The 109414-nt window shown below is 40.1% G+C and overlaps 1 protein-coding gene across 3 annotated transcripts; it reads right to left on the reverse strand.

Annotated features, from left to right (window-relative positions):
* Positions 1-23616: 23616 nt before the first annotated feature.
* Positions 23617-83045, reverse strand: CHD1L (chromodomain helicase DNA binding protein 1 like). Of its 3 annotated transcripts, none has more exons than XM_047083815.1 (23): positions 82876-83045; positions 70439-70551; positions 66217-66323; positions 65556-65670; positions 64920-64951; positions 61934-62015; positions 58798-58960; positions 56974-57129; positions 56152-56244; positions 54735-54831; positions 52934-53007; positions 51208-51318; positions 48137-48251; positions 47356-47509; positions 44930-45095; positions 40974-41122; positions 39845-40008; positions 39101-39309; positions 37955-38053; positions 27624-27694; positions 25904-26018; positions 25059-25167; positions 23617-23963 (listed from the first exon to the last, which is right to left on the reverse strand). In XM_047083815.1, the coding sequence occupies exons 1-23, from the start codon at positions 83006-83008 to the stop codon at positions 23888-23890; spliced, it is 2703 nt and encodes a 900-aa protein (XP_046939771.1). In that variant the 5' UTR covers positions 83009-83045; the 3' UTR covers positions 23617-23887. The 3 variants fall into 3 exon arrangements, with proteins under 3 accessions (XP_046939771.1, XP_046939773.1, XP_046939772.1); XM_047083817.1 differs by lacking the exon at positions 82876-83045 and adding an exon at positions 82546-82727; XM_047083816.1 differs by lacking the exon at positions 25904-26018.
* Positions 83046-109414: the final 26369 nt, after the last annotated feature.

Genomic DNA, 109414 nt, shown 5'->3' on the forward strand with positions numbered 1-109414 from the left:
GAGGATGATATTAGTTGTGTGTTTTTTGTATATGGCCTTAATTATGTTGAGTTATGGTCCCTCCATCCCTACTTTGTTGAGGGTTTTTATCACGAATGGATGTTGTACTTTGTCAAATGCTTTTTCTGAATCTATTGAGAGAATCATAGGGTTCTTATCCTTTCTTTTATGAGTATAGTGTATCACATTGATTGATTTGTGAATATTAAACCACACTTGCAGCCTAGGAATAAATCCCACTTGATAGTGGTGAATGATTCTTTTAATGTACTGATGGATTTGATTTGCTAGTATTTTGTTGAGAGTTTTTTGCATCCATTCTCATCAGGGATATTGGCCTGTAGTTTTCTTTTCTAGTGGAACATTTGTCTGGTTTTGTAATCAGGGTTACATTGGCCTTGTAGAATGAGTTTGGAAGGTTTCCTCCCTTTTTATTTTTATTTTTTTGAATTTTTTTGGAATAGATCCTAACTCTTCTTTAAATGTTTGGTAGATTTTTGATTACCCATTCAATTTCTTTGCTGGCTATTGGTCTGTTCAAGTTTTCTATTTCTTACTGTCTCAGTTTTGATAGTTTATGTATTTCTAGGAATTTATCAGTTTCTTCCAGATTGATTTCATGGCATATAATTTTTCATAATATTCTCTTGTAGTTGTTTGTATTTCTGTGGTATTGGTTATTTCTCCTCTCTCATTTATGATCTTATTTATTTGGGTTCTTTCTCTTTTTGATAAGTTTAGCTAGGGATTTATCAATTTTATTAATTTTTTCAAAGAACCACCTCCTGGTTTTATTGTTCTACTGGTTTTTTGTTTCTTTCTTTCTTTGTCATTTATTTCTGCTCTAATCTTTATTATATCCCTTCTGCTGGCTTTAGGCTTTGTTGGTCTTTTTCTTTAGGTGTAAAGTTAGGTTTTTTATGCTATATCCTTCCCTCTTATGACCACTTTTGCTGCATCCCAAAGGTTTTGGACAATCATGTTTTCATTTTCACTTGTTATCATGTATTCTTTTTATATCTTCTTTAATTTCCTGGTTGACCCATTCATTCTTTAGTAGAATGTTCTTTAACCTCTATGTATTTGTGGTCTTTCCAAAATTTTTATTGGGGTTGACTTCAAGTTTCATAGCATTGTGGTCAGAAAATATGCATGGTAGGGACACCTGGGGGACTCAGTCATTTAAGCATCCGACTGTTGATCTCAGCAGGTCATGATCTCGTGGTTTGTGGGTTTGAGCCTCATATCAGGTTCTGTGCTGATGGCTCAGAGCCTGCTAAGGATTCTCTCTCTCCCTCTGTGCCCCTCACCCCCATCTCTCTCTCTCTAAAATAAATAAACTTAAAAAATATGCATAGTATGATCAATATCCTTTTGTACTTATTGAGACCTGATTTGTGACCCAGTATGTGATCTATTCTGGAGAATTTCCATGTGCACTCAAAAAGAATATGTATTCTGCTTTAGGATGAAGTGTTCTGAATATATCTGTGGTCTATCTGGTCTGATGTGTCATTCAAAGACATTGTTCCCTTGTTGATTTTCTGCTTAGATGATCTGTCCATTGATTTAAGTGGGGTGTCAAAATTCCCTTCTATTATTGTATTATTATCAATGAGTTCATTTATGTTTATTAGTAATAGATTTATATATTTGGGTACTTCCAAATTGGCAACATAAATATTTATAATTGTTAGATCTTCTTGTTGGATAGAGCCCCTTAATTATGACACAGTCCCTTCTTCATCTCTTGTTATAGTCATTGGTTTAAAATCTAATTTGTCTGCTATAAGTATGGTTACTCCAACTTTCATTTGATGTCCATTACCATGATGGATCATTCTCCATCTCCTGACTTTCAATCTGAGGGTGACTTTAGGTCTAAAACGAGTCTCTTGTAGGCAGCATATAGATTGATCTTATTTTTTTTTTATCCATTCTGACACCCTGTGTCTTTTGAATGGAGCATTTAGCCCAATTACATGTAAAGTAATTATTGATAGGTACGTATTTAGTACCATTTTATTACTTATTTTGTCATTGTTTCTGGAGATTTCCTCTGTTACTTTCTAGTCTTTGTCTCTTTTGGTCTCTCCTTCCCACCTAGAGTCCCCTCTAATATTTCTTGCAGGGCTGGTTTAGTGATCACAAACTCCTTTAGTTTTTGTCTTTGTTTGTGTTTGTTTGTTTTATCTGGGAAATTCTTTCTCCTATTCTGAACGATAGTCTTACTGGTTAGAGTATTCTTGGTTGCAGATTTTTCCCATTCAGCAAGTTGAATATATCATGCCACTCCCTTCTGGCTTGCCAAGTTTCTGTGGAGAGATCTGCTGCTAACCTTATGAGTCTTCCCTTTAAGTTAGACACTTCCTTTGTCTTGCTGCTTTTAGTATTTTTTTCTTTATCACTTCATTTTGTGAATTTAAATACAGCATGTCTTGATTGTTGGCCTGCTTTTGTTGATTTTGATGGGAGTTCTCTATGCCTAGTGATTTAGATGTCTGTTTCCTTCCCCAGATTAAGGAAGTTCTCACCTATAATTTCCTCAAATAAACCTTCTGCCCCCTTTTCTCTCTCTTCTTCTAGGACTTCTATGATATGAGTATTATTATGCTTTATGGAGTCACTGAGTTTACTGAGTGCTTTCATGATCTAAAATTTTTCTTTCTCTTTTTTGCTCAGCTTTATTATTTTCCATTATTCTATCTTCTTTCTTACTTATATGTTCCTCTGCTTTTTCCATCCTTGTGGTCATTACATTCAGTCAATTTTGAATCTTGGTTATTGCACTTTTCATTTTGGTCTGATTGGGTTTTTTTTTAGCTCTATTTATCTCTGTGGTGAGAGTCTTCCTGATGTCTTCTATGCTTTTCTCAAGACCAGCTATAATCTTTATGATTGTTGCTTTAAGTTTTGAATCAGGCATATTGATTTTATCTGTTTCGATTAGATACCTGGTCATGACCTTTTCTTTTTTTTTTAATTTTTTAAATGTTTTTATTTATTTTTGAGACAGAGAGAGACACAGCATGATCAGGGGAGGGGCAGAGAGAGAGGGAGATACAGAATCCAAAGCAGGCTCCAGGCTCCGAGCTGTCAGCACAGAGCCTGACGCAGGGCTCGAACTCATGGAGTGTGAGATCATGAATGACCTGAGCTGAAGTCGGAAGCTTAACTGAGTGAACCACCCAGGCACCCCCATGAGCTTTTCTTATTCTTTCTTTTGGGATGCATTCCTCCACCTTGGCATTTTCCTGGGTCTCCATCTTCTTCTGTGTGTTAGGAAAGCCTGTTATGTTTCCTGCTCCTGAGAGTAATGGATTTATGAAGAAGGACTTCTATGATGTCCAGGGTCTAGCACTTCAGGAAGTGTCTCTGGCATGTGCTATGTGCACACTGCTGCTGTTTTGGCTGCTCTAGCCCTCAGGCCAGTCCTCTGCAAGGTTTCTCTTTGCTTGCCCTGGGGAGTGTTTGGACCTTGGTCAGAGTGTAGCAAGTTTTAACTAGGTGTGACCTGGTCTGCTTGCTAAAAGAGACCTCATGCTATTTCTACCAGAAGTGAAGCTTTACAGAACCCTATGGTCAGTAGAAATGGTGTGTGCAGGGGTTTGTGCTGGTCTTTTGGGGGAGGGGCCTACTACACTGGTCCTTCACATACTTGTCTGGGCAAAGCAGTACCAGCAGAGCACAGGAGGCGAGACTTGGTATAAGCAGGTTAGGTGGCCAGTGTTATTCACTGAAGTTAGTTCATGCTGAGGGGTGGGGTAGGAAAATGGCTCCAGCCCACTCCTTTGTACTTGGTGAGGGGAGTCTGTGCTTGCTGCTCTCATGGAAGTATTTTCAGAGGAGTGAATGATTTCCCCTCATGCATCACAGGCATTTTTCAGATCACTGATTCTACAGTGTCTCTGGGTTGCTTGCCTTCCTGGAGCAGCACAGCACACCTTTGGCTCTACCCTAGCCAGGCCTGCCAATTTTTAAAATTCCAAATTTCAGGGATCTGGTGTGGCAGGGACCTGCATTCATCCTTTGGAAAAGGATCTCACTGCACTGGGACTGATGAAAGTTTGACCTAGAAGGGCAGTCATGCCAGAGTGCAAAGGCGTGGGATTTAGAGCAAGCAGGCTCAACAGCCAGTGTCCCAGTTAGCTGCCCTCAACAGGTGTCTCTGCACCTATGCTGAGGGGTGGGGAGGGAAATGGTGGTTCTTTTGTCCCCAGAGAGGCAATGCCATCTCTCACAGATGGGATCCAAAAAGTACGAATAGTCTCTCCCTGGCCCCCATAGGTGATCCTCAGATTGCACAGTCTGTCTTGGGTTTGTTTCCCTGCATCCTCTCCAGGAGTAGGGCAGCATCCTTAGGTCTCTATCCCAACCAAGCCTGGAGACTTCTAAAACTCCAGTCTTTGAGCCCTACCTGTTGCAAAAATTCATGAAATTCAGCCCCTCTCATTTTCCCAGGCAATGGCTTTGGGGAAGTGTTCGCCTTGTGCGTATCCCTGTGCTTTCCACTCTCTGTTACTTTCTTCCGTGACCAGGGCTCCCTCCCCTCCACAGCACCCATTATCCGTTTCTCCCCCAAACCATCTCTCCATACTTCCTACCTTCCTCAACGTGGCCTCTTCTCTCTCTCTAGTTGTGCAGTTTGTTCTATCAGTTCTCAAGTTGATTTCTTGAGTATTCAGAATGATTTGACATTTATCTAGCTGTGTTCAAGAGATAAGTCAAGTTGGTCCTCCTACTATGCTGCCCTCTTAGCTCCCCCGCCATGTTGATTTTATTGAGTATTTTATCTTCTTTGTTATTTTAAATGTATTCTTTGATATATTCTAATCAGTTATAGTTTGTATATATGAATATTTGATTTTTGTATGTTTAATTTTATATCCTGATACTCTGAGAGTTTTTTTTATTGCTTGAGTTTGTTTTATCATCAACTGTCTAGGGTTTTCTAGGTATGCTGTCATATTACCCACTAACATAGATACTTTTACATCATCTTTCCCAGTCTTTGTCTCTAATTGTTTTCTCTTTCCACTTGCACTGGCTAAAACCTCCAGGACAATATTAAATAGTAGAGATGGTAATAGGTATGTTTATTTTGTTCTTGACCTTAGTAGAAATGGCTTGGCTTTAGTGTTTTCTCATTTAGTGAAAACATTGGCTGTAGGAATGAGGGGTGTATATGCACACTCACACACACACATGTAATTGAAATGTAGTTGATATATAACATTAGCTTTAGGTGTACAACATAGTAATTTGACAATTATATACATTACAAAATGCTTCCCTCAATTATTGAATAATATGGCAATTCTATATTTAACTTTTTAAGGAATCTCCATACTGTTCTCCTCAATGGATGTACCAATTTACATTCCCACCAACAGTGCACAAAGGTTACTTTTTCTCTATATTCTTGCCAACACTTTTTTCTTGTTTTTTCAATTCTAGCCATTTTGATAGGTGTGATATCTTACTGTGATTTTGATTTTCATTTCCCTGATGGTTAGAGATGTTGAGCATCTTCTCAAGTGTCTGTTGGCCATCAGTATGTCTTCTTTGAAAAAATGTCGACTCAGGTCCTCTGCCCATTTTTTAATCCAATTCTTTGGGGGTTATTTTGGTGTTGAGTTGTATAAGTTCTTTATATATTTTGGATATTAACCCCTTATCAGATATATCATTCACAAATATCTTCTCACATTCAGTAGGCTACCTCTTTGTTGATTTTTTTCCTTTGTTGTGACAATTTTTTTTTGATTTTTTTTTAACGTTTATTCATTTTTGAGAGACAGAGAGAAACAGAGCATGAGCAGGGAAGGGGCAAAGAGAGGGAGACACAGAATCTGAAATAGGCTCCAGGCTCTAAGCTGTCAACACAGAGCCCAACGCAGGGCTTGAACTCATGAACTGTGAGATCCTGACCTGAGCCGAAGTCAGATGCTCAACCGACTAAGCCACCCAGGCGCCCAAAAAAACCTCTTTATTTTGATGTTGTCACAGTAGTTTATTTTTGCTTTTGTTTCACTTGACTTAGGAGACATATCTAGAAAAAATATTGCTACATCCAGTATCAAAGAAGTTACTGCCTAAGTTCTCTCCTAGGAATTTCATGGTTTCAGGTCTCAGTTTAGGTCTTTAATCCATTTGGAGTTTATTTTTGTGTATGGTGTAATAAAGTGCTCAAATTTCATTCTTTTGATGTAATGGTCTAGTTTTCCCAGAACTATTTATTGAAGAGACTGTTTTTTCTCCATCATATATTCTTGGTTCCTTTGTCATAGATTAATTGTTCATATAAATGTGAACTTATTTCTGGGCTTTTTATTCTATTCCATTAATCTACATGTCTGTTTTTGTGCCAGTACCATACCTTTTTTCATTATTACAACTTTGTAGTATATCTTGAAGTCTGTATTTATGAGACTTCCAGCTTGTTCTTCTTTCTCAATATTGCTTTTGCTATTTGGGGTCTTTTATGGTTCCATACAACTTTAGTATTATTTGTAATTGTGCTGTGAAAAAATGCTATTGGTATTTTGATGGGGATTTCATTGAATCTGCAGATTGCTTTGGGTACTGTAGAAATTTTAATAATATTAATTCTTCCAATCCATAAGCATGGGATATCTTTCCATTTGCTTGTCACCTTCAATTTCTTTCATCGATATTTTATAGTTTTCAGAGTACAGACCTTTCACCTCATTGGTTAAGTTTATTCCTAGATGTTCTTTTTGGTGCAATCATAAAGGAAATTGTTTTCTTGATTTTTCTTTCTGTCACTTTGTTATCAGTGTATAGAAATGCTATACAAATTTCTGGGTATTTTGTATTCTATGCAACTTTACTGAATTTATTTATTAGTCTGATAAGTTTTTGGTGGAGTCTTAAGGGTTTTCTAGTATCATGTCATCTGCAAATAGTAACAGTTTAACTTCTTCCTTACCAATATCAATGCCCCATTTCTTTTTCTTGTCTGATTGCTATGGCAAGGACTTGCAGTACTATGATAAATAAGTGGCGAGAGTGGACATTCTTTCCTTATTCCTAATCTTAAAGGAAAAGATCTCAGTTTTTCATCATTGAGTATGATGTTAGCTGTGAATTTGTCATGTATGGCCTTTATTATGTTGAATTTTGTTCCCTCTAAACCCACTTTGTTGAGTTTTTATCACAAATGGTAAATTTTATCAAATGCTTTTTTCCATTTATTGAGATGATCATGGTTTTTATCCTTTATTTTGTTAATGTGGTCTATCACTTTGATTGATCTGTGGATGTTGAACCATTCTTACATCCCTGGAATAAACCCCAGTTGATCACGGTGAATGACCCATTTAATGTGTTGTAGAATTTGATTTACTAATATTTGGGGGAAGTTTTGCATCCATGTTCATCAGGGATATTGGTCTGTAATTTATTTTTTGTGGTGTCTTTGTCTGGTTTTGATATCAGCATAATACTGGCCTCATAGGATGAACTTGGAAGCATTGCTTTATCTTCCATTTTTAAAGAATAGTTTTAGAGAAGTGGTATTAACTCTTCTTTCAATGTTTGCTTAAACTCACCTGTGAGATCACATAGTCTTGAACTGTTGTTTGTTGTGATTTTTTTTGTTGTTATTACTGATTCAATTTTGTCACTAGTAATCAAGTCTGTTCAGATTTTCTATTTCTCACTGATTCAGTCTGGGAACACTGTGTTTCTAGGAATTTATTAATTTTGGTCTAGGTTGTCCAATTTGTTGAGTTATAGTTTTTCATTGTCATTTCATAATTCTTTTTATTTCTGTTGTGTCCGTTGTAACTTCTCTTATTTTATTTGAATTCTATTCTCTTGATGCATTGGCTAAAGGTTTATAAATTTTGTTTATCTTTTCAAAGAACCAGCTCTTAGTTTTTATTTTTAGTCTCTATTTCATTTATTTTCACTATGATCTTTATTTCCTTTGTTCTATTAACTTTGGGTTTTGTTCTTCTCCTCTTCCTCCTTTTGGCTCTATTCTTTTTAAAATTCCTTTAGTTGTAAAGTTAGCTTGTTTGAGATTTTTCTTTTTTCTTGAGGTAGGCCTGTTATCACTATAAACTTCCCTCTTAGCAACTTCCCTCATAACAACTGTTTTTGCTATGTCTCAAAGATTTTGAATCATTGTATTTTCATTTTCATTTCCCTCTAGGTATCTTTGATTTTTCTTTCATTTTTTTGTTACCCCATTGGTTGGTTTTTAGCTTTTGGGTTTGTGTTTTTTCCATTTTTTTTCTTGTAATTGATTTCTAGTTTCATACTATTGTCATCAGAAAACATGATATGACTTCAGTCTTTCAAAATTTATTGAGGCTAGTTTTGTGGCCAAACATGTGACCTATCCTGGAGAATCTTTCACGTGCACCTAAAAAGAATGTATATTCTGTGGTTGTTGAATGGATGGTTCTGTACATATCTATTAAGTCCATCTGGTCTAATGTGTCATTCAAAGCCACAGTTTCCTGATTGATTTTCTGTCTAGATGATTTATCCATTGATGTAAACTGAACCACCCAGGTGCCCTGAGGTGTTAAAGTTCCTACTATTATTGTCTTACTGTCAGTTCCTCCCTTTATGTCTGTAAATATTTGCTCGTATATTTAGGTACTCCTGAATTGGGTGAATAGATATTGACAATTTTTATGTCCTCTTGTTGGATTGACCCCTTTATCATTATGCAATGCCCTTCTTTGTCTCTTGTTACAGTCCTCGTTTAAAGTGTCTTTTGTCTGATGTAAGTATTGCTACTCCAGTTTTTTAACTTCCATTTATATGCAGTATAATATATATATACTCCATATATATATTTCATATATATGTATGTATATATATATATGTATGTGTGTGTATATATATATAATATATATAAATAATATGGAGTTTATATATATATATAATATGGAGTTTTTCATCCCTTCACTTTTAGTCTTTGAGTATTTTGGTCTGAAGGGAGTCTCTTATAGACAGATATAGATATATATGGGTCTTGTTTTTGTTTATTTACATTTACAGTAATTATTGATAGGTATGCACTTATTGCCATTTTATTCATTGTTTTCTGGTTATTGATAGGTATGCACTTATTGCCATTTTATTCATTGTTTTCTGGTTGTTATTATAGTTCTTCTGTTCCTTTCTTCTTCATTTGCTTTCTTCCATTTGAATTTTATGACTTTCTTTAGTGTTCTGCTTGGATTCCTTTCCCTTTATTTTTTGTGTATCTCTTATAGGTCTTTGATTTCTGGTTACCAAGAGGTTCAGCTAAAACATCCTATATATATATAGCAGTCTATATTAAGTTCATGTCATTTAGGTTCAAACACATTCTAAAAACACTGCATTTTTCTCCTTTCCTCCATGTTTTATAAGATATCACATTTTACATAATTTTATTTTGTGTATCCCTTGACTGGTTTTTGTTGATATAATTGATTTTACAACTTTTGTGTTTTAATCTCCATACTGGCTTTATAAGTAATTGAGCTACTATTTTTCCTGTATGTTTGCTTTTACCAGTGAAATTTTTTCCTTTCATAATTTTCTTACTTCTAGTTGTGGCCTTTTCTTTTTCACTTGAAGAAGTCCCTTTCACATTTCTTGTAAAGCCAGTTTAGTGATGAACTCCTTTAATTTGGTATTGTATTGAAAACTCTTTATTTCTCTAATTCTGAATGATAATCTTGCTGGTTAAAGTATTCTTACTTGTAGATTTTTTTCCTTTGAGCACTTGGAATGTATTATACCACTGCCTTCTGGCCTGCAAAGCTTCTGCTGAAAAATCACCTGATAGCATAATGGGGTTTACTTTGTACATAACAGTTTGCTTTTCTCTTGCTCCTTTTAAGATTCTATCTTTATCTTTAATTTTTGCCATTTTATTTATTATGTTTCTTGGTGTGGACATCCTTGGGTTCATCTTATTTGGGGCTTTTTGTGCTTCCTGGACCTGGATGTTTGTTTCCCTCTCTAGGTTAAGGAAATGTTTAGCTATTACTTCTTCAAGTAAATATTCTGCCCCATTTCTCTCTATCTTCTGGGATGTTTGTAATGAGAATGTTAGCGTACTTGATGTTATCAAATGTTGCTTAACCTATTCTCATTTAAAATTGTTTGTTTTTGTTGTTCAGCTTGGTCGCTTTCTACTACCCTGTCTCTTCTTTTGCATCCTCCGATCTGCTGATTCCATATAGTGTATTTTCCATTTACGTTATTGTATTCTTCAGTTCTAACTTATTCTTTTTTATACTTTCTCTTTGTTGAGGTTTTCACAGAGTTCACTGATTCTTCTTTTAAGTCTGGTAAGTATCTTTATGACCATTACTTTGAACCTTTCATTGGGTGTAGATTCCTTGTCCTGTTTTGTTTAGCTCTTTTTTCTGCAGTTTTGGTTTGTTATTTCATTTGGACATATTTCTATGTCTCCTTTTGTCTAGCTTTCTATGTTTGTCACTATATTTTCAGTAGGTAAGTTATGTCTCCTAGTCTTGAAAGTGGTGGCCTTATGTAGAAGACATCACATTATGCTCAGCAGCACAATATGCCCTGGTTATCAAAACCAGGTGCTCCAGGGACATCCTGTGTGTAGGCTTATGCTATCTTCTGTTGTGGCTGGGCCATGAGCACTGCCAGCATACTGACAGTTGGGGTAGTTCCTGACCCACCTGAGTCAGCTGTAGCTACTTACCAGCACACTAGTGGGTGAAGTTACTCGCTCCACTCCCAAGGCAGCAGTTCTTTTGAGGGGAATGCTGTTCCTGACTGAGGCTGCCCATTGGATGTGGTGGGGTGGGAGCTGCTTTGGACAGTTGCTTCCTTTTGCAGGTGGGTTAGGTGGCAAGGGTCTGCGGGGGAACACCAGGCAGGGCAGGCAGTGTAGCAAGGTAGATGGAGTGTCAGAACTGGCTCTCACATGCCTCCAGACCACTAGGCTGAAGGAGGGCAAGAAAAATGGTACCCACCAGCACTTCTGTTCCTGGAGAAAGCTCCTGCAGGTCCCTGCCTCTCAGGCACACATCCTAAAGTTAGTCAGTAAATCTTCATGTATACCCAGGCACTCTTTAAAATGCTGCTTATGTGCTATGCCTCATGCTGAGTGATACATTGCACTGGACCTTTTAGAGTGGAGACTCAGTTTCCTACAGTCCTGTGGCTCTCCCAGAGCTAAATCTCCCCAGTTTTCAAATCCAGATATTATAGTGGCTTGTGTTCCCCATGAAGGTCCCCAGGGCTGAGGGTGCCCAGTGTGGGGCTTGATCCCTTCCCTCCTCCATTCTTGTGATATCCCTCCTGCTTGTGGGTTGTTGCTCTAGGGATTTGGTTCCTAACCATGTCTCTGTCCTTCCTATCCTTCTCAGTGTGGCCTTCTCTTTATCTCTTTAGCATTGAAAGATCTATTCTTCCATTCTACAGGTTGTTTTTAGAATGAGGTGTGTTACATACAGTTATTGCTTTGTCGTGTCTGTGGGAGATGAACCCAGGATCCTCCTGTTCTACCATCTCCCTCTGCTGTCATATCTTATCATGCTTAGTCTGTGTCCATCAACTCCTACTTGAATATTTTTCTAAATCACAATGATTATTGGAGTTAAAGATTTTTTCAGCATCTGTGATGGTAATCTTATGATTTCTCCCTTATGTTAGAGAAAGTTGCCTCAATTTCTCTCTCTCTCTCTCTCTCTCTCTCTCTCTCACACACACACACACACACACACACAAGACATAGTGTAATGATAGTTATATTATTTATTAATGATATTTAATTAATATGTAATATATATTATATATTAATGATATACTTCTCTTATACATTTTATACATGTTGTTTTGAATTATATTTTGACTGAAATGAACATTTGCCAATCTTAATTTCTTGCTGTTAGTATTTCCTTGGCACATATTTTCCTTACGTTATTTTATTATAATAAGGGAAGTAATATAACATCTAATACATTGTGCAATTCTTTGGTAGCAACCCGAATATTGACGTCCTTCCAAGCGTGTGCAAACTATATTATGCTTCTGGTTTCAAATTAATGGGAGGGTCAGAAATTCCATTTTTATTGTACCTAGTATCTAAATGAGGATGAAATGGCCACTTTCTTGTGGTCTGTATTAGTAAGCTTTTACTGCATAACAAACAACCACAAACTCTAAGTGGGATATAGCAACAAGCATTTATTTCTTCTAGAAGCTCTCTGCTTTAGGATGAGAGAGACCTACCTCTCAGTACAGTTCCGCAGGTCAGCTGGGGCGAGCTGTGCTTCAGATGTGTTGCTCAAAGATATAGGCTAATCGGACAGCAGCTACTCAATGGAACATCACATCGTGACATCACAGGGAAAGAGAGCAAATATAAACAATTGAGGCCTTAAGACTGAAGGTTACAACTGCAGACTATCACTTTTATGCACACTACATCGATCCAAGCATGGCTAGGAGTGTTGATGTATATTCTCCCCATGATGAGGCCAGAGGCAAGACATGGATGCTGGGAAAGATAAAGGTTGATGAGAATTATTTTAATTTATTTTAGAGAGCAAGAGAGAGTAGGGGAGAGGGGCAGAGAGAGAATATCAAGCAGGGTCCATGTTCAGCATGGAGCCCAGTACAGGACTTGATTCCACGACCCTGGGATCATAACCTGAGCCAAAATCAAGAGTCTGATGCTCAACCAACTGAGCCACCCAGGTATCCTCAAATGTCGATGACAATTTAACCACTACAATGACCTTGTACCTATAGTTTTGTTTTTCTGTCAAGGATTTTTTTTCTTTATTAAATCCACATATTTATTTTTGTTGTGCTATATGGAGATTTTATATTCTGTTTAACTCTCAGGGTACCTGGATGGCTCAGTTGGTTAGGCAACCGACTTCGGCTCGGGTCATGATCTCGCAGTTTGTGAGTTCAAGCCTGCGTCGGGCTCTGTGCTGACAGCTCAGAGCTTGGAGACTGCTTCGGATTCTGTGTCTCCCTCTCTCTCTGCCCCTCCCCTGCTCACGCTCTATGTCTCTCTGTCTCTCAATAATAAATAAATGTTAAAAAAAATTTTTTTAATATTCTGTTTAACTCTCCATTCCCATCTGAGATAGCTGATCTATTTAATCATATTCCAGGTGATTTAAGTTTATCCTCTTTAAAAAAAAAAAGCTGGCCTTGTGGAGATACAGTTGACTTATAAAATCATAAGATATTTAAAGTGTACATTGTGGTGATTTGTAATATGTATACATCATTAAAGGATTCCCCACATCTAGTTAATTGACACATTCAATACCTCACATTTAAGTTCTCTCTTAACAAAATTCAATTATACAATGGTGTTATTAACTATAACCACCTGGTTGTACATTAGATGCTCAGACCTTATTCATTTTAAGGTTTTAAATTTATATTGAGAGCAAGAGAGCCAGTGGGGGAGGGCTAGAAAGAGGGGGAGACAGAATCCCAAGCAGGATCTGCACTGTCAGCACAGAGCCCAACGAGGAGCTCGAACCCTTGAACCACAAGATCATGACCTGAGCCAAAGTCAAGAGTTGGATGCTTAACTGACTGAGCCACCCAGGTATCCCTCAGAACTTATTCATTTTATAGTTGAAAGTTTGTAACCCAAATTCTTATTTCTCCCACCTGGGGAATACTTTTCTATTTCTGTGAGTTTGACTTTTTTCTTTTAGGATTCCACATGTAAGTGATACCATGCAGTGTTAATCTTCCTCTCTTTGGCTTATTTCACTTAGCATAATGTCCTCAAGGACCAACCATGTTGTTGGCAAATGGTGGAATTTCCTTTTTTCTCATGGCCAAGTAATATTCCACTGTATATATGTCATGTCTGCTATATCCATTCATCCATTGATATACACTTAGATTGTTTGCAATCTTGCCTATTGTGCGTAATACTGAAATGAACATGGGGATGCATCTTTTTTTTGTAGTTTTCTTAAAGTTTATTTATTTTGAGAGAAAGAGAGCATGCAAGCAGGGGAGGGGCAGAGAGAGGAGAGAGAGAGAATCCCAAGCAAGCTCCATGCTGTCAGCATAGAGCCTGCTGTGGGGCCTGATCTCATGAACCGTGAGATCATGCATGACCTGAGCCAAAACCAAAAGTCGGACACAACCAACTGGGTTACCCAGGTGCTCCTGCATATATCTTTTTGATATCATGTTTTCATTTCCTTTGGATATATACCTAGAAGTGGGATTGCTGGATTTTTATGTTAGTTTTATTTTTAATTCTTTTTTAATTTTTTTAATGTTTATTTATTTTTGAGAGAGCCAGAGACAGAATGCGAGTGGGTTAGGGGCAGAGAGAGAGGGAGACACAGAATCCGAAGCAGGCTCCAGGCTCCAAGCCGCCAGCAGAGCCCAACGTGGGGCCTGAACCCATGAGCTGTGAGATCACGACCTAAGCCAAAGTCGGCCACTCAACTGACTGAGACACCCAGGCGCCCGTTTTTAATTTTTTGAGATACATTGTATATTGTTTAACATAATGGCTGTACCAATGCACATTCCCACTAACAGTGCACAATAGTCCCCTGTTCTCCACCCTCACCAATACTTAGCTCTTTTTTTAATGATAGTCATTCCAACAGATGTGATGCAATATCTCATCATGGCTTTGATTTGCAATTCTCTGAAGATCACTGAGGGTTACTGATGTTGAGCACCTTTTTATGTGCCAGTTGCCTATTGGTATGTCATCTTTGGAATAAATGTCTATTCAGATAATCTGCATTTTTAAATCAAATTGTTCAGATTTTGTGCTATTGAATTGCATGAGTTTTTAATGCTTTTTAGATAGTAACCCCTTATCAGGTGATTTGCAAAAATCTTCCTCCCAATCCATAGATTTTCTTTCATTTTGTTGATAGTTTCCATAATGTGGAGAAGCTTTTTAATTTCCTGTAATCCCACTTGCTTATTTTTGCTTTTGTGGCCTTTACTTTTGGTGTCAAATCCAAAATATCATGGCTCAGATTAATGTCAATAAGTTTGCCCAATGTTTTCTTCTGGGAGTTTTATGCTTTCAGGTCTCACATTCAGTCTTTAATCCAGTTAAGTTGGTTTTAGTGTATGGTAACTACATTTCCTTAGGGGTCCAATTTCATTCTTTTGTATGACTGTCCAGTTTTCCCAAAACCATTTACTGGAGAGACTGTCTTGTGATCATTGCATATTCTTGGTTCCTTTGTTGTAAATTAATTGGCTATATAGGTATGGGTTTATTTCTGGGCTTTCTCCTCAGTCCCTTTGATCTACATGTCTGTTTTTATGCCAATATCATATTGTTTTGGTTACTATAACCAAAAGTAACCAAAAATGGTTTGCTCTGTTTCCGTGAAAAATGCCGTTGGAATTTTGATAGTGATGGAATCGAATCTGTAGATTAGTTTGGTTATTATGGACATTATACATTATTCATTATTCCAATCCATGAACACAGAAAATTTCCATTTATTTGTGTCATCTCCAGGTGTTTTGTTTTGTTTTTTTAATCACTATCCTATAGTTTTCAGTGTACAGGTGTCTTTGGTTAAATTCACTTCTAATATATATTTTTTTAACTTCTAGGTATTTTTTTAATGCAATTTAAAATGGAATGGTTTTCTTCTTTCTGGTAGTTCCTTCTAAGTGTATAGAAACATAGATGATTTTTGTTTATTGACTTTATATTCTGCAACTCTACTGAATTTATTTATTCTAACAGTTTTTTCTGTAGGTCTTCTTTGGAGAAAAGTCTGTTCATGTCTTCTGCCCTTCTTTCAAATTGTATTGCTTGGTTTTTTGGTGTTGAGTTGTATACATTTTTTAATATAGTTTAGATATCCCTTTATGGGATATGTCATTTGCAAATATTTTCTCCCATTCAACAGATTACCTTTTAGTTTTGTTGAGTGTTTCCTTTGCTGTGCAGATTTTTATTTTGATGAAACCCCAATGTTTTTGCTTTTGTTTTTCTTGCTTCAGGAGACATATCTAGAAAGAGGTTGTTACAGAGAAGCTTGATTTCTTAATTGGCAATTTTACTCAATTTGCATTTACTGATTAACTATATACTGATTTGCTTGTACTAGTTTACTTTTTTATGTCAATCTGTGTCAGGTTTTTGTTTTGTTGTTTTGTTTTTTTGGGGGGGGGTTAAGTTGTTTAATTGGTACTTGTATCTTCCCTCTAAATAGAGACCACTTTTTGGTTTTATCCCCACCATACTGTCCAATTCTCATCTGCAACAGCATATTCAAAAATACAATGAGGTACTATTTTTAAAGTATGAAAAGAAAGAACTTTGAAAGATTTCATATCTAGCCCAAGTCCTTCAAATGTGTATGAATAATAAAAAGATCCTTGGACACATTAAGTTCTTCAAGTGGGATGAAGAAAACATGTTAACAAGGTGGTACATTGTCCAAAACAGCCTCTCCTAATTTTATTCCTCTTATTTGAATAATTCTACCAAAAATGTTTTTAAATTTATTTGAGAGAGAGTGTGCAAGAGCACAGCAGGGGTGGAGCAGAGGAGAGGGAGAATCCCAAAAGTCTCTGCCCTGTCAGCACTGAGCCTGATGCAGGGCTTGATCTCACAAACCATGAGATCATGACCTGAGCTGGAATCAAGAGTCGGATGCTTAACTGATTGAGCTACTCAGTCACCAAGTGTTTTTAAAATAATTTTTAGGGGCACCTGGGTGGCTCAGTTGGTTGAGCATCTGACTCTTGACCTCAACCTCAGGTCATATCAGGGTTGTGGGATTGAGCCCTGCATTGGGGTCCATACTGAGTGTGCAGCCTGCCTAAGATTCTCTCTCCCTCTACCCCTCTCCACAGCACTCTCTCTCAAAAAAAAAAAAAAAAAAAAAAAATTGTGGTAAACTTTGAGGCTTTTGAGATACCATAATGTATCTAGCTGTGGGAGTTGTTATCTCTTTGAAGGTGTGCATTCTTCTTTTTCTGTTATTAGTATCCTATGAACACTATCAGTCCCAAGTAGTTCAATTTAATTATGAGAAATTTGTCATACATACATACATACATACGTGTATATATAGTGTAGCTTTATCTTTTCTATTTATTTTCCATTTCCTTTTGGAAGGTCCTGAATTTAAATTTTAACTCTTTTTTAAGTTTGAGAGAGAGAGAGCACACACGTAGAAGTGGGAGGGCAGAGGGAGAGAGAATCCCAAGCCAGGGGCTCAGCCTCACGAATTGTGAGTTGAAATAAAGTTGCTTAACCGACTGAGCCACCCAGGTGCCTCTAATTTTTAACTCTAATTTCATTCTTCTGAAAGATCTAGTCCACTGTTTATCCCATCTTTTGAGGTTATTTTTTTCATTTTTCATGAAATGAAATATAGTTATATATTCTAAATTCTTAGTTTTTCTGTCCTAATATTTTATGTTAACTTTTTCTATTGAGGCAGTTTTAATCCTAAGGTCTTGTTATAAGCTATATTACCCTAGGAATATTTGACTACTCTGTTAATGTACACTGGAGAAGCACAGATGTCCAAATCCAGTCTAGACATTCAGATCTTCAGCTGTGAGCTTCAGAACAGTGGAGGGGAATGAGCCCTAGGGCTCATTACTCTTATCTAGCAGTTCCTTAGATCAGAGTTTCACCTTTTAACTCTCAAATGGAAAGAAACAATATTGGGCAGAAAGGCACTCCATAGACTGTTACCTACCAGTTCTGGGGATTTGAAGGTCAAGGGTAGAGATGTTTGAGGCTGTTCATTCTCAATCTATTGGCCCCAGGGAGGTTTGTCCTGCCCTGATTTTACCCTTGTGGGTATCTGGGCTCTTGTCTTGAATTTCTATAGGGAGGTGGCAGACAACAATGGATCCAAGGGAAAGTCAGGGGGTGGGGGGTGTCATGGTGGTATGATTAGAATAGTTCTTCTTGAACGGCCTCCCAGAGCCACACCAGCCACCAACTAGCCCTATATACCAGTTAAAAACACTTTCCATCCACCCTGGGATTTTTTAGATTTGTGTTACTTCTTAGATCCCAGGCTTCCATTTTTAGTTCCTCCAGGATTGATCTTGGAGGAAAGAGCCCATGTTAATTTGACATTTTGGCAGGAACCAGAATGTTCTCTCTCCAAGTTGTTTAGAATATATGCAGTCGATGGATGCAGAAAATTAGTCATACTAAGGATTTTGGTTTTTACTTTAAGAAAAATGAGAAGCCACTGAAGGTTTCAAGCTGAGTGATGACAGGATCTGACTTTATTTTGAGAAGGCTACTTTGGCTGCAATTTGGCAATCAGATTGGAAGGGAGTGAGAGTCAATATGAGGACAGAGTTAGAAGGGCGTGCAGTTGTCCTGGTGAGATTGTAATGATGGCTGACACTAAGGTGTGATGGAGATGGAGGGGAGGGGATGAATTCAAGAGATACTTAGTAAGTTAAATTGCTAGATTTTAATTACCGATTGAATTTCAGGGAGGTGAGAGATGTATGAAAGGTAACTCTTACACAGTGGGCTTGCATAACTAAATGGATATACTTAATTTGGGAGAACAGGAAGGGATTCAGTTAACTCAGTTTGGGGTGTATAAATTTATGATCCCCTTGAAATATTCAGAAGATGTGTCAAATAGCTGAGAGCTTAGAGGAGACAGTTGAGATAGCTATGATGACTCACACATTTATAAATGGATGAAATAACCTTGAGAGTTCAGAACAGAAGGGGACCTGGAAATGAGCCTTCAGGAACTCCAACAGTTAATGGCTGTTACTGGTTGCACTGTTCTCAAAATTTGTATTTGAAGCGCTCAGCCCCAGTACCTTAGATTGTGACTGTATTTGCAGATAGTGTGCCTTTTGAAGAGGTGATTAAATTAAAATAAGGCCTTTAGAGTAGGGCCTAATCTAATCTGGCTGATGTCCTTTTAAGAAATTTAGAGAAACACCAGGAGGATGTGTACACAGAAGAAAGACCATGTGAGGACATAACAGGCAGCCACCTGCAAACCAAGGAGAGAGGCCTCAGGAGGAACTAAATCTGCTGACACCTGGATTTTGTACGTCAAGTCTCCAAAACTAAGAGAAAATTAACTTCTGTTGTTGAACAGCCGCTCAGGCCTGTGGTTTTGTTATGGCAGCCCTAGCAAAATAATATACTAGGTTAAAAAAACAGTGTGGCAGAAAAATTGTGCGAAGATGATAAAATATAACTCCTGGAGGTTGTTTTGACACAGAAGCAAAGGCCAAAGTTTTTCAACAAGTGGGAAGAAGTCAAAAGTGTTAAGGTTGGCTGACAGGTCACGGTGAGAACTAATTGTTCTCTGGATTTAGTAAGTTGGAGTTTGTTGGTATTCTAACACAGTGTAGAAGGGCAGAATGGTATGGGTTAAAGTGGGGGAGGGCGGGAGTGAAGAAATGACAAGTGACTATGGACAGCTCTTTTTTTTTTTTTTTTTAATTTTTTTTTTTTCAACATTTATTTATTTTTGGGACAGAGAGAGACAGAGCATGAACGGGGGAGGGGCAGAGAGAGAGGGAGACACAGAATCGGAAACAGGCTCCAGGCTCTGAGCCATCAGCCCAGAGCCCGACGCAGGGCTCGAACTCACGGACCGTGAGATCGTGACCTGGCTGAAGTGGGACGCTTAACCGACTGCGCCACCCAGGCGCCCCGACTATGGACAGCTCTTGAGGTTTGTGATAGGGGAGGGAATGAGGAATGGAGTTCTTTTGAAATGGGAGAAATTTGACCTTGTTTTTTGTTAATGTAAGTTTCCCATTTAAAAGTAGTTAAATATAAAAGCAAAAGAGTAATTGGTAGAATAACATTGAGAAGAGTGGAGGGGACAGTTTATAGCTGAGATAGGGGATGGCTGAACTTTTGTTAACAAAGGCTGGAAGCAGAGATGAGACACCTTCAGAGTAGAACTCGGGGGACAGAGAAATGGCTACCTATTTTCTGGTTGATCAAGGCCTCTGGTTTTTAAGCCATCTTTGCTTCCTAAAATGAAATCTCTGTTCTGTTCAACTTCGCCTTATAACTAGTGTCATTTCCTCTCATATTCTGGCATTTGGTTGGTGGTCTATTTAAAGTGTGGTTGTGAGTCTTCACCTTAATGCCACTGATATTTTAGTGAGAAGTTCTGAGAAGCTTCAAAGGGCAGCTGCTAGTCAGATACCCAAAAAAATGACAAGTTTCTGTCTTCTCAAGTTTTATATTTAAATACTTAAGCCATCTGGAGTTTATAATATATGGGGGAAGTCTGATACTTTTCCCAAATTGCTAGTCAGTTATCCCAATACCATTTCAAGTCAAACGTATTTAAGTGCCTACTAATTGCTTTGTGCGATATGCGAAATCATCTTTCTCAAAGACCTTAGTATTTCAGCAAGGGCTAACAGACCAATGAATACAGTATGAGGTACAACAAAGTGCTGTAAACACAATTATTAGCAAACACAGAGATTACCTTTTTGTACAATTATAGGGAATGCCTTTTTCTGGATTCTTAAAACCAGATCTGATAGGGGACAGTGGAGAGTTGGATAGGGGAAGGGATTTAAGGCAGTTCAGGGAGAGGAACCAGAATGATGAGCAAAACCCCAAGTAGGAAACTGCACCATGTCTTTGGGAAGTAAGTTACATTATGGTGGAAGGTTAGAAGTGCTAAAATTCATACTGCAGTTAGTAGACAGCAAAGAAAACCCCACTGGCCTAGAGATGGTTTGGGGCTATAAAATGGCTGTTTCAAGTTATACTTGATGAAGGTTAATTAACTTCATATATACTTTAGATTGATGGCCAAAAAATTAAACAAGTCATAGGCTTGTTTAAAAAAGTAAAGGACAATTTATTAAAAATCAAGAAAATATTGGTAAACAGTATGGAGGTTCCTCAAAAAACTAAAAATAGAACTACCCTATGACCCAGCAATTGCACTACTAGGCATTTATCCATGGGATACAGATGTGCTGTTTCAAAGGAACACATGCACCCCGATGTTTATAGCAGCACTATCAACAATAGCCAAAGTATGGAAAGAGCCCAAATGTGCATCGATGGATGAGTGGATAAAGAAAATGTGGTGTGTGTATATATATATATATATAGACACACACACAATGGAGTATTACTCGGCAATCAAAAAGAATGAAATCTTGGCCATTTGCAACTACGTGGATGGAACTGGAGGGTATTATGCTAAGTGAAATTAGAGAAAGACAAAAATCATACGACTTCACTCATATGAGGACTTTAAGAGACAAAACAGATGAACATAAGAGAAGGGAGACAAAAATAAAAACAGGGAGGGGGACAAAACAGAAGAGACTCATAAATATGGAGAACAAACTGAGGGTTGCTGGAGGAGCTGTGGGAGGGGGGATGGGCTAAATGGGGAAGGGGCACTAAGGAATCTACCCCTGAAATCATTGTTTCACTATATGCTAATTTGGATGTAAATTTTTAAAAATTAAAAATTAAAAAAATCAAGAAAATATCAGGTTGTACATACGGGAAATTTCAGTAGACTTAAGATCCTTGCTATCTCAATAAGCAGGGTTTTTATACTTATGTTGAGGGTACAAACTTTTCGACAAAAGCTCATCAGTGAATAAAATCTTGTATTGTCCTCATAGCTCTGTCTTAGCATCCTCAAACAGGCAGGCTAGATGGCATCAAAGTTAAGTGTAGAGGCTGCTTTTAGGCAAACAGGCTTAAACAATGGAATGCAGAAAGGGCCCACATCGACCACTTGGCTGAATACAAACAGGCCCACTGGGCAACCCACCTCAATGAGCTACTTACCTGGAACCAGGTACAGTTACCAAAAAATTCCATACATCCCCATACCTCCTCACCTTCCCTCTTTAAAAACAGCCCACCCACTGCCTTCCTGGAGACAGCCTCTCCTTTGTTCTCCTGCCTGCCACCCCCTTGTGGTGTATTCAGTGAATTTCCATCTCCTTTGTTCTGCCTCTGGTGAATTCACTGCCCATGCCATCAGGTTCTGCCAGATGGTCACCCCACATTTGGGGACTCCCATCTGCTCAGGAGAGACACCACATAAGCTCTGGAAGAAAGAGAACAAAATCCTTGGGATGAACAGAGTAGGCAGCTTTTCTCTGCCCCAATGACAGAAAAGGTAGGAAGGACGTATGGAGATATAGGGCAGCGGTGAGGACTCTGAATTGCTGAGGTGGACAAAGCAGGGGGTGACCACGAACAGGTGACCCCCTATTTACAGGAGAATGTAGTATGTGGGTTTTCTAATCTTAAGTGTTGTTTTGCCCAACTTCTCATGAGACAGAGGTTCACGGTCCAGGGCCTGCAACCAGAGGAAAAAGCTCATATGACTGGAGCTTGGGGGACAGAGTGCAGGGTGCAAATGAAGCACCTCTCCCCCCCAGAACAACTGTGTCCCTGAAAGGTCAGCTGTATTCTCTTTGACGGGGAGTTCCCTGCTCTAATGCTTCTCTCAGACGTTCAGAAACATTCACACCTGGCCCGGTGCGCTCTGCCATGAGAAATGACCAGGACAGCATACAGCTTCCGCAAATCAAGTTTTCTTTGCATTTGCTAATACCCACCGATTTGCACCTAGGCTGCTTCTGAAGGCATGACAACTTACCTGTGCATTAGCTTAGGTTTCACTATTTTCCCTTTTTAAAGAGTTCCAACTCTATGTCTATTATAGGAGAGACTTAAGATCCCAGTCAAGAGGTTCAAGTTATTATAATAACCTATGTGTCAAGGCCTAGCAGGAAGAGTGGGAGTTAAGAGGCAGTAAAAATGAAAGAAGTTTTAGGAGAAAAAAAATGAAGGACTCATGAATTTAGGGTCTAATAGGTCTTCAACACAGATGTTGAATTGTTGAAGGGTGAAGGTGCCAGGGAGGCAGTCCAACAGAACCGCACAACCCAGGTGCTAAAGACGCCACCTTCCTAGAAGGTCATGGTCCTGACTCTGAATGCCCCACTAGCCAGGGTTCCCCGAATCAGTGGCCTAGGGCTAAAGCTTCAGGAGAGGTCTCTGCAGGCCTCAGGATATTGAGGTCCTAAAAGCAGAAGTCAGGCTTGTTGAAGATAGTCAGCCAAGACCAAGATTTCACATAAAAAGCATAAAAAGCCACAGTTTATATAGTGTCTCCCCGCAAGACTCCCTCTCTTGTGGTTCTCAGCGCCCTGCCCTCCCCATTACCACTACTCATTCTGTGCTAGCTTTGTGCATTTCCACAATTCCCTGATTTCGCTGAGCTCAATTTGGTGGGAAAGGGAACGTGATCCTCTGGTTTCTCTCAAGTCACAAGTGACAGGCCTCTAAGGCCAATGTTTTGTCTCCCGATCTTGATACTGAGCTGTGGAAAAGAAGGGCAGGGGGACTCCACTCATCTGCACCGGGAATCTCACTTCTCAAATGTCTACCCCTTGAGTCCTGTCTTCCGAAAACATGAACTGGCTGAAGATACTTCCTTCTCCCAGACCAATCTGTTCTATTGCTTGTCATTTCTCCTTCATCCACATAGCCTAGCCCTCTGTAAAGAAATCAGTCTGTCGGAGGGAAGAAAACTAGACTGAGGAGAAAGAAAGCAATGAAACAATGAAAGCAATGAATAATTAGAGATAGAAAATTTATTATTATGCAAACAGCTATGCACACTGGAGCCCTGGCAAACTGCCAGGGAACTTTCCAGATTAAGTTGTGCCTCCCTGTATTACAGGTACCAAATCAGAGTAACATCCTGGAGAACAAAACAAGGTATCAGAACACACAGTATCTCAGAGACACACCAGGTCTGGACTCCTTTCTTGAAATGCTCTAAATCAGTAGCTCTGGGCAAAGATCTCAACTGCTTGCTAAATAGCTGGACCTGACGCTGGCCAACTGTTAAGGCACTGGCTGTCCTGAGGAAGAAGAGGACTGTGAATGAAAAACTGCAGCTTTGCTTCTAGGAAAGTAATATCTGATAAGGACAGTCAAGGAAGATGTATTTTATCACTTTAAAATCAATTTTACTAAAACTACGAATTCTCTAATCATTTTTTTTTTAAGCTTATTTATTTTTGAGACAGAGAGAGAGCATAAACGGGGGAGGGTCAGAGAGAGAGGGAGACACAGAATCCAAAAGCAGGCTCCAGGCTCCGAGCTGTCAGCACAGAGCCCGACGCGGGGCTCGAACTCACTGACCGCAAGATCATGACCCGAGCCGAAGTTGGACACTCAACTGACTGAGCCACCCAGGCGCCCCTCTAGTTTAATAATTATTGAAATAATCACTCCAGAAGTAGCATTCCTTAATTTCCTCTCACCATATCATAAATTCCTGCAAAACTGTTAGTACTTACTACTGCTATTGTGATCTGGTTATTAAAACTCTTGATACTGCTTGAGTTACACAAGCATATAAAACAGATCTTTTCTGCTAAGTTTTTATAGTGATTTAATAAGTGTCTTGAAAAATTCACTGAAGTGAATTAATTCCAGTAAGTAAGTAAAAAGATGGAGTTTCTGTATGATGATAGCACTTGGGGGTCAATCCAGCTTTTAGTGATTTTTGGACTCAAACAATGCTAACTGATACAGCAGGGAGATCATGAGAAGAAAATACTAGTCTAATGGTCAAAAAGAATTCCACACTGTGCCCTAAGAATACAATGAATAGGTTCAAAACTAAAATAGTTCACTCATTTGTTTGCTTGGTTAATTGTTCGTTTTAGTGATCAGAGTTAACTTCTTAAAATTAGGCATTGGTCTACAGGCCTAAAGAATTGATGAACTAGAGAATTGATGTGAAAAGATTCACTGTTATCAAATGGCAATTATTCAATAAATTCCCCCCTTCATAAACCTTTCAATCTAGTGGCCAGCACCCAGAAATGCTTGAATACAAGCGTCCATACCCAAGTTACAAAGTACTTTATTCTTGTCTCATTGGTGAGGCGCAGAGTAATAATGTAGCAGCAGAAGGCTTGGCCTTAGATTAAATAGCGATAACAGAAAATGCGAGACTTTTTCCTTTCAGCTGAGGGAACACACTACTAAGATGGCAAAAGGATACATGTAAGTTGGGATGCCTTTTGCGGCCAAGTGTTTCCGAATAAGTCGCTCGGTACCATACCAGTTAAAATCTTTTGTGGCATGTCCAATGCGTGGAAGATGAACACTTGCTGTTAAAAAGAAAGAACATAGATTATGATGTCTTCATTCATCAAAATTTGAATCAGTATAAAATACACATTAAGAGAAAACTACTCGCAGAGTCACCTGGTGGTTTCCAATGGACAAAACGTGTAATCATGGGGTATCCCACACAAAGCCTACAAGTACAATGTCAAAGATATTCTGGGGAGGGACTGTGATGGGAAAAATTAAATAATTCTATCGAACGCAAAGACCTACAGGCCCTGGAAATAAGTAGGTACGATGGAAATAGAATCATGACCAATGTTGGAGATAAACAGATTCTTTAAGAGTCAATCATTTCAACAAACTCTGAGACAGACTGGGTTTGGAAACAAAACTTGACTCAGACTTTTGGCAGAGAATGGTCTGCTAATATGGACTGTGTGTAGCTCTCCAAAAGCTAGGATAAACAACATCCTATCTGACCAGATCACTGCATCTTTGGTCCTCAGCTTCCTCATCAGCAAAATCATGATACAAATACCCAGTGGAGGGAGATGGTCCACAAAGCTAACGGATACAAACGTGATCTGGGAAAGGAAGGGAGGCTATTCAAATACAAGATGATGTGGTGGTTACTTGCATGGTCTCCTATGGGGGACTTCACCTTTACCATGTATAGTGAATGAGGTCTTGACATTTCTCACCTCCTTTTAAAAATCCTATCACATGCCTGGAAACAGAAATTCACCTACTCCTGAACACAGATGAAAAGCTTACCTTTCTTTTTCTTTGCTGCTAAATAGATCTTCTTCAGGCCCTCTTCCAGGGCTGCCATCTTAATGCCAGACAGGACATTGGAGCGATCACGGTGCTGAGCCACAATCAAGGCCAACTAGGAGGAACAGCCATCACACGGTTGACGTGACACGAGACGGCTGCACTGTCAACTAAGTGCCCTGCCGTGGAGGGGGCACAAGCATTCCCCTGACAGGCTTTGTCTCCATCTGTTCTGGATGCTCTGCTGAACAACTCTGTCCTACCAAATTCATGACTTACTCTTCCATCATAATTGTTTTATTTTGTGGTAACTTAATACACAAGCACCTCTTCTTTTAAAAGGTATGTTAAAACCAGGGTCCAAAACGTGCTGTCTTTCCTAAGTTTTCTCAGCGGCAAAGAGAATTTTTCAGAGTCTCAGGAGCAGAAAGGACTTTACAGGTTCCTGTGTCTTCCATCTCTGTTCAAGTAACTCCCACCGTGTCCTAACCTAAGGCCGGGGGGGGGGGGGGGGGAGGGGGAGGACGGGACAGGACTGGAGACAGGGCCAAGGGAGCATATCTGGGACTGACATCACTACAGTCACATCATAACCAGTTGTAAACAGTTTTCTTGAGTCACTGGATTCTGAGCATTTATGCACAACCACGGTGTTGTTCACATTCTCTAGCATTTTAGAAATGACTGAACGAATGACTGTTGTCAGCCACAGGGGCAACCAACCTCAAGCAAATACACCTCTCTTTCAGCTCAGTTTCTAAATTTCTTTTCTAACTCAGTAAGATTTGGCTCTAAATTTGAATATGAATTCAGGCCCTTGAGAAAGCTAGGTTAAGTGCAGGAAATGAAATCTCTTACAGGAATTCTAAAGGACTGGCAAGTAGGAGAGACACTTAAGATGCAAAAGGAGAATTTTAATGCAGGCAGAGGAAATCTGCCTCAGCTCCTCTCCTCTGCTCATAGCTGGCTACTAAACACGGTGTTTTACACAACTTTTCACACAATAAACGATGAAATGCTCAGAGTTCTCAGTCAGGTTTTCTTATTCAGTAAGAGTTTACTGAGCACTTCCTATGAGCTGGTACTGCGTGTATTGAGGATAAAAAGAAAATAGGTCGACACCCTTGGAAGGAGCCCACCTGAGGTCAGTGCAGGAAACAAGCAAGTTAGAGAACGGTGTTCCAGGGGCTGTGATGGACAGAAGCAAGGGGGGACGGAGTGGGTGCGGTGGAGTCAGAGGCCCAACCTGCTTGTTATGGGCTGAACTGTGCCCTCTCGAATTCCTTTGTTGAAGCCCCAACCCTCAGTACTTTAGAATGTGATTGTATGTGGAGACAGGGCCTCTAAAGAAGCAAGTAAGTTAAAGTGAGGCCTTTAGGGTGGTACCTAATCCAGCCTCACTGCTGTGCTCACAGGAAATCTGGACACATGCTGAGACACCAGGGATGCACGTGCAGAGAAGAAAGACCATGTGAGGACACAGAGAGAGGCAGCCGTCCCTAAGCCAAGGAGAAGGCCTCAGAGGAAATCAGCCCTGCTGGTAGCCTCCAGAATTGTAAAGAAATTAATTTATGTTTTCTAAGCCACCTATTGGTGGGATTTTGTCATGGCAGCCCTTACAAACTAATACACGGACAGGCCAGCGGACAGGAGAGGTTTCAAGAGGAGGTGATGTGAGCCAAAATTTAGTTCTCATAAAAGAAGTGGTTTTTTTACTTACCAAATCTTTCCCTTTGTTTCTTGACTCTTTATCATCAATGGGAAATAAAAGGACACTTCCCAAATTCAAGTCTGAGGTAAAATAAAAGAGCAACAGACAGAATATGAGGTTCACTCCAGACTGAGACCTCTGAAGAGAGGCTCTTGTGAATGCCCCTGGTTCCTTCCTTCCCCACAGCCAATCAGGCTTCAATCTCACCTTTTCTCACACTCCTGAGAGTGTGACTCAGAGTGGCACTCAGTGACCGCCTCAGCCAGGTACTCACATGATGCACTCCTGAATTTTTTCCTTTTTGCTCAAAAACTTTCATTTTTTTAATGTTTAATTATGGTAAAATATACCTCATGTAAAATTTACCATCTTAACCATTTTTTTTTTTTTCAACGTTTATTTATTTTTGGGACAGAGAGAGACAGAGCATGAACGGGGGAGGGGCAGAGAGAGAGGGAGACACAGAATCGGAAACAGGCTCCAGGCTCTGAGCCATCAGCCCAGAGCCTGACGCGGGGCTCGAACTCACGGACCGCGAGATCGTGACCTGGCTGAAGTCGGACGCTTAACCGACTGCGCCACCCAGGCGCCCCCCATCTTAACCATTTTTAAGCAAGCAGCTCAGTAGTGCTATGCCGTCAATCTCCACAGCTCTCTTCACCTTGCAAAACTGACACTATACTCATGAAACCTCATTTCTCCCTTTCCCCTACAATCATCACTCTTACTTTGTCAATCCGACTACTATAGTTACAGCATCTAAGCAGAACCACCCAATACTCATTCTTTTGGGTTTTTGTTTTTTTAATGTTTATTTTTGGGAGACTGAGAGAGCACGAGTGAGGAAGAGGCAGAGAGAGAGGGAGACACAGAATCCAAAGAAGGCTCCAGGCTCTGAGCTGTCAGCACAGAGCCAGATGCGGGGCTCAAACTCACGAACCAGGAGATCATGAGCCAAAGTCAAACACTCAACCAACTTGAGCCAGCCAGGTACCCCTATACTCCTTCTTTTGTGACTGGCTTACTTCATTTAGCATAACGTCCCCAGGATTCATCCATGCTGTAAAGCATGTGTCAGAATTTCCTGGTTTCCAAGGCTAAATAATACCCCACTGTATGTATATACCACACTGTTTATCCATTCATCCATCAGACACTTGGGTTACTTCTACCTCTAGGTCACAGTGAATAATGCTGATATAAACATGGGCATACAGATACCTGTTTGAGTTATTGCCTGAGTTCTTTATAAGAGGCGTTGCTAGATTTTATGGTAATTTTATTCTTTTAAAAAAAATTTTTTTAATGTTTATTTTTGAGAGAGACAGAGACTGCGAGCAGGAAGGGGCAGAGAGAGAAAGAGAGAGACACACAGAATCTGAAGCAAGCTCTAGGCTTTGAACTGTCAGCAAAGAGCCTGACGCAGGGCTCGAACTCACGACCCATGAGATCATGACCTGAGCCGAAGTTGGATGCTTAACCGATTGAGCCACCCAGGTGCCCGATGGTAATTTTATTCTTAATTTTTTCAAGAAACACCATACTGTTTTCCATAATGGCTGCATCATTTTACATTCCCACTAACAGCGCACAAGTGTTCTAACTTCTCCACATCCTCACCAACACTTACTTGTTACTTTTTCTTTGGAGATGTAACTGGCAGAACATCATGTAAGCTTAAGGTGTACAACATACTGATTTTACACATTTATACTGCAATACGATTGCCACTGCTGCATTAGCTAACACCTCAATCACATCACATAATCGTCATTCCATCTAGTGGTGGGAACAATTAAGACCTACTCCCTTAGCAATCTTAAAGTTTGTAATAGAGTTTTGTTGTCTGTCTGTCTGTCTGTAGTCCCTGTACTGTGTATTAGATCTCCAGGACTTATTTATCTACTAAATGCAAGTATATATCCTTAAACATTATCTCTCCCGTTTCCACCAACCCCTGGTAAACCACCATTTCACTCTAGGTTTTTTTTTTTTTATAAGTTTGTTTTAGATTCCACCTATAAGGGAAATAGACACTTAAGCTGTTTCTGTATCTTGGTTATTTTGAATAATGCTGAAATTAAACATGGGGTTATATGTTTTCATTTCCTTTGACTATATACCCAAAAGTGGTATTGCTGGATCATATGATAGCTCTAATTGTAATTTTTTGAGGAACCTCTATACTGTTTTCCATAGTGGCTGCACCAGTTTGCATTCCCACCAATTGTGCATGAGGGTTCCCTTTTGTCTACATCCTCAATACTCATTATCTGTCTCTCGACGACAGTCATTCTAACAGGTGTGAGGTGATATATCTCATTGTAGTTTTGATCTGCATTTCCCTGATGATTACTCATGTTGAGCATCTTTTCCATTCCCAGTTGGCCATGTGTACATCTTCTTTGGAAAAATATCTATTTAGTTCCTCTGTTCACTTTTTAATCAGATTGACTATTTTTTCTGTTGAGTTGTCTGAGTTCTTTATAAATGTTGAATAGTAACCCCTTATCCAATATATGATTTTCAAATATTCTCTCCCATTCTGTAAGTTGCCCTTCCATTCTGTTGGCTCTTCGAAAGTGCAGAAGCTTTTAAGTTTGATGTAATCTCACCTGTTGATTTTTCCTTTGTTGTTTGTTCTTTTGGTTGTCCTCTCCAATCTCAAGGAGCTTCTTTCCTAGGTTTTCTTCCGGGAGTTTTATGGTATCAGGTTTTATGCTTGTCTTTGAGCCATTTTAAGATAATTTTTTTGAGTAAGGTAGGGTCCAATTTTACTTTCCTGCATCTGGTTGTCTAGTTTTCCCAACATCATTTGCTGAAGAGACTACATTTTCCTTACTGGATATTCTTGACTCCCTTATTAAATATTAGTTGGCCATATATGTAGAGGTTTATTTCTGGGCTCTGTATTCTGTTCCATTGGTCTAGGTATCTATTTTTATGTTGCTACCGTACTGTTTTAATTAGTATCACTTTGTAGTACAGTTTGAAATCAGGAGGTATAATGCCTGCTGCTTTGTTCTTCTGATGATTGCTTTGGCTATTCAAGCTCTTTTGTGGTTTCACTCAAATTTCAGGATTTATTTCTATTTCTATTTCTATTTCTGTAGAAAATGCCATTGGAATTTTGGTAGGGACTGTATTAAATCTAGAGATGGTTTTGGGTAGCATGACATTTTAATGATATTAACTCTTCTGATCAGTGAATGTGGAATATCTTTCCAATTGTTTGTGTCTTCAATTTCTTTAAACAAAGTCTTGTATTTTTCATTGGCTAGATCTTTTACTTCCTTGGTTAAATTTATTCCTAGGTCTTTTACTGTGTTTGATGTTACGGTGAATGGGACAATTTTTTAATTTCTTTTTCATGTTTCATTGCTAATACATAAAGAAGTAACTGATTTCTGTGTGCTTTTAGACCCTGCAACTTTACTGAATTCATGGATTACATCCAACAGTTCTTTTTTCCAACTGATTAAATCTATTATATTGAGAATTTGGGGTTTTCAATATATAAGACCACACCATCTGCAAATGACAATTTTACTTCTTCCTTTCTGATTTGGATGTCTATTAATTTGCCTTGCCTGATTCGCTCTAGCTAGAACTGCCAGTATTATGCTGGATCAGAGGGAGGAGAAACACGCACACCTGTCTTGCTCCTGATTTTAAAAGAAAAGCTTCTAATTTTTCTCAGTTGAATACAGTTAACTGTAGGTAGCATTATATGGCTTTTATTATGTCCTGTACTTATTCTATTGAGGGTTTTTATCATGAAAGGATGTTGTATTTTGCCAAATGCTTTTACTTCATCTATTGAGAGGTTCAATGATTTTTGTCTTTCATTCTGTTAATGTGGTGTGTCATATTTGTTGATTTGCCTATGATGAGCTGTCCCTGCATCCCAGGAAGAAATCCCACTTGGTCATGGTGTGTAATCCTTTTAATGAGTTCTTAAGTTTGGTTTGCTAATATTTTTTTGAGAATTTTTGCATCAATATTCATAAGGGATATTGGCCTACAGTTTTCTTTTAGTGTCCTTATCTGGCTTTGGTGTCAAGGTAATACTGGGCCCACAGAAGGGGTTTGAAGTGTTCCCTCCTCTTCAATTTTTCTGCAAGAGTTTGAGAAGGATTGGCATTAATTCTCCTTAAAATATTTGACAGAATTTGTCCATGAAGTCATCTGATCCTGGGAGGTTTTTAAAACCTGAGTCAATCTCCTCACTCATTATTAGTCTGTTCAGTCTTTATATCTCTTCCTGGTTCAGTTTTAGTAGGTTGTAGGGACTATGAATTTATCCACTTCTTCTGGATTATCTAATTTGTTGGTGTAAAATCATTCATAGTAGTCACTTATGATCTTAATGTTTTTTTGCAGTGTCAGTTGTTATTTTCTCTTCATTTCTGACTTTCAGTCTTCTCTCTTAGTCTTGCTAAAGGTTTATCAATTTTATTTTTCAAAAAATCAGCTCTTAAGGGTTACTAATCTTTTCTATAGATTTTCTAGTCTCTAATTTTATTTCAGATCTGATATTATTTCCTTCTTTCTGCTAACTTTAGGCTTAATTTGCTTTTTCTAGTCTCTTGAGGTATTTGAAATCTCATTTTTTAATATATACATTTATTGCCACAGACCTCTCAGAACTGCTTTTGCAGCATCCATTTTTGGTATGTTGTTTCCATTTATTTTGAGATATTCTTTGGTTTGCCTTTTGATTTCTTCTTTGACCCATTGGTTGTTCAAGAGTATGCTATGTGCTATTCAGTTTCCACATCTCTGGAGATTTTCTAGCTTGCCTCAATGAAAGATTTCTAGTTTCATACCATTGTGGTTGGAAAGACACTTGGTATAAATTCAGTCTTCTTTTGCTATGACTCGTTTTGTGTTCTATCATATGATCTATTTTTAAAAATGTTCCATGTGTACTTGAGAAAAATGTGTATTGTGCTGCTGTTCGATGAAATTTTCTATAGATGTCTATTAGGCCAATTTGATGTAATATTTGGTCCAAGTCTATCATTTCCTTGTTGCTTTTCTGTCTGGATAACCTGTGCATTGCTGAAAGTGATATATTAAAATCCCCTACTATTATTGCATTGTTGTCGATTTCTTCTTTCATATCTATTAATATTTGCTTAATATATTTAGGTGCTCTGATGTTGGGTGCATATACTGTTATATCTTCTTGATGGATTGAGCCCTTTATCATTATACAATGTCCTTGCTTATCTCTTATTACCATTTTGGTTTAAAGTCTACTTCGTCTGATGTAAGTAACAACTACCCACATTGTCTTTGGTTCCCACTTGCATGGAGTATCTTTTTCCATCCCTTCACTTTGAGTCTATGTGTGTTTTTAAGGTTCAGGTTGGTCTTTTGTAGGCAGAAAACACCTGTACCCTGTTTTTTATTTGTTTCTTCCATCCAGCCACTCTGTGCCTTTTGCTTGGTGAATTCAATCCACTTACATTTAGAGTAACTAACTTATGTTAAGTACTTAACTAATGCCAAGTTACTAACTGCTTTCTAGTTGCTAGGTATTTCCATTGTTTCTTTTCCCCTGTTTCTGCCTACCTTTGTAAACTGGTTATTTTCTGTGGTGGTATGCTATTTCCCCTTTCTTTGTCTCTTGTGGATCCGTTCTATGCTTTTGCAATGTTGTTACCATAAAACATCTTACAGATAAAACAATCCATCTTAAGCTGACAGTAACTTGTGCTCAATCACCTATTGAGGCTCTCCCTTCTACTCCTTCTTGTTCTATTACTGATGTCGCAATTTACCTCTTTTTATGTGGTATATCTGTTAACAATTTATAGCAGCTATACTTATTTTTACTACTCTTTTCCTTTAACCTTTATACTAGAATTGAGTGGTTAAAGCACCATCCTAATATAGATTAGTGATCTAACTCTATTTTTCACCTCTTCTAGTATATTGTGTACTTCCATATGTTTTCATGTTACAGATCACTATCTTTTCATTTCTGCTTGAAGAACTCCTTTCAGCATCTTCCAAGGCAAGGCTGGTGGTGGTAAACTCCCCTTAGCTTTTGTCTGGGCTATCTTATCTGCAAGATAATGTGGCCAAATACAATTTCCTTGGTTGGCAGTCTTTATCTTTCCACACTGAACATGTCAGTCCACTCTCTCCTGGCCTGTAGTTCCTGCTGAGAAATCTGCTGACAGCCTAATGAGGGTCCTTTGTAGGCTATATACCTTCTTTCTCCCCCGGCTTCTTTTAGATCCTTTATCACTGATTTTTCAGTTTCATTATAATGTGTCTTGGGGAAGGTCTTTCTGCATTGAGATAATGGGGTGATCTATTAGCTTAGTGGACTTCTATGTCCAAGTCTTTCCCCAGGTTTGGAAAGTTCTCAGGTTTGATTGACTGATTTTATTTGAGAGAGAGAGCAAGCGGGGGAGAGGGGCAGAAGGAGCGAGAAAATCTTAAGCAGGCTCCATGCCCAGCACAGAGCCCGATGCAGGGCTCAATCCCACAACCCCAGGATCATGACCTGAGCCAAAATCAAGAGTCGGACACTCAACCAGTGGAGCCACCCAGGTGCCTGAGGTATCATTTTTAAAAAATAAACTCTCTATGGAAACCAATTTGACAATAAACTTCATATATTGAAAAAATAAATAAATAAATAAACAAACAAACAAACAAACAAACTCTCTGCCCCCTTCTCCCTGTCTTCTCTTTCTGGAAGCCCACTTATCCTGATATTTGCCTTCCTCTGATAGTTGTCTTTTTGATCCAATCCCATAGCTCATGTACTTTTTTCACTTTTTTTTTTTTTAACCTCTTCTGTGTTATTTCTAAATTGCTATCCTCTAAGTCACTTATTCTTTCTTCCATCTGGTCAGCCCTCCACAGCTGCTCTCTATTGTTATTCTATACCTCATTCATCAAATTCTTCAGCTCCAGAATTTGTCTGGTTCTCTTTTACATTCTCAATCTCTTTGTAACAGAATTCATTTTGTTCGTATGTTTTGCTCCTGACTTTAATGAATTGCCTTTGAGTTTTCTTGTAACTGAGTTTATTCATAACTGCTATTCTAAATTCTCTGTCAGTTAGATTGCAATATTCTGTGCCTCTGAGCTCACTTGCTGGAGAACTGTCATTTTCTTGCTGTGATGCCGTATTTCCCAGACTTTTTACATTCCCCAGAGTTATGCATTGCTGCTTTTGCATTTGAAGTAGCAGATACATCCTTAATTCTGTGCTCGCTGCTTTCAGCAGATGGTTTTATGTTCTGTGGTATTGTTACTATCTGAGATATTCCTTGTGTTTGTGAGGTATACCTGCCACTCTTCTTGCTCTCTCTTGGGGCCAAATTTTTAAGCCCTTGTGTTACCTTTGGTTGTTACAGTTCACCAGGCTGGCTATTGGAAACAGGATTCTAGAAAAGCAATAGCTGGAGTTTATGGTTTTTCCTTGCCCAACGACCAGAGCCTGCTCTGAGTGCGCTCCCGATCTACCAGAGCTCACTCTAACAGACACACTCGGGAGCTTAAACAAAAAGCTAGCAGCAGAATGAGAGGAAGTGGAGTTTAGCACTCAGTGTCTTGGGGAAGCTGCAGACCCAGCAGGGAGAACCTTGGGTGTGGTACTCCAAGATTTGTGGGTGAACTTCCTCCTGAGCCAATCCCTCTGACACCGTCTGAAGTTCTGATCTGCTTCCTCCCAGTCACAGAGCTCCCACCTTAGTACTCTGGGTGCTGGTGGAGAGAAATGGGTTTCTCCAGCGGTGTTCCATTTGGCTGGGACAGCCAGGAGCATTCTCCCCGCTCTCCTTTCCCCCCACAGGACAGGTCACCTTCACCAGATAAATCAGCCCACTCAGGGTTTCCTTGAGGGAGAAGCAGCAGCAGAAGTATTTCTCTTACCACCTCCACTGTGATCAACGCATGTTTTTTTTCTCTTTTTTTCCCTTCTCCAATGGTGTGCTGGAGTCTTCCTGCAGGAAGGCTGGATTCCTGCAAGTTCTGTCTCATGCGTGAGTACCTGCCCGGGTCAGCACTCATCTGATTTTTGCCTGACAGTGGCAAAAGGCATCTAGGCAGTTGTGCTGGCTCCACAGCCTGTATGGAGGTTTGTCTGTCTCTTACTGGTGGTGGTGGTGGGCAAGATTCCGCTCGGGTCCTTCAAAGGAAGGTGCTAGGTCCCAAAAGACCCAACACATGCTTTTGTTTGTGTATGGATGTCTAATTCACTGATTAAAAGGCGGGGGGGGGGGGGGATAAAAAGGAGGAATGTTGCTGACGTCATCCCCTTCACTTCTAAATGATCTCCCAAGTCAATGTCCCTTACGTATTACCTACAAAGTACTCCTGCAGGCATCGGAAACTGAATACAAACCCAGAGGCATCTGGGGATGGAAAGGGGAGAGCATTATGAACTTGAAATTCCTTCAGAAGGCTTATGTTTGTTTGAAACCATTCCAACACTGCACTCTACTATATCTATCTGTACATTTTCCTACCTCATCCAAATCAAAGCAAACTAATGCTCTAAAAAAATGCGCTAAAATAATTCTATGGCTTTATACACTTCACGCACACCCGAATCTTTTAAGTTGTTCTAAAATACTGGCTGTGTTATGCCATTCTTCTCTACAAAACTCCCAAATGACTAACCATTACCCACTGGATAAGGTCTGGCTTAGAATGGCATCTTCCTGGACAAGCCACGTGCAGTCTCCCTGCTGTGGTCCAGATCGCTCTCTTTAAAATCAAACTCTCCTCTATTCCTCAGCCTCAACCCGCTACTCTTGCCTGCCTGGCCTACACACCATGCCCTAAAAACATTCACTGTGTAACTGTCTGGGTCATTCAACACCCCGTACTGGGAATGACAGGAATTGTGGAAATACCACACAGCATGAGACACAGGGATCCTTTTCCATTTCCCTCCACCCACTAAAATTCAACCCATTTTTCCAGGCCCAAGAGAACTTTCACTACCTCTACACAGCCCTGCCCGATAATTCTAGCTCACACTTTCCTTTACCCTGCTCTACCCTGTTTTAGTCCGTCTTCAGAAAAGAATGCACACTCTCAACCCTGTTTCCTTACTGACCACTTACACTTTAACTCTGTGTAACCAAGGTTCAGCCTTCAGACTCTCCTCAAAGTAGGCCAAGGTCTGCGACTACGCTTGGGGCAAATCAGATGGCCTTTCCCCAGTTTTCACCCTCACTTCAGCGCCTGACCATGCAGACCACTTCTTGACACCCTCTCCTCCCTTATACTTCAAAATATTCCATTCTCAAGGTTCTCTTAGTTGACACTTCCTTCTGTCTCCCCTTGTTGCTACAGTTCCTAAGTGGAGGTGTTTTCCACGTTCTGTTCCCTGTCCTCTCATCTTCCTGTCCTGCCTTCCTCACAGTTTCAAACAAGAATCCAAACAGGCAGTCCTCAGTCTTCATTTCTATCTCTGCCCTCTCCTGAATTCTCTGCTTTTCCAACTGCCCAATCACTATCTAGAGCTCAGTTATTTTAACCTATTAAACCCTCTGCCAGTGATCTGTTTGAGTAGAAAGAGTGTTCCCTCTAAGTCCTTATATCCCTTTCCATCCTAGAGAACCAGACAGAAGAATTAGGAAAAGCCAATCTCTGAGGAATCTGAAGGTAAGGTAAGGTAAGGTCGCTTGGCCACTCAAGTCCCCAGGAAATAATTACAATAATAAATTTACTCCTCATATTACTTTGTGATTTCTGTACATAAAAGAAGATGCCCTTTCTCTTTCTCCATGCCAAGGGAGAATACTGACACTCCCAAGTTCCTCTGGCCACAAGCAGCTTTCCTTCTGTCTCTAGGGAATGTTGGATCTCAGCCTATGCTAACTTCCTAATACAGCCTCCTCCTCTTCAACAGCCAACCCGAGCTCCTGTTAGCATTTTAATGGTGTGTCTGATTTCTCTCCCACAGATCTCTGACATTTTGGGGCATGTTCCCTTATGAACATGGGGTGAGTTGGCCACAGTGGACGTAAGCAATGAAATGTTCTTCGTGCCAATACTATAACATGCACACAGGGACTGATGTATCAGAATACTTCCACACCCACTATTCTCACTGCATTTCCATGAGGCTGGTGGAATAAGTATTATTCAAAATTACAAATGAGAAAACAGGCACAGGGAGAGTAGGGACCGCCTCAAAGTCCCATAACTGCTTGCATGATAAAAAAAACTAGCTAATGAGACTCCAACCAGCTCTTCCAACTCCTTAACCAGTGCTTCATAACCCATGTGATACCTGTCCTAAGTGTCCTCTCCACTCGCATTCCATCCCTTCCCCTTCTCTCTGTTTTGCTTCTTACCTTTCATTTTCCCAGCCAGCTCGTATATTTTTCTTGGTTCGGCGGATCGTGTTTCCAAAGCCGTGAATAAACCACCTCTGCCCCAGCGGCCAGAGTCATCTATCAGAAGAAAAAATTTTCATTTATAGAAGGCAGAGTCCAATCCACAATTTAAAAACAAAGGTACACCCACTAGATTTGTAAAAGAATGATTTTTCAAAGGGAAGAGACAACTACCTAGTCTCCCAGGAATATCAGAGGTGGGACTTCTCAAATATATTAGGTTTTATGGAAGATCCCTGGCCATCCTAATAGGAAAGATGGAGAGGAGACGTAACATAACAAACAGCTGAAGCACTGGGGACACAACAGCATACAACTCCCATTTTACAGGTAAGGAAGGAGAAAGGTTAAATGACTTCTTTGAGTTACTGCTACCATAGCTGGTTACTATTTTCCATTTACAGTCATTCAATCATTGTTAGCATGTATTACATGTTAGACACTGTTCCAGGCACTAGGGTTATAGCAGTGGACAAGACCAAAAAAAAAAAAAAAAAAAAAAAAATCACTGCTCCCATGAATTTTATTTTCTAGTGCAATGAGATAATCATATAAACGAATAAGTAATATGTAGTGGTGACACATGTAATAAAGTAAAATAAGGTAGGAAAAAGGAGTAGAGAACAATAGAGACCTGGAAGTGGGATCTGTTTTATATGAGGCATTCAGGAGACCTCTGAGATGCAGACGTTTGACCAATGCTTGCTGTGGCTACCTGTGGAAAGAGGGTTCCTTCCAGGCAGAGGAGTAAAATGTGCCAAGGTCATGGGGGTGGGGGCAGGGGACACACTTAAGAGTTGTCCTGTATATGTTGCCTCCTTCTACCCTCTTAAAAACCTTGTGCAAAGAATAGGAAAGATACTATCCAATTACACAGATAAGGAACCTGAGGCCCAGGGAGATTAGGCTATGCAACCAGGTAAATAAGAGCACCACCAAGAGTCAAATTTAAGTCTCTGGATTTGAAAATCTGACCTTTCTTAACCACATGACTGCACCATGCCCATCAATCACTCCTAGGTCAGGCTTCTGCCTCCTCCTCCCCAGTTCTTAGCACCACAAAGATTAAAGCACCCATCCTGGGCCCGTACTACATTTACCTACCGACGCAGTGAACGATGACCGCGTCCTCCGCCCCAGCCTGCGGGTGGGTGACATCACCACTAACGTACTTGATGGCCGTTGACTCTGGATCTTCATAATCCAGCTGGGCAGAGCTCTCCTCATCTTCCCTGCCCTCTAGGTCCTCCGGTTCACTGTCCTCAGAAGGCAGGCAGAAGGACTGGTAATTGCTGGACTCCCACCAGGCCATCCTTCAACACGCCAGAGAGAAAAGGAAATTAACCTGGCCTCTCACAATTTCCCTTAGAGCGCAATTCATCCTGCTATTCACAAACAGTAAGTGCCCAGTGGAAATGCAATTAGACACTCACCGTGATGGCAGTTTTCTGCCTATTTGTAAGTCAACAAGAAGTCTTACTGATTACCTAGCTGCCTCCTGACTATGCTTCAGTAACGAGCAGCCACCGCATGTCCCTGTTTTTAAGAATAAGGTACCGTTCAAGGGAACTACTCTTTGTCAGGCAGCTACAATAAAATCTTTTCTTGCTTCAACTAAATGAATCTTCTCTGCCTTCGGCACTCAGGACTTTTCACAAAAGCACACTAACTGTTAGGGTTAACATTTGATGTTTAAAAAAAATATTCTATTACCCATAGAAACTACCAGTTCTATAGAAGTTTTCTGCAAGCTTAAAGTATTCAACTGTGGACTCTATACAACAGTGATTCCTTTATCAAATGTGACCCTCAGCTTTATTAGAATACAGTCAAATAATATACATGTACTTTTTTTCATGTTCTGCTTCTTCCTTTTTCCTCTTCTTCTCTTCCACTAGTCTCTTTCTCTTGGCTGCTGCCTCTTGTCTCTTCTTCCTTCTGTCCTCCACTTCCTCTGGGCTCAGAATCCGCTTCCTTTTGGCAGACCCCTCTGTAAGGCCTGGGAGGAGAACCTGTAGGACGAACAAGATCCATAACCAGGAAGGTTGGGGGCTGCCTATTCCTTCTTGAGTTTCATTCATCCCTAACACTCATTCTGTGTGAAAGCAACACGCTTACTAATATTTCATAAAGCTGCATCCCTGTGCCCCTTGTGTGGTGGGAGGTCGTGGCAAGACACTTCAATTTACTGTTCATATTACATATCTCACTTGGCCTGGTGACCAGGATATTGTGATCTAAACTCAACCAAAGCACTGGCATGGCTAGTTCAACAGTACATCATTTTGATTAATTTCAACAGGAATAAGGTGCTTCAGAAAAGTTACTTTTTTTTTATACAAAGCATATCCTGCAGGAGGCCATTTTAGGTTTAACCACTGTTAAAGGAAATCCTCCTACAATGTATTATAGAATTCTTTCTTAAACAGAGTCTTTCAACATTATGATTATCTTAATGGTGGGTAGCATTTAATGAGCACGTACAAAGTGTCAAATACCATGGACATAACATGTATCATTCTTGACTGCCACCCTCTCTTAGTGACAGAGTCAAATTATCAGGAGTAGAGTGCGGTATTTTGGTGTGATACAGTGTATCCCTTCTGGGGTGGCTTAGATGCACAGGGCTGCTTTCGCCTGCATTAAATGGTAAAACACACTGTTCCTGTTGATGTTATTTATGCCAACTTTTTTTTTTAATGTTTATTTTTGAGGGGGGAAAGGAGCAGCAAGAGCGAGGGATACAGGATCTAAAACAGGCTCTGTGCTGCCAGCAGAGAACCCGATGTGGGGCTCGACCTCATGAACCACGAGATCATGACCTGAGCTGAAATCAGACACTTAGGGGCCCCTAATTATACTTACATTTCAACAAATATTTATATACTTATTTCTCAATAAACCACTCCCAGCATCATTTTTGGTTCTCTTAGAAATTGGAAGAATTTATTCTTCTACATAAATTAACAGTTCTTACACTGCCTTTATTTCGGAGTAATCGGCCCTCTTGAGTAGTTTTCTCCAAAAGGGTTTTCTGAAGGTTCACCAGTTGCTCAAAAGATTTTCTGTCTTCTTTACTAGGTTCCTTGGAATAATCTTTACCTTCAAATAAGTACATATGGTTTTCTAAGAACATAAAACACAAAACAGAAATGTTAGAGACTAAAGAAAAATGGATTAATTCCATTCAAAGCAAAAAGTAAGGCAAACAAGAGAACAACCTGTGTTCTAAATGGGCTAAGACTAGCTTGTGATTTTGGATCCCACGGACACTGACGGGTGGGGATCTCATACATTTACTCTTTAAAGGAGAGGATATGGCTGTTGCCCTTCTGGTCCATCTCTGGCTGGTCTGCAAGTCTCTGCTGGATACCTCTACCCTGTTGAGTCTTGGATCCCCTGTCACTCATTCCACACTATTCTTCAGCATAGATCTCACTAAGATCACTTAATAAAAGGTAACTGAAAACATGCTTTTTTTTATTGGACACCTATTTAATACTCAACTTGTTCCTTTAATATTACAGAAAAGGAGGAGAAAAGTGGCAAATTATGAGAAAATGGAGAATCACAAAAATAATCCCTTAGATTTACAATATTCTTTTCATATCGCATAAAGTATCTTTATGAAGCCTCCCCACGATCTTGGTATAACTAACCCTGCTGAAGAAAGGGAAAAATGAGGCTCAGACAGGGATCATGGGACTCCAGTTCTCACTGTTAATAAATGAAGGCAGGATTTTGACTCAAGAGCCAACATGCTCTTTTCTGTGCATTACTGTGTCTGCGGAAGGATGGAGTGAACAAGTCAGCAAATGCTGGTTACAGTAATAACGATAATGACAACAGTGTAATCTTGAATAGCATTTTGTACTGTCAGAGCACTTTCACATCTATTATCACATTTGATTCTTCAACTATTTAAAAGAGTAAAGCAGACACTAACAGCACCATTTTACAGATGAGGACACAAAGGCTGAAAGAGGTTGGGTGATATGCCAAGATCATGAATCAGTGATAGAGGTCATGACCAGCCAAGACCAGCAAACCACAGAGAGATGAGATAATGATTCTAAAGTGAAACGTATTTAATAGCACATATTACCAAAGAATGTATTTTCACAGCATTATGAAATCAGCTAGAAGTATGTTTTCTCTAGAGAGTATGAAAGCAAAACATTTTCATTCTCAAGAGATCAACTGCTTCACACTTGTACCCAAATCCAACCAGCTGTAATTCTAATTGGCATTTGCTAATTAAATCAGCAGGGTGCTTTCAATGAGGTGCTCTATCAACAAGTGGGAAAAAAATAAAGAGCTGAGAAGTGTCAAATATGATCAACATATGTAGCTTCATATTGCATGCAATTCTCAACCTATAAATATGTTTTTTAAAAAAAACCCTAGCATTCCAGATAAAGCAACCCTATTTTTTATTTATTTTTGATGGAGCTGCTTTAACTACTGGTCTTTCATATTCATTTACATTATTTTTAATCGTGCTCCCTGTCTTCACTCTTCAGCCAAGAGGGGGTTGGAGACCACAGGCCTAGGCCCTCATCTGTGTCCTGTCAGTGGCACCATCTACCACAGAAACTGTACTCACTGATCAAAGAGAAGATTCCAAATTTTAATACAAGTGGAAAATCTTTTCTGGCAGCTGGACTGACTAAAGAATAGAAGTCTTCCTGGAAAACAACAAAATTTTATTTTGTCCTAGTAACATGAGGAAAGTAATCTCAAATTAATCTAGAATGAGTGCAGAAATGGGTGCAAGCTTCACTAATGTAATCCAAACAGAACTTCAAAATCAGGTCACATGCATCCATTTTGCCTCCCACCTAAAACCACTAAATAGCAGTGAAGGGATTTTGAAAAGCCAGGAGACAACAGTGAATGAAAAGTTCAGTAATTCTTGGAAAACGGAAAGTGGCTGAAGCAATCAGATCGGATTAAGAAAAACCGTGAAAGCCAAACACAGGTGCCTAGTCAAGGGGTGATTATGAGACTAGAGACCCTGTCAGTCCTCCGAAGGTTAGGATGTATAAGGACAGAGCGCTGGACAGTACGGGATCTGAGAAAGTTCTGTGTACCAAGTAACAGGAGCACCGTTAACCTTTGACTCCCGTGGTCTCTTCAATTTGAGCAAACAGGTTTATTCCAACCCAAGAAAGATACTAAAGGATTCATCTGGAGAAACTAAGTTGCCCAATGAAAAGACTTCAAATACAGAAGCCAGGTCACCAACCAGTAATGCTGGAATAAGGATCAAGATACACCTGCTCGGCTTGGGGCTGCCTGTCAGCTTCGGCCCTTCACCAGCACATGTTTTTCAGACAGCCAGAGGACACCAGCTATTTCAGGAAAACTCAAGACAAAAACAAGATGTTCCAAAAAAAATTTTGAAAACAGCAATGGCAGCAATGAGAGGAAAGAAAGAAAAAGAATACTTTTCAAAAGCTATGATAAACATCTCAAGAGAGGACATTACATCTGTGAAATGAGAACAAGATACAGGTAAAACAGAGAACAAGAAAGAGTATCTGAAGAATAAAAATGGGATACTAATATTAAGAAATTTAAAAGACAAAATGAGAAAAGTCAAAGAGCTGTATCCCGTAGAATGAAGCTAGTTGCCTAAATCCCAATCTCTCTGTACACCCTGTAAAACCACCACTAATCCATGGCTTCTATAAAACTAGGGAGTCTGAGAATATTACAAACTTCAATCTGCAGATAAGTAGAGAAATGAACATTCAAATGCCAATGGAGCCAGTTCCCGAGCCCACACCAGACTTGAGAGTGACGCAGAAGACAGGCAGTGTCAGACACAGCCCCCTGAACACAGTGCCACAACCTAAATAGAAAAACAGTAAGAACACGTCTCAGACTCAGGTCAGAGCACTGGCTACCAAGAAACTGAAAGGAAGGGACTAGAAAGTGCATGCAGTCAGCAATCTGGGAAGGCACTGCTTCTAGGGGAGAGAGAGAGACGTCCCCTGGCAGTTCTATGGCAAAGAAAGGAAGCAAGTGATGAAAAGTGGGGATCCTACAGAAACAAGAGAATCACAAAACCAGAAGTCCCTACCAAAGTCCCTGCCAATCTCGCTCCCTACCAAAAAGGGAGGCATCATCTAGTAAAGAAACTACAGCTCTCTTGAATTAAGGTATTCTTGAATTAAGTCTAGAGTAAGACCCTCAAACCTCACCCCCGTCCACACTGAATTCTTGCTGCCACTGGTACAAGACAATAAAATGACTGTAAGACAGCGGGGAATATCTTTACAAAGCTCCTATGTGAAAAAACGCTTCAAGTCAGAATTTCAAATACTCAGAACCGAAATGGACAAAAAAGACAAATGTTGACCAAATTCAGGAAAGACAAAAATTATCTCATGATTTACATGTACTGTTTCAGTAAAAAAATAGCAGTACCTACACCTTAAAGTATGGTGAAGATTAAACGAAAAAACAGGTATTAAGCACAGGACACGGTACACACTTCTGATTGAGCACAGAATAAATGCTCAACCAGTATTAACGAGCATGTAAAAACCAAATCATTCTACTATTCAGAAGAGGACTCACTATGAGAGGGCAACCATAATAAGGACAGTGGGATTTACTAATAAAAGAGAAGATGCTTGCAACGAAGGCAGGAAAAAGTACAAATTAAAATCCTTGAGATACTACCACAAGCATTAATATCGAGTGGGCTCAAAGTTCAGCTACAAGGGAACAGGCAATTGCTAGTCAGTCTAGGAAGAGTTCTTAGACCAAGGAAGACTTCAACAGTGTGCCCACAATGAGAATAGGGCTGGGTAGGAAAAGATGCCCCAGGGAGCACTCTCCAGGACTTCCTATCGGGACCTCTCTCACTCACGTCTAAATCAGGCAGCTGTGCCATTTGCTCTACTTTCACCCCCCACTTACTGCCTTCCTCCTGCTCCCGGATTCCTTCTTCTGCTGTAGGCAAGGTGTCAGAGATCCACTGGCCGTTTTTTGTTTCTCCCAGGATCGTCTCCAGGTCTATCTCATCCACGGTGCTCCCCTCAGATGACAGCAGTTTATCCAAACCAAATTTGAGTATCTCACTCAACTTGATGGAGAAAATGAAAAAGTCCAGTTGGTTCTCATGAAAACAGGCATTGGGACGTCAGTGTTTTGCTAAATGGCTTGCTGACACAGGGCAGGCTCCTTCCCTGCTGGCCAGCTGTTCTACTCTCCCCACGACGATGATACAAACAGGGCCGTTTAGTGGTTGGATGATGGCCAAGCAGAGAGGTGATAAATACTGATCAGTGACGATGACTCTGACAACTCTCGAGGACAAAAAAAAAATTAGCCTCTTTTTTCCTCAAGAACAGTAATATCCTGCATTATCTATGGCACTTCTCAGGAGTCTTTCTCACAGGCCACAGGCACTTCCAGCGGCCACGCGAGAAGTCAGAGGCCCAGTGAGCTTCTCTCCCACTGACAAACTTGGAAGAAGGCTATGCTGGGTACCTTCCCTCCACCATCAACTGACTTCTCTCCTCTGGCAATCTGGTTTCCTACCACAGCGCTCCACGGGACTCACCTTCACGAAGACCAGTAACAACTGATGGCTAGACCTGAAGGCCATTTCTCAATTCTAATCTTCTTCAATACTCCTCTGACAACTGCATTATTCTGCCTCTCTTCCCTTATCTCAAAGGTACCTATTGAGCCTACCCATTCCCTAGGGTCACAATACTCCTCTGACAACTGCATTATCCTGCCTCTCTTCCCTTATCTCAAAGGTACCTACTGAGCCTACCCATTCCCTAGGGTCACAAGAACCATCCAAACAGTTCAGATCACTTCCCTGGCTTTAAATACCTACTTCCAACTTTGCACCTCCTTAAGCACTAACTCTTAGATTCCAAATCAACGTAGATTCACATCTTGACTTCTAGACTTCTAGTTCATATCTTATCCTTTTAGACTGGGTCAGTTATCTCTAGATGGCCTAGTAAATATTAGGCCAAATACTGGTAGGAATGTAAACTGTTCCCAACACTGGCTGTTTGACAGGGCTCTGTTGGGATTCTTGCTCAGCTCCAGGAAACCAGAAGGTTACATTCTGGTTCTAATGTCTGATTTCTCTCTTCCTCATTCAGACTCTACTAGTTATCTCTTTGGTTGCCCAAAACGAAGGTAACAACCCAGTGACCTGGTCTCAGATGAAAGCAGTTTCTTCGTTGTTTGTTTTAAAATACAAAGAACCGGGGCGCCTGGGTGGCGCAGTCGGTTAAGCGTCCGACTTCAGCCAGGTCACGATCTCGCGGTCCGTGAGTTTGAGCCCCGCGTTGGGCTCTGGGCTGACGGCTCAGAGCCTGGAGCCTGTTTCCAATTCTGTGTCTCCCTCTCTCTCTGCCCCTCCCCCGTTCATGCTCTCTGTCCCAAAAATAAATAAAAACGTTGAAAAAAAAAAATTTAATAAAATACAAAGAACCTAGTAATAAAAGATGTGGTTGTGGTTTATTAAATCTAAAATGTATAGAGTTCTGAAGTCCTGAAAGAGGGAAAGCAGTTTCATTATTCTACAGTGAGACAGATGCAGTGAACATTTACTGAATGCTTACTTTGTGCTAAGTACTATCGGAAGTGCGTCTCTCCAACTGTTTCAGTGAATATGATCCCTTTGGGCAAAATGGAAGAATCTAGGATATATCATGAGTTCTAATTTTAACCCAGGGGCTGCTGTAGAGTAACTCGAAGCCCCATTCCAGAAGAGAAAATCTGTAAGTCAGCATTTGTTTCCTATCCAATATTCCCTTCCTCAAGCAATTAACTCTCATCTTTCATCCATTTTCTCCTATGGAACAATTCTGAATTCCTGATCTCATTTACCATCCTCTGACTATGAAGATCACTCACTGATCAAAAGCTCTGGGGTTAAGACAAGGTATGAGATTAACCATCATTTATTATGCCGAGTTCTCTATTTTATCTAATTTTTTTTTAACACTCCTCTGAGGTAACTTGCAATATTCTCATTTTTTGAAAATGCAAATTGAAGTAGATCTGAGAGGTCAAGCTATCTGCTCAAAGCCACACAGCCAGTAAGTGTCAAGGCTTGGATGTGAATCCAAGTCAGGGGATCTAAAACCCATCCCTGTCACTCCATATTCTGCTACCTTTATTCATCACAATCATTTTTAGCTCCTTGCTTGCATGCAGTAGACAGTATGGCAGGTACGTGTGGAACAGACCTGGGAACAAAAGTGTAGCTGGGGACAATGGGTTTTAAAGCTAGTTCTTTGCATCTGCTTTCTCACCCACAAGAAAATACTGACAACAGGACACATTCTTAAAGGAAGAATAAGATCTTATACCTGGAGGTCAGCATCGGCTGCAGGTTTCCGGGCCCCCAAAGTAAAATGGCCTCCCTCTATGACTGTGCTGGTGAGCTGGAGTTTGGAGGCCGCTTTCCTACAGACTATTTCCTCCACAGTGTCTCGGCTGATCAGCCGAATAACTTTAACAGACCTGTACGGGGTCAAAGGAGACAAATGTGCCATGAGGGTCTGCACAGATGAACAGATGATGCAAGTTCAATACACCTAAAGGGAAACAAACCCCAAATGCCATGCTCAGGGTACAGCTAAAGGGACACTGTACTGTGGACATGAGCATCTGTTAGAGAGATCTGGCCTCCCAGAGGTACTCACTGAAGATTTCCAAGAGAGTCAAGGGATGAAGAGGGGCCATAACTGAGGTTCCTGATGGGAACAGTGAAGGAAAACCTCAGGCAGATCTCCATGATCTTTGTAGCCTAACTCTACAACGCCAGAACTTCATTTTTAAACTGAATCAGACCTTAACTCAGGTGAAAAAGAGTTAAATAACTTCTAAAGGTTCCTTCTCGTCTTTAGAAGTTCATGGCTTCTATTTCATGGCTTGACTGTGGTTCTTAACAAATCACGTGTGCAAGAAGAATGTGTGCTGGCCAGCAGTCTTCAACGAGTCAGCAGCAAAGCTGGGCTAAAACCCAGTGCTCTCTCACCCTCCAGTCTGGGATGTCACCAGGCCCACCAGGTCGTTCACCTCCCTCCCCAACCGAGAACCGCTGAGGAGCCAGGGATGTGGAAAAACACTGATGCTGAAATCTCTCACTTGTTCTGGCCGATCCGGTGAGCTCTGGCAGCTGCCTGTAAGTCGTTCTGCGGATTGAAATCACTGTCAACAAAAATAACAGTATCTGCAGCTGTTAAGTTCATGCCCACTCCACCTGAAAACAATGCAAAAGGAATGTGATCAGCAGCAAGCTGGCTACGGGCTAGACCATAAAGGTGCAAGGCTACAGGGACGAGTAGTAAATTAAGATCAGACAAAACAATTGGCCTCACCTTTCAGACTAACACCCATCCCGAACTCCAGGACCTTGCAGTGGTTAACACTGCTGCCTGGGCTCCTATTGCCTGACTTGGGAAAACTTAACTATTGAAAGTAACAGAATGAGGGGAGCAGGGGCAAACAGTAAAAGTACATACTGAAGTTAGTCCCAGGAAGCCAATTTACATCTCTTCCATTTAAAAATCTTGGTCTGTTTAGAATAGTCTGTGAAAGAGGACACACACTCTTTCAAAAGAAAACAGTTTTAAATATGCAAGAGGTCTTCTGCTGTGGACACTGCTAAGAGAGGAGTTAATATCCACTGCAGGTTATAGCTAAGGTAGCAAGATCCCTGATGCAAGCTAATGAGAGCAGGGGATGACATTTATTTATTACACTCCTCAGCAGAGCACGAAACTACCTCTCTCTGACTGGAGAAAACTTTAGAAAGTCTTTTCTGTATTTGTTTCCACATTAATCAAAGAGTGGGTAACAAAACCAGTCACAGGATAAGAACACTCCATGGGACAACTTTCTGATCTTTCTTCAGCATTGTAGGAAAAGGGATGAGGAGGCTTCTTGGATGATGAGAATTAATTAAGAGAACCATGAAAGCAAATTACAGCTTTGTCTTTGATTAATGTGGAAACAAGTACAAGAGGGACTCCCTCTTGCCAGGGTCGTTACAGCTCATTGCGGAGACAAGCAAGCTGAAAGGGCTTGTTCCAACAGCTTGAATTAAGGACTAACTTTTGAGATGGGCTACCAACTGTAAGCTGGCTCTCAAGACAAGTCAGGCAGGAACATTCTAATTAAAGCCTTCATATAAAATTAAAGCTGGAATAAAGACATAATAAAGACTGATTACTGAGAGATGCTAAATTAGACCTTATAATAATGCCAGCTACGTTTGTGCTGTGCTTACTACGTGCCAAGCAATGTTCTAAGCGCTTTATGTATACTGACTCCTTCAATCCTCACAACACCCCTATGAGTAGTTTACTATTATTACCCTCATTTTATAGACAGAAGAGCAGAGAAGTCCAGGGACTCAGCAGAGATCACACAGCCAGGAAGTGAGAGAGGCAGGAGTCAGTCCCACACAGTCTGGCTCCAGAGCCTTCGCTTTCACCCACTACGCCAGAGAATCTCCCTGGCACTTATTTCATCACAGCGTGAGCCATAAAAGTTTTCTTCTTCTTGGGTTAACATCTGAGTTCAGCGCTTCCTCATTAAATTAAGGGGTGATGTTTTACAAATAAGCTATTCTCCATTCTTGTTTGGAACATCTCACGAGCTACCACTGCCACCCGGTGGCAACATAATTCAATCACAGAACTATTTGAAAGTTGGAGGGAAACCTGTTAAATAAATAACCCTGCTAATTTACAGCTAAAAAGTGATAGCAAATGTGATCATCATTGTTTGGAAAAGGCTCATGTCCAGGATTGCTTCCGTTCTTAAAAGATTACTCTGTTTTGACTGACTCTAGTACTCCAAGGAGCTTACTCTTTCTTCCTAATTTTAGACCTTCAAACGTGATGCCACTCTCGGAATATGAAGATGACAAAATCATTACAGCAGAAGGAGAGCTGTTTTCCCAACACTGAAGATGCATTTGCCCTGATCCTTCCAGCTTCTCCTAAGACCACCCCAGAGACAACTGAGGACATGAATAAATGGCTGATGAAGGGTGCAGTCTATGACACTGGAAGCGAGTGAAGCCAAACGAATCAGATTATATCTTTGTAGTACAGAGATGAGACACACACAGGTGAGAAAATCTCCTTATGGTCAGGGATTCTATTTAACACGTCTTTTATGCACCCTCACCATACTAGACACTTAAATACTTTTTAAGATAGAACTCTCTCTTTAGAAAGATGTTGATGTCTCTTTAATAGAGGACACACATCCCCCTAATGTTCTTGCATCCATTCCATTAAGATTCAGGTCTACAAAAACTAAGATAATGAAACTAAGATTCTAGAAGTTCAACACTAAGGTCTGCTTGCTCCATGACATAAGAATAATTTCATCTCCGGGGCGCCTGGGTGGCACAGTCGGTTAAGCGTCCGACTTCAGCCAGGTCACGATCTCGCGGTCCGTGAGTTTGAGCCCCGCGTCGGGCTCTGGGCTGATGGCTCAGAGCCTGGAGCCTGTTTCCGATTCTGTGTCTCCCTCTCTCTCTGCCCCTCCCCCGTTCATGCTCTGTCTCTGTCCCAAAAATGAATAAAAAACGTTGAAAAAAAATTAAAAAAAAAAAAAAAAAAGAATAATTTCATCTCCATGAACAGATTTCAAACAACTGAAGAGTGTATAAAAGCACTACAAATGTCATATAAAAATATTTATGACTTAAGTCACATTAAAAATAATTCCAAAGAGGTGGCAATTTCATTAGGATCACAACTTTTTAAAAAGCTAGACTTGATTAAGCTTTCACAGCACTATTCCAGACTATGTAAGGAGGAGGGATAACTAGCAGACAGGTTGTTATCTCACTTCCCAAATTCATAGCTGGGAAGGAGAGCGGTCTCTACTGAATGTGAATTACAGACATCTTACAGGACAACCCAGCTCAGTGGTCAAAGCAGGTTAAAATTACTTTCCAACAACCCCTGGTTTCAGCCTTACTTGGCAGCTTAGAAAACTTGGACAGGAAAGAACCCCATGCTAGGAGCCCAGTACTTCGATACACTTACAACAAATCCCTCAATTCCCCTGTTTTACGCTCCTCCTTAATGACCTCACCTTTCAGAGAATTAAGGAAAAACATGCTAATGGCCAGGATGTAAAAGTACTGTATCTCCCCTTATTTGTCTGCTTTTGTCAATGGTTATGTGGCCTACCTGCCCTGGTACTCAGGAGAAAAATAAAAATAGGCTGCTGTCCAAAGTTCTTAATGGCCAAGTGTCTCTCTTCTCCTCTCACAGAACCATCCACGCGCTCATAGCTGTACCCTTCACAGAGAAAAAGAAAACAGAAATATAAACCCTTTTCACATATTCTTTGGGGAATAAAACATTGTCAGCTCAGAAGCAAATGCTAATTTTATCCCTTTCTGTATACAGGTATACCTCTACTTCAAGCAAATCCCATGGGAAAAATCTAAATTTAGGGGACATTTCATTGTTTTACAAAAGAATTCAACATAGGGGTGCCTGGATGGCTGTCGGTTAAGCATCTGACTTTGGCTCAGGTCATGATCTCACGGTTGGTGAGTTCGAGCCCCACAGTGGGCTCTGTGCTGCCAGCTCAGAGCCTAGAGCCTGCTTCGGATTCTGTGTCTTGCTCTTTCTCTGCCCCTCTCCTGCTCATGTTCTGTCTCTCTCTCAAAAATAAATAATAAAACATTTAAAAACAAAAGAACTCAACATAACATAGCTCTCTGGGTTTTTGAAATACATGCAGTTGACGTATCTGACAGTCGTGGAGTTAACAGTCAATTCTGACTATCCCAACCAACCCTGAAGCACACTGTGAACCATGCTGCAGGGCAGTTTCCAATTGTGCCTCGACAGAGTTCTTAACTTATGCAAGCAGTAAGACAAGCACTTGGGAGTTGGTCAGTGAGCCTGCCCAATGGCCCAGCAGCTTCCCTTCAATGAAGCTACAGATTCTCCACCCATCACCACAGAACCCTGTCAAGAAGGGGAATCCTACTCTCAAGCGCTGTTTGTGAATCTAGAGATTCCTCAACATGCCTATGGCATTTCCTGACAAGTGTCCAATGGACCAGGTATACTACAGTACTTGGAGGGCATCAAGTGGCTCTGAGAGACCTACTCTGAATTCATGTTTTAAATTTGTACGGTCTGAAGCTGATACTCCTTCACCACTGATCTCATGAACAATCAATGTTACAGCCTTTTCCCATCATCCCACATACATTTCTTTCAAAGTTTATTTATCCTGCTGGAGTGAGCACGAGCATGCAAGTGGGGGAGGGGCAGAGAGAGAGGAAGAGAGAGAATCCCAAGCAGGCTCTATCAGTGCAGAGTCCAACACAGGGCTTGAATGCACAAACTGTGAGATAATGACCTAAGTCAAGATCAAGAGCCAGACACTTAAGTAAGTCATCCAGAAGCCCTCCACAATAATTTTATTATATATTAAACAGGATACCCAGGTAATAACTTACATTCCCTATTGTTTATACAGAAAAAAAATTCCTTTCGCTTGGCTGATATGTGAGATCTCTATAATTTCATCTTCTCTACTGCTCCTGAACAAATGCTCAAATGTTGAGTTGAATGTTACAAGACACTGAAAGTTCTTTTTTAGCAAGCATTTTCAAATCACTCAACATTTCTGCAACTCACATTTCTTCCAGTACCCGTAATTTTAAATCACATCGCCAGTGGGAATGTGTGTGTTTATTTCTGCTCATGTGTCTCTACCCAGCTGTCAATCCTTGTGTGACACACCTCTCTCCTTACTTTCAATCTTCCTTTGGTTCAGGCTAATGTTCTTTCACTACTTTCCTCTGTAATATCCCCACACCCCAGATTACTCTTCATGGACCTGATGGACTGCTAAAAAGGCTTAAGCAACGTAATGGCCAAGGGATGTCACCTCTGTAGTCCATGTAGTCTTGGAGAATATCCAACATCTGGGTCATTTGGGAGAAAAGTAAAACTCGATGGCCCCTGGCAAGAAAGAGAAAAGGAAAGGCTGCCAACTCTAGGTATTTAAGGTGAGTTTCCCTCAGGTGAAACCTACCAAAGAATACAATTACCAAAGGGGAAATATAAATATCATAATCATTTACAGAGACTTCCTCAGACGTGCTAAATGTTCCACATAAATAGCTCCACATGTAGTCATATCCTGCAGAGCACAAGTTCTCAAACTGGAGTGGGGATATTCCCAGGAGCAAATGTCAATGCACTAGAGCCTATAGAAAGTCCTAGTACAACCAAGAAACCTCTTTCTAGAATGTCAATTTACTAATGGAGAGAAAAATACACTTTCTTTTTAACAGAAAAATAAAGAAAGATATAGGAAGAATAAAATGCAAAATTCAAATGCACAAAAGCCCAAGTCAGAAACCCCAAAGAACTTGGGGTCAGCCATCCATAGCCATTCTCTCCTTGGGGAGTATAAAATCACTAGCCTCTCATCTCCAGCTATATTAGTTGAAAAGTCTGCAAAGTATCACTTTAGAGAAGCAAGGGGCAGGTGGCATCTCATATCCCCTACAATACATTAAAAAAACTTATTTACATACAGGGAGAAGAGAGGAAAGGAAAAGGAAAAATGAATTAAGTCAAGAATGAAGATGAGCCTACAGTCCTATGTTGTCAGGTATTATTTAAGTTTTCATAAAGAAATACGGCACTATCAAAACAAGAGTCTCATTAGGAAAACTAATTTAATCTGAGCTTGCGATGCACATAAAGGAACAATTATGAAGAACCCTTTCAAGACTCTAGCCCCAAATACTTGGAAAGGACATTGAACTTGAAGCCAAGGGCCTCAATTCTAATCCCATCTCTGTCATTTGCTGGCTGTGTGACTTTAGACAAGTCATGACCACTCTGGGCCTGTTTTATCACCTGTGAAATGAAAAGGTTGGACAGAAGATGTTTATGGGTCCTCCTCTACCTCAAACACACTTATAGTAGATATATCACAGCCAATAAAATACAATAAGACATGCAATTATTTGATTTGCACATTCCTAATGTTGGGTGATTTCGCCAAATCTGAGATTTTGAGGTTAGTTCAGGCCCACTTGGGGCAGTTGTCCCATAGGGACAACTTAGAAACCCTTGGGAAGCTGGGCTTTTTCTAGACTCCTCTGTCCTACTGGGGACCAGAAGGATCAGGTAGAGGCTGGCCACCAGCCTACTGAACACTTAGCTGAACATTTTAAGGCTCCAGAAGTGACTTAGTCTTCTGCTACCCAATTCATGTGTCTGGGAAAGAATCCCCCAAGTTCGCCCTGAACCAAATGCCACAGGTTAACCAAAGTGAAGATTTACTAAGCCTTCATTAGGTGCCAATTAATGCAAGGTACCAGCAAGTAATTAAAAAAGAAATGCTTGATGTTATCTCTTTGTGGAACTAAACAATATAGTTGGAGTGATAAGATTAATACCAATTAACCAGACAACAGATTAAGGCAGTGCATTGCCAAGTGCTAGATTAGGATCCTAGGTGCTATAGGAATTCAGGAAAAGGAAGGATGATTATGGAGGGGATGGGGTGGGATGGGGATGGCTGTGGGTGTAGTTGGTGAGAAGATGGAACCAGAATCGGGGTCTTAAAAAAAAGGAAAACTGGAATTAGTCTTAAGAAATCAATGAGTTGTTCATTATTCTGGTTTTAAAAATCACCAGCTCAGAGCAGAAAATGTGAACCAACCACCTACCTGGAATACAGGAATGCCAGGAGCTTATCCAGTAGATGAAGTTTCCCACTGGCCTCGATCAGGTGGTCTCCAATTTCAAAAGGCTCTGGTTCCACACCTGAAAAATGTGTCCCCAGTCAGGGCAGACTCCTTGAGTAGAGAAGCCAAAGGCAAGGCTACAGCAAGAGGCCAAGCTCCTTCTGATAATGGGCCCAAGTCTCACCTCTCTTTAAGGCATTTTATAATTATGTGTTTGCATGATAATCCCAGTGCTGCTTAACATCACAGAGCCAATACCCCCAATATGACAAAAAATGTCCATTCAAGGAACAAGCCCACTCTTTAGGAAAAGGAGGCACAGGGACATGCTAAAGTCCAGAGAATTGAAAATTTGAGACTCTCGCTTGAGAAAACAAATCAAGAAATACAGCTTAGATGTATAAACTAGTAATTCTCAAGCTGGGGGATGGCAGTCAGAATAACCTAGAGGGTTTCTTTCAAAATCTACAAGTTCCCAATGCCCCCCTGCCTTAAAAAAAGATTCTGAAATGCACCTGATTAAGACTCTGCAATTCATAGTACTACCTGGCAAACACTCCCTTAAAAGAACTGCAGCAAACCCTCCACATTGGTCCTACCCATTCTAGTGCTCCCAAGGCCGCAAAAGTCCTGGAAGCGTCCCAAAGGCTACCTGTCAGAATGACTCAAAAAAGCCCTAGTCTGAATGAAAATGAAAATACTACATAGTGAGATGTGCGGTGTGTAGCTAAAACAGCATTTAGAGGGAAATTTGCAGACATCTCTAAGGTACAGGGAAAGCAGCAAAGGAGGCTGAGAAGGAGTGGATACAGGCAAATGGAGAAGTAATAGAAAGCATTCCAAAAGCCAAAAGAAGAAAGTGTTTCAAGAAAGAAGTGATCAACTGTGTCAAAGGTTTTAAGAGGTTAATTAAAATGCGAATGGACAACCATTGAAGGTATCACTGGTAAACTTGCAAAGTTCAATGGTGATGATGAAAGGCTGGCCATGGAGTGGGTTTAAGACAACGGGACATCTAAACACGAAGACATGATCCTTAAATCCAGATGAGACAACCCATAAAACAACTGGCCTTGATTCTTCAAAACTGAAATTTCATGAAAGACCAAAAAAGGCAAAAAAAAAAAAGCAAAGGAGACAGCCAAATATAATTCAGGATCTGTGGCTGGATTTGAATTTGAAAAGAAAAATCAAAGCCATGGGGAAGACATTAAGGGGACAAATGAAGAAAGTTGAATATGAACAGTATACTAAATTACACCAACATAGAAAAATTAGAAAGAAAATAGGGAGAACACTAGACAGTAAATATGGGCAATTCTTTTCAAGAATTTTGCTATGATGTTGGCCACAGAAATATTCATGAAAAGCAATGTGAGAAAAAAGGGCACTGTCTCACCATCAAACAAATACGGATGATCCACACACTTCCGAAGCTGGGACAAGACATTCTGAAGTTTAACTTTCTTTGCTGTCTCATTTTCAAATGCAGCTGTAAACAGATACACAGGGAGAAATGGACTTTTGAACAAAAACAAAAAAACTCAAAAACTCTACGTTTCCATAAATAACCTTATTTATTTCAGTATATATCTCTCAAACCTATAATAACCTCCTAAATTTCACTGAATTGCATTAAGAATTAGCAGCATATTGGGGCACCTGAGTGGCTCAGTCAGTTGAATATCCAACTCTTGATTTCAGCTCATGTCATGATCCCAGGGTCATGGGATCGAGCCTACATTGGGCTCTACACTGACCATGGGGCATGCTTAAGATTTTCTCTCCCTCCCCCTCTGTCCCTCTCCCCAATGCGTGCATGCTCTCTCTAAAAAAAATGCAAAGCGACAGACTCCGTTTCCACTCCCAACTCCTCCCAGTGAATCTTATTCAACAAAAAAGGTGTGCAATATGTTAAATATGTGACAGGGTGGAAAGATGAAAGGTGTGACTGGCATACCTAGAATGTTTGCTTAACTAACTGCTACACAGTATGGACAATTGGGTGGGGGAAGAAAAGGAAATTTCACCAGTGCAACAACCAGTAAAGTCTGCGTTATAGTAAAGATACCCCGCACAGTTTCACTGCAGCTGACTGAACGATATTCAGAATACAAAATCCCATCCCATATTGCTATACGAAGCATGCGTGATGATAAAATATTCCCCTCCATGAAAATCACATCCTGAGTTTCTAAGCAGTCAAGTGCCCTCTGATTACCTAGGTCTTTCATCAGAATGGCCTTGTAGTATTTTTTCTGCAATGCTGACAGGCCATGGTATATCACCACCTCTGTCTTCTTGGGAAGCTCTGTAGCTACCTCGGCTTTCACTCGCCTCAGCAGAAATGGCTGCAAGAGCTTGTGTAGTTCATTTGCTGTGTAAGGAAAGAAACCAACAACACAAGAAGTGTAGGACAAAATTTTCATACCAATTCCACATGCTAGACCAGTCTTGTCATTTTTCATAATACAGGTGAGCCTTGAACAACGTGGGTTTGAACTACGCAGGTTGACTTAAGTGCAGATTTTTTTCCCCCCAACAAATACACTAATGGTACTGTAAATGTATTTTCTCTTCCTTAGGATTTTCTTAACATTTCTTTCCTCTGGCTCACTTGATTGTACGAATACAACATACAACACATGTAATGCACAAAATATGTCTTAACTGTTTACATTATCGGTAAGGCATCCAGTCAACGGCAGGCTATTGGCAGTTAAATTTGGGAAGTCAAAAATTTATAGCAGATTTTCAACCATGGGAGGGCAGTCAGCACCCTACCCCTGTACTGAAGGATCAACTGTGTTTCTTTCTTCACTGGGTTCTTTTTCCCATTTCCTTCTGAAACTATTCCTGGCTCTCAACTCAAGAACTAGGAACACTCAAAGAACTGGATTTTTATTAATAATCTCATTTGCATGGAGTTGTACTGTTTCCAGGATACTTCTGCACTTAATTTGATTGACTAGCATAAGGGTTTAGAAGTAAGTGTAGGACAAGGACTATTGTCCCCATTTTTATAGCTACGTTAAGCAAGGCTCTGCGAAATTAAGCACACTTATCCAAAGTCACACAGCTGGATGTTAATGTTGCATTCAAACTTAGTTCTTTTCACTTCAACGCCCCTGCTCCTTCCCCAGGGGTCATGAACTTCAAAAACTAGCCTGGGCTGGCATTCTGCTCCATGTCGGGTTGCCAGGTACAGCAAACAAGATACAAGAATGCAGTGAAATATAAACTCCACATAAACAGCAGACACTTTTTTAATAGGAGTATGTCCCATGTAATATTTGACGGGCTGTCGTGTGTTTTATCTGGACCCTAAACATGGGGGCAACAAGAGCAGGCTTGCAGGATGGGCAATCTTCAGCTTGCAGGATGGGCAAGGTGTGAGAAGCCCTTCCAACTCCTACTCACCCAGGACATGCACACCCACTGGCAGGCCTGCCTAGCATTGGTGTCGAACACTCGTCCTGGGATAATACTACAGGGACAGAGAATTCTACGAGGCAGAGGGGCAAGGGTGCAAGAGGCAGACCGCAACTGGCAGCTGTACAAACGAGGATGCTTCCTGCTTCACTCCCACCATGCATCCATCCCAGACTTCTGATTTTGGTGCACAGCGAACAGAAACACCAGTGCTGTGGAATGCTGAAGAGTAGTTCGGGACTCTGGCACCCCATATACTTTTCTGCCTCAGGAAATAGCATAGAAAGTTAACAGATTACAAAATTATAGAAATGACAGGTGAGGGGGAAAAAAGTCTGCAAACCAGCAGACACTTTCCATTTCTTCCAAAAACGACCCATGAAGCCCCGCTGTAGAATCACGTAACAAACAAATAAGAATCATGAATAGCAGACAACTGGGAACGACATGAGGGGATCTAGCACCACCTTAGTTTTGGGTGGCTCTTTCTCCCTAGAAGGTGTCGTCTGGTTATCAATTCTCTTTCTTTTCTATCTATAACCAGTGTCTATTATGCACCAGGCCAGTTTCTGGGCCCAGACCTCTTGGCATGATTTGTAGGAAGGGAACTTGCCTGACTCGGACTCTTTCTCGATATCCTGGTAACGCTGAACAAAATCTCCCACCTGCTCCTTGGGAAAGACATCAGGCTCCACAAAACTGAGGAGGGAGTAGAGCTCTTGGAGGCTATTCTGGATGGGAGTTCCGGTCAACAGGAGACTGAAGACTACTGAGAACTCAAATACATAAAATAAAAATTAAAAATCCATAACCTCGGAAAGCAAGAGGTTACCCATAAAAACCTTTACATGAGTTACCCATGAAAACCTTTACAGAGAGAGGCATGATTTAATGGGGTGACAATGAAGACATGAAATCAGAGGACTCAGGTTCAAGTTATATGCCAGCTGTTTGATGGTAGGAATAATACCTCTTCAGTTTCAACTGTAAGGAGATAATAATCCTGGGAAGGAGAAACTGTTACAAGGAGGTGAGTAAAATCACTATGTGAACTCTGAAGTACTACATGAATATTCAATATGATTATTATTGTTCAATCTTTGTGAGAATTCAAGCAGTATGTTACTATCCACATGGTGAGTCTATTGAGACTTCAGAAGCACATGGTATATACTCAAGAGTTTGAAAAAGCTATAGCATCAGGCCCACCACTACAAGCAGGAAGCAAAAAGATCTAGACTAAAAGAATGTCCTTTTGTAAAACATTAGTGTATCACATCCAAAACATCAAGACTTCTGGATGTTTCTGAGCCTCATACAGCATAAAATGAAAGAAACTCTTTAAATTTTGAGCAGGTGATGAGAACACCAAGAGTAAGAGAATAATGAAATAAAAGGTTAGGAAAAACAGTAACAGATACTAGGTTAAGCAAAAGACAAGCTCTAAATTGACATTTATAAGAACTTATACCATTTGAGTTAAATAATGAAAGCCGTATCTTATATATTTCATTTAAAAAAATGAAATACAGTGTGTGTACATGTACATATATACCCTTATGTATATAGACATACTTATTAAATATAAAAATACAGTATATTTTGATTTCTAGAATAACAGTATGCATACTTATATGTTTAGGTGTTCATATGCACAGCAAAGGATATGGAAGCAGATATGTCAAATGTTAATGTATGCAGGGGAGTAAATTATTAATGGCTTTTATTTATTTTTTAATGTTTTTTTTATTTATTTTTGAGATAGAGAGAGACAGAGCATGAGCAGGGGAGGGGCAGAGAGAGAGGGAGACACAGAAACTGAAGCAGACTCCAGGCTCTGAGGTATAAGCACACCCAACCAACTGAGCCACCCAGGCGCCCCTAACGGCTTTTATTTTTATTCTTGTGTTTCTGTATTTAGATTTGGGAAAGGGTCGTAAGATGATACAGCTTTGTAGTAAGGTAACAAATGAAATGCAATTAAAACTGATTTGAGAATGTCATTATTATTTTTTTTTTTTGCAATCTCTTTTATTTTTTTCTTTTTAAATTGTCTAATCAATGTCCATCCACTCATGCCCGCTCTGCTTGTAGGACAATGTTTTCATAGTACTTCAAGTATGGGAACTGGTCAGAAATCAATGCTTCCAATAACCAACTCAAATTTTTATAATATGTGTTCACCAAGCAAACAGCTGGGGTGACCGAAAAAGATGAGGGCTGCCGGTCACTACAGTCAACTTAGACTGTCACATGAGCTCACGTACTTATTCAGAGTAGTGTCCATTTTATCACTGGGTGAAAAAAATCCGGAGCTGATCTCGTTGTATACAGTATTTTATAAACTTTTCTACATAATCTTCCACAGCAGCCTTACTCTGTCAAGGTACCGTACTTATTTTGTGAATGTACTTTGTAAACGTAAACGAGGCGTAGCATAACTTGTAGAACCAACTCCCTATGTTTCAATACAAACTGCTTCCAACTTTCACAAACAAGCTGAAAACAGTATTAGCCCACCTCTCAGCCCTATCAATAAATGCATTTCTCTCCAACCAACAAGTCGTCTGCGATTCAAACCTCACCTAAAGAGGAATGCTTAGATGACACACAAAATTTCCTCACATAATCTCTGAGCCTTAGTTTCCTTATGAACAAGGAAAGGCTCTGGGGCCAGCAATAGAACTTAGTTTCCCCACTCCAAACCTGGGGTTCCTTTACTACACCCGCTTCTCCTCTCCCATTATATTTTAGTAAACTGGCATGGTAGTTTATGATGCAGTGTCTTATAGAGTAAGGTGCCAGAATATGACAATCCTTTGGGAAAAAGATACTGTTAAGAGTCCCAAAATGAAGGCAAACACAGAGCAGAGTCAGCCCCACCAGGGGATAGCAATCTCTGAGACTGGACCAATAACAGTGACCATATCTTCATCAAAATATCAAAAACTCCAACTTTTACCCATTAAATACAGAATTCAGACCTAAGACTTTCCTCTAAGTCACCTCTAATCTTATTATCTGATTGGTTATAGGACAGGGACCAAACTTCAGTGATGGTCACAGGAATTCACACATGCGGTCTCATGAATAAGCCTTTATGAGGTCAGCAAACAGAAAGGCACTTTTTACTCACAAGCTGTTCCACTGGCTCCTCAGAAAAGAGGGCAAGGCTAGGGCTACACTGACATTTCTCATTTCTCACTGTGCCAGAATGATGGCAAAGATCAAGAGAAGGGAAGGAGATCAAGGGTGTCACACTCAAAAGTATGACAAAGACAAGAGAGACTGCAGCTAATAGTCAATGGCATGCAATGGTCTCTTTATGACTCCATGTGAACTGTCAAATTTTTTAAGATGGTAAATGCGGGGAAGGGTACAATATGTCAGATATAACTGCTATTGCAGACAGAAGAGTTATAATAAGATTAATTTTAAAGAACTACCCCTTTGAAGAAGATCAAAAGAGAGCTGAAACATTTCTAAAACTACAATGTATTTTACTGGGATAGCATCTTATTACCTGATAACCAGATTTCAGTACACGTTATTTCCTGTGTAAAAGATGAGAGGAAGGAGCAGTGGGGCCATATAAGTACTACCTCTGTCACTTATGAAATGTTTATTTAGCCCTAGAGAAATCGGGACTGAAAAAAAAAATGTTTCAACTTAACTAACTCTACACAGGCCTAAGATAGTATTTTTCAAAAGGAGATTATACAAAAACTAAGACTATCCTGTGAGTTTACCTCTGAAAGTGTCTTATGCAGCAAGGAGCTTTGGTTTTTCAACCTGTGAGCTTCATCCACAACAAGAACACTCCAAGGGAAGCTGTGAGAGAAAAATCCAAGCTTTCAGTTTTGTGTAAAAACTCCAACATATATCTTATAGCCAAAAAGTCTTACCATAAAAATAACTATTGTTGGCAAGACTAATATTAAGCCCATTCTATTAGAAACACACTCAAGTTTCTTTCTTATCTGAAAGCCTGCCATGTACATGAGACAACATCTAGATAAGGCAGTAAATTTAAGGGAATTTTTTTCCCAAGACAGGAAAGACCTGTGCATAAAGGCAGAAAAGAAGGAGCTGGAGACAGAAAGCAAAAGGAAACATTTATGACCACCAACTATGTGCCAGACACGGTGCTTGGAGCTTTATGTCTGTTATTTAATCCAAAGGAATATGGTGAGTAGACATTATTGTGCTCATTTTACCAACAAGGAGACTAAAGCTCAGAAAGATTAGGTAACTAGGTCAAGGTCATAAAGCTAGAATGCAGTGGAGCTGAGATTTAAACCCAGAAGAAAAATTATGAGAAATTGGTGTCACAGTAGCTTAAAAAGTGTAATTTAAAAAAATGGGGAAGCAGTGAATAAGATCAAATGTTACAGATGTCCAGGAAGATACATCTGTTGGATATACTAGTATGGAGGTCTTTGGTGGCTACTTCCAAAGCACATTTTGTAGCATAGTAAATTACAACAACAATTTCTCAAGACCTGAGCCAAAATCAAGAGTCAGAGGATTAACTGACTGAGCCACCCAGGCGCCTCAAGATGTTTATTTTTTTTGAGATGCTCTTCAAAAGTCTCCACATGGGGCACCTAAGTGGCCCAGTCGGTTTAGTGTTGGACTCCTGATTTCAGCTCAGGTCATGATCTCGTGGTTCATGAAACTGAACTCAATATTAGGCTCCATGCTGACAGCACACAGAGCCTACTTCTGATTCTCTCTCTCTATCCCTCCCCCACTCGCTCTGTCTCAAAATAAATAAAATTTTTTAAAGAGGGGCACCTGGGTGGCTCAGTCAGTTAAGCATCGGACTTCGGCTCAGATCATGGTATCATGGATCGTGGGTTTGAGTCCTGCATTGGGCTCTGTGCTCACAGCTCAAAGGCTGGAGCCTGCTTCGGATTCTGTGTCTCCCTCTTTCTCTCTGCCCCTTCTCCACTCACGCTCTCTCTCAAAAATAAACATTAAAAAAAAAAAAAATTAAAAGAAAAAGTCTCCACAACACCAAGTGGTACATTTGGATGTCTCTTTGCCATTATTAGCAATGTGGCCTCAGCTGAGTTACCTAATCTCTTGCTTTCTTCATTCAGAAGATCTATACTTGCCTACTAGGCTTTTCATGAAGGTCACCTAGGATACTTTAAGTAATCAAAAACATATATGCAACAGGGTGCCTGGGTGGTTCAGTTGATTAAGTGTCTGACTTCAGCTCAGGTCATGATCTCAGTTCATGAGTTCAAACCCCGCGTTGGGCTCTGTGCTGACAGCTTAGAGCCTGGAGCCTGCTTCAGATTCTGTGTCTCCCTTCTCTCTCTGCCCCTCCCCTGCTCACACTCTGTCTCTCTCTCAAAAATGAATGAACTTAAAAAAAAAAAAATTTATGTCCCAATTTTCTCGCCTTTTGAGACTTCCCACATCCTGCCTTGTACTATGAATATCTGTATAGTGCCTCTCCCTCTACTGGAGTCTATGTCCTCTTAGGGAGCTCTACAGTTTACTTTCCTGGCACTGCTGGTAACTCCCAAACAGTGTCTTTCCAGAGAAGAGATCTTCAACAAATATTACGTTAGATACTAATTATAGAAAAAAGAAAAAGAGAGGGAAGCCTATTTTCTTCTTTAAAAAAAAAAAAAAAAGTTTATTTATTTATTTAGAGAGAGAGCATGCAGGGGAAGGAGAGAGAGAGGAGGGGAGAGAGAGAGAATCCCAAGCAGACTCTGCACCGTCAGCACAGAGTCCGATGCAGAGCTCGAAATCACGAACTTTGACATCATGACCTGAGCTGAAATCAAGAGTTGGACGCTCAACCGACTAAGCCACTCAGGCACCCCAAGCCTATTTTCTTCTTAAGAAGAGTAAGATAACATGCTTACTTAAAGGAAACTTATGGGTTGGAAGTCATGAAATCTATGACTGGGCCTTCAGTATCTCAAAATAAGATGAAAACAGAAATCCAACTCAGAAGAAGCTAGATGAGAACATTTAAAATATTGAAGCACTTTGAAAACAGAAGTTTCTCCCCACCTAACCACATCAAAACTACGCATGCTTTGGAGAATGAAACCCTGTCAATGTACCTTTTCTTATGTACCTAAAGTCTAGCTAGTGTTGAATTTACATTGTAACTGTAGTCTCAACCCTATACTGCAACACATCACCCATGGTATTAGGTGGTATGGAAGAATTAAATCTAAGCTTCCTATGCATCATGAGCTGATGTGAAAGCCTGAAAGCTAACTAATTAAAAGTATATTTAAAACTCCCTTCCTAAAAAGTTAATTTCATAGCACTGACTGCTACTTTAAGATACTTCCAGGAAAAGGCTCAAATAATTCACCTCCTATATTGCAGTAAAATCTCTAAATAGCAGTCCTAAAAGGTATCTGCGCAATCTGCAAAGAATCTAGTATTTATTAACCACCCGTCACAGACACCTTATTTAATCCTCACAACAGCCATCCAAAGTAGAGATTATCCTCCTTTTACCAACAAAGAAGCTGAGGTTCACTAAGGTTAAGTAACCCAGGGACACACAGCTAATGAGTAAGGGCTAGACTGCAGGACTACTCTACGCCACACCAATCTGTAAGTAAGACTCATGGAAGACATACCAGGAAGATGTGCCAGACATGACATGAAACATAAAGTACTAAAACGTAAAGGAAAGACGTGACTCTCATGATATATTCAACAGTTTCTGAAGTACCGCAACATACTCACGATTTTAGAAATGATGAATCTTTCAAGCAAATCTGAAAAATTAAGGAAAAAGACACATTATAAAGGCTAGTATTAATACAACTGGTATTAATAAACTAGTTTCTTGTTAGCTAAATCTTATACTTTAGGAGAGTTAAGTCTTAATCATTCACTAAGTAAAAAAAAGTTGTGAGCATAACTTCTAAGTAGCACTATCTTGAAGAAAAACAAAACCTAGGCAGGAGTAAGTGGAAGGTCTTGCCTTCACTTTAAAACTAAAAACTTCAAATGAGACTGGAACTGAGTACGCTCTACTCTCGTCCTGCAGTAACAGGCAACCCCTCAGCCCACAAAACCCTCTCCCCTGCCTGCCTCCTCCTTCCTCCTATTCACTGGCCAACAGGCAGCTCAAATGCCACCCCCTTCACCGGGGCACCTTTGCTCTTGCCGCACCAGGAAAGAAGAGACATTCAGCAAATTTGGAACACAGTAGTCCTTCACTTCCTTTGGTCACAATCCCTCTCTGACAATCTAATGAAAGTAGACTTCTCTCCCAGAAAAATACATGCTCTCCAAAAAAATTAAACCTAATTCCAGTAGATTTTCCAACCTCTACGGTCCCAAGGTTAAGAGTTCTTGATAGAAATAAATTCAAACCTCATAGGTAGTTAGCAGCACATGAAAACGTGACTCTTGTTTCAGGTCTTGCTGTAGGTGGGCTCTCTCCTCCTTGTCACCTGCATATGTTACACAGGAAAGCCCTGGAGCAAATCTGGATCCAAGAAAAGAGGTAGATGAACACCAATGTACAGCCAAAGGGAAGGGTGTGCATGTCTAGAAAATTACATTTCATGGAAGGATTACTGACATGCAGACTTCAAGATGTCCTGCAACCAGAAAGAGTCCTGAACTCTGAAATCTTATCTATGGTAACAGGTAAACCTATAGGTAAGTTTCTGTGTGAACAGACGGAAGGATCAGATGAACATCTACAAGGGCCTTGTGCTAATTCTAAAGAGAAAACTATTTTTTTCCATGTTGGTTACTTCCTATGTCACTGTGAAAAAGATAGTTTCTCCTTTAGTTCAGCAAAATTTACTGAGTACCATTCTGTGTTGTTACTGAGTAACAATAACACCCACTTAATCCTCCCCCCATCAGATTCTGTCTCTACCTTTATTGCTCAGGTCAGAGTATTCTGGAAGAAATAAAATCACTGCTTAGGACAATATGTTGCTTTATCACATTTCACTATCACCAGAAAAAAAAAATCATACTCAATGTAAAAAACAAAATTTCAGCTACATCTACTCTGTACCTCTCCATCTCTTCTGTCCAGTTGCTCAAAACAGACAAGGGGCAAAGAATCAGAAATGGTCCTTCGTCATTTAATCTTCCTGCCAAGTAAATGAAGAGAGCAATAGTCTGGAATACACAAAAAGAAGGCAATTTTTATAACATTTATTACTTTTTCGTGAGAAACAACTACAAAGTTCCCACAACCTTGTAGGGAACACAAACTCTTACAGAAGACTTGGTGTACAAAACAATAATGTACAATCTTCCACACAATGGGAGAGTCATCCAATCCTAGAGTGAAATCCTTTAAGCGTAAATATAATTGCCAAAGAAATTCATGGTACTCAATTACATCAATAGTTAACAAGCAATGAAGCTCAGTATTTATGTAATTAACCCTGCAATGCAAAGGGGAAAAAATCAGGAAAGACAAACAGAAATAAATGAAAAAATACAAATAATGCACAAGATCAAGAACACTCCAAAAACCTAAGGCAAGGACTTCCAAGATGTGACTAAAGATGACCTACCACGAGGTGGCCTCCGCTGCTTGCCACACTCTCCTGAGGGAGGATGCCTTCCTTCCTAACTCCCTCCCTCCTTTCCCTAATGTTTGCCGTCCTTCCATGTGCATTTATAGAGCACCTTCTATTTGCTAGCACTGTTTTAAGTTCTGGAATATAACACTGAACCAAACAGACAAAACTCCTAGCTCTCTCGGAACATATGTTCTACTGAGGAAAACAAACAATAAATAATTCATAAGCTTAAGTAGGCCTAAAAAACAAAAATCTTTGTAAAGCCAAATAAGCACATTTTAGGATAAGGCTGTACACACAGCCTTTAAAAGTTTCTTTAAAAGGTTACTATAGGGGCACCTGGGTGGCTTAGTCGGTTAAGCATCCAACTTCGGCTGAGGTCATGATCTCAAGGTTCATGGGTTTGAGCCCTGGGTTGGGCTCTGTGCTGACAGCTCAAAGCCTGGAGCCTGCTTCAAATTCTGTGTCTCCCTCTCTCTCTGGCCCTCCCCAACTTGCGCTCTGTCTCTCTGGCTCTCTCTCAAAAATAAATAAATATTTTTTAAAAAACTTTTATGGGAATGCAAGCTGGTGCAGCCACTCTGGAAAACGGTATGGAGGTTCCTCAAAAAACTAAAAATAGAACTACCCTACAACCCAGCAATTGCACTACTAGGCATTAATCCATGGGATACAGGTGTGCTGTTTCGAAGGGACACAGCAGCACTAACAATAGCCAAAGTATGGAAAGAGCCCAAATGTCCATCAATGGATGAATGGATAAAGAAGATGTGGTATATATATACAATTGAGTATTACTCGGCAATCAAAAAGAATGAAATCTTGCCATTTGCAACTATGTGGAGGGTATTATGCTAAGTGAAATTAGTCAGAGAAAGACAAAAATCATATGAATTCACTCATATGAGGACTTTAAGATACAAAACAGATGAACATAAGGGAAGGGAAGCAAAAATAGTATAAAAATAGTATAAAAACAGGGAGGGGGACAAAACATAAGAGACTCATGAATATGGAGAACAAACTGAGGGTTACTGGAGGGGTTGTGGGAGAGGGGATGGGCTGAATGGGTAAGGGGCACTAAGGAATCCACTCCTGAAATCATTGTTGCACTATATGCTAACTAATTTGGATGTAAATTTTAAAAAATAAAAAATAAAATAAAATAAAAGTTTATTAAAAATAATAAATAAATAAATAAATAAATAAATGTCTGCTGTGATATACAGAGAAAATACATTTTTGCTTTTATAAAGCAAAATGTTTAAGGAGCCCATTCCCAACTGCTGAACCATTTCTGTGAAAATCTATCCTAAAGATACAATCCAAAATCCTGAAAAGGTTATATGCCCAAGGATGTTCACAGTAAGGTTAATTTAAGTAGCACAAAAGGAGGAGAAGTGGTCATTCCTCATCTACAGAATATTTAAGTAAATTATGAATTCTCTTGATGAAGTATTATGTAGCCAGCAGAAAATGACTGTGAAGAATATAATCAAATGGGTAACTACAATGACAGTGTTAGATTAATAAAATACAAACTATAGGGGCTGCTGGGTGGCTCAGTCAGTTAAGTGTCAGACTCTTGATCTCAGCTCAGGTCTTGATCTCAGGGTCATGACTTCAGGCCCTGCACTGGGCTCCACGACCAGCGTGGAGCCTACTTAAAACAAACAAGCAAACAAATGATATGCTCACTATAATGTCAGCCATTTCAGATACCTTGCTGCCCACGGTTATGGTTAGAGTGTTGTGGTTAGAGGGTGGCAATTACTTTTTAACTGAGATTACATTAATTTTACAATGGAAATCATTTCCTTTTTTAACTATCCATTGCTTCGCAGCCCAGACTGTGCCAGAGCAATCACCAAATTAAGTACTTACTAGAAGAAAATCATTCTGTTCAGCTTTCACGGAGGTTACTATTGAGAGAAAACTTATCTTTTGTTACCATAAACCAGATATATCTACAAAATTTGGATTCATTAGTGAATTCTACCAAACATTTAAAGAAGAAACAATACCAATTCTACACAAATTCTTTTAGAAAACTCAAGAGGACAGAATATTTCTCAGTTCATTCTATGAGCCCATCTTTTTTACCACAACGCTAAAACCAAAGACATTATAAGAAAAGGAAACTAGAGACAAATATCCTTCATGAACACAAATGTGAAAATTCTAAACAAAATTTTAGCAAGATGATAGAATGTTTTTAGGGCACTTCAAGTAGAGCTATATGAACACTCTGGAGAAAGGCAAAGGACAAGTGGAATTTGCTGGCTCTGAATGAAGTCAGGGGGTTCAATGCGGGAAGCAAAGGAGACTGCAGGTGGGGGCGCTCTGTACACGACCCAAGTGTCTCTCTTTTTTTTTTTAATTTTTTTTTAATGTTTATTATTTGAGAGAGAGAGAGACAGAGAGCAAGCAGGGAAGGGGCAGAGAGACAGGGAGACACAGAATCAGAAGCAGGCTCCAGGCTGAGATGCCAGCACAGAGCCCAACGCGGGGCTAGAACCCACAGACCATGAGATCATGACCTGAGCCGAAGTCAGCCGCCTAACTGACTATTCCACCCAGACGCCCCACGACCCAAGTGTCTCGTCAGAAGACTGGCTCCCAGAGACATCCAGAAAACTTACCTTTGTTCTAGTTCTACAGCTCTCAGTTCAGGAACACACTAGAACCCAATTTATTTGCCTGAGAAACCTGAGAGTGACAAATGACATCCTTGAGGGTACCATACTCACAGGTCATTTTTTATTCTGAAGAGCGCCAAGATCAATGAGCTACACCTGGCTTAGATAAAGTAGTCTCCCACACACAGTCACACACAATGTGCAGGGCTATGTGCCAAACTGCTCCAACTGGACTGTTTATGTATGGAGGGTCAGGCTTGCAGGGGCCAGTTGAGCTTCTAAAAGGACAATGAGACCTTCACTCATTCTGTGTGTTTACTGGCAAAAACCTTTTTGGTATGGGGAAACTTACACTTCCATAGTTTCTGATCAAGTGGCCTCTGCTGTATATCCTGACTGCACTGACTTTCTTTGGTATTCTATAGATAAGTAAACCTTGTGTGACTAACCGAAGGGATGTCCGTATCTGAACTTTCAATCAATCCAACCCTACCACTGACATCTGTCCACACAGGGCTGTGCTGGTGATCACCCTACCAGAATAATTGATCTCAACACACAGTCTGCTTATCAATGCGCAAGGAGGCCACATCTCGTTCTCCAGGTCTCTAAACTAGGTCCTACCACTAGATGGCCCAGGCATTCTGGAAGACAGGATACTTCCTCTGAACTTCCCTAGCATGGCACAGAAATGAGAAGTAGCTCTACCACCCATTAAGGAAAAGAGAGAAATGTTAGAAGTAATCCCGTTAACTAGACAGAAGTATTTACTACAAAGGAGGGCAGAGTCAATTTGATCCCTGGGACAGGTATATTTGATTTACATAGAGAAAAACCTTGCCCATTAATTGCAATCCAATGTCAAGGTTAGATAAGCATAGTGACAGTTCAAAACCATCCTCGTAACTAGAAAAGTCAATACCAAGGACATGATCTCTTAACAAAGGTTCAGGCATTTCACCTCCTAATATAAAAACACTTACTAGTAGCTAGCAGCTAAAAATGATGAGATGTGAGGAGGTATCTTAGTGGAGATGAACACTGGTCACTCACAGTAACATACCTGGCAGGTCTTACCCAGGCCCATCTCATCTCCCAGGATGCAGCCATTCTGACAATGGAAGCACTGGGCTAGCCAGTTGATCCCCTCCAGTTGATAAGAACGTAGGTGAATCCCTAGAAATAAAAAATACAGCAAGTTTGAAGAGCAGACATTTCAGCACACACACAAGCTAAGCTATCTCCTAAAGACTTCAACTAAACAACACCATAGCTATATCCTTTGCTCGGAAGTCATAGAAATATAAACATTTGCTGACTTCCAAATGACTTTTTTTCCCCCCAAATGGCTTTTTGAGCAGACTCAGTCACTGTTACATTTGAAGACCTAAACAGCCTGTCAGTGTCACGGGATGCACTTGACAGATGAAGAAGTCAACCTGGGAGCTGGCCTGTATGGTGCCTAGCTCTCATGCCAGTGTCCATTCTAGGAAAGAGGCATTACTAATGCAACATAACTACAAACAACAACACATGGAGGGTACATGTGTCTGTCTGCTTAATTGCAACCATTTAAATTTGCTATCTGTGCTGAAGGGAAAACTCAAGACAGGACAGGATTAAATTTTGTTTCAGCAGAGGAGGAGCACTTAAGAACCGAAATGATGTTGCATATAGAATGTTTAACAGTGCACAAGGACAGCAGAAGATATCTGAAATCCACATGGAGCCACATTTCTCTCTCCTTTAAGAAAAAAAAAAAATCCTAGGGGCGCCTGGGTGGCGCAGTCGGTTAAGCGTCCGACTTCAGCCAGGTCACGATCTCGCGGTCCGTGAGTTCGAGCCCCGCGTCGGGCTCTGGGCTGATGGCTCAGAGCCTGGAGCCTGTTTCCGATTCTGTGTCTCCCTCTCTCTCTGCCCCTCCCCCGTTCATGCTTTGTCTCTCTGTGTCCCAAAAATAAATAAAAATGTTGAAAAAAAAAATTTAAAAAAAAAAAAAAAAAATCCAATTTCAGACAATAACCATATCTAGGGGAAAGGGAAGACCCCAAACATACTATTAACAAGAACATAACTTTCTGGTTTGAACTAATAACCTTTAAAAATAAAGTAGATGGTATATAATAATTGTAGAACATTAAAAAAAAATGAACAAGCTATTTTTATTAAGCACTTCCTAAATACCAGGAAGAGCAGTGAACACTTTACATAAACGGTCTCATTTAATATCTACCATAATGTCATGCACTAGGTATTATCCCCATTTGTAGGCAAATTCAGATAACTGGGGTTCCAGTTCAAGATGGCAATGTGGGGGTGGTGATGAAGGGATGGGCAAAATGGATGAAGGGGAGTGGGAGATACAGGCTTCCAGCTGTAGACAACATAGGAATACAGTCAATGATATTTTAATAGCATTAAGTGGTAACAGACAGTAGCTACATTTGCGGTGAGCATAGCATAACATATAGATGCTGAATTGCTATGTCGTACACCTGAAACTAACGTAACATTGCATGTCAACTATACTCAAATTAAAAATAAACAAAATTAGAGACAAGATAAAATAAAATAGGATAAAATAAAATAAAATAAAAGTTTTAAAAATACAGCAACGTAGGAAGATCCTGAACTCACTTCCTCCCATGGATACACCAAATCTACAGCCATATATGGAACCATTTCCTCTGAAAAAAACTTAAAAACTGGCAGTGACCTCTCCACCTTGGGCAAGAGAGGGAAACCACACTGCAGAGGGCAGGAAAAACTGAGACACAATCTCACCATAAACCCCACTCCAAGACAGGACCCACAATCGGGAGAGGGCCAAGGGGTGCCCACAGTGGGCACCCAACTCTCAATACCAGCACCTGAGAGACAAGCACCCAAAACATGTAGCTTTGAAAACCAATGGGGCTGGCATCCACAAAAATCCATAGGGTTGTAGGAAACTGAGGAACAACTCTATAAGGACCCACACACAGACTCACCTACACAGAAGCAACCCTCTGAAAAGTGTGGACTTTATGTGAAAAAGACTCCCTTCCAAACTGTAAAGCACTGGTGTGGGGGCTGGGGCCTGCTGGGCACTCTCCAGGGGTGGAAGCCGGTGGCGCCATCTTCTTGCGCTCTCTCTGCCTTGCTATGCCATCTCTTTTTCTCTTTTCATTTCCCTTTTTCCTTTTCTCCTCCCACCCCCCCCCCTTTTTTTCTTTCTTCAGTGGGTGCCATCTTCACACTATCCCTCTGTGTGCTCCAGAACACCAGTATCTCCCAGATGGGAGCTTCTACAAACACTTGATGCCCTAGTTTTTAACCTCTGGTGCCCTGGTTTCTATAAATGCTACCCAGGGGATGCTCCTTGATTGCTGCCTCTGGAGGTGAGGAGGGCTTGTGTTGCTGGGTCCCATGGGACAGTAGCAATTGGGAAATTCTGTTCTTGGCAGACTACCACACCCAGGGCACTGAACAGATAGCAGACAAAACACATCCCCAGTCTTTCTGAGAAAGAGGCCTATTTGCTTGTCCATGAGCTTTGGCCTGAATGGCAAACTTCTGGTTTGGTACACGTACAGGGGCCTACGGAGGTACTCTCCGGGAATGGAAGATGGTGGACGCCATCTTTGCACTTTCCCTCAGCCTCATTCCAATTCACCAGTATCTTCCAGAAAGGAGATTACACCCTTCCCTGGTGAGCCCTGAGTTTTGCAGCTGCTGCCAGGGCACACCTCTACACTGCCTAGCTCTGGTGACCAGCAGGGCGTATAGTCATGGCTTTACAGGACGTTAACAAATGAAGAAAGAGTTCTTAAACAGCTACCACCCCCAGGGCACAGCAAGAGCCAAGAGACCCAAGAGCTCAATCTTTCTATAAATGAGGCTTATTAGCTTCTAATTAAACACACATCTAAGAGCTAATTATAAGCCTTTCCTGAGACCTTGGAGGGAGGGCACCATCTTCACACTGTCCCTCTGCCACACTCCAGAGTGCCAGAATCTCTGCAGGGGAGCTCTTCCATGTCTGGTGCCTGCTTGTTACATCTGGTTTTTGTGATTGATACCCGTGCCCTGGTTTTTGTGATTGATACCCGTGACTGCCTGGCTCTGGTGGCTAGGGGGGCCTGCGTTCCGGGGTCCCACAGGTCTGTAACAACCAGAGAGATGGTTCTCGGCATGCTGTCACCCCCAGAGAACCAAACAGACTCCAGACTGAAACACCTGTCCGGGAACGTCAGCCTTAAGGCAGGCTTCAGCTTTCTCACGATCTAGAGGCTACGGAGGTGTTCTCAGGGAACGTAAGCCAGAGGGTGCCAGCTTTGTACTCTCACTCTGCCTTCTTGCCACAGCTTGCCAGTGTCTCCCAGAAAGGTGCTTATACACTTGTCTGGAACTCCAATTTTGTCACTGCTGACCAACTTTTTAAGGGGTCACCTTACAATTGCCTGGCTTTAGAGGCAGTGGGGCTTTTGCTTGCAGTCCCATGGGACTGTATATATATATATATATATATATATATATATATATATATATATATATATATATATATATATTTGCATTCTTTAAAAGCTGTAAGGGTCTGGCTTCTGATCAGCCTGAATCTAAATGCTAAGATCCTCACCTTTGGGAAACGGACTGGTCTCGGCACACCCTCCACTAATGGGAACTATTAAAAATAAAATAGGCTGCTTGGGTAATCACAAAGATCTAAGAGACAACCAAGAGCTTAACAGGGTTGAAAGTCAGTTTTATTACCTACTTTATCACCTACACAAAACCAACCCTTCAAGACTGGGAGAGGTGTTTGTTTCATCATACACATAGAAACCAACACACAGAGGGGTGCCTGGGTGGCTCAGGGGGTTAAGCATCCAATCGGCTCAGGTCATGATCTCATGGTTCGTGAATTCGAGCACCACATCAGGCTCTGTGCTGACAGCTCTGAGCCTGGGGCCTGCTTTGGATTCTGTGTCTCCCTCTCTAAGCCCCTCTCCTGCTTGTGTGGGTACACTTGCATGCTCTCACGCGCGCGCTCTCTCTCTCTCTCTCTCTAAAAAGTAAATAAACAACAAAAAAAGAAACCAATACAGAGTGAGAGTCAAAAGCACAATGAGGATGAATATGTTCCAAACAAAAAACAGATAAACCTTGGGGAAAAATTTCAAGGAAATCGAGTTAAGTAATTTACCTGACAAAGAGTTCAAAGTAACCATCATAAAGGCACTCATCAAATTCAGGAGAAGAGTGGATGAACTACATGAGAACTTCAACAAAGAAACAGAAAATATGAGTTCCAAACAGAACTCAGAGAGCTGAAGAACACAATAACTGAAAGAAAAAAAAACACAGAAAACAAAACAAACCCAACAACAGAGTTCAATGGCAGACTAGATGAAGCAAAGAAAAGATCTGTGAACCTAAAGACAGAATAGAGGAACTGACCCAAACAGAATAGCACAAAAAATTTTTTTAAAAATGAAGATAGCTTAAAGGGACCTCTGGGACAACATGAAACACACTAACATTCACATGATAGAAGTCCCCGAAGGAGAAGAGAAAAGGAGGGAGAAAACTCATTTGAAGGGATAATGGCTGGAAACTTCCCTAACCTAGGGAAGGAAAAAAACAAACAAACAAACATCCAAAACAAACTTCCAATATGGAAGTCCAAATTGTTCCAAATAAGATGAATCCAAAGAGACCCACAACAAATAGATTATAATTAAAATGTCAAGAGCTAAAGACAAAAAGAAAATATTAAAGACAGCAAGAGAAAAAAATTTGATATGTATGCAGGAACTCTCATAAGACAATCAGCAGATTTATCAGTAGAAACTTTGCAGGCCAGAAGGGAGTAGCACAATATATTCAAAGTGCTGAAAGAAAAAAAATTTCCAAACAAGAGTACTCTACCCAGCAAGGTTATCATTCAGAATTGAAGAAAAACAGAATTTTCCAGGCAACCAAAGCCAAAGGAGTTCATCACCTCTAAACCAGCCTTACAAGAAATGTTAAAGGGCCTTCTTTGGGTTGAAAAGAAAGGCACTAATTAGTAACAAGAAAACATATAAAAGTATAAATCTCACTGGTAAAGGTAAATATATGCTAAAGGGAGAGGATTAATCAGTTATAACAATAGTAGGAAGGTTAAAAGACAAAAATAGTAAAAATAAATGTAACTACAATAATTAAGTTACCCAAAAGATAAAAAGTTGTAAAATGTGACATGAAAAGCATAAAACACACTGGTGCAGGAAGAGTAAATATGTAGAGTTTTACAATGAGTTCAAAATTAAGTTGTTATCAGCTTAAAACACAGTTATAAATATATATTGTTATATGTAAGCCTCATGGTAACCACAAAACAAAAACCTGTAATAGATACACAACAGATAATAAAAAAGGAACCCAAGCATACTGCTACAGAAAGTCATCAAACCACAAAGGAAGAACGAGAGAGAGGAGGGAACAAAGGAACTACAAAACCACCAGAAGACAATGAACAAAACTGAGATAAGCACATACCTATCCATAATTAATAAACGTTTTTTAACGTTTATTTTTGAGACAGAGTGCACATGCGCACACGTAGAGGAGAGGCAGAGAGACAGGGAGACAGAGGAGCCAAAGCAGGCTCCCCATTGTCAGCACAGAGCCTGATGTGGGGCTCAGACCCACAAACCGTGAGATCATGACCTGAGCCAAAGTTGGGACACTTAACCAACTGAGCCACCCTGGCACCCCAATAATCACTTTAGATGTTAAAAGACTAAATTCTCCAGTCAAAAGACAGAGTGGCTAAATGGATTAAAAAAACAAGACCAATCTATATTCTGCCTACAAGAGACTCACATCAGACCGAAGGATATAAACAAACTGAAAGTAAAAGGATGGAAAAAGATATTCCATGCAAATGGAAATCAAAAGAAATTGAGGGCAGCTATACTTATATCAGACAAAATAAACTTTGAACAAAATCTGTAATAATAGACAGAGAAGGGTATTACCTAATGATAAAGGGGTCAATCCAACAAGAGGATAGGCCATTTGTAAAAATTTATGTACCCATAATAGGAATACCTACATATATAAAGTAAATATTAACAGGCCTAAAAGGAGAATGTAATAGTAGTTAGAAATACAATAACAGTAAAAGACAGTAATACAGTATCAGTAAGAGATTCTAATAACCCTATTTACATTAATGGTTAGGTCATCCAGACAAAAAATTAGTAAGCTTTAAATGACACATTATATCAGATGGACTTAACAGATGTATATAGAACATTCCATCCAAAAGCAACAGAATGCACAGTCTTCTCAAGTGCACATGGAACATTCTCCATTATAAATCATATGTTAGGCCACAATACAAGTCTCAAATTAAGATTGAAGTCATATCATCTTTTCTTTTTTTTAAAGTGGATTTTTTTTTTTAACGTTTATTTTTGAGACAGAGAGAGACAGAGCATGAATGGGGGAGGGTCAGAGAGAGAGGGAGACAAAGAATCCGAAACAGGCTCCAGGCTCTGAGCTGTCAGCACAGAGCCCGACGCGGGGCCCGTAACGAGTCAATGAAAAAAATCAAAAGCAAAGTGAAAAAACACCTTTAGACAGATGAAAATGTAAAAATACAACATATAAAAACTTATGAGATTCAGCAAGAGTGGTTCTAAGAGGGAAGTTCATAGAGATAAATGTCTAATTCAAGATACAAGAAAAATCTCACATAACCTAACGTCTCACCTCAAGGAACAAGAAAAACAGGAACAAATGAAGCTCAAGTTAGTAGAAGGAAGGAAGTAACAAAGATCAGAGCAGAAATAAATGAAATACAGACTAAAAAGACAATAGAAACAGATCAATGAAACTAAGAGCTGGTTCTCTGAAGAGATAAACAATATTGGCAACCCTTAAGCTAGACACACCAAGGATAAAAAGGGATTCAAATAAATACAATCAGAAATGAAAAGAGGAGACATTACAACTGATTCCCCAGAAACACAAATGAGCATAAGAGACTACTGTCAACAATTATACACCAATAAACTGGACAAACTAAAAGAAATCAATATTTTTAGAAATGACCCTCCAAGAATGAATCATGAAGAAACAGAAAATCTGAATAGACGAGTAAGCAATTACTAGTGAGGAGATTGAACCAGTAATCAAAAACCTGTCCCTCCCAAAAAAAAGTCCAGGACCAAATGGCTTCACTGGTAAATTTTACTAAACTTTCAAAGAAGAATTAATACCAATTCTTTTCAAAGTCTCCAAAAAAAAGAAAAGGGGGTAACACTCTCAAACTGTTTTTACCAGTTCAATATTACCCTGATACCAAAACCAGACAAGCACACAAGAAAATTATAGGTCAATGTCCCTGAAGAGCATAGCTGCAAAAACCTCAACAAAGTATTAGAAAACTGAATTCAACAATGTATTAAAAGGATCATACACCATGATCAAGTGGGATTTATTCCTGGGATAAAAGGATAAACACCCACAAATTAATCAATTTGATACACCACATTAAGAAAATGAAGGATAGGGGCGCCTGGGTGGCTCAGTCAGTTGAGCGTCTGACTTTGGTTCGAGTCATGATCTCAAGGCTCGTGAGTTCGAGCCCCGCCTCAGGCTCTGTGCTGACAGCTCAGAGCCTGGAGCCTGCTTCAGATTCTGTCTCCCTCTCTCTCTCTCTGCCCCTCCCCTGCTCATGATTGCTCTCTCTCTCTCCCTCTCTCTCTCTCTCTCTCTCTCTCTCAAAATAAACATTTAAAAAAATGAAGGATAAAAAATAAATAAACGTTAAAAAAAATGAAGGATAAATGAAGGATCATCTCCTAGAGGCAGAAAAACATTTGGCAAAAACCAACACCCAATTATGATAAAAACTCTACACAAAGTGGGTATAGAGAGAATATACCTCAACATAAGAAAGGCCATATATGACAAGCCCACAGCAAACATATTCAATGGTGAAAAGCTAAAAGCTTTTCCTCTAAGATCAGGAACAAGACAAAGACAAAGTGACTCTTGTCACTTTTATTCAACACAGTATTGGAAGCCCTAGCCACAATAATTAGGCAAGAAAAAAAAGGCATCCAAATCAGAAAGGAAGAAGTAGAAGTGTCACTATTTGCAGATAACATGATATTATAGACAGAAAACCCTAAAGATGCCACCAAAAAACTATTAAAATAAATTAATTCAGTACAGTTGTAGGATACAAAATCAACACACAGAAATCTGTTGCATTTCTATACACTTATAACAAACTACCGGAGAAATTAAAAAAACAATTCTATTTTATCCGCTCCCAGCCTGTACTTTTGGGATTTTTAATGGAAGCTTCATCATGCATGCATCATCAATCATTAACTTCATTTTCAGCCGTTTTCCCTTCCCAAGAGAATGGGGGATGGAGCTGGCAATTCCAAGCTTCTAATTATGGCTTGGCCTTTCTTGTGACCAGTCCCCACCCAAGAGCCATCCAGAAACCTATACAGAGTCACTTCATTAGAAAAAAAGATAATCCTATCACCCAAGAGTTTCAGGAGCCCTCTTCTGGGAATCAGGGGGCAGAGACAAAAATGTATTTTCCATTATCTCACAAGACCATTACTCTGTCAGCTCCAGGACCCTACCCACCTCGGCCACAATCTATCCTAAAGTTAGGACGAGGCTCCAAGAGAAATGTTGAAAACCCAAATCCCTCCCAGGCCGTGGCTTCTCTCCTATCCCCTTTCTAAATCTCTCCACAGTCATCATGCACAATAGAACTACAAAGTCTGAGAAATGTAGTCTTTTGCTTTATAGCCTCCAGGACGTGGTAAGGCAGGCTTCGGATTGAAGAAATGCCCATCAGCTATATCCATCACACAGTTGTTTGAATTCTCTTCCCACCTCTCAGGAGGCATACCTTGTTTTATTGTGCTTCACTTTACTGCCCTTCACAGATGCTATAGTTGGTTTGTTTATTTTTTATAAATTAAAGGTCTGTGGCAACCCTGAGTCAAGCAAGTCTATAAGCACCATTGTTCCAACAGGATTTGCTCACTTTGTGTCTCTGTGTCACATTTTGGTAATTTGACAATATTTCAAACTTTCTCGTTATTATTGTATTGGTTATGGTGAGGTGATCAGTGATTACAACTTACTTGAAAGCTCAGATGATGGTTAGCATTTTTCAGCAATAAAGTATTTTTAAATTAAGGTATGTACATTTGGGGATTTTTTTTTTTTACATGTCATTACACACTTAATAGACTACAGTGTAGTATAAACATAACATGTATATGCACTAGGAAACAAAAAAATTCACTTGACTGGTTTATTGCAATATTCACTTTATTGCAGTGGTCTGGAACCAAATGAACCTGCAATATCTCTCAGGTGTGTCTGTAGTGGAAAAGCAGGGGGGAAAAAGCAATAGGTCTGCATATTCCAAAAACAAAGTTTTCCTAACATTCATGATCCAATGTATTTCGGGTTTCCAAAATTCACTGAAATGTATGGGATACATCTGTCACACTATTCAGGGTTAGAAGATAAACTAAAAATGTCTCACTGGGAAGAATGCTGCTGAACAAAATATTTGTTTCATCAGTTTTCAAAAAGTGGGTGATTAATTCTGTATTTTAAGGAAAAAAAAAGATAGTCAAGTTCCTTCCTAATAAATTTCTGGGGAAATAAAAATTTAAATATAAAGAAATCACAACTGTACTAGAATAAAAATATTAAGCCAACAACGATAAACTCATAGTAGTAAAGCCCCGTCTAAGCAGAACACTAAAGACAAAAATCATTTAGAAAAAGGCCGAAAGATTTGACTACAAAGAATTTTTAAACTTCACCAATGAAACACACACACATACACACACACACACACTTCAAAATCAAAAGACAAATAACAAGCTAGAAAACATATTTCCAATACATATGGCAAATATTTAATATTAATGCAAGAAAGATCCAACAAAGCAAAAGACAAACAGTTAAAAAATGGGCAAGGAGCATAAACAGACAAGGAACAAAAAGAAGACAAATATCCAAGTATCCATCAATATTAGGAAAGAAACATTAAATAACAAAACACCATTTTTAACTTCTCAAATCAGAAAATATCAGTGTTGGTAAGAATGTGGGAAAATGAGCAATAATTTTGCATACTCTTTGGCCTAGAAATGCTGCCTCAGAAGAATTAAAAATATTGGAGCATAATAAATACTTGGTTACAAAGACATTTATTAGTATTTATAACAGCAAAAAAAGAACCTAAATACCTACATATTATCTGGCTAAACTATGGCACATCCATCCATTCATTGGAAGATCTGTACCCACTAAATATGATATTGAAGAAGACAAATGACTAAAAACACTAAATGATAATAAAAAAGTTTCCAAAAAACATGCACACGAAACCCCATTTTTGCTCCTCTCCCTTGCTCCACACCCTGCCTCAGAAAAGGAGAAAAAATACGTACACACACAGATCAAGGGACTGGCAGGAAAATCGGTAACATATCAACAGTAATGAGACTATGGCAATTAATTTTTTTCTTTATGCAAAGAATATTACTCTAAATGTTTTATAGAGAATATGTACTACTTCTGTAATCAGAAGAAAAAATCACTAAGGATTTTTAACCAACTCACAAAAGATCATTTCGTAGAATAAAAATTCTAGTAAATAGAAATAGGAGTTTTAAGGGGCGCCTGGATGGCTCAGCGGGTTAGGTGTCCAACTCTTGATCTCGGCTCAGGTGACGATCTCACGGTATCTCACGGGATCTCACGGATGGTGGGATCAAGCCCCTGTGGTGACAGCGGCACAGCCTGCTTGGGATTCTCTGCCCAGCCCTCGTTCATGTCTGTGCTTTCTCTCAAAATAAATCAACTTTAAACACACACACATACACACTTTAAAAAAAAAGAAAATGGGAATTTCAAGTTAAAATATTTAATGATTATTCTTGTGACTATACCTGTTTTCTATCATTTTCTTCCCCTCCACTACCAATTTATCCATTGCCACCACTAAGTTTCCACCTATTTCCTTCCTCATTCACCAACTCATCTAAGCAAAGGTGCAACCACTTATCTTCTCGTTTTTACTAAAATAGTACACATCCATGTAGACATTTCTTCAGTATCAATGTGCATACTTAATCTAGCTTTCTCCCACAAATGTTATCAAAGCATCCTACCTTAAAAAAACATGGAAATAGACATACACAAACATGTAAATTTCAGTCAGAATACCCATGTTAACACCAGTCCATAAATTCCTACTTAGGTTGGATACATACTCCTTATAGACACAGAGATACACATTCTTAGAGACTCAGGAAAGGAGGGGTCTTTTCTCTTTCCTGTCTGTATCCTACCCATTCATCTTCTATCCACCTCTCTTCTAAGCTGCACATTGAACTGCCATGTTCTGTTTCACTCGGAGAACGAACAAAACCTCACACTTCCTTGGCATTTAGTACATAATAAGAGTTCAATAAATACTCTTTTGTACTTTTGGAAGCACTCACAGTCCCCAGTGTAGAAACTCTAGAAGGGGAGGGCCGTTGTATTTGTTCTGCTCATCTCTGTACCTAACACTTCACAGTATGTGGCTCTCAGCAGTACTCAATAAATGATTGAACGACTACACCACTGTTATTATTAGTCCAAGTTTCTATAATACAGTTAAAAAGCAGGCACTGTGTTCCCCATTTTATAATTTTTAAAAATGAGGACTGGAGAGGTTAGGTGTTGAGTCAAGCGTAGCCAGGCTGGAAAATTAGAGACTGGGTCTTTCCATCCACAGGAGATGGCGCCACCCTCGCTGTCTGTAGACAAGTTTCGAGCTTCAAAGATTCTAGGGAAGGATTAGTATCAATAAAATACAATTATTGAGGTAAAGAGCTAAACTTTGTTGAGCTGCATATTTTAAAACAGAGCATTGGGGGAGAACTGGCCAACGGAGAATTATCAAAGAACTGCAGGGACACTGTAAACGAAAAAGAAAGCTGTAGCAAGGAAACCAATTCTGGTAGTTTTACAGGAGCAACTAATGAAATTCATCAGGACAGGCCTCCAAACCCACCAGAACAGAAACTTTAAACCCACATGCTTGGTGCGCCAGGACGGCCTCGGCTTCTTCAGAAAGAAAGGTCTTACCTTCGGGGCAGGGGTCTCACCGAGTTCCTCCTCCCCGGGGCCAGTGCCTCAGGGCGGCGGCCAGGCCTCACTTCCCCGCACGGAATCCCATTCATCGCGAGCCCGCCCGCCGACCCTCGGCTGCGCAGGCGGGGGCAATGGCCGCCTGGCCCCAGGCCGGGTTCCTCTGTGCCCAGCCCACTTCAGGAGGGAAGGGAAGCAGGTAAAGAACCCACAGGACCGCCCACCCGCGGAGCCGCAGGTCCACTCGGGCGCGGAGTCCCCGGCCCGGCATTGGCGAGTCCCAACGAGCTGGCAAGCCCCGGAGGAAGTCGGCCCGGCGCCACTGACCTGTCAGGCCCCACTGCCTTAGGTCCTGCTCCTGCACCCGAGCCCGCGCCGCCTCAGCTCGGCTCCGGGTCTGAAGGGCCAGTAGGAACCCGGGTATATGGCCACTGCACGTCCCCGCTGCTGCACGCTCCATCCCGCCCAAGAGGGTCCGCCCCGCGCCCGGCGCCCCGCGCCGGCACGCTCAATCCAGCCCAGAGAGGCTCCGCCCTACGGCGCGCGCGCATCCTTCCCGACGCTCACCACCGCACCCCGGCGGGCAGCGGCCGCCAGAGGGCGCGTCCTGAGCTGAGTTGTGGCCAGAGCAGTGCTCGGAGTTAACCTTCAGGCTCAGTTCTGCCTGTTCCGGTTGTGCTCTGCATGCTCTTGACTGGTGGGAAGCTCAGACAGTGCTCACCATTTTTTTTTTTTTTTTTTTGAGACAGAGAGAGACAGAGCATGAACGGGGGAGGGGCAGAGAGAGAGGGAGACACGGAATCAGAAGCAGGCTCCAGGCTCTGAGCCATCAGCCCAGAGCCCCACGTGGGGCTCGAACTCACGGACCGCGAGATCGTGACCTGAGCTGAAGTCGGACGCTTAACCGACTGAGCCACCCAGGCGCCGCTCACCATTCTTTTATTATCAACATTGACTCTGCGCCAGGTACATGCATAACTGCTGGGCTCTGGGATTACAGAATTCAATACTACATGGTCCTCGCCCTCCAGCGACTCACAGCAAGAATGTAAAGGATAATGTGCTCATTTCAGTTTGCACCAGGGATAAATTAGTTTGAGCCCTGAAATCCTTTTAATCTTCCATGTTGGCTGTCGATCAAAGTTAGGAAACTCTGTAGGAAATTAAAATCATGAAAATTGTCATTACCATTACCATTTCTCAAGTGAATTATGGGAAGCAAATTGAAGCAACGTGTAAGATTAGGGGTCACCATGACAACATCAGCTTTGAGTGGATTTGTGATGTCGTAATTTATAATTAAAAGTGTACCCCCTACAGGCGCCTGGGTGGCTCAGTCGGTTGAGCTTCCGACTTCGGCTCAGGTCATGATCTCACAGTTCATGAGTTCGAACCCCTCTTCGGGCTCTGTGCTGACAGCTCGGAGCCTGGAGCCTCCTTCGGATTCTGTGTCTCCCTCTCTCTCTGACCCTAACCCACTAGCATTCTGTCTCTGTCTCTCTCAAAAATAAATAAACATTAAAAAAATAAAACTAAGTCTTCATCTGTGTTTTATTTTATTTTTTTTTAATTTTTTTTCAATGTTTTTTATTTATTTTTGGGACAGAGAGAGACAGAGCATGAACGGGGGAGGGGCAGAGAGAGAGGGAGACACAGACTCGGAAACAGGCTCCAGGCTCCGAGGCATCAGCCCAGAGCCTGACGCGGGGCTCGAACTCACGGACCGCGAGATCGTGACCTGGCTGAAGTCGGACGCTTAACCGACTGCGCCACCCAGGCGCCCCTTCATCTGTGTTTTAAAAAAAAAGTGTACCCTCGATACAAAAGTATAATAACCAAATAACCGCAGTTAACGATGCAGTTAGAGGTGCTGCCCTCAAGGTTTTACAAGTATTTAGTTTCTCATTTAACCCTTTCGGTAACCCTATAAATAGGCACTAGAATTGTTCCCACTTTAGATGAGGAAATCTTAAATAGGAACCACATCATTCTCTGGGTAATGTCATTAGGCTACCATTAGTCCCAAATTAGTCCCATTTAGGTTAACCTTGATGCTTCTATCTTCTGTAAACTCAGATCAAAGTTGCGCTCCCTCCCCCATATCACCCACCCTTAAAATAAAAGGGAGAAATTAGTTCTGAGCCACAAAAGAGATGACTTCGGGTTGATTTATTCATAAAAACCCAAAGCACTGTTATGTGTAGCAACTTTTGTGTGGAGTCATTCTCTAATACTGATTGAGCACCTACCATGTGTCAAGCACTCTTGGCACTGGAGATAGAGACCACTAATCTCACCTGCAGAACATTTAAGTAAAACATTTTAAACTTATATTTTAAATTAAGTGTATATTTTAAAAGGAAGAGACAGACAATAAGCAAATAAAAATCAGGTAGTTATCAATGTTAAGATGAAAGAGAGTCACATAATGGGGCTACACTGATTTCCTACTTGATGTTTTCTCAAAACCATGCTTAGATTTGTATCCTTTCCTGGCTTCTCTGGAGGGGCTTCTGCCTGCCCCCTTGTGGTTGCTTATGAGTGATTTTCACATTCTAATCTCTATGTTTGACTTTCCTCTGCTCCAGGTTCTGTGGGGAGACTTATCCACTCAAGCAGCAATATCAACCACCTGCCACTCAAACAAAAGAGATTTATTATTCTTAACTTAAAATACATTTGTTTTAGCATAGTACCAGCAATAGGGTCCTAGCTATCAGCTAAAATTTCTGTTGGTAGATTGAGTCTGACATCTAAAATACAGCTAAGAAAGGTAGCTGAGAAACTCCACGTCAGCTAGTAAGATGACACCTATAAAAGTTTTACTCTAGACGGTCTATGAAAGGGGGTCTATAGAAGGGGGCAGAGCGGAAGTAGGGAGACCAGTTAGGAGACCATTGCGAGACAAGAGATAATAACTGTTGGACCAGCGTGGTGGCAATGGAGTGGTGAGTAATGGTCAGATACTAGATATATTGAAAAGGTAGAGTCCATAAGTACACAGATTGAGCATCTGAGAAAAGTCCAGGAATAAAGGATGATTTCAGGAATTTGGCCTGAGCAAATGGTAGAATGGAGTTTCCACTTATGGAGGGGGTAAGACAGAGTGAGGAGGTTTGAGCAACAAGAAGAATTCATTTTTTAATGTCAACTATACTTCAATTAAAAAAAAAAAAGAATTCATTTTTGGACACAGTAGCAGGGAACTTCTCTGAGATATATCCAAGTAGAGATTTTGAATAATCAGGTAGATTAGTCTGGAGTTCACAGGAGAGGATAGAACTGAATGTGTTAAAACAGAAGTCATCATTTTCAGATGGATCTTTTTTTTTTTAATGTTTATTTATTTATTTCTGAGAGACAGAGACCGAGCACGAACAGGGGAGGAGCAGAGAGAGAGGAAGACACAGAATCTGAAGACAGGCTCCAGGCTCTGAGCTGTCAGCACAGAGCCCGATGCAGAGCTTGAACTCACAGACCGTGAGATCATGACCTGAGCCGAAGCCGGACGCTCAACCGACTGAGCCACCCAGGCGCCCCTTCAGATGGATCTTAAACCTTGGTATAGTTGGGACCTCTTAGAGGATGATTGGAATTATAAAAGAAACTTAGCCTTGGATAACTAATATTGAGAAGTTGAGAAGAGGAGCAGGAACCAGCAGAGGAGCCTGAAAGCAGCAGCCCATGAGATAATGGGAGACCTAAAAGCATGGTATCCCTGAGGTCAAATAAAGAGAAATTTCAAGAAAAAGGAAGTGATTATCTGTGTCAAACGCAACTGAGAGGTGGGATAAAGATAGGATAGAGAAAGAAACACTGGATTGGGCAAGATGGTGGTCATCAATGACCTTGCCAAGAATGATTTTTTTTTTAAGTTTTTGTATTTTTTTATTTTGAGAGAGAGTACAGAAGGGGCAGACAGAGGGAGAGAGAGAGAGAATCCCAGGCGGGCTCCTCACTGTCAGTGCAGAGCCTGACGCGGGGCCCAAACTCATGAACCGTCAGATCATGACCTGAGCCAAAGGAGGACACCCAACTGACTAAGCCACCCAGATGCCCTGCCAGGAATTATTTCTATATATTATGAAGCCAAAAGCCTGATTGGAGTGGGTTTCGAAGAGAGGAGGAAAGAAAACGGAGACAGAATGTCACACATCTCTTTCAACTAGTTTTGCAGTAAGAGGGTTTTCCCAGAAAAACGGGAGCAGTAACTGAAAGGAGATATGGGGCCCAGGGGAGGGTTGTTTTGTTTTCAGATGGGTGATATTAGAACATGTCGAATACTGATGGGAATGATCCAGTAGACAGAAAAACTGATATTGCAGGAGTGATGTCCTTGAGGGAGAGGAGGTGGGAACCAGTGCACAGTGGAGGCGCCGACCTGGATGAGCACAGACCGTTCGTGTGCCGGAACACACAAAGGCACAGTACACAGGTCTGGTGGGGAAAAGTATGTGCAAGGTCTCTTGTGATTGTTTCTGTTATTTAAGTGCAATAAGAAACAAGGTCATCAGACAAACTTAAAGAAGGGGAAGGAGATTTGGGAGGTTTCAAGAGGAAAATGTGTGAAATAGTTGTCTGGGAAGTGGGATAGTGAATTGACTGGAGAAATATGGTAGCATTGCCAAGCAGCAGCAAGGCTGATGGTCCTGAGACCAGCCAGCATGGTGTGGTCAACCAGTGTGTGTTGAGTACAGGTGGGGCATAGTTAGAGAACTGGATTTTACCAAGGTTGGATTTTTGCTAAATGAGAATAGACAATGATTATACTGGCCATATCTGCAGTGTCTGTAACAGGGGTGAACAAGGCGGAAAAAAGTCTCTGTACACATGGAGCCTAAATTCTAATGATGGAGAAAGACAAAAAGGGGGGAGGGTATAAGTAAGTTATCAGGTAGTATTGGTTCTAACAAGATAGCAAAACAGGGTAATGAGATTAAGAATAGGGCTGAGAAGCAGCTGTGAATAGGGTGGATTAAAGAGCAGGTCACCAAGCAGATGGCATTTGAGCTAAGATCTGAATGATGAGAAACCAGCTGTCTGAGTCAGGAAGAAGAGTGTTCAAGACAGAAACCACAGGGAAAAGGCACGGAGGCAGGATTAGCAAAGAATCTAAAGATTCTTTAGATTGATGAGGGTACACTTGAGGGGACTCAGTCCTTGATTGGATATAGCACTGAGGAAGAAAGAAATGTTGACATTGACTCTGGGGGCTTCTGCCTTGGAAAACTGGGTGGATGTTGATGCCAGCACTGAGACAGAGAACACAGGAAATAGCAGCTAATTTGAGGAAGGGATGATAAGGATTTCACTTTTAGGATATGTTGAATTTGGGGGTGCTTGGGTGGCTCAGTCTGTTAAGTGTCTGACTCTTGATTTCAGCTCAGGTTGTGATTTCGCAATTGTGAGATGGAGCCCCGTGTCGGTCTCCATGTTGGACACGGATCCTGCTTAAGATTCTCTTTCCTTCTCTCTCTGCCCCTCCCTTGCTCACCCACATGCACTCTCTGTCTCTCTCCCTAAAAAGAAAGGACATGTTGAATTTGTACCTAGAACAGTGCCTGGCACATGTATGCACTCAGTAAGTATTGCTGAATGTTTAAATGGGTTGCCTTTGGAACAGTTCTAAAGTTCAGGACCCATGATTGTTATAAACACGAGGCACAGAGAAGACATTTCCCAGATGGGCAAACTAAGGCACAGAAAGTTTAGGCAACTTGGTCCAATATCTTTTCGTAAGACAATGCTAACTGCCATAATAAAATCTAACTCAACTCCTTTATTGCTCAGGTTACATAATCATGGTTTCATATTAATTCTTTGTTTTATTATTCCACAGAGATGATAAATCCTCTTGCAATAGCAACTCAGGGAGATTAATGCTAACCAGATCATGCCTGTGATAGGCCTTAGTATCTGCTCTCTCTACAAAAACAAGCAGGATCAAGCACAGGTTAGCAAACAAGTTGTTTGTTGTCCCTATGTCCCTGTTGGGTAACAGCAGGATACCCACTGGCAGCATCCAGTGAATCAGTCATGGAGCCTGAATAAAAGCTGTCACGTGGAGGAAAATTCATACAGACCTCTTCTTAAGTATACGGACCTAGATCTTTGGGTTCACGTTAGGCTTAGGTGATGGCCCTCAAGTGGAAAAATCATTCTACTGGGATGAAAGAGAAGAGTTTTCTTTTTCCCAAGAAAGGAGATTCCTGATATTATTATACATCTTTTGCATCAAATAACATATAATAAATTTAAAACCCAGAAAAATCAGAGGAAAGGTACTAGAGAGAGTACACATTTAAGTATATCAACTAGGTAAGTCTGGTTTACAGGACCCTTGCCCAGCCACTTTAGAAAATTGACTGCTCTTTAATCTCAAAGGTTACAAAGGAAACAAACCTGGTTAGCATATTAAGAATACAGTATTAGCAAAGCACTGGAATATTATCAGGTAAATCTCTGAGGACAAAGTACAGAGGTTGTAAACTGGCCCTAGGTCAAAATTTGTCCACGGGTATTTTGGTTTACAGTGCTGTGGGGTTCTTTTTCCCCTTTTTATTTGAATGCCTTTTGACTGCCAAGTCTCGCCATCAAATTAATTACATGCAGGGCACTTGTGTGACTCAGTAGATTGAGTGTCTCTCCTGAACCCAGGGTCATGGAATCTCTCTCTCCCTCTGCCCCCTCCCCCACTCATATATGCTCTCTCTCTTTCTTTCTCTCTCTCTCTCTCTAAAATAAAAAAATAAATAAAAATGTAACAACATTTTTTTAAATTAATCACATGGAGTTTCACACAGTGTTCCTCATCCATCAGTATAATTCTACAATCCACACAGCTAATCACAGAAAGCTTTTGAGTTTCCCAACTCTGGAATTTAACTGGTTGACATATTTCCACAGAAGGAAAAGAAGTCTCCATAATAACTGTGAAGCCAAAATGTTACTCATGACTCGGCCTACAATTAAAATATCTTTCAATGGTGTAATCTTGCTACCAGAGGCTACAATCCTAAGAATTCTCTCCTGCTCTGGTTGACCAGAGCCCAAAGCTATCCTATGCCCTTGTTACAGCAAATACTTGGTGCCCAGGAAGAGACAAGCCACATGCACTCGGGGAACCAGAAAAGACTGTTTATTGTGCGTACTGGTGTCGACCCAGCGGAATCATCTCCAAAGGCTGAGCCTGGAACCTTGGCCTCAGCCTCCTTTTATGGCTGGGACTATAGGGGGTTGAGAGACAAAAGAAAAAGGGGAGGGGCCCTTGTCAGTGGTGCTATCCGGGCAGTTGGTGGACAGGAGGCAAACAAGATTACAGAAGCCAAAAGTAGGCAGGGGAGTATCCAGCCTCTGGCATCTGGCTGGACCCTTTTATCTTGTTCTTACTAGCTTTTCTTCTCACCCTGACTACATAAAGCCTGGGTCTCAGGTTTAAAAAATGAGCACACATATCTGTATTCCTGAAGCACTGTTAGAACTTTGATGCAAGGGAGTTCTCCCACTTCTAGCCCCCAAAACTGCTCAAAATTGGCATGTAAAAAAAACTTCATAATCACAGTTTTAACAATCAGAGAGTGCTTCTGCAAGGTCTATGATACAGAATAATTTATAATGAGGATAATAACAACTACCCCATGATGTTGTGAAAAGTAAACGAAATAATTTTTACAAGGAACTAAACACAAATTTGAATCTCCAGGGTATTGTGAAGGAACAAAAAACTTAAGTTAGGAATTAGCCTGGTGATCGCTGAAGTATCTGCATCTCACCAATGGAGACTCAAAGAAATTGGGAATTGTCCCTCATTGTTGAGGTCCCATCATAACCTCATTTGCTTGAGGAATCCACCAAAAAATGTTCCATTGTGTTTTTCTCATTAGTGTGGCCCACAGACACAGGTTCTGAAAGTAAACAGAACACACACATACACACAATGTGGCCTCTCTACTCGATGGTGGGGACGTGGACAGCCAGCTTTGGTAGACTCTCCTATTGTTCCCAACTGTTTCCTTTCTCCCTATATGTGACTATCGACATCCTATAAAATGATTAGACATCTATGTCCTTATCCATTTGACGTTAGTGCCTTCCAATAGGCTGAGTCTGTATAATTTGCTTTGACCACTGCAGTGCAAGTGGATATGAGGTAATCTAGTACATGAGCCAAAACTTTAAATGTACTGGCTCAGATTGTTCTAATATATCAACATATAATATTTTATACTTAAGAAGTTATTTCAAATTTTTCACTATTAATGCCAGCTAATATGACCAGTCTTTTTGTTTTGTTTTCCAACCTGATGAGGAAAACAGCTATCTCATTGCCTAAATTTCTGGTTACACATCTGATTGAAGATTATTTCATAAACTAATTAGCCATTTTTAATCTCTTCTTTCTTGAATGGCCTATTTATATCCTTTGTTTATTTTTCTATTATATTGTCTTTTTCCTTTCATTTTTTTTTATGTTTATTTATTTTTGAGACAGACAGAGACAGGATGCAAGTGAGTTAGGGGCAGGGAGAGAGGGAGACACAGAAGCAGAAGCACAGAGCCTGACTCTGGGCTCGAACTCACGAGCTGTGAGATCATGACCTGAGCCAAAGTCAGACGCTCAACCGACTGAGCCACCCAGGCGCCCCTGTCTTTTTCTTTTTTTAAAAACATTTATTCTTGAGAGACAGAGACAGGGAGACAGAGGATCTGAAGCAGGCTCTGTGCTGACAGAAAGAGCCTGACACAGGGTTCAAACTCCCAAACTGAGAGATCATGACCTGAGCTGAAGTCAGGCACTTAACCGACTGAGCCACTCAGGCACACCGGCCTTTTTTCTTACAGTTGTGTGGAAGCTGTTCCCACATTTTAAATTTTAATCTTTTGAAGGGGCACCTGGGTGGCTCAGTCGGTTAAGTGTCCAACTTCGGCTCAACTTCATGATCTCACAGTTAGTGCTGACAGCTCGGAGCCTGGAGCCTGCTTCGGATTCCGTGTCTCCTTCTCTCTCTGCCCCTCCCCCGCTCATGCTCTGTCTCTCAAAAATAAACATTAAAAAAATTTTTTTTTAATTTTAATCTTTTGTTTAAAACGTTGCAATATGTTTTCCTGCTTGTAGCTTTTCTATATCCCTCATTTAGTATTATTTGTGTACAGAAGTTTTGAATTTCCATGTGTAAAACTTTTCCCTTACTGTTCTTAGTTAAAAGGCCTCCCTTTTCTCTCAGATTATATTTCCCTGTATTTTCTCCTAGTATTTCTCTAGTTTGTTTTTACATTTATCTCTGGAATTTATTTTTCAATACGTTAGAAAGTCAGGACCTAACTTTAACTTTTTCCCTAAATAGGTAATAATTGATAATTCATCCTTTTCTCCAAGGATTTCAAATATCATCTTTACTACAAACTAAATTCCTTTATATAATATGAGGCCATCTCTGTCTACAGCAATATCACACCATTTCAGTCATTATAATGTTTTAGTTTGCTTTATTTCTTTTCAATTTTTGTGTTCCTTTTAATGTTTTATACATTTTCTTTTCCAGTATTGAAAATAAATTTGAGAATCAACTTGTCAAGGTCCATAAAAAATGCAACTGGAGTTATTTAAATTGCCTTGACGTTACCAATTAATGTTGGAAGGCTAGGAAACTTAATAATCTTTACAACACTAAGGTACTCTATCTGGGAACAAGGTATTTATCCAAGTCATATTTTAGGTCTTTCAGTCAGGTTTTATTGTTTTCCTCATATAAGTCTTGCATATTACTTTCTTATTTAGGAAATGTTTAGTTTTTCGTGCTATTGTTAATGGGCTCCTGTATTCTATTACTTTTTTTTAATTGGCATATAGGAAAGACATTGATTTGTGTATGTTAATCTTGTATTTTGCTTCTTTATTGAACTCTGTTTTTAGTACAAATAGTTACTCAGTTGATTCTTTTGGACTTTTGAAATTTCCCCTTATAAGAAAATGTTACTAAATGTTACTGTGACCTTTGGTGTGTGGTTTAAAAAGGTAAATGTTTTTTCAGTGCAAGAATGAGTCCATTATACCTAATAGAATGACAGATAACCATTAAAAAATGCTTGTATATATAAGACCAGAAAGGATAAATAGCAACCATCCTATTTTATGGCACTAAGAGACATAGAATTGTGGGCTGTGTGGACCTTCAGTCTGACCCAAGATGAGTCCAACCTCTAATATATTTCAACTAATTTATTGTTTTAAAATTTACATATGGCAAATTCATGTGGGTTGGGTTTTTTTGTTTGTTTGTTTGTTTGGGTTTTTTTTTTTTTTTTTTTGGTCTACTGTTCTATGAGTCTTACTGCATAGATTGTTATAACCACCACTACAAACAGGATAGAGAACAACTCTAACACTCCTTCGTCAGTCTCTCACTCCATCTCTAACCCTTAGACACAATTGATCTGTTCATCATCCCTATAGTTTTATCTTTTCCAGAATGTCACATAAATGGAAATATACTGGCTTTTGAACCTGGCTTCTTTCACTTAGTATAATGCATTTCAGGTTCATCCGTGTTGTTTACGTATTAATAGTTCATTCATTCTTACTGCTGAGTAGCATTCCCTTGTGTGGATACATCACACTGTTTATCCATTCAAATGTGAAAGAATATTTTGGGTTATTTTTAGTTTTGAGCAGTTATGAGTAATACAACTATGAACCTTCATGTACAAGTTTTTGTATGGACCTGTTTTCATTTTGCTAGACTAAGTATGTAGAAGCAGGATTTCTGGGTCATGTGGTTGGTGTTTAACTTTATATAATATAAACCTACCAAATTGATTGATTCCCAGAATGACTGCTCCATTTTGCATTCTCACCAGCAATGTATGAGAGATCCAGTTGTTCTAGATCCTTACCTGCACTGGATATTGTCAGTATTTTTCATTTTCGCCATTCTATAGATTTTTTTTTTCAACGTTTATTTATTTTTGGGACAGAGAGAGACAGAGCATGAATGGGGGGAGGGGCAGAGAGAGAGGGAGACACAGAATCGGAAACAGGCTCCAGGCTCTGAGCCATCAGCCCAGAGCCCGACGCGGGGCTCGAACTCACGGACCGTGAGATCGTGACCTGGCTGAAGTCGGACGCTTAACCAACTGCGCCACCCAGGCGCCCCCATTTTCGCCATTCTAATAGGCATGTAATCGTTTCCCATTTGGTTTTAATTTTCATTTCCCCCAATGACTAATGAGTTCATTCGTGGTTTTTGCTATCCATATGTCTTCTTTGGTGACGTATCTGTCCAAATCTTTTGCCTACTTTTTTTTAAATTGGGGTGTTTTTTTTTTTCAATTTTAAGAGTTTTTTTTATATATTCTAGGTAGAAGTTCTTTGTGAGATATATGATTAGTAAACTTTTTATCTGACCCATAGCTTGTCTTTTCTCTTAATGTTTTTTGAGGAGAAGCTTTAAATTTTGACAAAGTTGGATTTATTAATTTGTTCTTTTATGGATCATGCTTTTGGTTTTGTAGCCAAGAAATCTTTGCCCTACTCAAGGTCATGAAGATTTTCTCCTATATTTTCTTCTAAGAGCTTTATGGTTTTATATTTTACACTTAGGTCTACCATCCATTTTGAATTAATTTTGCGTATGGTGTCAGATATAGGTCAGTGTTCACTTTTTGTGTCTAGATGTCTACTTTTTCCAGGGCCATTGGTTAAAAAGACTGTCTTTTCTCCATTGAATTGCCCTTGTACTTTCATTTTTTAAAATGATTAAATTTATTAAGGTCTATATCTGCAGTCTGTTCTGTCCCACTGATACAAGTGTCTTTTCTTTCACCAATAACACATGGTCTTCTCTTCTGTAGCTTGATGGTAGGTCTTAAAAGCATGTAATGTGTTCCTTCAACTTTGTTCTTGTTTTACAAAGTTGTTTTGGCTACTTTAGTTTATTTGCATTTCCATAAGAATTTCAGAATTAGCTTGTCTATGTCTGCAAAGAATTCTGCTAGAATTTTAATTGGTATTGCATTAAGTCTTTATATCAGTTTAGGGAAAAGTGACATCTCAACAATGTTGAATCTTCCAGTCCGTGAAAAGGATATGTCTCACCATTTATTTAGGTCTTCTCTAATTTCTTTCATTTGGATTTTTAAATTTTCAAAATATAGATCCTGCATATCCTACTATTATTATACCTATTATTTCATTTATGAAGAGCTGTTATAAATGGTACTGTTTTTAACTTTTGGATTCTAATTTTTTACTGCTGGTATATAGAAATGCAAGTTGATTTAAGAAAAGACATTTATTCAGTGTCAGACTATTACATTTAGCAATCAACAGCATGGGTGCAAAAAAAAAAAAATCTACATTAAAACCCCTTGTTGGAATGCTTTATACTTTCCACAGAACAGAAACTGAAATAACCTATTATACAATTAGTTACCAATACAATCCTTGAGATTTTTTGCCCATACACATGAGAATTGTCTACAACATGTCTTCTTTGTAGCAGTTAGGCCCTGCCACCACAACTAAAGCCAACCCTGCTTGGCTGAGTTCACAGATCTTTTGTAACCTGTAGCTTCCCTGTCACTTCTCTGGCTCTCCTCTCCTGCTAAGTTTGGTCTTCTGGCAGTAATTAAAACCTTCTGCCACCACCATTGCTACCACTGCTGCTGGAACCACCATACCAACCTTAGTTTCATGGTTTGGCAAAGTTTTGGGCTCCACCACCTTAGGGGCCAGAGCTTTCAAAAATTTCCTCCTTTCATGGATCCAAAATCTGAAGTGTGATTGTTGTAATTGCCAAAATTATTATAGGTTCTGCCATTTCCAAGTTGCTGCCATCGTCACCAAATCCATTATAGCCATCCCTACTTCCACCATATCCATCACCACCTTGACTGCCACAAAAGCTACCTCACCCACTGAAGTTTCTTCCATAACCAGAGTTGTCATTCCCACCAAGACCACCTCCATGACCGCCAACAAAGTTTCCAGAACCACTTAGACCTTTGGGCTGGATGAAGCACTAGCCGTCTCTTGCTCAGAGATTTCCTTACTTCACAGCTCTGGCCATTCACAGAATGGCTTTTTGAATAATAATCTTGTCTACAGAGTCATGGTCATCAAACGTTACAAAAGCAAAGCCTCTCTTTTGCCACTGCCTCAGTCAGTTATGATTTCAATCACTTCAATTTTCCCATACCGTTCAAAATAATCTCTTAGATGATGTTCTAATGCCACCAACAAAAATCTTTGTCACAGTTAAGTGGGCACCAGGTCTTCGAGAATCCTCTCTTGAGACCGCCCTCTTTGGTTCCACAACTTTTCCATCCACCTCCTCCATAGTGGCATATGTGACAAACCTAAGCCTCTGGAGTGTGAGGTGTTTGGATCTGTCATTACCACACAGTCTGTAAGCATTCTCCATTGCTCAAAATGCTCATTAGATGTTTCAAAACTCAAACCTCCAAAGAAGAGCTCCCACAGCTCTTCAAGCTCTTCAAGGCGCAGCTGTTCACAATGGCAGTGGGAGGGGAGACTTTTTTCTTTTTTTAAGTTTTTTTATTTATTTTGAAAGACAGAGAAAGACAGAAAATCCCAAGCAGTGCCAGAGACCAGCTCCAGCAACGAGGGGTTCCCGAAGGAAGAACGGCGTCGGTGAAAATAAAATAAAACTAAAATAAAAAACTGGAAAATAAAAAACTAAAATAAAAAACTAAAACTAAAATAAAATGGACACAGACAACAGCAGTGTGTTGAACTGGCCGATTTATTGCAGTAAACGTGGCATTATATATGCTAGTGATTTTCTTGTAACATACGTCATCTATGTTTTTCTAACATTACCCAATTTTAAAATTGTTCCTTTGTATAATCACCCAACAATGAATAACATGATTGTTTTGTCATAACGTTCCCTTCTGCCCTTTGCTTATTGATTAATTTCTTTTATTGTTTTTATTATGTATCTATGTTTATTTATAATTCACAAAGTATTTGCTTTGCTGTTTTCATGAAAGGCCATTTATCTCTCAACACCTCAAGTGGAACAGTTACAGGGACATGACCTCTTAGTTGTTTCCCTGAACCATTAGTGGTTTTGAAGAACAAAAGTGTTCGCTTGGGTCCAAGGTGCCAGGAAGGGGGCCAAGAGGGCCTTAGAAACCCACACCTTATACATTCTCAGAGAGACAATGCGCCTAGGAACCAATGAACCCATTCTGTACTTTAACCGACTAAGTTCAGTCATCATCTGGAATGCCTCCAGATTTGGCCACTGGGGGCCAGGTGGGCCCAGGGGTCAGAGTGACCTGTGTCCATAGATACACTCCTTAGTTACCAGAGTGGAGCTCTCGGATCCATATGTCTCTCCTTCGTTGGCCGCCTTTGCTGGCAAATGCACGAGTCTATCCTTCCTCTAAGTGGAGGAGTCCCCATAGGGGGATGGCAAGGGCTAAACGTTCTTGCGGAACCTTATTTTCTTCCCTAATGGTTCTTTTCCCAAAGGGCCTGCCAAGGGCAATTCCCCAACAGACAATACCTCAGGTAGTTTTAAGGCCAAATTACCTAAAAGCGGGAGTACAAGAAGCTTCAATGTCAGCGGGCTGCCCTGCAGTCATCAGTCTGTCCACAGCTCCGGCTTTGCCACTCAGGCTGGGATAGCTCGGCTTCCAGCAAAGCAGACTCTGCACTGTCAGCCTGGAGCCCAATGAAGCACTCAAACCCACAAACAATGAGACATGACCTGAGTCAAAATCAAGAGTTCGAAGCTTAACTGGGCCACCCAGGTGCCCCAGGCGGGGAGATTTTAACAATGCTTACTCGGTGATATCCACGGACTGAAAAGCACATGTTGATTTTTTTATGTTGACCTTGTACTCTATGACCTTGTTAAGTCACTTATTAGTTCTAGTAGTTTTTTGTGTACATTCCTTGGAATCCACATTTATGTGGATAAATGTGTTCTCTGCAACAGGTACATGAAAAAGGTACTCTACATCAATAATCATCAGGGAAATTCAAATCAATACCACAATGATATATCATCTCACACCAGTTAAAAAAGAGAGATCAAAAAGATATCAAAAAGAGATAACTGTTATCAAAAAGTTAACAAATGTTGGTAAGGATGTAACAAAAAGGGAACTCTTTTTTTTTTTAATATTTTATTATTTATTTTTGAGAGATAGAGGCAGAGCATGAGGCGGGGAGGGGCAAGGATAGAGGGAGACACAGAATTTGAGGCAGGCTCTAGGCTCCGAGCTGTCAGCACAGAGCCCTACAGGGGACTCAAACTCACGAACCATGAGATCATAACCAGAGCCGAAGTCGGACGCTCAACCGACTGAGCCACTCAGGTGCCCCAGTAAAGGGGAACTCTTGATGTTATTGGTAGATTGGTATAGCCATTATATGAAACGGTATGAATGTTCCTCAAGAAATTAATAGAACTACATTATGATCGAAATATTGCACTTCTGTGCATATATCCAAAGGAAGCAAAATCAGTATCTCAAAAAGATATCTGCACTCCCGTGTTTATTGCAGCATTATTCACAATAATTAAGATAGAGAATCTAAATATCCATCAACAGGTAAACGGATAAAGAAACTGTGGTATATAGGGATGCCCGGGTGGCTCAGTCAGTTGAGCGTCCAACTTTGGTTCACATCATGGTTCGTGAGTGCCAGCCCCACGACGGGCTCTGTGCTGAAAGCTTGGAGCCTGGAGCCTGCTTTGGATTCTGTGTCTCCCTCCTCCCCCACCTCTGCCCCTCCTCTGCTTGTGCTCTGTCTCTCAAAAATAAATAAACGTTAAACAAATTAATTAAAAAAAGAAACTGTGACACAATAGAATATTATTCAGCCATTAAAAAAGAAGGAAATCTTGTCATTCTTTACAACATGGATGAACCTAGAAGGTATTATGCTAAGTGAAATAAACCAAACAGAGAAAGACAAAGACTGTATGGTACCATTTATATGTGGAATCTTGAAAAAAAAATGTTGAACTCATAGAAACAAAGTAGAATAGGGGTTATCAGGGCCCACGAGGTAGAGAAAAATGAGGAGATGTTGGTCAAAGAATATGAAATTTCAGTTATAAGATGACTAAGTTCTAAGGAACTAATGTACAGCATGATGACTATAGTTAATAATACTGTATTATATACTTGAAATTTGCTAGTGGAGTAAATCTTAAGCATTTCCACCACACACAGAGACACACAAAAGGTAATTACATGAGCTTGTGGATGTGTTAATTAACTTAATTGTGGTAATCATTTCACAATGTGTGTGTGTGTGTGTGTGTGTGTGTGTGTGTGTGTATAGCAAATCATCATTGGTACACTTTAAATATGTATACTTTACTTTGTCAATAATTTCCTCAATTAAACTTGGAAATATCCATGAGCAAGTTTTTGTGTGAACAGAAGTTTTCTTTTTTTTAATCTTTTTTTAAATGTTTATTTATTTATTTTGAGAGAGAAGGTGCAAGCAGGGGAGGGGTAGAGAAAGAGGGAGAGAGAGAGAATCCCAAGCAGGCTTCATGCTGTCAGCGCAGAGCCCAATGTGGGGCTCTAACTCATGAACCATGAGTTCATGACTTGAGCCAAAGCCAAGAGTCAGATGCTTAATTGACTGAGCCAACCAGGTGCCCCTGGACATAAGTTTTCCATTCTTTTGGGTAAATACCAAGGGTCATGATTGCTGCATGTATGGTTAGAGCATATACAGTTTGTGAGAAGCCACCAAACTATCTTCCAAAGTGGCTGTGCTGTTATGCATTCCCACCAGCAATGAATCAGAGTTCCTGTCACGCCACAGCCTTGTCAGCATTCGGTGTTGTCAGTGGTGTAGATTTTGGCCATTCTAATAGATGTGTGGCATTATCTCATTGTCAGTTTAATCTGCATTTACCTGATGACACATGATGTGGAACATCTTTCCATATGCTTCTTTGCCACCTATTCATCTTCTTTAGTGAGTCTTGTTCTTTTTTGGATGTCTTGGCCAAGATTTTAAAATCAGCCTCACACACATGTGCATGTGCACACGCACTCTCCTACATGTTGAGGTTTGATTGGCATTGCATTGAATTTGAAGACTAAGTTGCAGTGACCTGACACCTTTACAATATTGACTCCTACAACTCACAAACATGGTGTCTCATCCATCAATGTAGGTTTTTAACATTTTTTCCAATATTTTTCTCCAAATTCTGCCCAGAGCACTTGCACATCTTTGGGGGTTTATCCCCAGGAATGTAATATTTTGATATGAGACAAATGGCATTTTTTAAATTTTCATTTCAAATTCTCTTAAAAGACTGTCTGCCATGTAAAACAAGAAGACTGTCAATGTATTGTAGGTTTCATAACATGTTGAAGTGAAATATATGACAATAATAACGAAATTCGGGGGAAATAAAATTATGAGCATACTGTTGTAATACTCTTATGTTGTGGAGCAGTTAAAGAATAATTCAAGGTAGACAGTAATAAATTAAGGATGCTTATTGTAATCATTAGAATAACCACTAAAAATGTAAAAAAATGATTTAAAAAGATAATAAAAGAGGAAAAATTAAGAACTAAAACATACTTTTTTTTTTAACTTGTTATTCTTTGAGAAAGAGAGAGAGCAAGCAGGGAAGGGTCAGTAAGAGGGTAGAAGAGAATCTTAAGCAGGCTCCATGCTCAGCACAGAGCCCAGCATGGGAATTCATCTCATGACCACGAGATCATGACCCGAGCCAAAATCAAGAGTCAGATGCTTAACCAGCTGGGCCACCCAGGCATCCCTAAGAACTAAAACACACTTGGTTAAGTGAAAGGAAAGGAGGAACAAACAAAGAAGAGATGTAAAATTTTAAAAATAAATCAGTTTTGGGTGCCTGGTGGCTCAGTCGGTTAAGCGTCTGACTTTGGCTCAGGTCATGATCTCATGGTTCGTGGGTTCGAGGCCCCTGTTGGGCTCTGTGCTGACAGCTCAGAGCCTGGAGCCTGTTTCAGATTCTGTGTCCCTTTCTCTCTCTGCCACTCCCCCACTCACATTCTGTCTCTCTCCCTCTCTCAAAAATAAACATTTAAAAAATAATAATAATAAATTAAAAATAAAAATAAATCAATTTCCAGTAACTGTATCAGTAATCACAATAAATTTAAAAGGACTAATTAGTCTTTAAAGTTTATTTATCTATTTGAGAGAGAGCACTTGTGTGAGCAGGGGACAGGCAGAGAGAGAGGGAGAGAGAGAATCACCAGCAGGCTCCTCACTGTCTGTGCAGACCCTGACACAGGAGTTAATCTCAAGAACCATGTGATCATGACCTGAGTGGAAATCAAGAGTCAGACACTTAACTGACTGAGTCATCCAGGCACCACAGCACTAATTACTCTTTAAAAAAAAAGACTGTCAGGGTGCCTGGCTGGATCAGTTGGTAGAGCATGTGGCTCTTGATCTCAGGGCCATGAGTTCAAGCCCCACCTTGGGTGTAGAGCTTACTTATAATATAATAATAAATCTTAAAAAAAGAAAAGAAGATTGTCAGACTATTAAAAAAAAAAAAGACCCAACAATATCCTGCCTACAAAAAAACACACTTTAAATATAAGCAGTTGATTTAAATATGAGTAACTGGAAATAAAATGAGAAAAAATATTCCATGCAAATCGAAACCACATGAAAATTGATATGGTTATATTAATAAATGTCAAAGTAAGTTTGAAGGAAGAAGTGAAAGAAAAAAGAAGGAAATTTATAATTAGAAGATACATTCCATAGAAAGAAGCCATAATCCTGAGTGTGTACGTACTTAGTAATATGACTTCAAAATTTATGAAGCAAACAATTAACAGAACTATATGGGAAAGACAAATTTAGAATTACACGTGGAGATTTAACATACCTCCTTGATAATACAGCAAGCAGACAAAACATCACTAAGATTATAGGACATTTGAGCAACAATATCAAACAACTAACCTAAGTCACAGTTGCGGAAGGTTACACAGTCTCTTCAAATGTATATGAAACACTGAACACGATATAACATATGCTAAGCCATTAAACTAGTAATCAATTTCAAAGGATTAAAATCATACAAATTACATTCTTTAAGGCAACAAAATTAAGTTGGAAATCATTAATGACACAGTATCTAGAAAATCCCCAATTATTTGAAAATTAAGTAACTTCTAGGGGCACCTGGGTGGCTCAGTGGGCTGAGTGACTTTGGCTCAGGTCATGATCTCGCGGTTCATGAGTTCAAGCCCTGCATCAGGCTCACTGCTGTCATCACAGAGCCAGCTTGGGATCCTCTCCCCCTCTCTCTCTGTCCCTTCCCTGCTGGCTCTCTCTCTCTCTCTCTCAAAACTAAATAAACATTAAAAACTTTTTAATAAAAACAAAGAAGAGAATCCATTCATCAAAGATGAAATTGCAGTGGAAATTAGAAAATAGTTGAAAGTAATAGTAATGAAAATACAACATATGAAAATTTGTGGGATGCAGCTATAGTAGTTCTCAGATGGAGATTTGATTAAGTAAATATCTCTACAAGCTTAAGAAAGAGTGAATGTAGAATGAAAGAAATAATAAACATAAAATCAGAAATTAATGAAATAGAAAATAGATATAAAACAGAGATTATCAATGGAGCCAAAAGATGGTTCTTTAAAAAGATTAATAAAATTGACAAAATCGATCAAGGAAAAGGAAGAGTGAAAAAAACAGAAATACCTAATATTAGGAAAGGCAGGGACAACATCACTCTAGATGCCACACACTTTAAGAGAATAATATGGGGATGTCATGACTAATTTTATGCCAATAAGTTTGACAGACTAGATGAAATGGGCAACTTCCTAGAAAAACATAACTTACAGAAATTGGCACAAGAAGAGAGAAAATTGGAACAATCCCGTATCTTTCAATGAAATTAAATCCATAATTTAAAACATTCCAACAACAAAATGCTAGATCCAGATGGCTACACTGGTAAATGCTACCAAACTTTTAAGGAAAAAGATCAACAATTCTATACAAAATCTTTCAGACAGGCCAGTATAACCTTGATACCAAAACCTATCAGGGATATTACAAGGAAAAAAAAAATAGAGCAATATTCCTTTAGAATATAGACAGAAAAAAACTCAAAGTGAAAATTTAACAAATAAAATACAATGTTATATAAGAACTATACACATTATGGTTATGTGAGTTTATTCTAGAAAGACATAGGTGGCTTAACATTAAAAAAATCATTCAAAGGGCGCCTGGGTGGCTCAATCGGTTAAGCGGCCGACTTTGGCTCAGGTCATGATCTCGCGGTCTGTGAGTTCGAGCCCTGCGTTGGGCTCTGTGCTGACTGCTCAGAGCCTGGAACCTGTTCCAGATTCTGTGTCTCCCTCTCTCTCTGACCCTCTCCCGTTCATGCTCTGTCTCTCTCTGTCTCAAAAATAAATAAACGTTAAAAAAAAATTTTAAAAAAATCATTCAATATAATTTTAACAACAGGATCATCTTATCAGACACAGAAAAAGCATTTTATAAAATTCAACCCCCATTCATAATAAAAAGCCTTAGTTAACTAAGCATAGAGAGAAACTTCCTCAATTTGATAAGATTATTTACCTAAAATATACAAATCACATCCTCCTAACAAGACAAGAATGTCTATTATCACCACTTCTATTCGATACTGTATTAGTGGTCCTAACCAGTGCAATAAGGAGAGAAAAAAAATTTTTAATAAAAAATTGGAAAGAAAAGTAGCATTTTATTCATAAATGACATGATTGTGTACATAGACTATACAAGAAATCTACAAAGTACTGGAAGTAATAGGTGAATTTAGCAAAGCCGTGTGAAATAAAGTCAATATGCAAATATCAGTTGTATTTCTTCATACTTGCAAGAAACAATTGGAAGATGAAAATGTAAAAACAATACCATTTACAATAGGATTTTAAAAATAAAATACACAGGACTAAATAAAGCATGCAAGATTCCACACTGAAAACAACGTGGGGAAAAATCAAAGAAGACCTAATAATAGGAAAAAGAGTCTATTTTACAGATTAGAACTTATTTGTTAGGATGTCAGTTCTCCCCAGGCTGGTCTACACAATCAATGTAATCCTAATCAAAAGCCAGGAGACTTTTTTTGGTAGAAATTGATAGGTTAAATTTAAAATTTATGTGGAATTGAAAAAAACCTAGAAGAGTCAAAGTCATATTTAAAATCAGCACAGGGGCGCCTGGGTGGCTTAGTCAGTTAAACATCCAACTCTTGATTTCGGCTCAGGTCATGATCTCACAGTTCATGAGTTCCAGCCCCACATTGGGCTCTGTGCAGACAGCACAGAGGCTGCTTGGGATTCTCTCTCTCTCCTTCTCTCTCTGCCCCTCCTCTTCTCATGCACTCTCTCTCTCTCTCAAAAATAAATAAACATTAAAAAATAAAATAAAATATAGGGCACCTGGGTGGCTCAGTTGGTTAAGTGTTTGACTTCAGCTCAGGTCATAATCTCATGGCTTGTAAGTTTGAGCCCCACATCGGGCTCTGTGTTGGCAGCTCAGAGCCTGGATCCTGTTTTGGATTCTCTCTCTCTCTCTCTCTCTCTCTGCCCCTCTCCTGCTCATGTTCTGTCTCTCTATGTCTCTCAAAAATAAATAGACATTAAAAAAATATATATATATATATATATATAATTAAATAAGCACAAAGATGGAAGATATATATAACTAGTCTTCAAATTTTAGATTAAAGGTAAGTAATTAATACAATATGGTATAGGTTTAGGATAAACAAATAGATCAATGGAACAGAACAGAGTCCAGATGTAGGTTCATACATATATGACCAATGACAAAGACACCAATACAATTTAAGGGGAAAGAAAATTCATAGAATAATACTGTTGGAAGAATGCAATATCCAGATGGAAAAAAAATTCACTTTGATCCTTACACTTACACCATTCATATTAATTTAAAATGCATCATAGGGGCATCTGGGTGGCTCAGATGGTTAGCATCCAACTCTTGATTTAGGCTCAGGTCATGATCTCAAGGTCATGAGATCGAGGCCCATGTCAGGCTCCATGCTGGGCGTGGAGCCTGCTTAAGATTCTCTCCCTCTCCCTCTGCCTCTACTGCTCTCAAAAAAGAAATAAAACAGATCATAGATCTAAATTTGAAATCTAAAATTATGAATCTTCTAGCTGGAAACACAAGACACTATATAAGCTTCGGATGTCAAAAATTTCTTAAATAGGAGTAAAAATACTAACTGTAAAAGAAAAACTGTTAAATAAATTTCATCAAAATTTAAAACTTCTGCTCATCAAAAGACACAAAGTGAAAAGTTATGTCACAGACTGGGAGAAAATATTTGAAATGCATAGTTATGTGAAGGGTTTGTAAGCAGACTGCATCTTTCAAATCAATAATAAGGCAACCCAGGTTTTAAATAATGAGCAAAAGATTTTCACAAACACTTGGCAAAAACTATATATACTGGGGTCCCTGGGTGGCTCAGTCTGTTAAGCGTCCGTCTTCAGCTCAGGTCATGATCTCACAGTTCATGAATTCAAGCCCCGCATCAGGCTCTGTGCTGACATCTTGGAGCCTGGAGCCTGCTTGGGATTCTGTGCCTCCCTCTCGCTCTCTGCCCCTCCCCCACTCTCACTCTGTGTCTCTCTCTAAAAAATAAATAAACATTACAAATAAAAATACACACACACACACTTACACACAAATGGCCAAAAAATTAAATGGAAAGAATTTCAACATCTTTAGTCATTAGGGAAATTCAAACACCATGAGATAGTATCAACACACCCACATCAATGGTAATACTGCCAAGGGCTGAGAGGCTATGTAGCTACTGGAACTTTCATATACTGCTGGTAGGTGTGTATAATAGTACAACTTCTTTTGAAAATTTTTCGCATTTTCAGCTAAAATTAAACATATACTGGGGCGCCTGAGTGGCTCTGTCGGTTAAGCGTCTGACTCTTGATTTCTGCTCAGGTCATAATCTCAAGGTTGTGAGATAGAGCCCAGCATCTGGCTCTGGGCTCGGCATGGAGCCTGCTTGAGCTTCTCTCTCTCTCCTTCTCCCCCTGCCCCTCCCCTGCTTGCACGCTCTCTCAAAAAAAAAAAAAAAAAAATCAAACATATGCCTACGTGATGACCTAGCAATTCCACTCAGGCACACGAGAAAAATGAGAACACATGTTCACATACACACAAACACACACGTGTACTCATGCACACACACAGAGACTTACAGAAAAATAAAAAGCCTTCTTCATAATACCAAAAAGTGAATTAATCCAAATGCTCATTAATAAGAGAATGAATAGGGGCGCCTGGGTGGCGCAGTCGGTTAAACGTCCGACTTCAGCCAGGTCACGATCTCGTGGTCTGTGGTCCGTGAGTTCGAGCCCCGCATCAGGCTCTGGGCTGATGGCTCAGAGCCTGGAGCCTGTTTCCAATTCTGTGTCTCCCTCTCTCTCTGCCCCTCCCCCGTTCATGCTCTGTCTCTCTCTGTCCCAAAAATAAATAAACGTTGAAAAAAAAATTAAAAAAAAAAATAAGAGAATGAATAAACAAATTGTATATTCATAGAAAAAAAAAGAGCGAACTACTGTTACATGCAAACCACTTGGATAAATCTTAAAAACATTAAGTTGTATAACAATACCAAGCACAAAGAGTACATACTGTATAATTCTATTTAAATAAAGTTCAAGAACAAATAAGACTACTGGATGTTAACTGAACTTACTGTGATCATTTCACAATATATAAACATCAAGTCACTCTGCTGCATACCTGAAACTAATACATGTCAATTCTACCTCAATTTTTAAAAAGACTATGGTAATGGAAATAAGAATATCTCTTACATCTGGAGGTGGGTATTGGCTGGAAACATGCACAAGAAAATGCTCTATATGAAACCTCTGTTCCACATCCGTCATCACATTCTATCTCTGAACCATACCCAGGATCCTCTACTTCTCCTGATCTCCACTGGTCCCACCCTAGTCCAAGTCTCAACTGTCTCTGATGTACATGCCAGAAAAAGGACCCTTCTGCCTGAGGAGTAAATGAGAGGACTCTTTGGTAAGAGTGGTGTTCTCTATGTGAATGAGTTGGAGCCATTACCACAAAACTTTCATTCCCTATTGATTCAGGATTTTAACTTAACCTGATTGTCTTTTGTGCTACTTTAAGATTTTATGACTCTTCTGGAGCCTTAACCATAGAATGTAACATTGTTTCTATGGGAAAATGCATTTTGATTTTCAACAATTGTTTAGAAAACTTTTTAGAACCCAATCATTCCCTCATTGGGGAGTTGTCCCTTGTTTTTTTTGTTTTGTTTTGTTTTAATAGTTTTTTTTTTTTAATTTTTTTTTCAACGTTTATTTATTTTTGGGACAGAGAGAGACAGAGCATGAATGGGGGAGGGGCAGAGAGAGAGGGAGACACAGAATCGGAAACAGGCTCCAGGCTCTGAGCCATCAGCCCAGAGCCTGACGCGGGGCTCGAACCCACGGACCGCGAGATCGTGACCTGGCTGAAGTCGGACGCTTAACCGACTACGCCACCCAGGCGCCCCAATAGTTTTTTTTTTTTAATTCGAGAGAGAGTGAGCAGGGGAGAGGGACAGAGAGAGAGAGAGAGAGAGAGAATCCTAAGCAGACTCCAAACTCAGTGTGGAGCCTGATGCGGGGCTCCATCCCACAACCCTGGAATCAGGACCTGAGCCAAAATCAAAAGTCCGATGCCTGGGTAGCTCACTTGGTTAAGCATCCAGCTCTTGATTTTGGGTCAGGTCATGATATCACAGTTCCTGGGATCGAGCTACGCATAGGGTTCCATGCTGACAGTGCAGATCCTACTTGGATTTTCCTTCCCTCCCTCTCTTTCTCTCTCTCTCTCTCTCTCTCTGCACCCCTCCCCCACTCTGTCTCTAAAAAAGAAAAAAGAGTTGGACACTCAACCAACTGAGCCACCCAAGTGCCCCATTAATAGTATTTTAAAGTATCTTTAAATCTTTTAAATGGATTTATAGTCTGTGTTTCTAACCATCCTTGAAAATCACGAAGGGCAGGGTCTTCCATTGCTCGTTCTAGAACAGTATGGCGTGCAGCCAGGAGCCACGGGAAACACAGCATGGATGCTTGCCCCACGTTTCATCTCAAGTGAGCTGATTCACAGAACGTGTCCTTCAGATTACGCTTGAACGAATCTCTGTATCTGCATCTTGTGCAAGGGTTTACCACATCTGTATTTGTTTCTTAGAGCAGCTCTAGCTGCCACAAGTTTAGTGGCTTGAAACAATACACATTTATTCTCTTACATTTCTGGAGACCAGAAACCCAAAATGGTATCTTTGGGCCCCAAATCATAGTGTCTGTACAGCTGTGCTCCCTCCAGAGGTTCTAGGGGAGAATCTGTGTCCTTACTTTTTCCAGCTTCTAGAGTTGCATTCTGTGGTTCCTGGGCCCTTCCTCCATCTTCTTTTTTTTTTTTTAAATTTTTTTTTCAACGTTTATTTATTTTTGGGACAGAGAGAGACAGAGCATGAATGGGGGAGGGGCAGAGAGAGAGGGAGACACAGAGGTTCTAGGGGAGAATCTGTGTCCTTACTTTTTCCAGCTTCTAGAGTTGCATTCTGTGGTTCCTGGGCCCTTCCTCCATCTTCTTTTTTTTTTTAAAAATTTTTTTTTCAACGTTTATTTATTTTTGGGACAGAGAGAGACAGAGCATGAATGGGGGAGGGGCAGAGAGAGAGGGAGACACAGAATCGGAAACAGGCTCCAGGCTCTGAGCCATCAGCCCAGAGCCCGACGCGGGGCTCGAACTCACAGACCGCGAGATCGTGACCTGGCTGAAGCCGGACGCTTAACCGACTGCGCCACCCAGGCACCCCCCTCCATCTTCAAAGTCAGCAGCATACCATCCACCTTCAACCATCCACGTGGCCTTCTGTCTCAAAAATCAAACCTTCCTCACTTTCCCTTTTATGGGGACACCTCTGATTACATTAGCCTCCCTGGATAATCCAGGATAATCTCCTCATCTGAAAGATCCTTACCTTAACCACATCTGCAAAGTCTCTTTCGTCATATAAGGTAACATCCACAGGTTCTTTGGATTAGAACATGGATCTCTTTGGGACCATGTTTTCCGTCTACCACAATGCCTGTGCTTTATCTCTTCAGGTCCTTTTGGTATGATTTTTCCCTCCCTCCTCTGTGCCTAACAAAAAACCTAGCCCACAGCAGGCGTAGAATAGCTGCTACTATGCTGTAAGTGACTCCTATAGTAGCCAGGGTTAATTGATGCAGGCGTTACTACCATAACAAATCTCCAAGTGTTAATTCAACAAATGTATATTTCTCACTCATGTCACAGTCCGGTGCTGATCAGGCAGATTTCCTTGGAAGTTCTTCAAACAAGATCTAAGCTAAGCTCCTTCTTTTACGGCTGCCATCTTAAAAGAAGTGGCCTCCAAAGCGCAATATTTATTGAATGAATGTAAAATGCAGACTTAACAGAATTAGGACATGGGAGAACCTCTGACTAGAGGTAAGGCTATGTTGTTCAAAAGCCCCTCCTGGGTTAGACCTTTGCAGAAACTCCTCTGGACAATTCCACATGTATGCACACACACATGCATACATGCATGTACACACACTCCTTCAAAAGCCTCATATATATTACCTTGGAATTAGTCACTGTCATCTATCCTGTTATTTGTGTTACTGTTCTTTCCCAATAGCATGAGTAACTGGGTAGAACCTACCCGTATTTTAGTTTGTACGTATTGTTACAGCCTGGTGA

This window comes from Lynx rufus, unplaced genomic scaffold, assembly GCF_022079265.1.
Source record: "Lynx rufus isolate CCGP_SWC_20201006 ecotype Redwood Valley unplaced genomic scaffold, mLynRuf1.p SCAF_2, whole genome shotgun sequence".
Classification (NCBI taxonomy): Eukaryota; Metazoa; Chordata; class Mammalia; order Carnivora; family Felidae; genus Lynx; species Lynx rufus.

Coding starts and splice junctions, on each gene's coding strand:
- CHD1L (XM_047083815.1), bottom strand. CDS start 83,008: ATGGAGCGTGCAGCAGCGGGGACGTGCAGTGGCCATATACCCGGGTTC. Junction 58,961..61,933: donor TGCATAAGACACTTTCAGAG/GTAAACTCACAG, acceptor TATGTATTTGAG/TTCTCAGTAGTCTTCAGTCT. Junction 51,319..52,933: donor AGACTACATGGACTACAGAG/GTGACATCCCTT, acceptor TTCTCTGTGAAG/GGTACAGCTATGAGCGCGTG.